At 35.4% G+C, this 144,179-nt stretch overlaps 1 protein-coding gene across 1 annotated transcript; it reads right to left on the bottom strand.

Annotated features, from left to right (window-relative positions):
* Positions 1-46,732: 46,732 nt before the first annotated feature.
* Positions 46,733-124,355, bottom strand: LOC149776908 (uncharacterized). The gene is made up of 4 exons (XM_089941615.1): positions 123,989-124,355; positions 57,743-57,823; positions 50,364-50,470; positions 46,733-47,933 (listed from the first exon to the last, which is right to left on the bottom strand). Exons 1-4 carry the CDS (start codon positions 124,050-124,052, stop codon positions 47,709-47,711), a joined length of 477 nt encoding a protein of 158 aa, XP_089797741.1. The 5' UTR covers positions 124,053-124,355; the 3' UTR covers positions 46,733-47,708.
* Positions 124,356-144,179: the final 19,824 nt, after the last annotated feature.

The following is a 144,179-nucleotide window of genomic DNA, read 5'->3' as shown; positions in this document are numbered from 1 at the left end:
ATATTGCTAATTTGATGTCAAAGTTTCCAGGTGCTCCATGGGCTAAATACAGCGGAGAAAAACATCTACCGGGATATAATTATTGCGGTCCTGGTACCAAACTTGATATCAGGCTCGATAATCAAGATCAACCAAAACCAGGCGAGGAACCAATAAACGCTATTGATCGAGCTTGTCACGCTCATGATGTAGCTTATAAAAGTAAAAATCTACAAGATAGACACATTGCAGATGTGAAATTAATTCATGCATTAAATTCTATAAAAATAAAAATATTACAGAATCATTAGCTAATTGGTTAGTAAGATCCTCGATGAAAGGTAAATTAGCATTTGGGGCTGGTAATTAATAACGGAATCGATTTATTATTCACCAAGAGGATACTGGAGAGGCAAAGCAGCAATTGGTAAACTTGCTGATGCAGCAGCGGTTAAACATTCTACTGCTAAAACGTGGTTATCCAAACAAGCAATATGGCAAATTTATCTACCACCACCGAAACGAATTCAGTACGCGTATTTCGATGTCAGTGTTCCTAATGAAGTTCATCAAGCTGATATTCTGTTTTTACCGCATGATACTGTGCGTAGAAAAACATACAAGTACGCGTTCACTGTAGTTGATGTTGCAAGTAGATATAAAGAAGCAGAGCCGCTATCAGCGAAAACATCAGCTGAAGTAGCCGATGCGTTTGAACGAATTTATCAACGAGGACTCGGACCACAAGGTGGTCTGCGATGGCCACAGCTACTACAGGTTGATCCTGGTAAAGAATTTCTTGGTCCAGTATCATCGCTGATGAAACAACATAATACCAAAATACGACGAGGTCATACTGCAATTCATCGTGATCAAGCAATTGTTGAGCGATTTAATCGAACACTCGCTGAGCGGTTATTTGGATATCAATACGCGAGGGAATTTATTCAGGATACGAGATCTCGCGAGTGGGTTGCAAGATTACCAAGCGTGATAGCTGCATTAAATAATGAGATTACACGAACAACCAACATGAAACCCATTAATGCAATTACAAAAAAAATATACCAACACAACGAAAAGATGTTAAAAAACAAAAAATATTGGGTGATGTTACAGTTAGATATTTATATGAGCCTGGTGAACTTGAAGGTGGTAGCGCGAGAGCGACTGATCCTATTTGGAGTGTTACCACACACAAAATATCCACCGTGACAAGATCCTCAGGTAGACCTGCAATCTACAGATTAGATTCGGCTGCTCCTCAGCGTGGATTTGTACGTGAACAACTACAAATAATCTCCGCGGATACACAACTACCGCCAAAATCACTTCAGTGATTTCGATCACTTAACTAGCGCTGGCGCCTCTACGTCGATTACACTCAAGACAGGTCAACATGGTATTTTCTCGTGTATGACCGCGACTATTATCTTTTCTGTCTACGGTAAATTGTCTTGAATCATTACTCGAATACCTCCACAGCATTACACAATTGCAACTTGCGCAATGATTGTTCTGCTGATGTTTTAACTCAATAATACATTCAACATCAAGATCAAAGTCGCATTTATTTTTTTTATCAGATTGTTTGTATCCGATTAATTTTTTTTCTTATTATATCATCATCGATGATGTTAAATTTATTAACGATTTCAGGAATTATAATTCTACGTAATTGAAATATTTTTCTGACCCTCGATACCGCTAAATAGACTAAATTTGACCACTCGATGCGATCGTCTACAATCCAGACTCGTGTATCAGAAATAGTTAATCCCTGAGACGAGTGGATCGTCATAGCGTATCCCAACACCCATGGAGATTTGTCAGCGCGTAATGCTTCTTCGACCACACTGATATCAACGGCGACAATATCATTTAATACGAGATTCTGTTTTTCAGTCTGTCCTGGAATATCAACATTAATATTCTGTTTTCATGTATCTGATGGTCTATAACACAACGGTATGGGTAATTCTGAGTATTTTTCTTTATGCAGCTGAAATAACTGCTGTTGTATATCGTCTCTGATTATTTTTCTACTTGCTACGATCAAATCGTTGGGTCTCCATAAATTTAAAAAATCACTCATTGAGGTCTCTGAGATCACTCCACGTATTATTTCACACTGAATTTTGTTTGATTGTAATCTGATCAATTTTTTAAATTCCTTTAAATTTGCATCGAGAGCTCTATGATCATCATCTATTTCTTCGTAATAATCAACGAAATTTTTTAACCAATCATGTGGAGATGGTCCAACAAAAGGCGGAGGTTGACCATGATCGCCACACATTATTATAGCGGTATTTTTCGTCAACAACCAATCAAGAAACGTTTTTAATGTATCCAATGACACCGTACATATCTCGTCCCAAATAATTATTTTAGGTATATATTTTTCTCCCATTCGTTCAGGAGTCCATGTATCCCCGCGCCACCGAAAGAAACTATGATACGTGCACGATTGTACTTGCCGCTGTTTCATCTCACGTGCAAGTCCATGTGTGGGTGTCAGCACGATCATATCTGAATTTCTAAAAACATTAATCGCTCGAGTCGTTTTGCCGCATCCACCAGGTCCATTGAGATATACTGTCTTATATCTGGTTATTGGATCACTCAACGATGGTGCTTTCGACATTTCTGATATTTTATTACCCTTACGATAAATATCTCTCATTGGAACATCTGCTGATTCTGTGTAATTGTGTAATAGTTCCTTTTTTATTCTCCACGAACCCCATCGTTCATCATTACTTGTAAATTTCATAACAGATTCTAAATATTTACTTGAAATATAAAACGAATCTGTTGCGACTCTGACTGCGGTATCAGGAAATCTATTAATCATCGATAATAAATTTATGGAAACATAAGCCAACATGGAAGATCTTAGATGAGTATACTGTGGGGAAACGTCATTTATCTAACTAACGATCGTACCCAATTTTGTTCCGTCGGATAAATAAACACTTTCTCGATTTACAAATATATTTCTCGCTGTTGTATCAGCAATCATAAAATCGTACTCGGCATCATCTAGAATTAATCGTGCGTGATGTCTTTTATAATCATATGCACCACCTTGAGTAAATTTACCTATAATTTTTCTACCGAGATCTTTTGCGGTTTTGAGTTTTTTAGGAATATCATCTTCGGAAACATCCTTAAACTCGCTAATAACTTCACAATCTGACATGGGCAACCAAACTTTCGTCTGTGCATGATATGATATAATCGCCTCACTGACCACCAACGATGTCAGTATCGCACAATCTAGCATGTATCGTAATAAAACTATAGGTGCCCAACGTTTTTCACAAAAATGTCTACCAAACCAAACATAACAAATCTTGTGAAGATTTTCGTTAAACTCGAATGATTCAACACAAGCGAATCCAGTCAGATCAAAATCAAGTAATAGTCCATTAATTGCCACTCGCGTCATCTCGTTTGTTGGGTGACCAAATCTTTTAAAGTATACAGAACAATCTCCGTATCCTAGAAAACTTCCTGGATAACATGCAACCATATCAACCGAAAAAACATCATTGTAATTATATTTGGTATTCCATAATCCACCGTGTCCATATTCGACGCAACTTGCGCGTACGTCCTTGAGTAAATCAAATCGTGTTGGTTTCCATGAATTTTTTTCTCTCGCGAAATGAGCCGCAACAGATGGAACGGTAAAACCATTAGTTAGTAATTTGTCAGTATTGTCCGCGTGCTTGCATTCTAAAAACTTCTCCGCAAGATTTTTCATCTCGTCATGGAGGGATTCTGTTCGATATATTTCACCATTTGGTCTGACAAACTGATCAAATTCACCTTCCTCATCACTTTTAAATAACCATACCGATACAGGATCGGTTTTACTTATTTCGTTAATAAAATCAAACATACTCATATCTGCCCCAGAATTATCTGGGGGGTAAAATCTAAGAGTTCGATCACGTGGAAATATTGTTAATGCGCTAGTCCATGCATGCGCGTTATGATCAATAATATTTATTGGATCTCCTTTCGATTTATATTTAGATTCGTACAGTACCTCTCCCGTTATTGTCGCTACGGTTATTGGAAATTTTAATAGTTTTCCTAGTTCAGCAACATCTTTTATTGTAGCACCGGTATCCTTAACTGAATCAGCCCACGAGTTTATTTTCTCACGCCTTAAATCAGTTAATCCATTTCCACGCATCGCGTTTGTAAAGTGTTCTATTACTCGTTCGGCTACACAATTTAACCTTGAAAATTTCATCGGCGCTTGTTTATCAACGTTGGGTTTTTTATTTATCTCATAGATTTCATAAATAACCGCTGTTACAGGATACGCTCGCTCATAATACGGTTTGTCAATAGCCGTCAGTAGACCCGGTCTGGAATTTTTACTTAATATTACAGTTTTATTATTGCCAAGGACAGGATCATATTTGTCACGGATAATCCAACTACCTGTTTCTGTTAATACAATAAATTTTACTCTGAAGAAATATTTTTGATTGCCCTCATACTCAGCGATGTAGTTAATGATAGTTGCCGCTCGCTTGTCATTCATTGTGGCGTCCGTGACAGTATTGCGTATAATCTTGAACGTTGACCATGTATGAGATGCACCATCCGTGTAAAATTCTTTCTTGGCGTCGTGAATTTTCGAGATCAAACTTTTATTTTTCGGATCAACCAAATCTCGCACTGGCAAGTGAGATAATCTATCGAGGTTGAATTTATATTTAACAGGCCTAGTTTGGGATAATCTCTCAAACTCATTCATATAATTAAAACAAATATTTAAAATAAAAAATATTATATATACAAATGTCTCAATGCAAATGGTTGATGATCGGCTCAGTAAATCGATGCAACAAATCCTGCAGAAAGGAATTTTGTTGGATGCACTCACAAAGCATACGACGAGGAAGTTTAGGACCAATACCATGTCTGCGGTGTGGTATTGGAGTGCGAGGAAAAACAGGATTATGTGGAAAGTGCTGTGGAAAACGGTTCAGAGAACTTAAAAGATATTATGACAAAAAAAAATAACAACGGTGAAAACGCTATAAAATCCGTGGAGGATTATATATCAAGATTTCAGACAAACAATGATTTAAACAAATAATATTATTATAATGGAGCAAAATAAATTTGTCCTACATCCTGTCATAACAAACTATGAATCAAATATTAATGGTATCATCAGACACTGTAGGTTAAAAAAACCAGTTTGTGTTGTTAATAATCATGATTATCTAATGTTTACTGTTGGGGGGAGAAAACATTATTTGTGTCATCGTTTCATCTACGAAAGTTTCTTCGGAGTGATCAATGAAGGTCTTGTTATTGATCATGTTGACGGGGATCCTCAAAATAACTCCCTATCCAATTTACAAGCTATCACACAAAGCGAGAACTCTGCACGTGGTAATACAGGAAGATGTAAGACAATCGGAAAGAGGGCGGTAAATTCTACAAACACAGAAACTGGCGAGGAAATTATATTTCAGTCTATGCGTGCTGCTGCAAAATATTTTGATATTGACCCGCGTGTGGTAAAATACGTCGCAGAAAATATATATAAAACTGCTTTCTCGAAAAAATATAAACAGAAAATTACCTTTCAGTATTGTTAACGAGACAAAACCATTGGGACCCAGTACTGTCTAATCGTATACTACTGAATTTTTGATTATATAAAAGGGAGATTACTTTTTAATATATAGTTTTCTTCGTAGATTTTTGACAGTAATTAGTCAGTTTAACTAATTACGACGTAATTAATTACTCGTAGAAGTATTATTTATGGTTTTTAAATATTTCCCATCATACAACATTACGAGAAAATCAGGATAATGTTATTGATCCGCAAGGAAGCTGTAATATAGGTACAGAACAGAAACCGTTGTTATGGTATAAATCGATCTGCAGGTGTGTTCATGCCGCTTAGGACCGCTGTTATTATTGATTTGCAGTCTGCTTAGGAAAAACGCTGTTTTATATTCAGAAACTGTTGTTATAATACAGAAACCGTTATTATTCAGAAACCGCTGTTTTAGTGTAAATATTGGTTCCTTAGCTATATATTAACTTCCGAAACATATGTTCGTAACAAGGTTCGATAGCTCAATCAGTATGGTATTGGACTGTGACGCTCGCGGTCCAGGATCGAATCCCCATGGCTGACAATTTGTCGGTGGTGCGCATAATTGCGATTTTTATAATAATGGGGGAACCGCAAAACCCCCCGCTCAGCAAAATTCAACCACAAATTAACTGGTGGTTGATACATATTTTCGTATCACCCACTGAATTAATTATTGTGGGTGGGATTTTGCTGAGCGTATATGTTTGTACTGTCCTTGCATATATCCATTTCATTGTATATATACATTTCCTTAGTTAAGTTATATGTTTGTGCCGTCCAATGCATAATCTGAGCTCGCTAATACACTCGATAGGGGCTCTTCATTCGAAACATCCCGACGAACTCGCTAAAGACTCGATAGGGGTTCTGTAGGGATTTTTTTTTTTTAAAGATTTATATATTACATAATGAACCATGAAAATATCAATGATATAATTGTTGCTATTAAAAAATTGAAAAAAGATGGAATTAATATATCCGATGAACTAAATCCTGAAAAAATAGTTTCTGATTTTGAGATTTTACAAGAACGTAAAAATCAGGGAACACACACACTATCATCTGAATACAAGCTCATGAAACGGATTCAGGCGGCAATGTTTCCGTCGCTAGCTACCGTAGAAGATAATCAGGTGAAGGAATTCGTTCCTCTCTCTGCCGCCGTAGAAAGAATTAAATCGCTGTTATCCCACGAGTACGAGGCAAAGAAAACGATTAGTACTCGTATAAGACAATTAAGAAAAAATATGTCAGAGAGTAACTTCGTTACTGGTGAAACGATCCAAAGTAATAATGAAAATGAAAGTTTTGGTAACTGGGGTCCCTGTCAACGCTAACCACGTGCAGATCTTTGATGGGCTAGAATTAAATTTTCAGAAAAAAAAAAAACATTTTTTTTTGCAAGGCCGAATAATTTGTATCAAACACACAATCTGATTAATTTGTACCAGTAATAAAATATTTTTTTTTAAGTTGATCGAATTTGAGTCTGAAATCCTCGTGTATAAAAACCCTCCATTACATAATACTTAAGATTTCACATACAGATTTATCACAAGTTCTTCTCCACGTATGTCAATTAAGCGATTAAGGTGGTCTGTGAGTTTAAAATTTATTCGTGTTAACATATTATTGTGACACCGTAGATACACAGGATTAGTTGGTTCTTGCACAATTAAACTTCCAGGGGAATCTTGTGGTGTAAATGTGTATAGGATGTATCCTTGTTGAGCCTGATTTGATTTTCCGAGGTCTATTTGATAGCTGCCATCGATTACGTCACAAACCAGATTGACCACGATTGTCGGTGTTATATTAACGATTCCCTGAGATACGTGTCTTCCGCCGCCATGTGGATCATTATTATATCTAAGAACAGGTGCTGGTGGTGCTATTTTTTTCCACGCATCGAGTATTTTAGGAAAATATTCATCAATGACATCATTGACAGATTTTCTTAATTTATCTGGATTATAATCAGGAAACTTAAACGTTACAATGTCAGCTTCGGATATTTTGTACTTGGTTGCGAAAAATCTTCTATGATCGCCCGATGATTCAAAAACCAGGTTTATGATTCTATTATGAAAATATTCAATAGTATCAGCTATATTATTTAAAATTTCTACTCGTTTAATAACTTCTTCAAGCGTAGATGTCAAATCGGACAAATATTTATGAAAAAGAATACGTAAATTAACTAGTTGTTCTTCGTGATCTGAATTTATGATATGAATGACATTACTGATATTTATATCGTAAAATGAATTACCGCTATCAACGTTGTGTAAGAGCCAGTAGTACTCACCAGTTCGCTCGACACGAAATTGATCCCGTTTATCCCATACACGTTTTTCTATGTTCTACCAGAAACTTGTATAATTCATTTTAATATTATGATGAAAACTTTTCGATGATGTAAATTCATCCCGAGTTGGTTCTGGTGGTATCGGTGTTATCGGTGGTGATATTTCAGGCCAACCTAGTACGGATCTGATTGAAGATTGATAAATATCAACGACGTAATCAGGCGAGTTTATTTCGATTGTAGAAGACAGGGTCGGTTCATGAACATAATTGATATTTTTGATTCTTTTCCTGTTATTGATTTTATTCTACGCGCAAATTCATCATTGATTTGTTCGATCTCATAACTGCCAGTTGGTATTCCAACAACAACCCAGTCAGGTGTTCCATCGGGTTTATTTTTACTAGCAAATACAAGAGAATTATTTGCTGGTGTACCATGAAATGATTTTGATCTGATATTTGGCCAGCTGTAATATACCCGAAATTGCGATAGTGCTATTTCTTTTACTGGAATTGCAGTAGGAAAATTAACACTAAATTCAGGATTAGACGAACTTACCGAGATCATCGTTATCTTTGGCGGAGTTGTGTTGGTCACGATCTGCTGGAGTAATTCTGTCATTATTAATACTTGTATCTTTAATACCGATACCCTCTTCGTATATTTTAGTCATCATTGAAAACTCGAAATCAGATATAATTCCATCACTAAGACTCGCTGATAATAACGAGGATAATTTTGAGTATGCTACCGTCGCTGTGTGTAATTTTATTTTGTAATCGGATAATTTTTCGTTCGAGCAAGTACATATTTTTTTGGGGATGATATTAAACACACCTGCAATAGTTGTTGCTGCTGAAATACAAATAGTTACAGCTGCTGGTGCCATCATTGTCACCGCTGATAATATGACACCAGTTCCAGCAACAACAGCGGATACTGAATAAACAATCACATCAACGATAACTAATCGTCGTCGATATTTTTTTACTTTTACTGTATATTGATCGACTTGATCTTTTAGCGCCGCCTGCCATTCACGCGCTTGATTGTACCTGTATTGTGCACCGTCCATATATATTTTTATGCAGTAACCAATTGAGGTGTTTCAGCTACAAATTCCAAACACCACCAGGAAGATGTTGCATTTAATTTCTCATCAGCTGCTTCCAGAATAAATATTTCCTCGTTTCCGCTATTTAATATAACAGATACAACCCCGGAAAACCTGTCGGTGGAATGACGCCATGGAAACATTGTAAATATTTCAAATTTAGCGGCGGAAAACACAGACAGCATGTACACGCCAGTGACTGTTGCGGTATATTTGATAGTATTATTTTGTTTGGACCATGCTGCAAAACCCGATGATACCGTGTATACGATGTTTGTGATATGCCCAGGAGTTATTCCAGCTGGAATTTTAATCAAATTGGTTTTGTTGACAATCTCAGGAATTCCCGCTACAATGTTTTGCTGTGTTTGTTTGATCGTGTCTAGGTTAGTTTTGATATCAACGAGTTTTATATCAATGGTGTGTGGAGTACCGAAGAATTCTTCTGCGGTTTTTTGAAAATTTCTTCGAACTCTTGCAAAAGCGCCCACGTGAACATCATACTCGGCCCGCAGCGTGAATAGTTTTCTATCCACGTCGTCGACGTATTTTTTTGTTGCTGCGTCTTCGTCAGATGTTGGATCTCTTAAAACTACTATTTTGTTTCCGTTCATGCTGAGTTCACCCGTCATTATGTCGCCGGTGTTTTTTACGCAATTAGCAACGCTTCTTGCAATTTCATTTCTAATTGTTGCTAATGATGCACTTGAATCTTTGATTCTACCACCGTCAGTAAACACGGGAATATTATCCGTAACTGCACCGAGTACTCGTCGAACTATATCATTCCATTTGATATTGCACGTCTTTAGTTTACCATATCGATCTTGAAAAATAACAACCTCATCTGGGTCAACTCCAGCCAGGTTCATGACATCAGCGAGGTCATCTTTAGTCGCATACTTCGACAGATCAACGTCGGATTTTATTTTCTTACTAGTAGAAGATCTTCCGTAAATGTCAACCATTATAATAAGACCTGTTGTTTAAAAGGCTTTACGCGCAACGAATCGGTTACTTGTATAATCATGCACAACTTTATGTGGTGGTTTGGATGATTTTGATATATCGTCCAGTACATTAATTACTTCACGGCCACATATTGGCGGATCTGTCATTGTTTGTGTGGGTAGCGTTGAATACCAAACTTTTTTATGAAGTGGTGCAACATACTTGATAAATTCAACGGGTGGAGCTAACCCGTACGAATCAAAATAAACGATTCCACGTGGATCAACCGCGTATGATACCCAATGAGTACCGGGTCCTGAATTCGAGTCTAGATTAATAATACCTGTTTCGAGTTTGTTTGGTTGTTTTGGTAATTGATCTCGCATAAAAACACCTCTAAATGCTTTTATTTTTAATTTTTTAGCAGCATCAAGTAAATCAAAATTTGATGCTGGAACGTCTATCGTGGAAGCCTTAGACCTCTCCCCCAACGAGATCCCGGTAATCTTAGACCGCGTCCCTTTTTTTTTATCCATTTCCTGTTGCTTTCTTCAGAGCCATTCCAGCAGCTGTTCCAACAGCACCTAACGCGGCTGCTTTTGCTACAGCTGGAGCAGCAGCAGCTATTAACGCTGGAATAGCTGCAAGAAGTGGAAATATACCACCTATTTTAACCATGTCTTTGATGGCGCTCGGAGAAAGATGAAATTGAACTCCAGTTTTTGATTCCAGGGCTTTATTGAAATGTTTAATCTGATTATTTGTCAACGATAATTTGTTTGGACCACCACTAATCTGATCTCGTTTTAGTGATATTTTAGTTCCGCATTTGTTGGCGGTTTTTTTATTGAAGCTTTTTTACCTGACCAGGAGTCAGAGTAACATTAACATGACCATACGACATTTTATATATAAATAATATTTTTCTGAATAATTAAAGATTTTCCACTGGTGCATCAACGACTCTCATTCGACCACTACCCCCTTCAAGTAACATGGCTTTATCGCTAAGTATGACCGCGATTGCTCTATAATCAACACCACCTGTATTTAATGTTGCTTTGAGATGTATATCAGATTGTTTTGATAGATCAAGATGTTCTAATGAAAAATAATAAATCGGATATAAAGTTCTGAAATCTAGTTGTGATATTTGCAACCCAGTATCAACATTTTGATCACGTCCCGTGAATGACATTAAACGATGATATGCACGTCCTATACGATTCTGTTCATAATTTAGTTGTATATTCTTTGTTGGTTCTTGCTGCCCGTTTATCCTTAAGGAAATATTTGTGAGACCTAGTTTGTCAAATATCATATGAGAGTGAACTTGTGAGCCTAATCGATTAGTGTTCTGAAACGCAATAAAAATATGCCGTGGTGCAGAAACACCTTGTTGTGATGCTATATGCCATGTAAACTGACCGTTAAATTTAGTTTGTATGCTATCTGTGCTTGTTGTTAACAATGACAACAAGGATTTACCACCTACATCCATGAAAGAAATCAATTTTTGTTCTTCTGCGATCGTTGGAGTCATTACCGGCATCCACAGTGAAAGTTTCGATAATATTACTTTACCAGCATCACCAACGGGTCTCCACAGAGCATCGTTATCATCATTCTTTCTTACAAGAACAACCGTGTGTCTAGCTCCAAAAATAACCTTTTTAACATTCCTGCAAAATCCAAAAATATGCGATAGTGGAATTGTACATGAAAAACCTCTATTGCCTTCTAGCAACATATTTCTACGTACTGCAAATCCCAAGTTGAAATTTTGGACAACATTTTTAACCACTGGCGCCACATCAGCATCAGCGTTATTGGCATTGTTTCTTGGTCGTCCTATATCATACTGATCGCTTTCAGGGTGATCGGAGTTATCTTTCACAAACATCGTTGTGGGACCTGCTGATCTTGTATAATCATCAGAATATCTTGCTAATCCTATTATTGTTGTAGCAACGTCGACATCATTCTGAATTGATTCAATATTTTTTCCATCAATCATATATGTGGCGCTACTAAATAATGCCATGATCCCGTTGTTGACAAAACCAATTTTTACTGGATCTGCGTAATTAGTATCATCCGTTTTTATAATTGTACCTTCTACATCAAGAAAAGCATCAGCGGGTAAAAAGTATCTGCTTGTGTCATGAACTTGTAGTTCAATTCTTCTACGTTGATCTGGTGATCGTGCGTCATAAGAATAAAACTGATAATCACGTACCGATTCATCCTTAAGGACGGGTGCTTCCATGTCAAATGCTGTGTCGGATACGCGCTTGAACATTTTATTATAATTATTTTCTTCTAACACGTTGATTACCACGTTCGGGAAATTCCACTTCCGGATATCAAACTTGAGATATTATTTCCAGATTCACCGAGTCCCTGATCTGCTAGTTCTGCTAGTTTTTGATTTGCAGCTTGATTTATTATTTTACTGACATCTGCAGGCATCACCTCAGTACTTGGTAATTTTACTGATGGTTGTTGTTTTCGTGGCAGTAATCGTGCTAGTCTTTCTTTGATCGCCGAGAACGCCTTACCAGCAACATTGACAATTGCACCAGGAGCTTTATCACGAACAATATCAATGGCCTTCATCGATAATTGTTTTGCAATCGGTATTGCTTTTGGAGCTATCCTTGTAAATAATCCCTGAATAACATCACCAAGTCCATCTCCGTAAGTAGCTCTATAGATTGGTAATCGTGAGTTTACCGCTCTGACCTGTACAGGTTTGCGATGATTATTATGTATGATCATCTTATTTTTATTTACCATTTATCTAACAACTAGTCATCAGCAAGTTCATCGATAAGTTCTCGGTAAACGCCGATATCCATGATACCACCTTGAAATAATCGCCGACAAATATCAGTTGCTTCATTAATTATTTCTGGTGAATTATTTCCAGCTCGTTTTCCTCCTATGAGAACTTCTAACCGTGACACGTCATTGATGATATTATCAGGATATAAACCAGATCTTGTTTTAGGTTCATCTTGAGGTGTTTTAAATACTGGTTGTTGCATTACCGGAGTAAGTACTTCAGTGATGACCGGGGGTGTGTCAGGTGAGTCACTTCTTCGAAATCCATGTGGTGAATCTACCGGTGTAAATGTCATTTCCGGCGCAGGAATTCTTTTAAGTTGTAAAGGTGGAGGAAGTTTCTTCCGGGAGGGTTGTTCTTGTTCTTGTTGTTTCAGTCTCTCTCTATAAAGTCTTCTTACTTCTTTATCAAGATTTTTGTATTCTTGACCTTTAGCTTGTTTTTTGTTGTAATATACGCGATATATATATTTAATAAGATTATCATCATTTACTTTTTCATGACGGGGTTTTAAAATACTAGATTTATTGAATATACTATTTAATATTACTTCGGGTAATTGTTCTTTTTTAGTATTTCTAATTTCTTCAACAAACCCTTTCCTAAATTTTGCAATCAATTCTACGTTTTTTTCTACTAGTTCGGGTTCAGGTGTATGTTCTTTTTGCACGTCGGCGAGATCAGTACGAAGTTTTCCAATTTCTTCAAGTATTTCCTCACCAACAGGTGGAGGCTGAGCCGCAGCTTTATCAGTTGGAAGATCTCGTAAAATCTTCTTTCTCTGTTTAGTTCTTCTTGCTAATTTTTCAGTCTGCGCTGCAGTTTGTTTTGATACCGGAAGAAGATCTTCTTTGATGACTGCAGTGACGGGCTTAAACAGTTTTTTAGTTTCTTCTTCATACTCAACTTGTGCTTCTTGCTGCGCTTGCAGATTTTTTCTGAATGAGTCTCTGACAGGAAGAAATTTTTTAATTGCTTCTAATCGTTCTCGAGCTATTTTTGCAGTATGAGATTCCGAATGTACCATTATTTTTTAATATAACAATCTTTTAATTAATATCAGCAGAAGAGGTATAAATTGAATTAAAAAGATATCATTCAACTGTGCGTGGCTGCGTCAAGGAACCGTGATAAAAAATGTCGTGGAGAATATTGTAAAAAACATAATTATCTTATAAAGAAAAATCCTCATGCTGGTCCACGAAGTTGTGTTGGATGTAACAACGGCGTTAGAGGATTACAAAAATTGCGGTGGAGATCGATACAGAAGTTTGATGATATATTATAAACACAGAAAGAACATAAATCCAAAAATAGAAAAACCACCATCAGAACTTGAATATTACATGAAACATAGAACAAATAAAGATGAAACAAATAAAGATGAAACAGATGAGGAGAAACGACACCGAGAACGCGTTGAGAAATATTCATCAAACTTGGTATGGTGGTAAATTTACATAAATTAATAGCAGCAGAGGGGGTACCTACCAACGTTGGTCGTCAGAAAAATAAACAAAAAAATAAATAAACACGTAGAGTACTTTATTTTTTTCAGCTACTATTTCGAATTAAGGTTTTATTAGTATAATCGGCCATTACAGAAATAAAACATCTCAAGGAAACGTTAATTTGTAAAAATCTGGACCTTTCTACGAGATGATTTTATTTTTGTTTGTTTTATTTGTTTTTGTCGGAATTCTATGGTCTGTTCACCCCCACTGCTGCTGTCTGGCAATGCTCTCTCCAATAATTTGTTCAAAGTGTTCATAATGGCGTTTAATGATATGCTTAAACCGCTTTTCTAATAATGTTTATAGTTTCTAAGATAGTGTGAATGAAATGATCAGCCAATCTATATACGTTTATAGTTTTGAAATTGGTTTCATATGATATTCTCAGAATCTATATTAGTTGCTATGTTATAGTATTTAAGATTATGTGCCCTTAGCATACGTTGAAAATGATATGTATTTTACCTATTCCCCAAACGTTATGTGTACTTAGATCATTTCATTGTCCATGTTTATGTAGCCATGTGCATATTCAACCTTTCTGACATCGAATTTTCAAAACTACGAGACAGAATTAATATGGCTGAAAACCAGTTTTAGAAATATTCAAAATATCCTTATCAGGCTATTTACGTTTACCTTAAAGTCATATTTTGGTAGATTAGGCGATGATAACTTATTTCAATTACTATTAAAGTCTTAGGGACAAATAATAAAGGATATTATTCGTTATGCATAATATGTCTCCATTTGAGGCATCTCTCCTTACCAGATATTATTATATGTTCATTAGATTATACAGATACTTAAGTTAATAATATCTTTTAATTTTTATATTACAGCTTTATGTGCAGTTCACCAATATGTAGGAGTAATACGACAATTATCTCTAATATTATTACCATTTTTTAATTTGTTCTCACAAATATGGCAAATAGTGTAGTTTTACTTAGCTGCGTCCTCATCTGTATTATTAATGCGGGATTATCACCGAAGATATACTCTCCAATGGATGATGATCGGCAGATTCATAAAGCTAAGGCGTTATCAATGTAAGTTCTTGGAAAGGAATTAAATCAAGCACTTTACAAGAAATTATTTTGGATGAAGTAAAACTCAGGCATGAATTTATATAATGTTATCAATTTTAATTCACAATTTATTTTTCTCCCTAGTTACATTGCCATGGTTGTCGTTGTTTATATAGGTGTTGTTATTGTTGTTTTTGATGATGATGACTATATTATTGTTTCTGAAAGCTGATAATGAGACTTCGCTTGTTTTGTCGTAGTTGTTGTTATCATCATCATTCATCCGTCGCCATAGTCGTTGTTGTGGATTATCATATGTTACGACTATATGGTGACAAATCCATAATTATTTTTGGTAAAACTTCACAAATAATTTAATTCTCTAAGTTGTAACATGAAAATTTAAGAGATTGTTGTGAACTGAATCCAATAATCATACAAGTTCGATCACAAGTCCGAAATAATAGAGTGTTCCGAATGAGTTCCACGTCCCCAATGTGCTGATGCATCAATATCATGGACTATGCTGAAGTTGTATCACAAGTCCAAAAGAAGTATCAATAGTTTTGAACGTGCTAAAGTGCGAGTAGTCTTTGAATGTGTCGGTATACCCAAGAGTTTTGATTTAAAAGCATGCTCTTTTCCAGAACATCTTTGAATAAAATCACAGTAAATCTTAAATGTTTGCTTTAGTAGTCTGAGCACTTTGTAATTCCAATACTTTAAATAAAATATTCCTCTTTAAAAAAAATTCAAGCACAATATTGAATACATCTGCAGACTAAACATAAAACAACAAGTATTAATCAGGAATTAGCACTAAGGCACAACTCGCCCCACATGACAAAACTCTACTTTGACAGCTATGCATACATTTCACAATACATTTCCAAGTGACTTACGTTGCAGTACTTAATCACATGACTTAACCAGCCAACCATAAATTTACTACGAACTCGTAAACAGATGTATTAGTAAGATTTATATAAAAGCTTGCAAGAAACCTATTCATAACTATAGCTCAACTAAATTCTATGCGCAAAACGTGAAACATACAAGATGGATATACATAACATCTGCGCCGTAGTGCCAAGAACGAGATGGTTTGTATGATGAAGCGAAAGGATTAGCCGATTTCATTCAAAACTGTAATCTATCAGCAAATTCATTCATTTCAATTTATAGAAATACATGATATTGTTTATTGCAGACTAAAATCTTCAACCTCATTTCGGCAAATTCTGCAAATATTCTAACTAAACCACTCCTTAAAGGTTCCATAATATTTTATGTATTTTCTAATGATCAGTAAATGACCTTGGGTCATTTGCTTGCTGTCCCCCACCTCCGCACACCCGAAGTGGATGCATTCCACCAATATACACTTTTCACGATCATGTCCTTATGGAGAATTCGTGACTTCTCTGTTAGATTTGTGTGCATATCAAACTAAATGGAGCCCACCTTTACGTTTTATTTTGATAGTACCATATTCTTTTAACATTATTTAAATAAATGTTACCCAGCTGTTGATTTGCCAAGCTATTATTAGGAGTACGTGCCATTGGGAACAGTAATTATTATTTGGTTTGGCGGTTAACAGGTCCTGAGATAATTCTAGATTATACAAATACGGGCAAGCATTTTCTTAAGACACTCAGTCAAATTTAATTACTATGTTATACGGTAATGTTACTATACTGTTTATCAAGAAACAGCAATATAAGCGTTAGATATTGGCACCGACAAGTAAACAACCCTTTCTCTTTTGACAGATCAATAAAAGACCATCTTTTCTCTACGACATTGACTAGTGATTAACGACTATTACCTTTTCTGGCCGTGGAAGCATCACCATTGCTTTACTGAAGCACTTTTTCCGAGGTTTTTTTCTTTACAGTAAAAATATACATTGTATCGCAATCCATATGCTTAATGTATAGACTTTCACTTGCCGAGATTTTCATCCCAACATGATCGCCTAGGTCTTTGCTAACCTTTACCTCTCGCTGGTGCAATTTTAGTGAAAAAGTGTTTAACAACAATAAACTTGCTACCTCAAACCAAGAAGGAAAGGCATAAAATAACGGACACCAGAACGTTTGCAGCATAGGTCTTTATGAAGCTTCTAATACTGGTTCAAAACTGATAGGCAACTAAATTGCTTTGATTGCGAAATTTGGGAATAGGTGTATGCAGATGAATCTTGGAATCAAGGCTGGTTCCCATGCATAAATGTTTTTGGGTGTTGGGTGAGGGTGGCTGGTAGTTTAATGACAATCTTCAGCACCTGTTACATGACGGTAGATTTATTTCGTGGGAGAATGACACTAGAAAACCCAACTGGAAGCAACTGGTACGTTTTTTCACATAATCACGTTGATTGAGGCGAGACTTGATCCCACTCTGACAGATCTGTATATCAGTGAACTGTAAAGGCTAACGCTGACAGATTTGTATGTCAGTGAACCGTAAAAACTAACGCTGATAGATTTGTATGTCAATGAATCGTAAAGGCTAACGCTGATATAATTATATGTCAGCGAATTGTTAGGCTAGCGAATTATACTACTCCGCCACTCGAGGTCCTATTATGGAACGAAGATCGAATAATTCGTCTTACACATGTGTCATATTATGAAGTGACTGTTTGATGTTTATAGTTTCATGCCTGTAGACAGTGGGATCCATAAATATCGTTCGAGATGAGGTTTGTAGAGGGATAGTGAATGTGAAATGATGGCGTAAACAAATAGGCAAGAGGTCTGTGGGATGAACCCCTGTTGGTGCCCATGAGGCGAATCGTCCAGAATATCCTGCATTTTGAGCGTTTCCAGGGCATAATTGTAACCAAATAGCTGTAACACTTAGTCTGCAAAACGTTCGGGTTGTATCGCACTCATTTCGGGGATTTAAACCTGGTAAGGTATGTTGTTGTTGTTGTTGTAGGGTTTAACGCCATTTTTCAGCACACGATAGGCTATGCATGGCGGCCAGTATTAATGGTGGAGGAAGAAACCGGGAAAACCCTGGGAAGAACCACCGACCCACGAGAAGCTATTAGCAAGCTTTCTCACATACCCACATTGGCCGAATCCTAGACTCGAACCCACGCAGACAGAGGTGAGATGGCAGTGATGCGTAACGGAGAGCGCTTTACACCAATCGGCCACTTGGTCCCCGGTAAGGTATGAGCAGTCATATTAAAATACTCGTTCTTTTCTGACGTGTTCAGACATTTTTTCAACTCTAGTTTCCACATAAAACAAAGAGGCACATTTCTTAAATTTAAGACAGGTTGACTCAAAGGTAAACATGCCTCTTCGACAGCTATATTATTGATATACCACGAGATGTATAAATATTTCATGTAAGGAAACGAGGCATACAGACGGAGACTCCATTACGACTTAGCATACAGTATTAATCACGTATACATCTGATTCAACTGCAAATAAAATATGCTCTGATCTCCCGGCGCAAAATACGAAGGCAGATCAGTTTCTAAGATGTTTGTTCCACTGATTAATCCAAACAAATTCCATTGACCCAGATATATCCGTGCTTTATGACAGGTAGTTCAAATATCACCGTCTCGGTACTCTATACAAAGACCCCAGTATTCTCGAATCTTTTGAGCTAACAAGTCAAGCTCAGCAACTAAGTCTGAATTTTTTTTTATCACCAGTAATGTTTTTCTTTTAGAGTAAAGGTTTGATTCCAGATCGATCAGATGGTTCTTAACTTGGGTTTGTCTTCTCAACCGCTGAATTTTAATGACGAATATATGCTTAGAATATCCACACGCTGATTGAGTTTTGGAACCTAAGCATTAGTTTCGTACTCAAACGTTTTTCTTTTCTTTACGTAAGTCTATCAAGGATATACTTCTGAATGTATCGGCCGATAGACGTAGTGACGCAGAAGCTGTTTGTTTACAACCATCTGCTGAAAAAGATCACATGTAGTTGATTTGTCTCAGTCACGTAAATACGGTAACCTATTTTCCGAGGATTGGGATCGGGGTTGGTGGTGGTTGTTGTGGATGGATCCCCATTCTACTAATAGTGTTTGCTCTCGAAATCGCCATTGATTTACAGCTAGGTAACTAATATAGTTATTACTAGGCGATTTGTATGTTATTTAATATAACCTTTCGAATGAAAGAAAACTAAAACATTAACTTTAAAATAACACTGGACAACAAATTTTTACAAAAGTCATGTTACTGAAATAAAATTAGTCAATTCTTATCAATTTTTATGTGCTGAACACGAATATGACAGTCAAATTGCAAAATTGGCTCTAGTTTTTTTGTAATCTGCAAGAAATTAATGTTTACATAACGAAATGCATTCCAATAGTAAAAGGTCAACTGTAATAGCCTACCTATAAAAAATCAAGTCATTGACTACATCTTAGATTTCTTCGCCTGTCTCTTGTACAGCTGTTCGGGAGCATCTCTGAGGAGTGTCCAGCAGTAGTCAGCCAGCATTGTAGTGGACCATTTTCCCTGGTATCTTTGTTCCATTGTTGCGATATCTTGATGAAAACGTTCGCCGTGTTCATCACTAACAATACCACAGTTGCTAGGAAAGAAATCCAAATGGGAATGAAGGAAGTGAATCTTTAGAGACATATTGCAGCCAAGTTTCTTATACTTCATCAACATGTCTTCTACTAGTTCCTTATAGTTTTCTGCCCTAACATTTCCGAGGAAGTTTGTAGAAACTAGGCGAAAAGCATTCCATGCTTGTTTCGCGTCACCTTCCAGCAAGTTGTTGAACCGGTCATCTTTGAAAAGCTCTCGAATCTGAGGACCCACAAAAACTCCCTCTTTAATCTTTGCTTCGCTGAGTCGAGGGAATTTTTCATGCAGGTATCGGAATGCTGGCAAAGTCCGGTCAATGGCTTTCACGAAGTTCTTCATCAAACCTAGTTTGATGTGAAGGGGTGGTAGCAAGATTTTCGAGCCTCAACCAGAGCTGGGTGTTGGATATTCTTCTCTCCAATGGCTACATTCTGCCTGTGAGTCCATTCCTTCCTCATGTAGTGCATTTCCCTTGCTCGGCTATCCCACTCGCATAAGAAACACATGTATTTTGTATATCCTTGCTGCAGTCCCATTAAAAGGGCAACTACCTTCAAATCACCACAGAGGTGCCAGCTGTACTTGTTATACTCAATGGAATTCAGTAGCTGCCTTAAGTTATCGTATGTCTCTTTCATGTGGACAGCATACGCTACTGGAATAGATGGAAGAATGTTTCCATTGTGCAAAAGCACAGCCTTGAGACTCAGTTTCGAAGAGTCCACAAATAGTCTCCATTCTTGTGGGTCATGAGTGATTTTTAAAGCATTCATGAGGCCCTCAATATCGGAACAGAATATCAGATTACTTTCCTTTCTGAAGAAAGGCTCCAATTGCTGGTGGCGCTTTCGATATGCAGTAATTGTGACATCTTCTTCTAGAAGATTCCATTGTTGGAGTCTTGATCCTAGCAATTCTGCCTTGTTCTTTGATAAGTCCAAATCACGAATTAGGTCATTTAGTTCTTCCTGTGTTATTCTGTGTGGGGTTGATGATGCACCACAGTGAAAATCTGGATCACTGCATGCTGATGGACCAGGAGAAGAACAGGTCGACTCACCTTTGTCTTCGTCAGATGAATCAAGAGAATATTCTGCTGGAGGTTCTGGAATAGGAAGTCCCTCACCATGTGGAACTGGTCTCAATGCAGACGGAATGTTTGGGTAGACTATTCTCGACTTCTTTCGCTTCGTTATTCCGCCGGAAAGAGGAGGAACCAAGCAGAAGTAACAGTCATTTAGGTGGTTGCTTGGCTCTCTCCACACCATTGGGACTGCAAACAGCATTGATGACCTTTTGCAATTCAACCACTGTGAAAGCTGTGTTGTACATGTAGCACAGCATATATGCGGAGCCCAAGGCTTGTCTTGGTCACCAACCTTGCATCCGAAGTAAAGATGATATGCCTTCTTCACTTGAGAATTGATACTTTTCTTCTGGTTGGCAAATGTCACTTCCCCACAAATATAGCAAAAATTGTCCGCGGTATTAACACACTTTCGAGGCATTACTGTTCTTTATTGTACGTAAATGGATAAAATAATAAGTTTTATGTAACAGTAGCTTGAACTGTCTCGCACAACGTCTAAAATATTTTAAATGCTGAACCTATCTGATTGGGCTTTATATAGTACACTGCTTACGTCAGCTTCAGCAGCCGCCTGGCATTAGTATAATAGGCCTACACATGTATAGTACACTGCTGACGTCAACTTACTTCAGCAGCCGCATGGCATTAGTATTGCATTGCATCAGAAAATGATGCAATCAACTGTGGATGATGTGAGCATGATGGTATTATGCAATGTTACATCATTATTCCGGATGTTGCTGCAGTCCTACTGGAGAAATTTACACAGTGAAACATAGAAAATGAGGTATATGAATATCTTCAAAACGAGAGCCAATACAAATTTTTCACGGTTATATTCGTGTTCGGCACACCAAAATACTACAGATTAGGGCCTTTTCAAGTCAGTAATGATTTCACTGTTGACCAGTGTAATGCAGGACCAATCAATGTACTAAATATTTGTTAGGTAATCTGCCAGTATGTCTTTTGCTTTAATTAAATATTATTTCGATTTTTTTTCAAGGTGAATAGCCCATAGCGGAGAGCTCTTATCGGGAGTGGCTTAGGTAGAAAATTCCTAGTAAATTAACTTTTTGGCATGGTTACTCCAGGACAGTTTGAAATAAGGCAGTCCAATAACTGTATTTGAGGAAACAAAATCACTTGCAGGTACGTATTTGCACTTTTACTTTCATTTCGAAAGGTGATACTGGATGGATGTAGGATCCACACAAGAGAATGGCTGAAATAGGATGAGCCAAGCTCCCGACGTTAAAACAATGTTCACGACTGTACGAACGTAAGCCAAATATTGACTTGAAGGAAAATAAACCGAATTATAAGTTTACATATTCAATAATGGTAATGCAAATTTATTACTAATGCAGAAAAAAAAGTTATGAAATTAACACTATTTTTAGACCCTCCCAAAAGAGTGTTTTTTTTTTTCTTCAAAAGATGTACTGAATTTCCATCATGACAGATTTGGGGGTTACTCTCTTAGGGTCTCAAGTTAACTATTGAAAATTGATCATGAAATATAGAATCAAATGCATTTAAGCTAAGTTTGTATAATCTATAACTTCGACTGCATCTGTCTGATATTATCAAATTCAACTTTTGCCAAGTGGAAAGTTATAGCAAAAATCTCTCTGTCTGTCTGTCTCTCATCTCTCTCTCTCTCTCTCTCTCTCTCTCTGCATTGTGTCTGCAAAGGAAGTGCATATCTCGTTCCGTTCATACAGTTTTAACTGTGAATTAATCTTTTTTATTATACAAGTAGGTTGAGAAATAATACCATAATACCGGTACTTAGTTTTCAAGCAACTATAAGTCTGCATAGAACATTCTACATTAATGAACTTCTCGAATAAGATTTCGAAACAATGGGTAATATTTACTTCGGTTAATCAGCTGAAATGAACATTGTTTAAATTAAGTTACCATCACGTTCAATCAATTCTTATGTTACGTGTTTAGGCTCGAATAACCAGTAACACTAAAAAGAGTGAAAACAACAAACTTTGAAAAATTTAACAAATAATTTATTTCCCTGAAACAATGCTGTAAAAATAAAAAAATAGGAATTACGGTTTCAAGAATCAAATCCAAAAATAATCCAAGAATAATCCACGAATACAATTGTAGAAGTCCTAATATTGAAATATTCTAATGATTTCAAGTTCAACTCTTGACGAAGAATCCAAGATGGAAGGCGATGACGTATGCTGTTCAATGTTGTTGTCTACAGTTCCTTGTAGAAACACAATAAATAATCCTCCGGTTTTGGAAATCCAAATAGACTTTCTAGGAAATGTTTTTATTCAAGAATTCTGTGTGAGCACAAAGTATTTCAAGAGAAACGAATTAATATTTTAGAATCCAAATAATCTGAAGAAAAATTAACATATAACTCGAAACAGAAGGAAACGACTTGACATCAAGCGTTTTTAAGCCCAGACTGACTAAGTTCTCTCTAAGCATCACTTACACTGGACAACAAATTTTTACAAAAGTCATGTTACTGAAATAAAATTAGTCAATTCTTATCAATTTTTATGTGCTGAACACGAATATGACAGTCAAATTGCAAAATTGGCTCTAGTTTTTTTGTAATCTGCAAGAAATTAATGTTTACATAACGAAATGCATTCCAATAGTAAAAGGTCAACTGTAATAGCCTACCTATAAAAAATCAAGTCATTGACTACATCTTAGATTTCTTCGCCTGTCTCTTGTACAGCTGTTCGGGAGCATCTCTGAGGAGTGTCCAGCAGTAGTCAGCCAGCATTGTAGTGGACCATTTTCCCTGGTATCTTTGTTCCATTGTTGCGATATCTTGATGAAAACGTTCGCCGTGTTCATCACTAACAATACCACAGTTGCTAGGAAAGAAATCCAAATGGGAATGAAGGAAGTGAATCTTTAGAGACATATTGCAGCCAAGTTTCTTATACTTCATCAACATGTCTTCTACTAGTTCCTTATAGTTTTCTGCCCTAACATTTCCGAGGAAGTTTGTAGAAACTAGGCGAAAAGCATTCCATGCTTGTTTCGCGTCACCTTCCAGCAAGTTGTTGAACCGGTCATCTTTGAAAAGCTCTCGAATCTGAGGACCCACAAAAACTCCCTCTTTAATCTTTGCTTCGCTGAGTCGAGGGAATTTTTCATGCAGGTATCGGAATGCTGGCAAAGTCCGGTCAATGGCTTTCACGAAGTTCTTCATCAAACCTAGTTTGATGTGAAGGGGTGGTAGCAAGATTTTCGAGCCTCAACCAGAGCTGGGTGTTGGATATTCTTCTCTCCAATGGCTACATTCTGCCTGTGAGTCCATTCCTTCCTCATGTAGTGCATTTCCCTTGCTCGGCTATCCCACTCGCATAAGAAACACATGTATTTTGTATATCCTTGCTGCAGTCCCATTAAAAGGGCAACTACCTTCAAATCACCACAGAGGTGCCAGCTGTACTTGTTATACTCAATGGAATTCAGTAGCTGCCTTAAGTTATCGTATGTCTCTTTCATGTGGACAGCATACGCTACTGGAATAGATGGAAGAATGTTTCCATTGTGCAAAAGCACAGCCTTGAGACTCAGTTTCGAAGAGTCCACAAATAGTCTCCATTCTTGTGGGTCATGAGTGATTTTTAAAGCATTCATGAGGCCCTCAATATCGGAACAGAATATCAGATTACTTTCCTTTCTGAAGAAAGGCTCCAATTGCTGGTGGCGCTTTCGATATGCAGTAATTGTGACATCTTCTTCTAGAAGATTCCATTGTTGGAGTCTTGATCCTAGCAATTCTGCCTTGTTCTTTGATAAGTCCAAATCACGAATCAGGTCATTTAGTTCTTCCTGTGTTATTCTGTGTGGGGTTGATGATGCACCACAGTGAAAATCTGGATCACTGCATGCTGATGGACCAGGAGAAGAACAGGTCGACTCACCTTTGTCTTCGTCAGATGAATCAAGAGAATATTCTGCTGGAGGTTCTGGAATAGGAAGTCCCTCACCATGTGGAACTGGTCTCAATGCAGACGGAATGTTTGGGTAGACTATTCTCGACTTCTTTCGCTTCGTTATTCCGCCGGAAAGAGGAGGAACCAAGCAGAAGTAACAGTCATTTAGGTGGTTGCTTGGCTCTCTCCACACCATTGGGACTGCAAACGGCATTGATGACCTTTTGCAATTCAACCACTGTGAAAGCTGTGTTGTACATGTAGCACAGCATATATGCGGAGCCCAAGGCTTGTCTTGGTCACCAACCTTGCATCCGAAGTAAAGATGATATGCCTTCTTCACTTGAGAATTGATACTTTTCTTCTGGTTGGCAAATGTCACTTCCCCACAAATATAGCAAAAATTGTCCGCGGTATTAACACACTTTCGAGGCATTACTGTTCTTTATTGTACGTAAATGGATAAAATAATAAGTTTTATGTAACAGTAGCTTGAACTGTCTCGCACAACGTCTAAAATATTTTAAATGCTGAACCTATCTGATTGGGCTTTATATAGTACACTGCTTACGTCAGCTTCAGCAGCCGCCTGGCATTAGTATAATAGGCCTACACATGTATAGTACACTGCTGACGTCAACTTACTTCAGCAGCCGCATGGCATTAGTATTGCATTGCATCAGAAAATGATGCAATCAAATGTGGATGATGTGAGCATGATGGTATTATGCAATGTTACATCATTATTCCGGATGTTGCTGCAGTCCTACTGGAGAAATTTACACAGTGAAACATAGAAAATGAGGTATATGAATATCTTCAAAACGAGAGCCAATACAAATTTTTCACGGTTATATTCGTGTTCGGCACACCAAAATACTACAGATTAGGGCCTTTTCAAGTCAGTAATGATTTCACTGTTGACCAGTGTTATTAAAACTAACTAATGCGCAATTTCGGAAATGCCTGAATTGCGAAAAAGAGGATTAAGTGACCATGTTTACATATAAAAAAAGTCATGTAGCCCCAGTATGACCTTGATAGAAACCAATCATTTTACTCCGAGAAAAAAAAGTTCACTAAAACTATTTACAAGCCTAATGTCACGTATTCAATACAGCATCGATCTCACTCTTAGTATTCCCACAATAAAAATAAATAAAACAAAGAACTTGTTGACGTGACTTTTACTAAATTTGAATTAAGGTCGGGAACCAGGTCAGCCTTATATGTTTGCAGAAATGAAGAGTCAACGTCAAACAATTTTCTTTAAACAGTACGAGTTCCTAGTAAACATAACTATATTATTTTGACATATAATGAAATTAAAAAATAGAAAGATTTTAATACTTACAAACAATTAAATCAGAAATAAATTAAATCAACTATACATGACACTTATTTTTTTTAAAAGAAATATAATAATGTTAGTATTCTGAAAGATAAAACAAATCCAGTTCAAATTTCCGAACGCATTTCGTAAATAATAATAAGAGTATGCGTAAAAAGATTTCTTATCAATGAAACATTTATATATCGGCTGACAGAATGAATCTTTAGAAAACAGGTTGATATTTTTTATCCTAAAAGTACGCCCAGCGCCACCTGGACGCTAGACCAACATCACTGGTTCTTGCTAAATCGCTAACTTGACCTCGTTTGGAATGCGTTTGTTTTAATTATACTAACCTAGGTGGTCAATTATATGGGGTATTCGTCATCAAAAGAAGATGGCGGAATATGTAAAATAAGGTTTATATAATCTTTAAATCCGTATTTACGCTTCATAAATGTATAAAGGGATTCCCAATTCACAAGCAATTTGCTAGGTCAAAGGAAAATACAAAAATCAAAAACAAGCAAAAATCACTTATGACCACATTTTTGCCAATATCCATTCTGACAATCTTCATATCTTTCCAAAGTTCTAAATTTAAGTTTAATTTTCCGAAAAGTTCCAACTTAGCCACAGAGATACGGGTAAGTTTAATTCTAAAAAGTCTTTCAGATTTTTCCATCAAAATACCGGAATGTTTAAATTTTCAAAATGTCAATATGTACCCCATTTAATATCAGTAGGTAGAATTCTCCACAAATAACCAAATGTATCCATACAGTTGTAAGCTTAATGATTATTCTTCTTCTCTGACTTTTCTTATATTTTGCCGGCAGACCAAGACAGGACTGATGAAATGTGTAACAATAGTCACTGATGCTGCAAAGAAATGTCCTAATCTTTTCCCCTTCCGCGTGTCCCCATAATAATAATTGCGATATCTGTCTCCAAGATGTCATCGTCTACTATACCCATTATTTGCTTCGCCTTACCACTTATCTGAAGGGAAACGATGATTATCTAAATTAGGAAAATGAATGATTAAAGGAATTAGAAATTATATTTAACTGGTCGAAAACAGAAACTAAACGTATAAAAAAATTGTGTTACAAAAACGGCAAATACTTGCACGTAGCCCTTCTAGACGCGCACAAGAGGCACTAATGAAAAGCGAATACTTATGGCCAGACATATTATAGATGTGTGCGTTGATGACCCTTAGACAAGCGAAGATGCATAAAGTAGAGCAAGATATGAATGTGAAGCAATTCTAATGTCTATAATTATGCACGGATGTTAGTTCCATTTTCTAAAGTTACACTGGGATACACATGTGATAAGTTCCATTTTCTAAAGTTACATTGGCATACACATGTAATAAGTTACATTTTCTAGTTACACTGGCATACACATGTGATAAGTTCCATTTTCTAAAGTTACATTGGCATACACATGTGATAAGTTCCATTTTCTAAAGTTACATTGGCATACACATGTGATAAGTTCCATTTTCTAAAGTGACATTGGCATACACATGTAATAAGTTACATTGGCATACACATGTAATAAGTTACCATTTCTAAAGTTACATTGGCATGCACATGTAATAAGTTACATTTTCTAAAGTTACATTGGCATACACATGTGATAAGTTACATTTTCTAAAGTTACATTGGCATACACATGTGATAAGTTACATTTTCTAAAGTTACACTGGCATACACATGTAATAATTTAACTTGAAATACCTTCTGGCACAATGCTACAGAGCTTGGTTGTGAAGCAGACATTCGTATTGTCGACGCTGTTCACAAATTTAGTGATAAGTCGGAACTATTTACTTAAGCTAGCACATTACTAACACATTTGCACTTTCGCATGTCGGGAACATCTGTAAACAGCAAATTTTCTCGGCATCGCCTCAGCAACAAGACTCTCTAAAAGAAGTACTATTCACTGTAATCTCCTATTTTTGTGACTTTTTTAATATTTATATATTAATCGGTCTATTTATTTTTCTTCCACCCGTCGCTATGTTCTCTCTCTTCTCAACTTTCAACACAGTTTTGTACACATTTTATAATAAGATTGAAATCTGGGAACGAAATTTGTTCTGAAATTAGGAGATGATGGGATTTCGTGTGTATGTGTGTACTAGAAAGATTTGTAATATTTTAAGGTCATATTTAAAAAGATGAATATATATCTTACTACCTTCTAGGAAGATGCAAAGTCTAGTCAAGCATAGGTAGACTTAATATTAATGGTCATAGCAGTGTTATCCTTTTTACCAAACTGTACATGAAAATCAGGCTATTGTACCTCTCTTGAACATGCCTCATATGTTATTGTAACCCAATTCAAGCAGCTGACGTTGTTAAGGTTTGAATTTTGTCCGTGACTACTTGCTACCCGCAATTTATTTGTTTGTCCGTCTGCTTTATCTTTCCAGCCGTATCTTGGAGACATTTTATAGTTCTTCCATGAAGTGGAACGAGTGAAAATTGAGGTATTCAAAAGTGATGAAAAACTTTGCTCATAATGTCACAAGGGTAGTCCTCGTTGTGATAACAAGCTAACAGTCCTGAAAACCGATTTGAAATACAACGTGTCAACGGGAAAGTGTAACAAAAAAAAGAGCATTGCAAATTTTATATATATAAAAGCACACAAGCAAATATATGTGCAAGACTTGGAGCAAAAGTATATTTAGTTTTAGTTTCGTGGATTAATTGTTAATTACGGCACATACTTTGTGTACTGCGATCAAACGCTATCTTGGTACTCGTATTGTGAACGCCACTGTTGCTTACGAGCTCATCACTGACACGACGATTTGTCTCCTTCATGTGTGGTTAGTACCGTATTTAGTCTCGTTGAAACATAGTTCATCGCCCTTTAATGCCGTGAATGAATCCGAGATAAGTTTAGGCCTTATAGGTAGCCCAACCTTAAATAAAAACTACAATACATAATACCATACATGTTATTTTGGCCAAGATTACATTGTCCTACTCACAAAAAACAGAATACCATACATGTTATTTCGGCCAGTTTGACACTGACATACTCACAATAATACAGAATACCATACATGTTATTTTGGTCAGTTGACATTGTCATACTCACAATAATGCAGAATACCATGCGTGTTACTTTTAGTCAGTTGACATTGTCATACTCACAATAATGCAGAATACCCTGCCTGCTATTTTGGCCAAGTTTACATTGTCATACTCACAATAACATATAATACCATACATGTTATTTTGGCCAGGTTCACTTTGTCAAATTGAAAATAATACAGAATACCATGCGTGTTATTTTGGCCAGGTTCACTTTGTCAAATTGAAAATAATACAGAATACCATACATATTTTTAGGCCACGTTTACATTGCCATACTAGCAATATTAAAAAAGAGAAGCAGAAAAATAACCAAGGTAGGAAAATGATGTGTTGAAAGAGAAATAAGAAGAAGCCACGAAGAAAGAAAACGCAAATCACATAAATATTTGTAAAATAGCAGAACGTAGAACCAAAATTATCAGATTTGTAATGATGACTTAAAGTGTAATGATTAATCAATACGTACCGGCAGAACAATATTTCCTGCATCGATGAAAAGGTTACAGTGGAATATAACCCACCTCTGCAACCACTTTCCTTTCCCATTTGTAAATTTATCTGACTATTAATTTCTTTTCAAGCTTGTATTTCTTTATTTAGGCCTGTCTAGTTTATTTTCTATTCTTCTTCCTTTCTTTTTTTCTCACGTAACTACTCTCCTTTTTCAGGTTGAGTGGATATATATATATATATATATATATATATATATATATATATATATATATATATATATATATATATCTCTTAAATGGTTAGTGTGGCAATACATTGATGAAGAAGTATGATCTATTGGATTTATAGTTTTGATGCCTTTTCAAAACGGACATTCTTTCGAGACTGTTCTTTTGTGTATTATTATCTATCTCAACCATTACTTACCAGACTGGTTCACATTACTGTGCAAGAGAAATCACAGCCTCTGTTGAGAAACATATGACGTTCTGGACCAAATTTATCCATGTTTCCTCATGAGAAAAAATATACTTTTTATACAGTAACCTGTAGAAATAATATCAGTAATATATGTTCCTGATGTAAGTAATAAATTAATGAAATCTTGCCTTTCTTAATGGTTGTAATTTCTAAATAAGAGATGACTCCCAATTTATATAAAATTCTTGCTTCTTTCTAATATGCTGTTTTATATATTGTGAGTCAGCTTGAGCACTATAATGTAGAGCATTACTAAACTAAATTCAAGGAAGTTGCAATTGTCGTCGCTATATTTTCGCTCGTATACTGACACTAAAGAACACATGTATGTGAGTTAATTAATATCATACTAGGATCAAATAAGAAACACTTAACCTGAGTGGAGCAAAGATGGAGAGATTGACAGCATTAGTTATAATTCCATTCGTGAATTGTGGAACATGGCTCATGGACACGAGGGACCAAACATTCAAATATTGTGGGTTTGGGTCGGGCTGTGATTCCTTTGAAACATCTCTAACCCACACAACTTTCAAATCAGATCTTGCTTTGATTTGTAGGAAGAAATACTTTATTATATTATCGAATCGTTCAGCATAAAATCTGGCATTGGTGAAGTACACAGCAACTACCAGATGTCTGGCAGGTAATGACATGAAATTCCCCAGATTCTGAGCCGTATTTTGATTTATATGCAAATGAGTATACACATCGGTTCCTGTCGAGCAGGAGCACTGAAAAGTAAAAGTCCCATTCGCGTGCATTCTTATTGCTGTTAGCCTGAATACAAATAAGAAATATTTTTCTCTATTCAGAAAAATCTCTCATCTACTGAATTAGAGAACCTGTATCAATAATTTATATTATTTCATCTGTCTTGTGACATTTTTACTTCCCAATCTTCTCGGGGGGTGGGGATGGAAATCAAATACCGTTTTAATTTAAAGGATATTTCGCAGGTATGAAGATGATGTTGCATATCTTTTGATTAACAATTCTTTTAAAGGTATTCACTTCTACTAAACTTTATCTTATCTAAATATAACTTTTTCGAAAGTTTATATTTCTCAGAGTAAGGGAAAAAATGAACAATTTATGTGACTTACGTGTGGCAGCCTTTCATAAATGATAATTCGTATATCAACATATTTATCACACTTTGCTTACGCGTGTTGGCGATGAAGGTCGTCAGCGTGATCAAGATCCCAAACCAAGTTTGGAAGCTGTGAGTATTGACATAAGCGCTTGTTCTAAGTTCTGGTTATAACCTCAGATAAAGTCAACCAACCCATAACTTGAATAAGAAGGATATATCATAGGCGTCTATAATGAAGCCTACTATGATTTTCTTGTGCACTGTAACAGGTGTATTGCGATCACTTATTGTTTTCTCCCTCTTTTTGGGTATAATTACTTTGCTCGCATCGTTGATATATGCTTTCTTTCTGGAGGTGGACAGACCCAGTGATAGGTAGATGGATATTTAGACAGATTTGTGCTATATTTAATGCTAAGAGACATCAATCCTCAGCTATTCCTTCTTTCAATCAAAACATGTGGTAACAAGACTTTTATCTTTAGTAGTATTCAAGTTCCCATGAATTTTAAATTTCTTGTCGACATTTAATTCGTTTATCGAAATTGTAGTAAAGTAAAACTTTGCATGAAATGCAGTGACACGGTGTCTTGAAAACACTGATCCAATAAGCTATACAGATATGATAGTGACCAAAAAGACTGCTACGTAGAATATAGTTAAGCGCATATCGTCAAGGATGAGTTTGTAACGGACAATGGAAAAATGTTAAGCTAATATTTTCGGTTGAACCTCATACAGTCATTTTGCTTGATTTCCGTTGTTTAAACATTTTACAGCAATCAGAGTGAAGCTATGGTACAATGTTACATTTCTCGAAAGCTTGAAGTTCCTGTCCCATACGTAGAGTCTTTACCAGTATAACGACATCATGGCTAGGGTGCAGTATTTTTTATTATTAATGTTATCGTGGTTTTTTTCTGTACAGGAGTGGCATGAGCGCAATGTAACCATCATTGCACTAAATTTTCAGATTGCTCTGATGTCGCTTGCAATTATCCCACTAGCCGCACCTGCAAAGATGGCCTATGAGTTTCCGAACGTCGTGAGTATAGCTTTTCGTAAGTCATGACTTTTGGATAACTCAGTATTCGCACCTTCCACTTGAATTGTACAACATGAAACAAGAATATATTAAGTAACAAAGTTTCAGCTGGGCAGAGAGGGCGAATGGACAGGTAAATAAAGTCAATGATGCAAGTACTTATGGATGAAATGAAGCCTTTACGCCATCTTGTTCTTGAAGTGGGTTTATGTCATCGTCACATTAAATACAATGTCCTATTACGCCATCTTGTTCTTGAAGTGGGTTTATGTCATCGTCACATTAAATACAATGTCCTAATTTTTATCTTCATAATGAAGAGTGATCGTGCCCTCTTGGTCTTGCCTTCACAAGAATATGTCTCTATGACGGGTACTAGTGTCGATACTCCAATGGACGTAAGATATTTGCTTAATTCTGGTCTCTTAAATAATAAACTACAAGATAGTAAATTATATATATATATATATATATATATATATATATATATATATATATATATATATAATCATATAGTTGCAGACTGATAACGGCTAATTCTAGGTCTTGAAGTGTCCTGTACACAGAATTCGTGGTTGCTGGCAAAATCATCTAAAACATTCGAGTTCAGTAATCTATGATACTGATATCACTTATCTACGTAGCTAATGATCCTCTATCTATTATATAGCTAACCTAGCGTTAGATTTGTATGTTCAATCTGTATTTCCGTATCACCCACCCAGCCTAGAACTATTTTGGTAGCTTTCACTGACGTCCGCGCGTAAGAATATTCATTGAATCAAAGTATTACAGATCTCAAATTTACTTAGAATTCCATAAACGCTGTGCAAATACTCCGGTAGCTTAAAAGAGGGGTTGTGTAATACAGATCGACGATCGCGTTTCCTTCGGAGTCGAGGGAAAGAACTCGTTTAACAGCCTTCCGACCTCGAAATATACCCATGCTATTTCATTCTTTCCGCCGACATGGAGTAAAACATGTGTTTAGTTTCGTGCATCCATTGTAGTAATGGTGGCATATATATATATATATATATATATATATATATATATATATATATATATATATATATATATATATATATATATATATATATATATATATATATATCTTCAGTAAAGAAACGTTATTTTGGCGTTTGCATACTAAACGCAAATGTCGCGTACATTTTCATCACTGACTGGGTCAACAGAAAGCTAACTTCTTGAAAATAGATATCCACATAAATGGTTGAAATATATTTAATCCTGATTGGTTTAGCTAAATAAGGGGCGTGGTTTCCACACGAACATTATATTGGGATTAAATTGTCCCATCGAAAGAAATCTAGTCAGTCTGCAATTTTCCTGCAAGAGTGAAAAACAAGGTACTCCGAAGGTAAATTTGGAAGAAAGTCCCAAGTAAAATATTAGTCAAAGTGACCGGTGTCTGAAAAGTCAAGTGAACAAAGTTTGAACGCACAAAGTATTTGCTTCAATTTCATGTAGTTCTTTCATACCAATATAACGATTTGCTCTAGTTTAATTGTTTATATTTGCATGAATTTATTGCTTAAATTCATATATCAATTTTCTTGAAATGAGTGTAACTGTGTTGAATTCAGGTATGTGAATTCGTACAATGATCTTCTTTATATAAGTCTGACGAATCGTTTGATTTTGTCGTCTTGATTGCTATAGGATTCTAAGATTCCATGCATTACTTTAGTTAATTTGGGTTACGAGAATCCGTTTGAATTCACCATCTTAGATGATATCATGCATGCTACAGACTTGAATGTGTGTATTTGAGGGCCGAAAAGAGGCGAGACAGTAGGGAGGTCGGAAAAGGGAAAAGCGAAAGGATCTGGAGGAACCACCACAGTGAAGTTGGAGTGAACCGGGAATAATCAGGTTATGAAGTTATACAAGGGAATGACTTCGATCGTTCACTCGATTATACGATGATCTAATTCTATCATTTAAAACAGATCGGCTATTTATATAAATATATATATGTTTGAAATTTGGTGAAATATTTATTCCAAAAAGAAGTGTATCTTCCTAATATAATGTATTATCCCAGTTGTTTATGTGTTTGATAAATTTTTGGGGTTTTTTATGTACAGGGGCTCGTGTCATTCTGTTCTATATATCTGCCCAGATCTCTATTTATTCCATCTATAATTTCGCACATTTTGCTCGATCCAGGCAACAATACCGAGGGCTATCACCCTCTAGATAACGATAGCCAAATAAAGCGGACACCTTGTCAGAAGGTACATCCTCATAATACCAGACCACCTTTAGCAAACCGCTACCCTAAAATACATTCAATTAAACCAGTAATTGTTGACTCTAAACTTCTAACAATATAGTGACACCTGGGAGCAGATATAAAGACATACATTAGTAACTGAATACCATACCAGGGGATATTAAGTAAAATTTAAGCTGAGCTCAGCAATGATTGAGCGATCGAAGGCATTAGTTATAATTCCATTCGTGAATTGTGCAATATGGATCATGAACACGTAGAACCAAGCAATTTAATTTCGGGGTTTGCGGCTTGCCCTGAAATTTTAAAAAGTCTCTTACCCCTAAAACCTTCAGACAAATTATCTTGCTTTGGTTTGCAGAAAGGACTACTTTATTAACTTAGCAAAAAACAATTAATAGTACAAAATCTGTCATTGGTGAGGTCACAGCAACTACCAGATGTCTGTTGTGTAATGACCTGAAATTCGTCAGATGCTGAACCGTATTTTGATGTATACGCAAATGATAATACACATCAGTTACTGTCCACATTTTTATTTATAAATGTGATATATTGGAGCACAAAGAGAACACAGTATTCTTTACTCGGAAATTTTCCCTCATCTATTGCATTCGTAAGTTTATCTAGAACCTATATACAAGCACAAATTGAATTATATTATTTCGTCTCTCTTGTGAAATATTTACTTTCCAAATCTCGCATATGTGCTTGCTCCGAATGTTTGGATATAAGTTAAGATAATCTGACAGTCAACCCACAATTTGGAATTAAATACCATTCTCATTTGAAGATAACGGTTGCATATATGTTTGATTTAAATTTTGTTTTGAAAGTTATTCGCTTAAACTAAACTTTACTATTTCTAAATAAAATTATTTAAAGCAAGTGTACCGTTCTTAAAGAAGGAGAAATAAAAGGTATTTGAAGTAACGTTAAGCAGCCTTTTTTTAAATGGTAATCGGTACATGATATTTTGCTTAAGCATGTTGCTCATGGACGTCGCCAGCGGGGTCAAAGGTCGAGGCAGTGTGCGAACGTACATATGTCCGTGTTTCCGAAGTTTGGATAAAAGTTAAGATAATTTGACAGACAACCCACTACTTGAATAAGAAGAAAAAAATCCATAATGAAACCTACAATGATTTTCTTGAATGCTTTATGTTTAGATTACACTTATTTTTGATCCCTCTCTCTTGGGTATAAACCGCTTCACAGCTTAAAATAATTTTAACTTACACTGTGATTATGATTTGTAGATAATTACTTTGTATCGTTGAAGAATGCGCTCTTTTAAAAGGTCGATCGACACATTGATATATATAAAGATATATTTGTACTTTATACCAAACTTTGAAACATCAATATTATACTTTTCTTAACAATCAAAACTTGAGGCAGCATGAAGTGTCTGTTTAGTAGCATTCACGTTCCTATGAATTGTAAATTCCGTGTAAAGTAAAATTCACCAAATCATTGCAAGGAATCCAGACATGATAGTGACTAAACTGACTCATTATATCATGATAGTGACTAAACTGACTCATTATATCATGATAGTGACTAAACAGACTCATTCTATCATGATAGTGACTAAACAGACTCATTATATCATGATAGTGACTAAACAGACTCATTATATCATGATAGTGACTAAACTGACTCATTATATCATGATAGTGACTAAACTGACTCATTATATCATGATAGTGACTAAACTGACTCATTATATCATGATAGTGACTAAACTGACTCATTATATCATGATAGTGACTAAACTGACTCATTATATGAGAATGTAGGTAAATAAATATCGTCAACAACTACGGGAGAATGTGAAACTAATATTTTCGGTTAAGCCTTACTCAGTCATCATGGATGGTTTGCGTAGTTTAAATATTTTATGGCAAAGTGAACCAATGTTGATAGGTTAGATGTTTCGATAGCTTTCAGTTCCTCTCCCGTACATATTTTCTTTCACAAATACAACGATTTGATGGATAGAGTGCAGTTTTTTTATTAAGATAATCATGATGTTTTTTCTTGACATGGATGGTACTGATTCACCACTATTGAATTAAATTCTCAGATTGCTCTCATGTCGCTTGAAATTATCCCACTGGCTACAATTACAAAGATAATTTGTGTGTTTGTGAGAATTGTGAATATAGCTTTTTGTCAGTCATGACTATTGCATAATTCAATATTCATTAAATCCATATTTACAGTTGAAAAGTGAGGAATAATGGACAAACACATAAATTGAGGGACGCATGTACTCATAGAAAAAAAACAAAACTTTACAAATGGGTTAAAATAGCATTTCCGCCATGGTCTCTTTAAATACAATGTCCCGATTTGCAATTGCAAATTGCCATCTGGACCAAGATTGTTCCTGCACCCTTGGTCATGGCTTGACGAGAGAATGTATTTATGGCGGGTGCACCTGTCGACATCCAAATGAGCGCAAGATATTTGTTTCCTTCTTTTCATATAAATAGTATACTACTATATAGCAAGGTATGTATCAAACAAAACGATGCTTTTTTTCAGAAACATGAAGTTGCTTTGATATAACTGACAGAGCCAGGAATCAAAACTCAATCCAAAACAACAAAATTCTTTTGAAACCTGGTGTAATTGAACCACTTGATTGTATAAAACTTCTTTTATGTTTTCAATGGGACCATATTACTGAAGATAAAAGCATCAAAACGTCTCATCCACCTGACACGAATAAAAGAGTTAGTGCATGATGTTCACACTCTAATAAGAAGAAAACCCTGAATAAAAACAATCTACTGCAATTAAAAGAGGAACGGCTGCTAGGACATAACATATGTTAAGAAACTTTCGCTCGGAAAGGTCCTTCTTGACACTTCTTCTTGATTATGTTTGCCAAACCTGACTTAACACAAGCGTCTCCCAATATGATGAAACTATTGTAACCCATTTATAATGGAAGTCCTGCTGGTTTGATGACTTCTTAATGGAAGTCCTACTGGTTTGATGACTTCATAATGGAAGTCCTACTGGTTTGATGACTTCTTAATGGAAGTCCTACTGGTTTGATGACCTCTTAATGGAAGTCCTACTGGTTTGATGACTTCTTAATGGAAGTCCTACTGGTTTGATGACTTCTTAATGGAAGTCCTCCTGGTTTGATGACCTCTTAATGGAAGTCATACTGGTTTGATGACTTCTTCTATTGATCTAGTTGCTGGAGCTGCAGACAAAAATGTAGCGTCTCGTAATCCACAAGTACCAGACAAAACAGGCATATTACAAAGTTTTCGGGATTTGTCCAATAGCAAGATTTAGTTCATTGAAAACACTGGTAGTATCTAATGTCAAGTCCATACGGCGGGTCGATAATTATTCAGTGTAGACAAATTCTTGTACAAAAAAATAAATGTTGGATAAGATTTACGTTTTTCCTCCTGACAATAAAAACAAGACAACAAGGAAAACAGCAGACAACAGTCCAGCCTGAAGTAATGGAATCATATCCATAGCTGAAGAAGGCCTTACAAAAGGCAATTAAGTCCTTTAGCCAACAGACACATCGACAAAGATTATATCTATGACCAACCTGAACAAAGAGATTTGAGGTTTATCCTTGGAGACAGAAAACACTCATATAAATATACTGAAGACAACGGTACAGCATGACACCGGTGTCACTATCCATCTTATTGTCCAACGAACTAATTTCAGTACATAAACTGGAGACTGAAAACTCAGGATGAGACCGGAGTGGTAAAATTAGTGATAACTGAGTTAATCACCCACCCACCCCCCAAAAAACTATTGAACGCATCCGAAAGAAGTTTGGACCACCTGAACACCTGCAGGGTCTACTGTTCTCAAACGAGAGATTACCTCGGCCCTTTAAAGCTCTAACCAATATTTGCTATTTTATTAAGGGATCTCTCTTTTGTAACACATTTACCTAACACGATATGAAACTCATTTGGCTACTGAAGCCTTACATTTTTAGTTATTTCAGGACAACGTTATGTACAGTTTGTGCACAAAATTCCAAATTATTTTCTGATTGCATACATAGGAAAATTTATAGCTAGGTAAAAGCGTGACCCTAATTACGATTGTGGCTAACAACAAAATTGGTAATAAGATATAGTCCGTTTCAATTACTGGGCTGGATTTGATTTTAGTACTCCAGGCGTTTCAGTTACTGATGCACAGTCAACATCTAGAAGCTCCAGCGAGCCCCTTCCCTCCATTCCCTAGCTCCGACCACCACGACGTGAGCATGGTATAATTCCTACTCGTCTACCAATCAGGTGCGCCGAAGTGCATGTATTATGGAATCGGTTTGACGTCATATGGGTCAGTATTTTTTTCAGACCGGACGTCTGACACTGCATATCTACAACTTGTTATGAGTGATTGTTGGTTCAAGTCCAACCCATTACTTACAGTCAATGGGGCCCATGCCCCAGAGGATGACTAGAATTAAATAGCATACATATTTATTTATAAAAGCGCATGGAAGGTGAGACTAATTCAATATCTCGCTCACTCGAGAAGAAACTCGTCGCAAATGCACTGCGTGGGAAAGCAACGTTAATCTATAACCTAACGTAATAGCCTTGTACCCATCAAGTACTCATTCAACAACCATGTCATTTTGACCTCAGAAAATAAAACTAAGCCATGTAGTTCCAGCGCAGGGTAAAACATTTCGTAACTGAGAGGAAGAGGACCACCAGTTTCCTCAAGATGGCTAAAGTCCTTGAGGAAGGTATTCTGCGAAAGGAGACGCAAAGAGATAGGGAATAATTGGAAAGGAAGCAAAACAGCAGAAGCAGCATGTATCACACAGAACGAGGTGGAAATATTGACAAAGGAGACTGGTAATGTCTGCAGAGAGAAGAAATGAATGGAAGCCACCAAAACTGATGGAAAAATAGATTTCCTCTTGGGGCGGTGTTACTCCCACGAGTGCCTTCTAAAGAGGAAAGCGACCTGACTGAGAATTGCAAAAGAGTTCGTCAGGGCCGTCATTGAGGAAGAATTGGTGCAGATCAAAGCCACCTGGACTGAACAGAGGAGAGATAGGGATCGGCATTGGCTGAAGATAGAGAAAATTGAATATCTAAATGCTATTTGAATGAAGGTGAAAAGGAGAATGAAACAGAGGTGTGTAAATGGTTGGATAGAGAAACTGCCACCACTACCGCAGAAACAGCAACAACTAGAACAACCATTGATGCCACTAAAAGAGGACTGGGTGCTGGAGGCTGATGAACTACTATTAGACACACTGTCTTTGTCCGTTGTACGATACAGTCTCCTTGTTGTCCAGCCGGTTGTGTGAGGCGCAGTTGTCCTGGAAATATCTGCAAATCAGTGATTCAAACAAAACCAAAGGATAAAGATATATTGTGAAAACAATTCCCGTGTTTGTTCGTATGTTCCTGAGGACAGTGTTTATATAAACTTTATCACCCTTGTCTTACTGACGTACGAAAGAGTGTGCACATATATTTAACTCTCGTTCTTTTTATATCCTACCTCATCATCTCTATTTTTGATATTGGATTTGGGTGCTTGTAGACATAATTTTGACAAGAAGAATTACCTGAGGTCGTACTTGTCCCTGTCTGAAGCCACCTGATAGTTAGGCACTAATACCATCCACGGTATTTCGTACGACGATTATGCCAAAGGTTACGCTTTGTGCTTTTGATTTCACTCTTGACCAAGACGGCTACGAGTGACATTTCCACCCTATAAAATTCTGCCAACTTCGTGTGTTACATCAGTTTGCACAAGCTCTTCCCAACAGGGTGAACTTCATCTTGTATGTAGTATTTGACAATACTCTGGAAAGCAATAGCTTGAGAGAAGTGATTCTAGTCTATTAGAAGCTATGGAAGAATAACTATCATCTCTTGAATGTAGAGCCTCTACTGAGATGGAGGACAATGATGTATGTGAGCCAGAATAAGAAAAAAAATACTAGCGAAGAGAAAGACAGAGAGCAATGTAATGTCATGAACATGAAGAAATTTTAGTCTCCTGTTTTGCTGACTCACTGTCAGACAAGATTAGAATGCTCATCGCTGACGAAATTTTATGGAACTGTATTGAATATAATTCGAAATGGAAAATGATAAATCAAGAAGAAAAATTAGAACTGTATCTGGATGACGCTTGGAGTCTCATCTCGGAAGAGAAATTGGTATCACGAAGTTCTTGACTGTCTAGACCTTCCACTGAATTGGATGAGATTTTATCGACACAGAAAAAGGATACAGCGTTTGGTATATCAGCTTTCTTCATAGACATTTTCAAGGAAAACATCAGACGTAAATTGATAAAATGTCATTACCTTGGAATTCCATTACACATGGATTGAGAATACAAGAAAATAATTCCGTTGTGTGTTGACAATAGTTTGTCTATTTTCTTCATCAACACAGTCTTAAATATTCCTTAGAACATTGGAAGACTTGTTTTAGATAAAGAATATTCTAGAAAGGATGATAAAGTAGAGAGATTGTTTTGTGAACACTATGTTTATATATTGTCAACCTTGTAAATTTGTTTATGTTTGAAAAATTGTTAATGAAGGTGTTGAAATTTTTAAAACTAGTTTATGTTGTTTTTTATTGACTCTGTATGAATATATGCTCTTTCATCTCTCTCTATCTGTGAGGTGTGATAGTATATGTGTGAGATTTTACCTCCTGCTCTTACACCCTGAGATAACACAAGGTAGTTTGGACTGTGTCTATGGGGTGTTGGATGGTATAGGTGATGTGCTATTGTATGTCTGTGAGATTTCATCGTCTGCGCTTACAATCTAAGCTAATACAAGGTGCTTTCGATCGAGTGTGTGGGTGTGTATGTGTGGGTGGGTGGGTGTGGGGGATGTAAGGTGTGGTTGCATATGTGTGAGATTTCATCTCCTGCACTTACACACTAAGATACAACAAGTTTGACTGAGTGTACGAGGTGTTGGATGGTATAGGTGAATTGTGATTGTGTGCTTGTAAGATTTCATTTCCAGGTCTTGAACTCTTGGCTAACACAATGCGTTTTGAACTGAGTGTGTTAGGTGTTTCGGATGGTGTATAAGGTGTGATTGCATATTGGTAATATTTCGTCTCCTGCTTTTTAAGTCTATGATAATGCATGGCGATTTGGATAGTGGGGGTAGGTGGTGTTTGTTGGTATAGGTGGTGTAAAGGATATTATCGTTTGGTGTGATGAATAGATGGGTTGTGAGATTTCATCTTATGTCCTTACAATCTAAGCTAACACAAACCGATTTGGATAGTTTGTGCTTATGGCGTTGTTGAATGGTATATATGATGTGGTGGACGGAATGTTTGTGAGATTGCATTACTTCTCTTACAAAATCTGGACAAATTAAAAAATTGTGAGCAAAGTTCGGGAATCATAATAAAATAATTCAAGTTTGAAATTAACAATTTCAGAAATGATTTTGCCTGATTTAAATTTGCCATTTTAACTGTCTAAAATATGAAAAATCTCAATTTTAATTCTGAGCCGAAATTTATAGCGAAAGACGAACAGACGACCCTAAACGCAAGTGTTGTCCATTTGAAACCTGACTAGACTTGGGTTTGTTTATACACTCCGCGCCCTTGAGAAACCTGATGTGTACACAAACATACCTAACGGAGACAACTAAAGTTCACCAGACTGGTGATAAAAGCGGGAACGCTATCACTTCTATAGGACTTAGGATACTAATTGTATGGGAAAATGAGAACCAGTCTGGAAATGGGTAAATATAAATCTGTGTATATATGGGTTTCGCAAGCCAGGATTGGTTGATAGTGAAAGATATAATTGTTTTATAAATAATCTTTTGGGAGCTTATCCTAGTTTTAACTGGAAAAAAATTGAGACAGTGTTTTATTGATGGAATATCAGTATTTCGTGAGTGACCGAGATCAGCCCCAGTGGGATTCGATTCCATCGAGATCTCCAAGGAAGAACACAACATTCGCCTTTCTGTAACAATACATAGTAATATTAATTGATATCGTGAAAGAAGAGTAATAAATGAATATCAATGTTCATTTTGTAATTGCTATATCAACAGTCCTAACCATATATATATATATATATATATATATATATATATATATATATATATATATATATATATATATATATATATATATATATATATATATATATATATATATATATATATATATATATATAAAGAATACAAATCATATGGTGAATAAGAGTCCATTCAAGTGCACTGGATCCAGTAAAGGATCACGCGTGTCAGGGATTGATTAAGATAAATGCAATAAATTGACACTGGAGCATATGTTTAGTTTTTTTTCTCAATTGCACACAACCCCAACAAGCTGAACTATACTCGTTGAAACTTAAATAAATTTAAAGGTTTCATTCCTGTAGAAACAGTCATGTATCGTTTTGCAAACACAACGATTTTTCTGTTTAATTTGTTTGTCTATGTTTTGTATTTTCCTTTAAAAAGAGACTCATGAAGAGTTGAAAGTGCTCATACTAGTTTTGCACTGTTGGTTGTCAGTTTATTGCATATATATATATATATATATATATATATATATATATATATATATATATATATATATATATATATATATATATATATATATATATATATATATATATATATATATATATATATATGTATCTGCTTGCCAAAAAAGTGATCAGCGCACCAAGCCCACCTCGCTCAACCATCTTATCCACAGAAGAAAGCAGGCTCCGAGACATACAAAATGAATGGTGGACAACGCTACAAGGGTTCCTTTGAAGCGTTGAAAGCAGTGTATGGTCCTTCTTTCCAAATACAGAGCCCTTTTATGAGTGCAGATGGTCAAGAGCTACTCGCTGACAGGGAATCTTTCCTGAACAGTTTTTCAGAACATTTCCATACCCTTTTCAGCACTAACCGCACAGTCCAGGAGACGGTTACTGACCACATCCCACAACAACCATTAAAGATGGAGATCGATGAGCCACCAACACTACCAGTGACTTAAAAGCCATAGAACAGCTGAAGACTGGAAAGGCTGCAGGACAAAATGGTATCCCACCAGAGATATGGAAGCGATGTGGCCCAGCATTGCATACCAGACTCCATGAGTTCTTCGTTTGTTTTTGGGAGTGAGGAAAACTTTCACAAGACCTCCGGATGCAGTCAGCATCACCTTGTACAAAAAGAAGGGGAAATATTCTTACTGTTAAAAGTACCGTGGGATAACTCTACTCTCCATTGCAAGCAAAATCCTTGCTAGAGTGCTGCTGAACAGACTGCTGCCCACCATTGCATAAGGACATGCTTCAGAGAGTCAATGCGGCATCAGAGCCAATAGGGGCACAACTGACATGGTGTTCGTCCTGAGACAGATCAAGGACAAATACCGAGAGAAAACAACTAAGGACTGTACATTACGTTTGTGGACCTAACGAAGGCATTTTACACGGTAAGCAGAACTGGACTATAAACAAAATCCGTGAAAAGCTCGGCTGTCCTCAAATGTTCCTTACCATGGTCATCCCGCTACATGAAGAACAGCTTAGTCAGGTCAGAACAATAACAACCTGTCACAGACCTTCCCCATTGCAAATGGCGTGAAACAGGACTGCGTTTTAGCCACCATATTGTTCTCAATCTTCTTCAGCATGATGCTCCAAAAAGCAACAGAAGACCTTGGTGACGAAGATGACATCTATATCCGATTTCGTTCTGATGCTAACCTCTTCAACTTAAGGCGGCTTCAGGCCCACACCAAGACCTTGGAAAAACTATTTAGATAACTTCTTTTCTGCAGACGCAGATGCCCGTATTACCCATACGGAAGCCGCCTTACAGCTCTTTGATTTTGAGGTCAGTCTAAAGAAAACTGAGGTACCTCACCAGCATGTACCCAAAAAAGAGTACCGGCCACCGAGCATCTTCATTGACCAGACAGACTGAAAGTAGTGCACCAGTTCACCTACCTGGGATGTGTGATCTCGTATGATGCCAAGATCGACCAAGAAATAAACAACAGACTGGCCAAGGCAAACAGTGCCTTCGGCAGACTCCATAAACGAGTCTGGTACAACGCCAGTGTCAAGAGAAATACAGAGATCAGCGTCTACAGAGCTGTCGTACTGACCACCCTCCTATATGGCGCCGAATCCTGTGTCGCCTACAATCGTCACCTCCCCTTCCTTGAACGCTTCTATAAGCGCTGCCTCCACATCATCCTAAACATCCACTGGAGCGACTTCATCACCAACATTGAAGTCATCAAACAAGCAGGAATCACCTACCAAAGATCGCACTGTATGGTGAGCTGTCCACTGGCTACCGTGATAGAGTTGCAACTCGAAAGAGATATAAAGACTCCTTGAAAAAGACCTTCACCATCTGTTGCATCGACCACCTTCAATGGCCATCACAAGCTGCTGACAACGAAAGCTGGTGACGTAGAGTTCACCGGGCCACTGTCACTTTTGAACAAAACAGATGGCCAAGCTTGGAGGAAAAACAATGGCGAAGAAAAAAAACGGGAAGCATCGGCAGCTCCCACCACAAGCTAGACATTGCATGATGTGTTGTTCTGTTTGACATACGAGTGACTCTTGGATTCGGTACTCTTACGACTTCGTTGTGACTTGGCCGAATCGTTATTGCCCAGACACCTGAGCTACCAAATTTCGTTTCTTTAAATTTATTTTCGTGTTCATTAAAGAAGTTTAGGCTACCTACATTGGCTGCTTACAAATGAAATTAAGACTATCGGTAAATGGTTATAGTGATGGGGTCCAAAAGTCAAACAGTGCAAGACATCGACCACGACAGTTACGATGGGGGAGTAGCGGGATTTTTACCCACCCACCGCCACATCGTAACTCCCAAGGCCGGTGCCTTACATTTACGATTATGAATCCAATTGCTATAATGTTTGTCTTTGAACCTCCTCCCAATCCATTTATCCACATAACTATAGCTTTAAAGTCATTTGTAACGAGCCGCAGTAAAGTATAGCACCAATATTCTTCTTGGCAGATTTTGAGTTTCCCAGCATTTAAAAAAAATCTAATCAAGGAAGGAATTATTTTTCTGCTGAAAAATTATAAAGATTTGTTATTTGATTCCTGTCAAATCAATTTATTCAATTTTCTAAATAAAATATTAAACCCACTGTTTTTATTTCGTTTTAAATGCATGCATTGTGTATGCCTTCCGATTCAGTGTTTACATTAGTTACATTGCATGTGACTCTATTTATAGAAGTTAGTATAAAGTAGTTATCCGTACAGTTTAGGCAGAAATAAACGCAACTGGTTCTGACCAATGAAATTCTTCCCTACATTTTTCAACTGATGCGACTGCAGTTATTGCGCAACGATTTCCTAGGGCTAGTTTGGAAATATCAGATTCACTCACAGACAGTGATATGTTTACGTTTTGGCATATAAAAAATAATAAACCGTAAACACTGTAAATAAAGTGTACCAGCAATGTGATAATAATAAACCGTAAACACTGTAAATAAAGTGTACCAGCAATGTGATAACAATAGTATAGCTGTTACACTGAATAAAAAAATAGTGCGGCTTTAATTTTTTTCAATAATTACAGTGTTTTCAAACAAGAAAATAAAACAAATAAATTTGATAAAATATGTTGAAAGGTTTTGCAATAGTTATGGGATCGAATTACAGGAAGATGAAACCAGGCCACGACTTGATTACGTACTAAACTACAAATCTCGTACCTCAGTAGCATCTGTATAAATTCCGATTAAAGACCGGTCTCTAAATGCTAAGTTCGCAAGTAACATGCCACAGTCAAGACGTAGCTCAGAGCAACTATCTTATACAAGTGTACAAATAACCAACACGCAAATTTAATAATATTCAAGGACCTTTTATGAAATCGAGCCTTCTGTATAATTTGTAAACATGCAAATGAGTTAACGCATCAGGAGAAATACTAGGTTGACCTCCATCCATCCGTCCGTCCGTCTGTCCGTCCGTACATACATGCATGCATGGATGCGTCCATCCATCCATCCATCCATCAATCCATCCATCCATACATACATACATACTTACGCATGCAAGTTACAATTAACACAGATACATATGAAATAATGTACATTTCCGTATAGATGTAGACACAAACAGTACAATTAGCATCAAAGAGAACTTTCAATATTTTCTGTTAATTATACATAGACATATTTCCTTTAAAGATTCATGCTTCATATATTCACATTGCCATGTGACAAGCCTATATTAGAACGCTATCATAACAATACACTAATAATGTATACGCACACACGACTTTTAGACCAAGGCACATAAAGAGTGAGAAGAAAAAAATGTACGTTACAAAACAGGATGATATGATGAGAGATTATTATAAAATTGCGCTTAGTGTGATTTCGCCACCTTCCTGGTTCTAGCCAAATCAAGTATGTGACGTCGTTGGAAGTGCGTTTTCTCATTATTCTAAACTAAGGTGGAGATGGTCTGTAACACACGATAGTCATTATCAAAAGACGATGGTGAAATACATACAATAATGTTTCAATATTTCTTAAGCATTTCAACTATTCTGCTCTACGCGAGATGTCTTATGTCTTTAGAGATTCTCGATTCTCGCGCGAGTTACTGGGGAGAATAATGTAATAATCATTGATAGCTTCAACTCTCTCAAAACAGAAACGAGAAAGTTTGACTTTCCGAAAAGTTTCAATTGATCCGTAGGGATACCGGTAAGTTTAATTCTCCAAAATTTTGCTCCTTTCTCCATATGAATGCTGATAAATTTAATTCTAACTAAATTTCCAAATTCGTTCGTCCATGTACTTGTAAACTTAATTTTTATTCTTCTTCTCTGGTTTGTCTTCTTTTTGCCGGCAGACCAGGACAGGGATGGAGGAGTGGTGTAAACAGTAGTCGCTGACACTGCCCAGGAATGTCCTTCTTATCTTTCCCATCCCACGTGTCCCCACAATAATCATGTTGGCTTTCTCTTCCGCTGCTGCTTCCAAGATGGCCTCTCCTACCTTACCCATCATCTGCTTCACCTTACCACTAATCTGAAAGAAATGGACAATCATCTGAGGTAGAAAATATTGTGGGATATATAAACTCGTGTTTGTGTGTATGTCTGCGTGTCTCTGTGCGTGTATATGTGTTACACTGTGAATTACTCGATTTTCCAACTGAATATTTTTTTCATAATTCACTGGAGTGATGTACCAGACATCACTAGCAGTAGCACCAAGACATTTTTGAGATATCTTTAGATACTTGCGTGGATTCGTGGTAAGTATGGTTCCCAAGTATGCAGAGGAACTTAAGTGCGAATCCCACAACATGCATATACTGCTGTTCCTTAGTTGTTTTCATATAATGTTTTACATTGGTATTAATACTACGTAACTACTGATATTTTCTGTGCGAATACACACAAATTGGCAGAACATTAACAGTAAACTGCTGACATTATGATGCAGGATACAGTAAGAAATCTGCAACTTCTATCTGTTACACATAGTGTAGTCAATACGTTTGAGTATAAATAAAAATAAAATGTGCTTGTTCCGAGAGAATAATGGACATATTGCTTCACGTGGGTTAAACCTCTAGTATTTGCGCTAGAGGTTTGAATATATCCGTTATTCGCTCATTTCAAGCAAATATCCTCGTTCTCACTCCCACGTCATGTCTCTCTCTCTCTCTCTCTCTCTCTCTCTCTCTCTCTCTCTCTCTCATTACGACTCGCTAGTCTAAAACTATGTAACGGAAAAGAGAAAACTATTAAGTTTAGTTGAATTCAACAAATAATGTATTTCCACAGAATACAAAGTGAAATTCTAATACGACATTGCAGTATTAGGAATTAAATTCCAAATAGTCCAACGTTTTACCACCAATCGTAATGAATAAAGTTTTAATTAAATTCCAGTGGTGTTCAAAATAAGATTTAGGTGAAGGTGTTGATGTGCCTGTAATGGCCTGTAACGTGGTGATGTGGCAGCAGTCTTTTGATGAATCAAAGATAACATAATCCAAGATGTACTTGTCTGAATTCACTATAATTTCAAGTTAATATTTCTGCCCAAGAGTAATATTTATGAGCACATCGTATTTCCAGTGAATAAATACTTTGAATAAGTAAATTCGAGCCCAAATCAAATGCTGAACACAACAAATGATTCTTCTTAAAGTTTTTACAGCAAGAATGAGTCATTTCTAAAAAAATTATTTAAAAAACAAGGTCACAATTAGCATTTTCTAAATAAAAATATTACTGAAAGGAAACTTCCATTCTAAAAGATTCTGTTACTAAAATTATAATATAGAAAGTGGTAACATCAGGAAGGCTAGGTATTTTTGCATTGGGAATTCAGATTAGAATGATCCAGACCCTAATAAATATGTTTACTTCTTTTGATAATACTCCTAGTATTTAACCCTCACTCCAAGAGAAAATATCAGGTATGTAATATTTGTTTACCAAAATAAAAGTTACAGGTCAGGTAGACAATTAACTTTAATTTGGACAAGTCAAGTCAAAACTACAATCACACACAGCATACAACTGTAGAGAAAAACTAACAAATAATACAGATTAAATACACATCTCTCTCTCACTCTCTCTCTCAGTAATCTAATTGCATGATAAGTAATGGACTGCATGTAGATTATCCAGTATGATCCTTTCCTCACATGTTATTTAGTAGCAAGTATTCGAATACACAATTTAAGTGCTGTTTGGATTTTCTACGTGTTGGACACGTATAGTAGTCAAAATTACTTGCATCTATCAATATTTCGCGGCGTATGGCATCAATGTATTTTTTGCAAGCGCTATTTTTTGTTGCTAAAAAAAGGTATATATCTAAAAACTCATAATTCTGATCTTGTATAATCTCTTAAAAATGGAGAGTTATCAGTTTAATTAACAACACAGACCCTGATCTGCAACCGTATTATGTTGTTTGCAGTTGGACTCGACTTAAATTACCAGCGTGAGAGTTTACTCGTTCTACTTTTGGAAATGGCATAGTTCTCCAAGGGCAGTGTTTGGAACAAAATATGTTCCCACTTTAATGTTCATCTAACATTTTTTTCGCCAAATAAAATTTTCACGAATGACATTTATGCAAACATTTAAAGGGAAAAAATTTATTATCAGAGCCATTAAATTAGTTGGTGTCATTTTCAGAAATAAGTCAAAAAATCATTTGCATGGAAATTCATCTATATTTACTTTATTTTGTATCAGAGTTTATTGATGATTTGAATACGATTTCTCTGGTTAACTTGTCTCACTGAATGTTTCTGTTATTTCGATAAAATCTTATTGTTGTTCCTTGGTTTCTTTGTTTGATTGTATATTAAGATCAAAGATTTTGCATCGAGCTTTGTTTCTCTTGATGATGTGTTGCATCTTGACCCAATGCTTAATCATTGTCGAGGAAACGTATAGGGGCATTGAGTAAAGTTTGAAAGTTACTTACTCGAGCTTCCTTCATTTTAACTGAATACTTTTGTACAAGCTCTCGCACTTTTACTTCCTCTTCCCTCATTATGTCGTACACAAGGTTAGGATCTGATAACAAAGAGGCTGTAATACAGAGAGAAGACATCATTTCAGACATCATGAAATTCCGTGATATTTTTGGAAACAAAGAGGGTGTAATACAGAGAGAAAACACTATTTCAGACATCAGGACACAAGTTTAAGATAGGATAAAAAAAAATGTTTTTGTTACAGATAAAAGACACTTCATCAACAATTTCATATTTAATCGGATATTTCAAAATGCAGTGAAAGCATGTTTTTCTATTAAACTTTTAACATGAAAGATACAGATTACGTGACTTAAGACATTTGCAATACAGATACAACATTTTACAGTATGTAGTGTGTTAAACTGAAATGATATCCAGAACAGAATATTGCAAGATAATAAAAAGAACAAATGGTACCAGATTATTCAGCAAATTATTTGACGGTTGTTTTAGAAATGGAGAAATCTGAAGAAATGGTTTCCAAAACAAATAATTTTTCACTATACATATTACACACCCGTTTCATTTTTGACACAGTTGACCTGGTGTTCAATACAGATATTCATTCGTATTTCCGCAGACCACACCCATACAGGATCATTTTTGGGGGTTTTCAATGACGTCTGCTAGTTGATATACGTCAATACAAGGAATCAAACTTTTATAAGTAACAGTTTATTATGAATTCTACTCACGCTATAGCGGAAAATCGTTTGAAAGTGTATCAAAAAGGGGACATGCAATAAAACCCCATCATTATTGTTCAGAGTCGGAGAAACAACTCGTTTGATATGGCCACGTCTCGGCCTGCCCCAATTGATAAATACCTGCGCCATAATAAATTCATTCTTTCCTTATGAAGAAAGAAAACACAGCAGATGGTTGACTAAAATAGTTTATATTATTCGAAGTAAGCAGTACATGTTGTCAAACAAAAAGCACGCTAAAAGTTGAAACATATTTAATAAATTACTGACACCATAAGGCCAATTGAGTGACCATAAGGTTGAAGCTAACAAATTGAATATCACTGCGAAAACCTATTTTTAAAAGTTGAAAAATATAAACGTTCACTCTTTATAAAAAAAAATGCAAATTTTAATTCAGACACAAAGCTATCATCCAGTTCTGAATGATTGTTTGATGAAGGAGATATTCCAAATCATAGCCAATTAACGCAGCGGTTTCATTAATTTGAAGTGCTCAGATTAAATAGCTAGTATGTTTGCATTTGGATAAAATGGAAGTTTGTGTTTCTTGGATTTTCGTCCTTACTATGGTTTGGACTTTGGTTAAGGTTTGCCTTGGCTCTCTCTCTCTCTCTCTCTCTCTCTGTGCTTGGATTCAACTGAGAGGAAATGATCCAAACGGACTGCTTGTTCCATTTACCCAGTAATGTTCTCCATTTCAAACCGTTAACACCCAATATTTTGTCTGGGTCAAAATATGTAGAAGGCACAGAAGTCGCACGTTTAAATAAATACTCAGCATGCGTACCGAGCTCTTGTATGTCATTTGATTTGGCTTGCTTCGTTCAGTAGCTTTTTCATCCGCAAGAGCGCATTTGTCCAAATCACTTATTTCTCTAGCTATTGATTCCAAATGTTTATTTAGAAGGAAGTGATTAGATGAACCTATGACATGCGAAGTTGTATATAGTAAAACAACATATGAATTGAAAGCAATCGGAAGCAATCACTAGTACTCTCGTAATAATAAATGTGGACCTCCAATATTGGGCAGAACATCCATCCTGATCAAATAAAAATAAAATTCGAGTGTTTATACTTAAATGTGGATTTTGTTTGCATATCGTAAGTTTTATATGGCATGAAAGTAACAAAGATTGTCTACATGAGTGATTGATTTCAACCCAAAACAAACAAATAATGCATAATTTGCAGTACTGTGGTACTGAATACTTTGCTTAACTTTTCAGAAAAGTATAAATACCCAGGATGTGCCCATCGTTAGAGTAATGGGCTTCCAAAAGAAAAAAATATGCCCATTTTCTAAATAAATATTTATTTTTAGGGTTTGTTTGTACAAGTTAGGGATATTCAATGCCTAGATATACAGCTTTCAAACGATTTTGGAATATGCTTACCAGGTCCAACTATGTTTGCATGAACAAAAGAGAAATGAAACATACATTTTCAGTGGAAATGCAACAACGGATAACAAAAAGAAAGACGTTATTATCATGGCACACGGTTTAAAACAGCCTAACAATATTGCAAGAAAGGGAAAAGGAAAGGGAAATTTCAGTTCCATTCTATGCTCAAGGATAAAATATCATAAGGTGAATACAGCTGAAAACAAAATATCCCTCTCAGAGCTCATGGCTGTAATTGAACCATATTTAATGTAAAGAAGAATAGAATATTCCAATTGAAATATATGTGATTATTATTATTATTATCATTATTATTATTATTATTATTATTATTATTATTATGAAGCATACATACATACATACATACATACACACACACACACACACACACATACATACATACATACATACATACATACATACATACATACATGCATACATACATACATACATACATACATACATACATACATACATACATATATACATACATACGTACATACATACATACATACATACATACATACATACATACATACATACATACATACATACATACATACATACATACATATAAGCACTGGAGAGAAGTTTCTATTTCTTCTATCTTTCTTGATTTATTTAAAACCTGATATTTTTCATGTTGTATCATTCAGTTAGGATCAATAGAATAATTTCAATGCAACGAAAATTATAGTAGGAAATTTGAATGCAGAAATATTTTTAAAATATTAATATCAAATTACCCAATTTTTATCATTTCATAACTAATCCAAAAAATTAATACCATATATAAAGAACTTAATCTGTGAAGTGATATAATAATAATAATAATAATAATAATAATAATAATAATAATACGAATAATAATAATAATAATAATAATAAATAATAATAATAATAATAATGAGGACTTTGTATAGCGCCTAATCTTTAGAAGCTCTAAGCGCTTAACAACATTAGACAACACCTATAAGATAAAAAACATATAATGATATGATTACAAAAACAAACACAATGAAATTAAAAAACATTGAAAAAACAAAAACATGCTGAGAATATTTAAGATAGGAAACATTATTAGGTCTTTAAGTTTGTTCTTAATGAGTGAGTTTTGAGAGCCCTCTTGAATGTGATCACTGTATCTTTGTGTCTAAGTTCAGTGGGCAATTCATTCCACGTTTGCTGGGCCCTGGTATGCGAAAGAACGCTGTCCATATGACTTTGTTTTCATAGTGGGAATAATGAGTATACGATTGTCAGAAGAGGGGCGTAAGTACTTTGCTGGTGTGTACACATGGGTGAGGTCGGATAGATATGTTGGACTAGAGTCCGACAGTGAAACGTAGCACAGAGAACAAATTTTGTGCTTGATCCTGGATTGAATGGATAGCCAGTGTAGGGTACAGCGCAGTGGGGAGGTGTACTCTGATCGTGGTACTCTAAGTATGATCCGAGCAGCCGTGTTTTGAAATTGTTGAAATTTCTGGAGCAGATATTGAGATGAACCAGACATAATTGAGTTAGAATAGTCCAGTCTTGAAAGTACTAATGAACACACAAGTGTTTTAGTGGCATCAACTGAAAGATATTTGCGAATTGAGCTGATGCGTCTCAGCTCAAGATATGCAGCCTTGCATATGTTCATGATATGTTGGTGCAATGTGAGAGTACTGTCCAGAGTAACACCTAGGTTTCGTACTGATTGTGTGAATTTAATGTTGGTGTTGCTGATATTTATTGTTTGAGGTAAAGGATGTGAATGAGAAAGTCTTTTTATTGTGATCAGAATGGCCTCAGTTTTATCATCATTCATCTGCAGCTTGTTACATGTCATCCATGATTTCATATCAGAAATGCACCCCTCTACACCTTGGATGGTAGCATCAACTTCAGTTGTGTGGCTAGATTTGTATACTTGGGTGTCATCAGCGTACAACAATTGGTGAGACACTGGATGATGATCTATAAGACTTGAGAGCGACTGAGTGTGTATAATGAAGATAACAGTTCCAAGAACAGACCCCTGTGGAACACCACAACATAGATCAATTGGGCAGGAGTGTATTCCATTTGCAGATACAATTTGTGTCCTGTTGACAAAGTAGGACTTAAACCACAGTAAGGCTGTATCATGAATGCCAAATACATGCTGGAGACAGTGAAGTAATATAGCATGGTCTATTGTGTCAAATGCTGCATACAAATCAAGGAGGCTGAGGACTGTAATCTTTCCGCTATCCAACGTAAGGGAGAATGTCTTTTAAAAGAGTAGTTTCAGTACTGTGGCAAGGGCAATATGCAGATTGTACATTGCTAAAAGACTGTTTGAATTTAGATGAGATACAAGCTGGGATAGAACAGCCTTTTCCAAGATTTTTTATATGAATGGGAGATTAGAAACTGGGCGGTAGTTCTTTAAATCGTTATGGTCTAGTGTTGGTTTATTCAGCAGAGGTTTTACAATGGCAGTTTTGAAAAATGATGGGAATTCACCGGATGACAGAAAGAGTTATTAATAACATCAGTTAGTGAAGGCAATACTGGATCTAAGCACTCAAACAGCAGTGATGTTGGAATTGGATCAAGTTTACATTACTTTGGTGCACTCTTCATCAGGATTGTACGTACGAAATCCAACGAGACAGGTTCAAGGGGTGCTAATTGTTGCCGCTCAAATTATGTATCCCAACTTTATGGTGACGATGAGTCAATTAAAATTGTGGTGTCAAGCTTATCTCTAATGGTTTGTACTTTGTCACGGAAGAAATTTGCAAACATGTCCGGAAGGTCGACTGGAGAGAAGGTAGTTGGAAGTGGGGTAGATTTGTAGATTTGATATCACGTAGCTTTTAAAATCATTTCAGCACACACAGGGCTTTTGGAACTAAATTTGACTGTGACAACCTCAGGCTGGTCATTGAAACCTGACTGTAAACGTTTCAGGCCGGTCATTGAAACCTGACTGTAAAAGCCTCAGGCCGGTCATTGAAACCTGACTGTAAAAGTCTCAGGCCGGTCATTGAAACCTGACTGTAAACGTTTCAGGCCGGTCATAGAAACCTGACTGTAAAAGCCTCAGGCCGGTCATTGAAACCTGACTGTAAAAGTCTCAGGCCGGTCATTGAAACCTGACTGTAAACGTTTCAGGCCGGTCATAGAAACCTGACTGTAAAAGCCTCAGGCCGGTCATTGAAACCTGACTGTAAAAGCTTCAGGCCGGTCATGGAAACCTGACTGTAAAAGCTTCAGACCGGCCATGGAAACCTGACTGTAAAAGTCTCAGGCTAGTCATTGAAACCTGACTGTAAAAGCTTCAGGCCGGTCATGGAAACCTGACTGTAAAAGCCTCAGGCCGGTCATGGAAACCTGACTGTAAAAGTCTCAGGCTGGTCATTGAAACCTGACTGTAAAAGCTTCAGACCGGTCATGGAAACCTGACTGTAAAAGTCTCAGGCTGGTCATTGAAACCTGACTGTAAAAGCTTCAGACCGGTCATGGAAACCTGACTGTAAAAGCTTCAGGCCGGTCATTGAAACCTGACTGTAAAAGCCTCAGGCCGGTCATGGAAACCTGACTGTAAAAGTCTCAGGCTGGTCATTGAAATCTGACTGTAAAAGCTTCAGGCCGGTCATTGAAACCTGACTGTAAAAGCTTCAGGCCGGTCATTGAAACCTGACTGTAAAAGTCTCAGGCTGGTCATTGAAATCTGACTGTAAAAGTCTCAGGCTGGTCATTGAAACCTGAATGTAAAAGCTTCAGGCCGGTCATTGAAATCTGACTGTAAACGTCTCAGGCTGGTCATTGAAACCTGACTGTAAACGTCTCAGGCCGGTCATTGAAATCTGACTGTAAAAGTCTCAGGCCGGTCATTGAAATCTGACTGTAAAAGTCTCAGGCCGGTCATTGAAACCTGACTGTAAAAGCTTCAGGCCGGTCATTGAAACCTGACTGTAAAAGTCTCAGGCCGGTCATTGAAATCTGACTGTAAAAGTCTCAGGCCGGTCATTGAAATCTGACTGTAAAAGTCTCAGGCCGGTCATTGAAATCTGACTGTAAAAGTCTCAGGCCGGTCATTGAAACCTGACTGTAAAAGCTTCAGGCCGGTCATTGAAACCTGACTGTAAAAGTCTCAGGCCGGTCATTGAAATCTGACTGTAAAAGTCTCAGGCCGGTCATTGAAATCTGACTGTAAAAGTCTCAGGCCGGTCATTGAAATCTGACTGTAAAAGTCTCAGGCTGGTCATTGAAACCTGACTGTAAAAGCCTCAGGCCGGTCCGGTCACTGAAACCGCACTGTAAAAGCCTCAGGTCGGTCCGGTCATTGAAACCGCTCTAAAAATTGAGCGATCTTAAGCATAAAGCTAAGCAAATTAGTGTCAAAACAAAAAATTCTTATTAAAATTTGAAAAAATTGCCACATCAACTTAAATCATATCTTCCTATCCAAACGTTTTACTTTATAAAGCTCTCAAATCGGTGGAAGTAAGTGGATATATGCGTTTTCATATTATTTTTCTTTTACCGTGTCACCGTCTGGGTTACTCAAAAAAAGCGAAATTGCTTATAAATATACAAGTATCCCAGACAGGCCTATGGTGCATAAAACAGACACATTCTTTGCTGGACAAAATGATAAAATATAAAACTGTGCCACTTCACTGCCGAACAACCATTATTTGAATCCTTCTTGGCGGAATGATATTGGAACGAGTATTCATTTACCAGAAAGAGAAGTACTCTTTACTTTTCATTTTCATAGAATGGTATAAAGTAACAAATAAGTCCCAATACAGGTCTACAATTTGGACAAACTAATAAGAAAACATAGCCAGTATTCGAATTGCATTATAATGCATTTCAGTTTATAATACAGCATGGAAGTTTAAAAAAAGCCAGGTTACTGATTTTTCAGTGCATTTTTCTACTTTTAGCCGAGAGAGAGAGAGACTTAAGAAAACGTTCCTTTCCATGCCAACTGAATGCTGATTCATTTAATAAGAAGAATGCGGTACTTTTGTCATCAAAACTACGATAGTAGAGGCTGAGCTAAATAAATGTGTTGTCCTCAGAAATGGAGACAAATAAAAAACACATGTGAAGTTAAGTTAGTATGGTACTACCTATACTATATATCAATATTTCCGCAATATACGCACATAAACTAAAATAGTCTGAATAGAGTATGTACTAATTAACAATACTCACGAGCACCAATCAAGTTTTGGTATTCTGGCACATGGACAAGCACGATATTGTCTCCAGGGCGATATACATTCCTCACGTAAACTGAAATATACATAAGAGAGACAGATTTGATACAACTATATTGATACTATATTCGAATGAATTAAAACGTAATTTTGACGTGTAATAGAAAATAAGTCATGGTCCTAAGGAAATCACAGACCTATCACATTTAGTAAATCTTGAATTATTGGCAATGTTGACAATTTTCGGGTGCAAATGAATTTTGATGAGTTAAAAGGAAAATGGTAAATCTGTCATACGGCATAAAATTACCAAGATGATGATACAATGGTCATCCACTACATTATAATAACCAAGATGATGATACAATGGTCATCCAGTGCATTATAATAACCAGGAAGATGATGTAACGGTCATCCACTACATTATAATAACCAGGAAGATGATGTAACGGTCATCCGCTACAGCATAATTACCAGGAAGATGATGTAACGGTCATCCAGTACATTATAATAACCAGGAAGATGATACAATGGTCATCCAGTACATTATAATAACCAGGAAGATGATGTAACGGTCATCCGCTACAGCATAATTACCAGGAAGATGATGTAACGGTCATCCAGTACATTATAATAACCAGGAAGATAATGCAACGGTCATCCTCTACACCATCATTACCAGGAAGATGATGTAACGGTCATCCAGTACATTATAATAACCAGGAAGATGATGTAACTGTCATCCACTACAGCATAATTACCAGGAAGATGATGTAACGGTCGTCCAGTACATTATAATCACCAGGAAGATGATGTAACTGTCATCCACTACAGCATAATTACCAGGAAGATGATGTAACGGTCATCCAGTACATTATAATCACCAGGAAGATGATGTAACGGTCATACTCTACACCATAATTACCAGGAAGATGATGTAACGGTCGTCCAGTACATTATAATCACCAGGAAGATGATGTAACGGTCATCCGCTACAGCATGATTATTATTACTAGCAATATTGCGATTTCCATTACAAGTCCCTATCCAGTTTTGAGGTCAATTTCAACAGCTGATTTGATAAAATAAAACATTAAAATTATTCTTAATCACCTTATAACGAGAGCTTTTTTCAACTGTCCTCTCGTTTTTCAGTAACTACGTTTAAACAAGAACTATTCCTGACATTATATAAGGCATAATTTCAAACTCCACATCAAATTAAATAGAAAAATCTCTACTATATTTTTATTTTCTCTATTTTTGGATTAATTATCTTTCTCGTCGCTCACTGTATGTATCAATAACATCTTTTTAATGTCTATAATGTTATTTTCTTAACAGATCTTCTCTCATTAAATTCTTTTGTATGTGAACTGTTACAACAGGGATTAATTTCGTTGTTGGTGTACCAAGGTAAGCATTATTCAAGGTTAAATTAGTGGTTTTGGTTTACAAAGGTAAGCATATTTCACTCTGTCTTGTTTTCTATATCTCTTATATTGTACCGATTCCATGTCTTATCATTACAGATCAGAGACAAACAACACTATTTCGGCTTTGATTGAGTTAACTCCTCTTCAAGACGCTTATAGTCTCTTCACATGAATAGGGACATGGAGGGTCCTAGTGCCTAAACATTAGTACGGTCACAGAGGGTCCTAGTCCCTACATATTAGTACGGTCACAGAGGTTCATAGTCTCCACACATTATTAAGGACACAGAGGGTCCTAGTCCTTACACATTAGTACGGTCACAGAAGTTCATAGTCTCCACACATTATTAAAGACACAGAGGGTCCTAGTCCCTAGTATGCTTACAGAGGGTCATAGTCCCTACACATTATTAAGGACGTAGAGGTTCATAGTCCCTACTCATTAGTACGGTCATAGACGGTCATAGTCTCAAATATTACTTCGATCATAGACGGTCATAGTCTCTACACATTAGTACGGTCACAGAGGGTCCTAGTCCCTACACATTATTGACGACGTAGAGGGTCCTAGTCCTTACTCATTAGTACGGTCATAGACGGTCATAGTCTCTACATATTACTTCGATCATAGACGTTCATAGTCTCTACACATTAGTCCGGTCACAGAGGGTCCTAGTCCCTACACATTAGCATGGTCACAGAGGGTCATAGTCTCCACGCATTATTCGGGACATAGAGAGTCATAGTCCCTACATATTAGTACGGTCACAGAGCGTCATGGTCCCTACACATTAGTACGCTCACATAGCGTCATAGTCCCTACACATTAGTACGGTCACAGACAGTCATAGTCTCTACACATTAGTACGGTCACAGACGGCCATAGTCTGTATGCATTATTGGGACCATAGATGGTCATCGTCTCTACACATTATTGCTTTTCAGGACAATGAATTCAGTATGGTCTTGCTTCTATACATCATTACAACGTGTTTGTTGTAATATTTGCAGTACTACATTGCCGCATATGAGGACAGACTATTACTAATCACTGCAAGGCAAGCGGACACAATTGTACAAATATTTATCAAGAACAAGATTTCAAACAATGCATACCTAATGAACAGCAAACCAGTATTCGTACGTTACATACATACATACATACATACATACATACATACATGCATGCATGCATGCATGCATGCATGCATGCATACATACATACCTTATTTTTATTTTGTTCTTTGAATGGACTTTGAAACCATTGTAAAACGGCGTCAAAATAAATGTAGATCACCCGTTAAACAGACTCGCTTGATGCATCAAGATCAACATGTGTGTGTGTGTGTGTGTGTGTGTGTTTTAAATGAAACGCTTTCTATGCTGATTGTCTATTGTGCCGGAGAAAAGATAAAGGTTTTCTTACAGGGAAATGAATACATGTACCACTGCAATCAGATTGTTAATATACCTTTCAATCCGCTGGCCAGGTTTCCTACACGATTAGAGATGAAGTTATTTCAATTTCTGCCAATGATAATTCAAAACATAGTATCAGGTCCTAACGGGTGGGTATTTTGCTGCAAAAATGCTTGCTCGTGAATAAAATAAATTTGCACATTGTCTTGATCAGTTTCAACGTTTTTCATTTTGTTGGTTCTAAAATGGAAATGAATATATTGACTTCTGTACGATTAGCATTCCGCGTGCATAGTTTTCGAGTTATTTGATTTATTTGTTTGCATTGAAGCGGGTTGTAGCTAATTAGACGATTGATTCATATTTTATGAACTTATTTGAAAAGACGAATGGCACTGAACTTGTAACCTGCAGACCTACAAATTTCGACACAATGCTTCTAAATCTGTTCCTGGAGTCACAAACTGTATATGTCGAAAATATGTCCAATAGTATACATATGTGCTAGGATGCTTTTTCCACAAATCGTATTTTTATGAGGACTGTACGTTTTATTTGAGACAATATTTACCATACAGTTTTTATTCACGCCTATTCTTGATCTTTAGTTCGTCAGTTGATTATAGTTATAAAATCACTGGAATTACAACTTATCTGGACTTCACCATAAAAGTCATTTTGTCGTGTCCACGATACAGGTTTAGCAATTCTCTCACCTGTTCGATATATATTTAAAATTATGTATTGATTTGTTCAGAATTAGGCTAAGAAACGAATACATAAATGTTCAATATTTCATATTAGCGTACAAATGTATTCTTATACGGAAGCTATATAGAGCTCGTTTTCTAATGTTAAGTATAGCTTCGATAAAGTACGCGTATTGTCGCACTTTATATAAAGTCTGACATTTTTGTGAAAGAAGAATAATCATTTCCTTCCTCCAATGCCATCAATATTATCAAACGTAATGGAAAAATAGCATGACTACAAATATCAAACGCAATACAGAAATGATTGTCATAAAGCAAGGCGGATAAGAATATTTATATTTTTGCGGCCATTGAGCTACGATAGTTCATCACCTAGTGAAAAATCATATTTCAGGAGAACATTCATCTCTGAAAACTAATTTGGTTGACAATACGAGTGTAAATCAGACACCAGTTCAAAATGTAACGGAGTTAATATTAAAGAAGTAATAAAGCCGATTCATACGTGTTGCATGAGATGGACAATAATGAGGGAAAAGGTTGTTGTATGAGACAGACAATAATGAGAAAAATCTGTTGCATGAGACAAAAAATAACGGGAAAAAGTTGTTGCATGAGACAACTTTTCAACGATAACAGTGATGATCGATTATTATTTCCATTTTTGATTTAGAAAACACTTCAAAAATAATAATTCAACAACATGTATATAGTCTGATGTGCATTTCTACAAAAAGATGAGCCACTTCTTACCCTCATTTCAAAGCATTTCATGTATGTAACAGCGCAATACGGTATCTCAGAGCAAAAGTATCTACAGGGTAAAAACTAAAAGTGAAGTTTGAAAAATGTAAAAATAAAAAATACACAATTTGCAGAAAGATCACCCCTTCCTACGAGATAAAAGTGAAATAGAATAAGATAAAATATAATAGCTAAATATACAGACATTTTAATAAGAAAGAATGTAAATTAATAGATAAAGGCAACACATTTTACCATACCAGAGATTCTCTGTCTGATCACACTGACCTTAGGTACGGTCAATATACATGATGCTGGATGTTTTCTCTTTCTTTTTGCTTCCTTTTGGAAATTACATGTTACAAACATTTCTCCAAACACTCTGAGGGGTGTGTGTGTGTGTGTTGGACAGCTAAAACATTAAATATAGTATTTTATGAAAAGATCTGAAAAAAGTAATTTGCATTCTGGAATGTTTTGTCATCTGATTGCATCAAGGTTGCAATCCTGCAATCCTCCTAAGAATATAACCTCTGTGGAGGGGGGGGGGGGTATGTGGGTGGGTGGAAAAACGAAAACGTATATGACAAAAGCCCGACCTGAATCATTTTTTTATATTTATCAGTATTGAAGTATATGTTCATATTGTGCAGACACAAACCAATTATATTATAAATGGTTACATCCTTATTTAGTCTTCAGACTTATTCAGTATTCAAGGAAAACGTTCCAGTCATCAACAAGGGTTAACAATACTGACGCTAGCTAGTAGAGAAATATTAAAAATGAAAATTTTTAAACACGGTATCAATGAATTCGAAATTATCACGATGATTTCATTGTTCATAGCACATATGTTTTCAAGAAAAACTCATAAAATTAAATAGCCCATCCACCGGCTTAGCTGTACCCTGTTTTTAAATATAACCAGGTAGTAAAATTTTATTTGGAATTATCATGACGCATACGATAGCATGACAATATCACGATATCACGACAAGACCCGGTTGTAATTGTAGACGATATAATTGAAATAATGTATCCATCTGTTATTGAAAATTAGGTTTTAGTTAAAACGTAAATACTGCATGTTTGACTTCTAACCTATTATATCTTTATACTATTTTAATGACTATGTTATATATTGTTAGCTTAAAGACCCACTCTCTACTCAAATGTGCGCTGTTCCAATAACTAGTACTTTTTCTCTTGTTATTAAATACTTTTAATACGGTAGTGTTTTCCGATACTCACAAGTACGTGTAATAAAACGAAATATCGTGTATCCAAGGGCAGGGCCTGTGATAGTCGTGTTTAATATCATTTACAAAATTAGTTTCCATCTCTTGTAGACCGTGTTTACAACCACGATGTCGAGGGGTTGAATCGCTGATTTAAAAAAATTTATTACCTGTTTCTGACATTTTAAGAAAAACTAATGTAAATACATCTTCCAGAAGATTACAAGACTAACACTATTATGTCAAGACCTTCGATGACCTTGTATTTCCTTGATTGAAATATGAGCACTCAACTATATCAAGCGATCCGGAATTCTCTTTTAAGTTTCGGGTCTTTTCTAAACGAAAGAAATGGCTAAAAGCGACTTGTCCAGAGAGACGAAGAAAGGAAATTAAGACGATTTAAATCTTTCATGCATGAAGGAAACGCGAAATTTAATTATTGGAGACTTTGAAAGCCTTTCCTAGAGGAAGATGGGAGATTGATTTTAATAATTAATGAATTTTACACTTAGTCTTCAATAGATACTTAACAAATAAGGTATAATTTAACAATGATGTGCTAAAGGAAAAGGTAAGCCTTACTTACCAAAAACATACAGTTGACACGTTCTGCAAAACAAAGTCTGGAAGATTGCAAAATGGACACTCACAGCATTAACAATATTATTATTAAAAATAGATTGTATTATAATGTAGCATATAATATAAAATATCTAATAGGAGTCCGGATTGAAAACATGCATATTTCACAGATATTTCAAAGCGAACCGATCAAAAGATATATATATATATATATATATATATATATATATACACAATAAAAGACGGTTGTTATTAAACTGATTCTCTTTTCGATTTAATTGTCTCCCTGTGATTTTAGTATCAGCGTGTACGAGGCACAAGTATGAATAAAATTCGCTGGAGATGTGCCGTGTTCAGGTAATTGAAAAAGAAAATTGGTCTCTTTTTCTTTGAATATGTGCCTTGTTCAGGAAATTGGACTCCAAAGGGTTATTTCTTCTATTGAACCTGTTCTTACGTCTGCAAGGCGTTTGTGTAAAGGCAGGATTGATATATGTGCACTTTATTTCGTTCACTCAAAATGAATGCAAGGTACTGACAAATACAAAACGAAGAGAGATTCACACAAATCTATACATATGTGTATTTCTGTAAAACTCCAACTTGCAGTATATTCTTTTTCAGTTTATCGGAGTTGACAACAGCCTTTTTCAGATTATCTGAATGTACAACATAGTCTTCTTCAGATTACCGTAGTGTACAACATGGTCTTTTACAGATTACCATAGTGTACAACATGGTTGGTGTTGTTGTTGTTGTTGTGGGGTTTAACGCCATTTTGCATGTGGGAGTGCGTCAAGGCTGTCTCCTGTCACCCACGCTTTTCAACATCTACTTAGAGCGCATCATGAGCGAAGCCCTGGAAAACTACTGTGGGACAGTCAGCATTGGAGGGCGTAACATCACCAATCTCCGCTTTGCAGACGACATTGATGGGCTGGCAGGCAGTGAAGACGGGCTAGCCACCTTAGTGAAGAACCTGGATGAAACATCTTCCAGATTTGACATGGAGATAAGCGCTGAGAAGACAAAACTGATGACAAATAGTGGCAAACAAATCTCAGCCAAGATTAAAGTCAGAGGACATGAACTGGAAACAGTGAGCCAGTTCAAATATCTTGGTTCCATAATCACTGAAGAGGGATCAAGAGCAGAAATTTTGTCAAGAGCAGCACAAACAATGGCAGCTATGTCAAAGCTAAGACCCATCTGGAGAGACAAGAATATCTGTCTGAAAACTAAAATCAGACTATTGCGAGCTCTAGTCATCTCAGTCTTTTTGTACTCATGTGAGGCATGGACCCTGACAGCAGAATTACAACGAAGAATCCAGTCACTTGAAATGAGATGCTACAGAACCATCCTTGGCATCTCTTACATGGACCACATCACAAATGAAGAAGTGCGTAACACCATCAGGCGCGAAGTAGGCCAATATGAGGACCTCCTCACCACTGTCAAACAGAGAAAACTGAAATGGTATGGCCATGTCACTAGAGCCAACAGTCTATCCACAACAGTCCTGCAGGGCAGCGTCCAGGGTGGCAGAAGGAGAGGTAGACAGAGAAAAAAGTGGACTGACAACATCACAGAATGGACCAGGAAAAGTTTTGCGGAGACACAGGCATTGGCACATGATCGAGACAAGTGGAGGGAACTGGTCAGATGTTCAGCAGCACAGTGCCTCAACGATCACACTAGGTCATGAGACTGATGATAATGATGATGATGATGACACCATGGTCTTTTTCAGATTATCGGAGTGTAAAATATGGTCTTTTTCAGACTTCCGTTTTTTATAACATGACATTTTTAAAAAAAATAATCAATAATAGAATCATAAAGATTGCACATGTCAAACATAATCAAAATTCTTGTTCAGAACTTGTTCTCTTTTCAAATAGTAAAGTCAGTTTTTAACTGAAAAAAATACGGCATGGCATTAAAATATTGACTACATTGGATGATTATTATCATAGGAATTGTTTTAGGATATTGACTACACTGGATGATGATAATCATAGAAATTGTTTTAGGATGTTGACTACATTGGATGATGATAATCATAAGAATTTTATAGGATATTGACTACACTGGATGATTATTATCATAGGAATTGTTTTAGGATATTGATTACACTGGATGATGATAATCACAGAAATTGTTTTAGGATGTTGACTACATTGGATGATGATAATCATAAGAATTTTGTAGGATATTGACTACACTGGATGATTATTATCATAGGAATTGTTTTAGGATATTGACTACACTGGATGATTATTCTTATAGGAATTGATTTAGGATGTTGACTACATTGGATGAGGATTATCATAAGAATTTTGTAGGATATTGACTACACTGGATGATTATTATCATAGGAATTGTTTTAGGATACTGACTACACTGGATGATTATTCTTATAGGAATTGATTTAGGATGTTGACTACATTGGATGAGGATTATCATAAGACTGTTTAGGATATCTACACTGGATGATTATTATCATAGGAATTGTTTTAGAATATTGACTACACTGGATGATGATTGTCATAAGAAATTTATAGGTTACTGACTACACTAGCTGATTATTATAATTAGAACATTTTAAAGATATTGACTACACTGGATGATTATTCTCATAGGAATTGTTTTAGGATATTGACTACACTGGATGATGATAATCATAGAAATTGTTTTAGGATGTTGACTACATTGGATGATGATAATCAAAAGAATTTTATAGGATATTGACTACACTGGATGATTATTATCATAGGAATTGTTTTAGGATATTGATTACACTGGATGATGATAATCACAGAAATTGTTTTAGGATGTTGACTACATTGGATGATGATAATCATAAGAATTTTGTAGGATATTGACTACACTGGATGATGATTGTCATAAGAAATTTATAGGTTACTGACTACACTAGCTGATTATTATAATTAGAACATTTTAAAGATATTGACTACACTGGATGATTATTCTCATAGGAATATTTTAGTATATTGACTACACTGGATGATGATAATCATAGGAATTGTTTTAGGATGTTGACAACATTGGATGATGATAATCATAAGAATTTTGTAGGATATTGACTACACTGGATGATTATTATCATAGGAATTGTTTTAGGATATTGATTACACTGGATGATGATAATCACAGAAATTGTTTTAGGATGTTGACTACATTGGATGATGATAATCATAAGAATTTTGTAGGATATTGACTACACTGGATGATTATTCTTATAGGAATTGATTTAGGATGTTGACTACATTGGATGAGGATTATCATAAGAATTTTGTAGGATATTGACTACACTGGATGATTATTATCATAGGAATTGTTTTAGGATACTGACTACACTGGATGATTATTCTTATAGGAATTGATTTAGGATGTTGACTACATTGGATGAGGATTATCATAAGACTGTTTAGGATATCTACACTGGATGATTATTATCATAGGAATTGTTTTAGAATATTGACTACACTGGATGATGATTGTCATAAGAAATTTATAGGTTACTGACTACACTAGCTGATTATTATAATTAGAACATTTTAAAGATATTGACTACACTGGATGATTATTCTCATAGGAATTGTTTTAGGATATTGACTACACTGGATGATGATAATCATAGAAATTGTTTTAGGATGTTGACTACATTGGATGATGATAATCATAAGAATTTTGTAGGATATTGACTGCACTGGATGATTATTATCATAGGAATTGTTTTAGGATATTGATTACACTGGATGATGATAATCACAGAAATTGTTTTAGGATGTTGACTACATTGGATGATGATAATCATAAGAATTTTGTAGGATATTGACTACACTGGATGATTATTATCATAGGAATTGTTTTAGGATATTGACTACACTGGATGATTATTCTTATAGGAATTGATTTAGGATGTTGACTACATTGGATGAGGATTATCATAAGAATTTTGTAGGATATTGACTACACTGGATGATTATTATCATAGGAATTGTTTTAGGATACTGACTACACTGGATGATTATTCTTATAGGAATTGATTTAGGATGTTGACTACATTGGATGAGGATTATCATAAGACTGTTTAGGATATCTACACTGGATGATTATTATCATAGGAATTGTTTTAGAATATTGACTACACTGGATGATGATTGTCATAAGAAATTTATAGGTTACTGACTACACTAGCTGATTATTATAATTAGAACATTTTAAAGATATTGACTACACTGGATGATTATTCTCATAGGAATTGTTTTAGGATATTGACTACACTGGATGATGATAATCATAGAAATTGTTTTAGGATGTTGACTACATTGGATGATGATAATCATAAGAATTTTGTAGGATATTGACTGCACTGGATGATTATTATCATAGGAATTGTTTTAGGATATTGATTACACTGGATAATGATAATCACAGAAATTGTTTTAGGATGTTGACTACATTGGATGATGATAATCATAAGAATTTTGTAGGATATTGACTACACTGGATGATTATTATCATAGGAATTGTTTTAGGATATTGACTACACTGGATGATTATTCTTATAGGAATTGATTTAGGATGTTGACTACATTGGATGAGGATTATCATAAGAATTTTGTAGGATATTGACTACACTGGATGATTATTATCATAGGAATTGTTTTAGGATACTGACTACACTGGATGATTATTCTTATAGGAATTGATTTAGGATGTTGACTACATTGGATGAGGATTATCATAAGACTGTTTAGGATATCTACACTGGATGATTATTATCATAGGAATTGTTTTAGAATATTGACTACACTGGATGATGATTGTCATAAGAAATTTATAGGTTACTGACTACACTAGCTGATTATTATAATTAGAACATTTTAAAGATATTGACTACACTGGATGATTATTCTCATAGGAATATTTTAGTATATTGACTACACTGGATGATGATTATCATAAAAATAGTTTTAGGATATTTGCTATACTGGATGATGATTATCATCACAAGATATTTCTAGGATATTGGATACGATGGATTGTGATTATAATAAGAAAACTTTTACGAATGCCTGAGGCATATCTACAGCAAAACAGTCAAATTGCTCTTTGATTACGGTATATATCTGGGTATGAATCAGGTCCAACTACAAAACTGCAGAGACCCAAATCTACCAGCGCATAACGCGCAAGCAAATCTTGGCCTTTATAGTCTGTTCTAGTTAATATATAGAACAAAACCGTAGACCCTGATCTGCGACAGGATATCGGGGTCTATCTTGTGTAAAGTTGGACTCGACTTGTACGCCTGTATAGACAGTGTGCCCAAACTGTTCTTTACTCACAGTAGAAGCCAAGATTCAAAAAGCTACATACATGTCATATTGTAAATCTAAGCATCAAATCAAAATAGCCTTTAGTTGGAGATAATTTGTTGTATCAGTTTATGTTTCTGAAGTGATGAAAATAAATTGCATCTGCGATGCTTGTTTAATTTATTGTTCACCTGGTACGCATGTTCCACAAATTTGTTTATCATAAATATGATAAACGTTTATATAAGTAAAGTTTAAAATGCACGGAGATCGATTTATCGTTCACCTAGGATGTATGTTTTACAATTTCGTATTTAATCAATATGATAAAGGTTTACATAAGTAAAGTTTAAAATAAACGGTGATTGACTTATCGTTCACCTGGGATGCATGTTTAACAATTTTTTTTTCATCGAACGGTAAATCGATCTCCGTGCATTTTATACTTTCGGAATGGTATACAGAGAAAGAAAGGTTACTTAATAAATAATATGATAACTAAAATTTCATTTGTGAACACAGAAAACTTAATTTCGCGCGCGTGTGTGTAAATTCTTTGCTGGAGAAACACGCGAAACCTGACATGTATGTTTTAACACTTTAAGGGCTGACAATTTGCAGTTTAAGACTGAATGGTTGTCTCTATTATTATTCCGCTGTAGTGAAACCCTTTGACGCGAAAATATTTCGCATTCAGCTGCTTAAATTTCAAAGTAGTTTTAGAAGAATGCATATTTAGGAAAATTCAGGACATGGTAGATGGGAATCACTGTTAGGTATTGTTGTTGTGAGTTTGTCGCCCTTTTTCAGCGCATTATAGGGTATACGTGGCAGCCGATATAACTGGTGGAGAAAGAAAATAAGAAACCCTATGTAAAAATCACCGACACATGGGAAGCTACTGGAAAGCTTTATCACAAAGCCACATTGACCAAGCCAGAGATTCGAACCCACGCGGACTGTGGCAAGATGGCAGTGATCGGTAAATGGCGAGCACTTTAGACCACTCGGTCACCTGGGGACACGGAATCGTTTTCTAGTGATATTGTTTAAATAATGATACTCGTGTTTTACGTTATTAAAAAATCCAAGTTTCATACATAGTGCTAGGATTTGTGTATTACTGCTACATTTTCAAAGAGCAAAAGTACATAAATATAAGACATAGAACTATAACGAGTTGGATGTAAAATCGATAGGAACGATTCAAATGTGAGTCATTACTTTGACTGAGATTTAACGAAGTACTTAATCAAAATTGTAGTAAATACGATTCATGATAGTGTATCAGATTTGTTTTAAATTTCTTTTTTTTGAGAATGGACATTGAAATCCGTGAAGAAATAGCATCTGTTGAATCATGTTTCACTTCCTCCCGGCGCAGAGACTCGCTAGATAATGTACATCAGTATTACTAGATAAACCTGCCAAACGATCAGAGAGGCGTATGCTTGTAAATGAACCGCTTCATTTCGCTGATTGGTTGAAGGTTTTATACTTGGGTAAAAACATATTTTAGATGGAGCCTTGTAGCACAAGGCATACACATGTTATAAATCAATTCGAGTTTGCGTATTTTGCCAGCGTTATTTTATTCACTAAACCTCTTAAAAGTGCATGCATTATTAATGGATCTGCCAATAGAGATCACGCCAGCTTTATAGGACAAAACGTTATATTTAGTGTCACAATGAATGAATTAAATCTGTATACTGATTCAGCATGTTGCACTTATTGATCATTTAATGTAAAATAATCCAGATATTTATGTGCCCATAGGTTCTGGTTGACAGCAAACTAACTAGTTACATCTGTGCCCATAGGTTCTAATTTAAATCAAACCTATCCAGTCACTTACGTGGCAGTAAGTTCTGGCTTAATGCAAAATAATCGTTACTTCTGTTCCCATAGGTTCTGGCATAAAGCAACCTATTCCAGTTACGTCTGATCCCATACATTCTGGTTCTCAACAAACTCATTCAGTTACTTATGTGCACATAGGTTGGATTTTAAACCACATTAATCTAAATTCGGGTTCTAAGCAAACAAGTCGAGTTACTTCTGTGGCTACAGGTCTGGTTTAAATCAAACTAATCCAGTAACTTTTGTGTCCGTAGATTCTGGTTTAAATCAAACTAATCTAGTTACGTCAGTGGCCGTATGTTCTAGGTTAAAGGAGACTAATTTAGTTAGCTCTGTGTGTATATGTTCTAGTTCTAAGCAAACAACTCGACTTACTTCTGTGCCTATAGATCTGGTTTAAAGCAAACAACTCGAGTTACTTCTGTGCCTATAGGTCTGATTCTAAGCAAACAACTCTAGTTACTTCTGTACCTGTAGATCTGGTTTCAAGCAAACAACTCGAGTTACTTCTGTACCTGTAGATCTGGTTTCAAGCAAACAACTCTAGTTACTTCTGTACCTGTAGATCTGGTTTCAAGCAAACAACTCGAGTTACGTCTGTACCTGTAGATCTGTTTTCAAGCAAACAACTCGAGTTACTTCTGTGCCTATAGACCTGTTTTCAAGCAAACAACTCGAGTTACTTCTGTGCCTATAGACCTGGTTTCAAGCAAACTATTCGAGTTACTTCTGTGCCTAGAGATCTGGTTTAAAGCAAACAACTCGAGTTACTTCTGTGCCTATAGGTCTGATTCTAAGCAAACAACTCTAGTTACTTCTGTACCTGTAGATCTGGTTCTAAGCAAACAACTCTAGTTACTTCTGTACCTGTAGATCTGGTTTCAAGCAAACAACTCGAGTTACTTCTGTACCTGTAGATCTGGTTTCAAGCAAACAACTCGAGTTACTTCTGTACCTGTAGATCTGTTTTCAAGCAAACAACTCGAGTTACTTCTGTGCCTATAGACCTGTTTTCAAGCAAACAACTCGAGTTACTTCTGTGCCTATAGACCTGGTTTCAAGCAAACTATTCGAGTTGCTTCTGTGTCTGTGGGTCTGGTATAAAGCTAACTAATCTAATATGTGTCTGTAGCTTCTCGCAAGTAGTTTTGATTTATTCTTTGATCCCTGTGTTAGTGCTGAATCGACGCTATTAATATATTTGGTCTTTTCATTCCTGTTATTATTGATCCATAGGAGATGGGTAGAGTAAAATTGTATCTTGTGGGGTTTAAAGCTTGGTAAATGGTATTTTTTTCTTTAATTTGTGTTTAAATTTAAATAGGTTTTCTTGTGGAACACCTTGATTTTTTCCCCAAGATTCATATAATATTTTATTTATATTTTAAGAACTCTTGAAATTTATTTGGCAAACGAATCATTGCATTTAGACCTTTGTTTGAAATTGTTAGCATGTATAACTAGGCCGGTATGAATCTGCTATACTGAAAAACATTTTTTCAAGCTATTAAATATCTGATGAATATACCTTTACGAAACATGTTTAGCGTACACATATATTAGCGTTCTCCGTCGACATATCAATTCGACATGTATGATCTCAAGTGACCATATGTGGCTCAAAATCCCCAATTATGTCTTTAAGGAAACAACGATGACAAAACTTAATTTATATTGTAATCTGTCTCGAGATAACACACACACACACACACACACACACACACACACGTTTCGATGTATAGTCGTTTTCAATCCATTAATTGGCCAATATTTCGATGTTTAAGGACTATTTATTTAAGTGGCGTTAAATTTCATACTAAACGGAAAAAATAAGCTATGTCCAGCAAGCAAACATGTGAAAACCTCTCACAGATGTTTTTGAACTTCTTTCTTCTTCCTCGACGGAAACACTTACAGTTTATGGTACATTTCAGATGAGATGCTGATGAAGCTGAATCGTCGCATGGCAACCATATTTGTTATTTTACGTCCAGAGAGGTAACGCCTTAGAGTGGCTTTATAACTTTAACCAGACTGACGTGAAAACTTGATGCTATATCATTATGTGTTTACATTTAATTTCATTTTGATATATTCTAGTGGTCCAAGCGTGAATGAAATTTGAAACACACAATGCAAAATTTGCATATTAGACTCAGAATGAAAGTATTGTGTTTAAAAGAGACGTTAGTTGTTTGATCTTAATCACAATTGATTTTGGGATTCTACGTTATTTGTAAAAGTGATTCAATCTTGAACTAAATTTAAAACTTTCTTTAAATGAAAACAAATCCACTAGTACTTGTTTAGGGAGGATACATACATACATACATGCATACATACATACATACATACATACATACATACACGCAATTAGGCCTACTCCTTCAGTTTACATTAAAAACCAAATATTTTCAAGGAGATTCATTTCATTTCTCAGCGATGAGACTTACATCACCATAGTTGTACCTTGTTTTGTTCAGATAATTGGTTTTTACAGTAAATACAATGCCAGACATTACTGTCTAATTTTGACTACGAGCTTTAAGTATGTTATATATAGTCTACCGTCCCTACAATGCCAAGAGCCCCATAAATTAACGAACCATCGGAGCTACAAAGCATGAGAGAAATACGAAAATACGCCTTCTGCAAACTCTTGGACAGATAATTTCTGCTAAGTTTCCACAGCCAATTAAGGTGCAAAGATAAATACGTGCTTTCCAAGTTTTTGGCCTTCAAAAGATTATACTTGAAGAAATTAACATCTTTACTGACAATTCTGATGACATCAGGCTCTTCTGGAAGAATGCGCATGACTGAAGTAGAGGCAGTAATCTATTTCACACTATATTGGTGATGTTGTGGGTTTTACATCATTTTTTAGCACATGATAGGCTATTCATGGCGTCCAGTATCTCTGGTCGAGGACGTGCCCGGAAAAAGTCTGGTAAGAACCACCGCCACACGGGAATCTACATTATATGGTAAACGGTCCTTAGTACGAAACAAAAATCACAGACATTTCCAAACTTCAATGCATCTCATAATAGTTTTGTTGACGATTTCTTCTTCGGCATGGACGAAGAAACTCCGAAGCAAGAAAACCAGAAGTTTATATTTGGCCATAGTAATTACCGTAATTGGGAGTACTCCTCTGGCCTTTATTCTCCAATGATATAATAATGTAACAGTATTTTGAAAACAGCCAAAACGTTTGCAAAACATGTAAACTTAGCTTTGCAACAAAACTTGGCTTAAATGGATTTACAAAACCAATAGATCTACTCTGATATGAAGTTTTGTTTCGGTTGCACTGACTAAAGACGCTCACGTTATGCAAAGCGATGAATCTCCATGGTGACACGCAATGTTGATCAGCATACACATGATGTAACAGGGAGTCGGTCAGCTGTTCTTGTTACATTAGTCTCTGCCTGTTTCGATCTTGTTATCGTTTATTTTGTAGGACAAAATATTTCATATGAGCGGGTTTATCATCCTGAACGTTTGGGCCATTTTTAGTCTTATAGTTTTAGAAGCTTCTAGAGATTTTTTTCTTCTGTCTTGATGGAAAACATTCAAGTGTATTGAAAGGAGCACTACTGCATAAAATGAAGAAGAAAAAAAATATACAAAATTCAAGAAAACTTTAGGGAATTGTGGTCCTTGTAAAGCACACTTTTCTGACCAATAAAGTACCATCTCTTATGTCACTTGTTTAAGCTCAAATAAACAGTTAGACAAGAAAGGGTGAAAATAACAAGCTTTGAAAAAATACAATAATTTATTCCCTGGAAAAATTTTGTAAAAATGAAAAAATATGAACCTACGGGTTTATAGAATCAAATTCCAAAATAATCCAAGAATAAAATTTTAGTAGTCCTGATAACAAAATGTTCTCCTGATTTCGCGTTTGAATTCCGACAAAGAATCCAAGATGGAAGACGATGACGTATGCTGAAATCTGTAGTGTCAAGGTCTAGAGTTCCTTGTAGAAACAAGAATTATCACTCCGGTTTCTGATAGCTGAATATATTTTTATGAAAAACTGTTCTTGTTCCACAATATTACATGAGCATACATATTTTCCAGAAAAATAACAGAATTAATCCTTTTGAATCCAAGTAATTTGAAATAACCCCAAACCAAGTAATTTGAAATAACTCCAATCAGCACAACATACAACTAACAGTTTAACAGCCCATCTTCTGCTGAGATTAATTCTCCAAAAGATGGGTTATATGGTCTTTTTAAAACTTACACAAGGGGTCACGTGATCATCATCTTGAAGGGTATAGAAGCAAGTACTTGTTGCAGATCACGTTTACTTAGTGTGACCCTGATGAAAACCAACCATTTTACTCTAAGAAATAGAAATATAAAACAATTGTTTACATCTTAAAGAAAATGTTCCATCATGACCTCGAAAACAACCAATCATTTTAAAATAAAATAGAACTTGTTTACGATGGTTGCTACAAATTTTGACACAAGGTCATGATTTAGATCAACGCCTGGTGTTTATAAACTAACTGTCAAGGTCAAACTATTTTCTGAAAAAAGTATCATCTCTAGTGAATAAATTAACATTACAATACCATGTAATGAAAAATAAAAAAATTTAAAACTGACAAACGAACAAATATACAGTCGACTGCACAGCCTCGGGCCCGTCACGAGACTTGCAGTTAAACGGAGTGTGCAGTTAACCGAAGTACGGTACAGTACAGCTTTAAATCAGCACGGCAGGAATATAGGTGAAGAATACGTATAAAGATGATTAGAATCCACTCCTTCAACGTTTATTTAAATGAAACAAGAGTCTACAATGAAAAGCACTAACGTAATATTGTTAAATCAAACACACTGAAATTTACGATTTCCGAAAGAAATCGGCAACTGATGTCTGCGCACAAGTTTTACTAATAAGTTGGTGAATTGCCGACTCTATTTTGTAAAACGGTTCAAATCGCTCACATTCTCTCTGTTCCATGAATCTGCATAAATTCTGGAGTGACTGAATAGCGACTTTAGATGAAACCTTGCCATCTACTGCGTCGTCGTCATCACTTCTTTCGTCATTTTCTACTGAGTCGTCGATTTCACCTTCTGTCTGAAGACTGTCATCTATTGCAACATATGATTGTTTCCATGCTATTGCTCACCGGTGGGCGAGAATAAACATGTATCTACCATCTATGGCGTCCTTTACATGTTAATCATTTACAAAGTCGCATTTACCGGCTTAATTGTCGGCTTATTTGAAGCGCTACAGCAATGGACTGGCAATAACTGATCCTGACTATACATTGTGCAGTTAACCGGAGTGATATTGTAATCAATAATGTGCCACGGGCAGAACATTTATCGTGCTATTATCCGGAGTGTGCATTTAAGCGAAGTGCAGTTATCCGAAGTTTGTTCCCATTGAAAAGCATTGGGAAAAAACGGGACCGGCGTGACTACGTGCAGTTATCCGGAGTGTGCAGTTAACCGATGTGCAGTTAAGTGGAGTCGACTGTATATTAAATCAGATACAAGTAAATCAAATATACATAACATAACAAACATGTGGGTATATATAAATAATTAAAGTCAAACTTTCAAATTTTTAAAAGCGTCAACGCGTTTTTGAGCCATTACATAGTACACATTAATAAGGTATACGTTATAGGTGCACAACCTTTCTCGGCCAAGGGCCAAATTGCATTTTCTATGACCACTCGAGGGCCTCAAACACTAATTTCTTTAATATAATGTTCACAGGCCAGATTTGTGTTGTTTTAATTTGCCCTGAGGACCAGACAGAACACGTTCCCGGCCCGGATCCGGCTCGCGGCCTGTGGTTGTGCACCATTAGTATACGTATTCGAACAACGGATGCTTTTACCGCAGATTCTGAAGGTTCCATGAAAACATCAAATTGACTAAGACCCACATCCCATAACAAGAAATGTGTTTTGTGGAAAATAGCCTCTACCTATTTGATTAGTTTCATGAAGAAGACGGATAAATAATAAATAACAGAAAATACTACAGACTAAACCAACCTTAGGAGCATGACTTGAAATAAGTTGATACAAGAGAAAGAAGTGCGTCTCAAAACTACAATGGCCAATTATTGATGATCTAGTTGATAAAATGATGTCGAGTCGATGCTTCCAGTAATTTAAATTACAGTAATAGTTTTACATGAATTAGTGTAGGACGAATGGATATTCATTTTATATGATGGATAAAGCTATCTTTTCTGGAAATTAACGTGGGAGTGAACGCGTATTTCTCACCCTGACATTGATCTGGAGTGCATGACTGCAGTGCATGGGTTGCACATAATCAGAGACTGTTTATAATGTCATTGAGGTTGTTTAATTCAGGAATATGTTGTTTTTCAACTACAATTTAGTTGCTTTACTTAACATTTCTTCGTTGCGCATTGCATGTGCTGCAGATGCATTGAACATGGCCTCATACTTTACGAATTTGTTTTAGTTTATATTCTTTATTGATTTGTTGGGGTCCTTTTTGGTATCAACTCACATAAAGGACCTAACAAACTACTTTATAACAAAAGTATTCAAGCGAACATGGCTGGAAGCAACTCCAATGTATTAGAATCCATAACAATTTCACCCGTTTAGACTCATTTTGAACTTTGCTTATACCGAGAAACGTTTAACTCCGATGGTAAAGGAATCTATGCATATTTGACCTTGAATAGATCTATCCTTTACCTGCAGTGCATGCAATGAATGCTTACAAAATTCACTTAAATTAGTCTTCTTCAAAAGAGGAAAATTATGATTTACATGAATATTTGCATGTAAAATGGTGTTGCTGTCCTGTATCATAACATAAATAATATCAATAATAATTTCAGTATCTTTTTAAATTAGGGAGGGAAAGAAATAAAATGTTCTTGTTGCCAACTTTAGTCGACTCTTTCAAACCTAGTAATCTGATGAACTCGGCTCTCATAAATACCATGAAATCACCTACTGACAGCTTCACATGAAAGCCACAAACTGTACAAGCTTAATTTGTTTCTGATATGAAGCTTTAGGTAAAATTAATAATAATGATTAGTCATAATTATAGTCATACTAATCAACAACAACGTGTATTGGTTTGTTATTTGTGGTTATACTATTCCCATTAACTATTTGTATGTACCTCACCTCTCTTATACAGTCATGACTAATGAATAGTATTATAGGTGTATATATTTTTGTAGCATCTGGCACACGATTGTGTCCATATTGTGTACAGTTTTTATTCATGCCTATAAATTGCAATGATCATCTATAGGCAAAATATTAGATTGTTAATCTTTTTACGAGAGTATAAAATGCTAGTTTAAGATATTAAGAGTGTACATAGCGTTGTATATATAAATAGCTGTTGGTGTTAGTGTTTATGACCATTAATAATAATATTAATAACAAGACCTATATACGAGAATGAGGGTGTTTCGATTGGACATGTAGATTAGGTGGGTTCTAAGAACGCTTAAGTTATTTTCCATTGGATGGGTGAGGTTACATGAAAAGGTATTTTGAGCTATAAAATTGAGTACTACGATCTGTCACGTGGGGTATATTGCTACATATAGTTGTAATAAACTCTTGAAGGTGTATATAAGCTGAGAATTGAGAAACCAGATTTATTCCTAATTTGGATTCATTCCAGGTTTTGATTCTTGTTACTTATATTAAAATCAGTCAGCAGATGCGTTTGATGCTGTGTTTAGATGACTTGAGAAGAAAGCTTTGCTAGGATTATTCATTGGAATTACAAAGAGCTCATTCAAGTAGAATGTTACTCGGTGACTATTGTGATTTATTCAAATGAATTCTGGACAGTGTCATTGTGATACGTACATTCGAGGATCTGAAATTCAATTTGGAACATCTGATTCTGTATGATTTGCATAGAACCTTTTATGATTCTTTTATATTCAATTCATAATACTGTAAGTTCCTCTTAGATTTTCATTTTATAACTTTGATAATTCAATTATTTAAGTTTTAGAAAAGTGTTGGTATTGATTCATCTTGCTACTTTGTTTATGACCACAGAATCGTAGCTATAGAAAAATTATATATTATGAACAACTGGAATACCATATTAGGTGTGATCGAAACTAATGTTTCAGCAAGTTTCTTTTGTTTATAGATGTAATAAAGCATAATTAGCATTGAAAAGTCTTGTCAGTATAGTTAATGAGTGTAGTTATTTGACCTTACTCAATTAAATATCATTAAGTTCAGAGATACGTAATGTGTTCTGTGTTTCTCATGTCATACAAAGCCGTTTCGCTGAAGGTATACTTTATCAAATAAAGATTTTTCTCTGCATATAAGCGTTTATAGTATTTTGAAATCTTTTCATAATTATCAGTGACAGTCTTAATATTTACTTAAGTAAAAACTAATAACTGTCACCCCATACGTCTTTTATAAGGAGGAGATTTTGTCTGTCTGTCTGTCTGTTCCTCCATTAGTAATGCAGTTTATCTCTTACACTATTAAAGACACAAACTCAAAACTTTGGGATGAGACCCTGGGGTAGTATTTATAAATAAACAGTGGTTTAAAAAGTTTCATTATAACTCTTGGGATTTGACTAGTTTCTGCGAATATTTGTTTTTTGTTAAAGTTTAAAGATTTAAAGCTTGTTGGTAGGGATATGGTGATGGTTTGTGTAATCTTCACGGTCATCGCTATGCTCTCTGGCCTTGCCCAAAGGTAGTCACTACTGGTAAATATGCCATGGATCACAACTATGAAACTGTTTAGATTCCCACCCAATAACGGTATACCGGTTTGAAGAACATGAGATAGAACCAGTGATAGTGGTATATCCAATACAGACCATGGGTCATAGCCCTTAGTTTTCAGGTTTACCCTGGGTCATAGCTTGGAAGCAATTGAGACCCCACGTTTTAACCATATAGGTTGAAGGACATAAGAAGAAAGTATACATATTTCCAGTAAAAGTCCTGTAGAGGAGCCTTGCTCCTGCGTCATCACTTGGAAGATGTTGAGATCCCCAGTCTATAAAGATATAGAGGTTTGAAAGGAATGAGGAGACAACATTGACTTATGTCCAGCACAGAACATGGGTTGTGCCAACGTGATTGGCATATTGATCAGGATTCATAATTTGGAAACTGTTAAGATTCAGATCCTAGAATTACATATGCACTTAATGGGCAAAAGGGAATATATGTAATTGTACATCTAACACCGTCCTAGTGGCATAAATGGTTAGAGCACGCCAAGGATGCGAGAGGTCGTGGGTTCCAACCCCTGACGAGTCAATACTAAAGACTTATAACAAAATGGTACTAGCAGCTGCCTCGTTCGGGGCTCAGCACCAAAATGTTATTGTGAGGACTGCCCCAGTGCTAGTCATCACTATAAAGTGCCACACTGCAGACACCGTAGCAATATGATCGAAAATGTAACACACCCAGTTTCATGCGCCGTGAATAGGGAACTTGTCCTTGTCTTAAAACATGGAAAATGTCAAGATGCCTACCTTATAACCATGTATACATTAACAGAATATGAAACAAGAATTAAAGTCTTGAAAAATTTGCCCCTTGACATATAGCTTGGAGGTATCGTGATATGCTATGCCGTGTCATTTACCTAACTCAGTGTATTTTCCTTTACTTACACTGAATATCATGGTTACACATGCAATCATCCAGTGTGGAAAATGTACAAGTGACACTATTCACATGCTTCTTGAATAAAATGTGTTTTCAGTGTGTATGGCTGTATGTGTAATTTTGGACCTAGTCTTCCAATTTTATCGTGTTTCAAAATAGCTAATTGCCAGGATGATGTGTTGTAAATTTGATCGGAAATAAAGACGTTGTTGCTATTCTTTGTTAAATGCCAAGGTTACAGAAGTAGTGGTGTGAACACTGGTATACCTTTTGGGATGTCAAATTTGCCAATTGCATGGCTCTCCTTTGAAGGTCAGAGGTTGGCATTACAATGTTTGGAGCTGTAACATGCAAACGTCCGAATGCAATAATAGACATTAAACATGGAATAGCAGTAGGTCTTGATATGATGTTGTCAATATGTGTGTGTGTGTGTGTGTGCGTGTGTGTGCGTGCGTGTGTGTGTGTGTCCAAGCTGTCACCCAGTTGTTGTTAAAGATCAGAAATGACATGTTTCGCCTGTAGAATCAAAGCCTATGCATATATCAACTGTACCTATCATGTGTATTAATAGCATAATATAATCCTATCATGTGTATCAATATCATGACTCTATCATGTGTATCAATAGTATGGCCGTATAATGTGTTTTAATAGCATGACACTATCATGTGTATCAATAGCATGATCCGATCAGGTGTATCAACAGCACGGCCCTATCATGTGTATCAACAGCATGGCCCTATCATGTGTATCAATAGCATGGCCCTATAATGTATATCAATATCATGGCCCTATCATGTGTATCAATATCATGACCCTATCATGTGTATCAATAGCATGACCCTATGATGTGTATCAACAGCACGACCCTATCATGTGTATCAATAGCATGGCCCTATCACGTATATCAATAGCATGACCATATCATGTGTATCAATAGCATGGCCCTATCATGTGTATCGAGAGCATGACCTATCATGTGTATCAATAGCATGACCCTATCATGTGCATTAATAGCACGGCCCTATCATGTGTATCAATAGCATGACCCTATCGTGTGCATCAGTAGCATGGGTATATCATGTGTATCAATAGCATGACCCCATCATGTGTATCAATAGCATGACCCTATCATGTGTATTAATAGCATGGCCCTATCATGTGTATCAATAGCATGGCCCTATCACGTATATCAATAGCATGACCATATCATGTGTATTAATAGCATGGCCCTATCATGTGTATCAAGAGCATGACCCTGTCATGTGTATCAATAGCATGACCCCATCATGTGTATTAATAGCATGGCCATATCATGTGTATCAATAGCATGGCCCTTTCATGTGTATCAATATGTTTTCCTGGTCTTATCAGCATGATAAAACTCACATGTGAAGATTGCTCACTTTTACCTTGATAAGTCTTGAACGAAGACTCAAATATTGTTAAAGAGATGAAGCCGAATATGATCATATTCATGGCAATATGATTCTGTTTAAATATTAAGATACCCAGTTTTTGTTTCAAATCTGTAGTTCAGTGTGTATTCTGTTACAAATAGTCTATTGCATCAAATGCTTTATGTTTTGCCTGATGATCAAGGTAGGTAAGAGCACCACTAGCGTCATGTTAAATTATGATATGACCGTTGATGCATTTTATACCCATCTTACACTAGGAAAAAATATATTAACAGTGTATCCATGCATACTTCTGTTAACGTTTGCTTGTATATATATATATATATATATATATATATATATATATATATATATATATATATATATATATATATATATATATATATATATATATATATATATATATATATACTAGGATAAGTTCATACATTTTCATAGGGATAACCTACTGAAAATAATGTTATGAAACTTAATTCAGTTATATATTATAATTAGAAATATCATAGCCATGACTTCAGTCTCAAGGTTAAAGTAACAGCCAGGAATATATATATATCAGTGCTCTTTGCCCGTGTGCAGACGAAAGAATGAAATATTGTCATGTATATATGTGAAATAGGTTTAGAAAATGATGAATGTTCCACCTGCTAGGAAAGTGAGATATGACAATGTCTTTTATTATTCATTTATCGTTTGTCCTAATTGAACTTATGAAGTGACCGCAACCGTACATGAGTTTTACATTTTCTGCAATAGACGTATCTATGGAGAACCAGAAACTGACTGCTTAGTAGTGACCAACCATTTATCTGGGCAAGAGAGGGCACCATAGATTTTCTTTCAAACCAATTTTTGTTCTCATTTACCTCAAGATAATTAATTCTTTTCCAATTTATTATGTATACTTAATTTGCTTTGCTTGCTAGTTTTATGTTTTTATAAAATATTCCAGTGTCCCACCCCTAGTGAAAATTAAATGGGCAGTCTCTTAGTTTAAAACAGCAACAAGGATAATAATCTCCGAGTCCAATTTAGCCAGCAAATTACTAATAATTTTATTTTGTATCTTTATTTCAATTATTAACCAAATAAGCCATACTTGATCCTTTTAAAGTGTTTAACTAACCCCAATAAAAATGTATGCAGGAATTTGTGTTGTAATGTTTTCCTTTATATTTTTTCAATTAAACTTTTAATCGCCACTATATGGAGGGGCTTTATGAAGTACATTTAAATCACACACACACACACACACACACAATTACTTGATAATTAGTTTCAAGGAAAAAGTTGGATCAGACTGTGATTTGCCATAGTGTGTAATCTAGACAATGTAGATGTTCGACGAATGTATGAGTTATTTCCGTGTTATATAAATCCAGTCATTGTGGGATAAACAGAAACTGCTGGGTGTGCCACACAGATATAAGAATTGCACATATTTGTCAAATGCCAGATGCCATATAAAAGATGCAAAATGAGATGGGCATTGCAAGAACAAACATGGGTCTATCTTGGAGTGAGTATCAAGACGGCAAAGCCGTTTCATGGCAAATCAGAAATTTCTGTAATACTTAAGATAATTAGTATCGAAACGTACAGGTTTTGTGAAGTAAAGCTGTGAAACTGTTAATTTTGAAAACTTTCATCATTATGTGAGGGATATATGTGTAATAGTTTTCTTTTTGTATTGTCTGCTTGTAAGGCTATATGGTTTCAGATGACTCCAAAAATTTTTCAACATCGCCAACATTTTTTTAAAAAGAGGAATATTAATGGAATTACTACAATGTTATAAGTTCATATTTAGAGTTCTGAGATCCGAATCTAAATGTTTCCACATTGTATTTCCTCATAACTGCTTCAGATTTGCGTGCGCGTGCGCGCGCGCGTGTGTGTGTGTGTGTGTGATTTGGATTTTTGACGTAGCTTTAAAAAAAATTTCAGTCTTATTGCTCCGATGTCTGAATTGTGGCAGTTTATAGTGATGCCTAGCACTGGGGCATCATGCCACAGACATGTAGCATGATGTCCTCACCCAGTCAAATTTTCATGACACCATGCCGACTAGTCCTAACACTAATCTATCAATGCTGAGCGCCAAGCGAGGCAGATGTTAGTACCATTTTTGTAAGTGTTTGATATGGCTCAGCCGGGGATCGAACCCATTATCAGAGGCGGATGCACTAACCACTAGGCCACCGGAGTGGTCTTCAGATTTGCAGATGGAGACCGATGACAAGATTTAAATAAAGCAATTACCCATATCAAATTATTTGCCAAATCCAAAGTAACTATAATTCTATCATACGTCATTTCTTTATAGTCGAGTACTTTCAAAACAATGGAATTTGTGCAGATGTATATTTTATTGCCGTACCAGTGGAGCGAAGTTTGCAATAAATTGTTAAACATGGAAACTAGCCAACAATCCTTTTAAGCTAAAGCATGGGCGTTAATAAAGAATACGAAAACTTGCTTACAAAAAATCGCTGTCTTCAGACGATTAAAGTTGTGTTGAAAAATGCAGTGCAAAACACCCACCCACCCGAACAACAACAACGATTAGCTAAGACAGTTAGATTTTCGCTTTTTAACTGATTTCATTCAGACATTTTCTCGCATGAATAAATAATAATCCTCGATGTCTTCGTTGAAAATTCCGTACCTCATGAAAGCTAATCAATTTAGAAAGGTTTCTGATCGATCGAATATTCAACGAACCATGAAACGAAGAACGCAATGCTTTATATCAAAGATGCGTCATAAATGGACAGTTTCCAGAGTGGCGAAGAATTGTGAAAGAACATACTCCAAAATGATGTCACACAAATTATTCCCCTAACATCACTGCACGAATGACGCCAAACGTGGCTGCTAAAACAGAAATGCTGGTATGGTCCCTTCAAGTCAGGCCTTTAATATCAATGCTAAAACAGGAATGTTGGTATGGTCCTTTCGAGTGAGGCCTTTAATATCAATGCTAAAACAGGAATGTGGGTATGGTCCCTTCGAGTGAGGCCTTTAATATCAATGCTAAAACAGGAATGTTGGTATGGTCCTTTCGAGTGAGGCCTTTAATATCAATGCTAAAACAGGAATGTTGGTATGGTCCTTTCGAGTGAGGCCTTTAATATCAATGCTAAAACATGGAGTCAGGCTTTCAGTATCAATGCTAAAACAGGAATGTGAGCATGTTCCCTCTGATACATTAATCATCTGAGTCTGGTTTTAATGTATTGTTTTTGGATTTGGAACCCGCTATCAATCTACACATTTTCTTATATAGTGTTCACTTAGACTAAGTCAATATAACAGAAATTAAAGTAGCACTACCCAAATCACAACCACTGTGAATGTTAATGATCACCCAATTGGATGAAGATAAAACCAGTATTGATACTTGTATCCTTCCTAGATAAGAACATTTCCGTCTTGCTGAAGGCATCGTACAATCATTTATAAGAATGTTTTGTACAGTTTATGAAGATACAAGGAATGCTCTTTCAGTTATCTTGAATTTGATACTAACTTCTCCCTCAGAAAATTAACTAAATTATATCAGAATATATGCTCGACTTTTCAAACTAAAGACAAGGCGCATACTGAAATAAAAAAACAACCCCCTCGGTGAGATAAAAAAACTCATATACGGCAATTATTTATTATATATAAAATACTGCCATTTCCGACGCTTTAGATTCTCAAATACCGAAACTTATCTTCAGTTATAGAGGGAGTATAAATCAGCGTTTAAATCAATAATTGTACTCAAGAATAGATTACTAGAGAGTCCCAAGTGAATAAATTAACTCTAGCGAGGAATTCTGGCATCTACTGACACAGGAAACACATTATTCTCAACAAGATGTGAAAACCACGACAATTCTGGCATCTATTGAAACAAGAAACGCATTATTCTCAACAAGGTGTGAAACCCTCCACAAGTTTGGCATCTATTGAAACAGAAAATGCACTATTCTGAACAAGAAGTGGAACCCATCTACCGAAAACAGGCATGACTACTTTAGATCTTTTTGAAGAAGCCAGTATCCGAGCTAAATGAGTTAGCGAAGAATATCTGCACTTACAGGATGATGACTTAGGCACTCCTGCGAGAAATGATAAAATTACGAGAAGGTTAGTTAAAATTCAAAACAAAACCCCTGGACCTGATATGGCACCTACTCGTTTTTATCAGTGCACGACTGAAACAATCTTGCTGTTTATCAGTTTCTGGACATATATTGATTTAACTAGTTCGAATGTTGTTTAGGCACAAGGCAAGGTTGTATTTTAGGCCCTATCATGTTTCCCCTTTTTATTAATGATTAGATTACAGCTTATCTCGAATGCAATAAAGGTGTATTTGTCTCAGAAAGTATTGATGATATTTATTAAATGTTTTACGCTGATAATGTTGCTAACTGTGCTGTTACAGTAATTCCCAACAGCAACAAATAAATGTTATTGAAAGCTTCTGTGATAAAACTGGTATGATGTTCAATCTCGATAAAACTGGAATCATTGTCTTTAGAAATGGGACATATCTCAAGCAAAAGGTGGATAGTTTTTCAAAGAAAGACCTATTGAATGTGTGCTTTACTTTAAGTATATGGGTTGATTTTTCACATAGATAGTTTGGACAAAAGAAAAGCAGATACTAGCAGTTGGAAAGCAACAACAAGGTATCTGAATTATCAAAAACGATTTGGCTATTTTGGTATACGGAATGTTTTTAAAATGTTTGAGTCTGATATAAAACCAATTGTTTGCTATGGGTCAGACATTCGCGATATGAATTTAGCAGATATCTTAAAATTGTGCACAATACAATACTTGCAAACGGATTATGGTGTTCCTACAAATGATAATAATACTATTGTCTACGACAAGTGCAAAAGATAACCACTTTGTACCTCGTACTTTTACGATGTATTAAATACTGACTGAAGGTTGTAAGAATGCCTCCAACTTCCTACCCACAACGGTGTTATGTAATGTTGAAAAGATTAAACCAAAATCGGCTGTGTCAGCTGGGTTACCAAGTTAAAGACATGTTATTTCGCTTTGGTGTTGGGCATGTCTGGCTAAGATGTTGGAGACAAAAACAATTTTTCTCACTATCTAAGGATTCAGCATTCCAAAACTAGCTGATATTAAGAATTCACATAATTGTATGTATTATCGTATGTATGAAACTAAATTAGGACCGATAAAAATATATCAAATTGATTATCATGTTTATTTAGGAAGTTACTTGCTAAGTCAGCTGCTCAGCGCACTTGCCAAAAGTAGAGACAGGTAGGAATGTGACTTATGCCTGAAAAATAATGCTTATTTGGTAGAATATGAATTCCCTTTCGTTTGTCTTTGTTCAGTCTACGACCATTTATGAAAGAAACGCTTTAATGAAGTTTACTATCTCTATCCTTCTTTAGAATAAATTGAATCACTCGTGAGTCACAATACCACATTATTTATAAAAACGCTTTCTTACTATATCAATTTGGCTTTTCAACTTAGGCAATCTTTAACAACTCATACGAATGGCGAACATTGCACTTAGTTTGCAGAAGCAACTTTATAATATAATCTATTGATTATTTGTGGGAAATTGTGTATTTAAACGCATGTTGAACACTACATTTAATTTCTGTACATACACCATAGCGCACACTGTATTTTACTAAACTTTATTTTGTAAAATGGTCCGGTGCCTAAACTACTGAATAAAGCAACTTCGAAGGTTTGTGATTAGGGGGTCCATGATTGTAATTTCTTGTAAGTAAATTTCAATTCATGTTATAATACCATGACTGCTTCTTACAAAAAGAACAAGAGGAACCAACGACAAAGTAGAGAAAACGGCTGTTATGTCCTGATGTATAACAGACTTTTCGTGGAAATTATTATAACAATTGATTCGAAGTCTGACTCTTTTGTGTGGAAAGGAAACTATATTTGTGCTTCCTTTATTTTTATTTTACCCGAGGCTAATTCGAAATATTGGGCCATGAATAATAAATAAATGTAGATAAACTTTTGATGTAAGAGATAAAGCCTTTTGATTAACTTTATAAATCCTAGTCAACAGCCAGTGTATAATGTGCATTGGAAAACTAAAATTGTTCATGGACATACAATGTACCAGTTTAGGAGAAAAAGGTCGAGGTCATACTGTTTACGTTAATACCCAATCTATAATATTTGGAAAATAAAATGAAATTTTCATATTAAGTTTCATTACATTCAAAATGAAACACATTTTATTTTTTGAAAAGGTAACCCGAAACTTCATGGTACGACTGTTAAAAAATCAAGTTAAAAGGAGAAGACATTCTTCATTTTTTTTGTTGGCACCTCATTTCTTTTAAAACGTTTAACCGCACGAGAAAGGAATCACGTGCACAAACAAAGTTAAAGAAAAAAATTAAAAAGTAAAACGATATGTTGCAAGTACCTTGTTTGGGTAATAGATAAACGCTGCTCATTCATCTTGGAATTCTGCCAGATATTAGATGTAGGCTTTGCTTTTTCATAACATGTATCGTGTTGGATGTAGATTTGTATGAACGTTTTTCTACACTTTACCACTTTTTCTTGAAGAAACTTAGTCAAGCAGCGGTTACACTTTTACGAAACTGTGAAAAGTTACAAAAGAGTAAAATTATAAAATATAACTGCTTATAAGCAATCAAAAGGAAAATGTGCAAAAAATAGTCCTGCACCACTACCATCAACACCGGCACAAATAAAACCGAAAATATCAATAGAAACAAATGAAGAAGATTTTTAAAAAAACTAAGAAGTAAATAATATACTCACGATAAGCGAGTCATGAATTCGGTATGATCCAACAAATCCAGATTTATTTAAAATATTGTGTTTAAATCATGAAGCAAACAGGTGCACTTGTTTGGTTTTCTCAGATTCCTTTCGCCTCCTGACATTTTATATTACTACAAATCTCTTGATTGAAATATGCATTTTATAAATCCAAGATGGGGTGAAAATCATCATCATCATCATCATCATCATCATCATCATCATCATCATTATTATTATTATTATTATTATTATTATTATTATTATTATTATTTTGCCCGCCAAGTTATAAACTAATTCCTTATTAGTATAATGATTTTGTCCGACGAGTTATAAACTAGATCTATCACATGAAGACGCCCTTTTATTCCTGCATGAAATGAGCAAGACTATGTGATAATCTATACAGGTTGCCAGACACCTGATCAAATGAAACTGGAAACTAAGCCCACCTGCATTTCTAGATATGCACAGACGATGTTCGTGGCCATTTATCACAGCGAGCACACTATGCGAAGAACCGTTGTACTCGGTATAAGTCGAATCCAACAACACACGGTATTAGTTGAGATCTGCTGTCACACCATGCAAAGAACCGTTGTACTATCGTATAAGTCGAATCCAACAACACACGGTATTAGTTGAGATCTGCTGTCACACCATGCGAAGAACCGTTGTACTCTCGTATAAGTCGAATCCAACAACACACGGTATTAGTTGAGATCTGCTGTCACACCATGCAAAGAACCGTTGTACTCGGTATAAGTCGAATCCAACAACACACGGTATTAGTTGAGATCTGCTGTCACACCATGCAAAGAACCGTTGTACTCTCGTATAAGTCGAATCCAACAACACACGGTATTAGTTGAGATCTGCTGTCACACCATGCGAAGAACCGTTGTACTCGGTATAAGTCGAATCCAACAACACACGGTATTAGTTGAGATCTGCTGTCACACCATGCGAAGAACCGTTGTACTCGGTATAAGTCGAATCCAACAACACACGGTATTAGTTGAGATCTGCTGTCACACCATGCGAAGAACCGTTGTACTCGGTATAAGTCGAATCCAACAACACACGGTATTAGTTGAGATCTGCTGTCACACCATGCAAAGAACCGTTGTACTCGGTATAAGTCGAATCCAACAACACACGGTATTAGCTGAGATCTGCTGTCCCATCATGCGCAGTCAGATCAAAGTCGTTTCAGTTTTTAGGAGTAATCAGTAGGACTAACAACGTATACCCTGATCTGCTGGTACATTATGTGATGGTAGATCAGGTCTCTATGTTGTTTCCAGTTGGATAGAACTTATATGCGAATGTGTACAGCGTATAGTGTGTCTAAATTACAGTGTTTAAAGCTAAGACCGTATTAAAGAAACCATGCGAAATTCTTGATTTATTTCATATAGTGTACGTGTACAAACTATTCCATATTAACAAATACGCAAATATTATTAGCCGGATGACTCGTATTCGTGTATTTTACTCTCTCTCTCTCTCTCTCTCTCTCTCTCTCTCTCTCTCTCTCTCTCTGTTCATTAACTGCTTCTTATGCAGTGAAAAAGCTAACTTGAAGAACTTTTCGTCCAACCCTAATTGTTTCGTTAACGTGGCAGTACAATATCCTTAAACAAAACTGACACCTTGATATTACGTCGTCTATATCGTTCATATGCCGCCGGGTCAACACCTCTTCTATTTGCAGTCACATTATGTACTTTTTGTAACCTCCGGGTTTTGCGTTTTTAAAATGACGCGCTGGACATTTCATTCTCTACCATTTTTCTACTCTCCTGTGTATGCATATTCAATTTCCAAATCTCTCACTTTAGACCTCAATATACGTGCTAAAGATTTTTCGTACTCGTATATAACTCGTAAGGAATAAAGGTTTCTCATGAAAATCGTTCATAAGCTCTTCTTCAGTCCCGGTTGCATCACTCATAAAATAACTTTTGATTTGACAAGCAGATCTGTCGTATAATATTAAAACATTAATAGAAAATAACACCGGCATTTAATAAAACATGCATTAAAAGAAAAACCGTCGTCTTAGATGAGGAATGTTGAGAACAAATTCATGCTTAACATTCTGTCATTAAGAAATGTACTTGATGAAAAAAAACACGGCTTTTCTTTATAATTATTCTCAGATTTCATTGTTTTTATCATGTGGATAGCTCATCTAACATAAGTATTTTTTATAACCGAAACACTAAAATACACAAATCTGATTACATGCTCAATGTTAATCTATAGCACGCATTTTCTAGATAACGTAAATATTTCCAGGTTATGTTTGAGACTGAAATAGGAACGAAGATAAAGAGAAATGCTAGGAAATTCTCACGCAAGATATAATGAGCAAAATATTACTTTATAATAATTACACATTTTGCCACACCAATCCTTGTAACAAACGTTTAGATTGGTTAAAATCATGACTCAGAAAATAGAATTTATTAGTCCCCAAGTACAGAAGGAAACTACTTACGTTGTCATTCGCTCTTCTTGTGTGCTATGATAATATTTCAAATAAAGTGTTGTTGTTGTTTATACAGATTTGTTGTTATTTTAATAATTATATGTAATTATAAGAATTAAACTCCAAATTTTTAGGATACGTTAGGACTGGAAGCTTGTATAAAGATTACACACATAGCATGAATGGTCGACACTATTGTCGTACATACAGCGTGTAAGTGATTTCCAAGCTTCATCAATAAAATCCTGCAAAAATATGACGTTCAATTCTTGATTGATTTGGGATTCCTTTCAGTTAAATTTAATTTAAACCTGGGTCTTGTCTCTATATGTTTCAGATCTGGCTTTGATTAATAATCATCATAGCTCATTTTTGTCCCATCTGAAAACTATAGATTATAACCCGTCTGCAGCCAACAGAAACGCAGTAGTTAAAAACGAAACGTGGTTGATGACTAATGTTAGTATATACGCAGGATAGTTGCAGATTGTTTTCATAATGATAACCATGGTTACATCTATGTATAGGTCATTAAATGTCTAATTGCAAGTGGTGCTACAACAAGTTACTTAATTTTTCTCTTCCTTCTAGAGTATTCTGACGCGCGAGAATAACAGGAAATGTACTTAAAACGAAGTATCTGGTTTTCACAGTTACATTAAAAAGTCTACATTTTCATAATAAAACTGCATGCATAAGAAATTTTGAAAGAAAACGTAAACCTGTCTGAAATTAATAAGCCAAAGATCTTTCAGTCGGTGCCATATTTTAAGCAAAACACGGTTTATTTTCTTTTTATTTCTAAAACGGTGTGAAGCCTCTTTTCTCCTTTGTTATAATCTTTTTATTTCGTCCCACCATTAGTTTAAAATGAAAACGCATTTTGGTGTTAAACTTGTATTAAAGGTTATTCGCATGTATTACATAAATTGTATATCGTTTCAGAGTGATGAGTTTCCAGTTTTGTGTAATTTAAGTGTTGCCATTTTCACTTGAACTATAGAGAAGAAAATAAAGAAATTTTAGAACCGTCAACTACTGATGCCGTAATGTTTGAATTTGTGCGCTAGACGTATTGCAATGGACGTATAAGAAAAACGAAAGAAAGAAAATGATAATGTCATGAGAAAATAAAACAATGAGACTGACAATTATATCAACTTCATTTCAACACTGTTTCTAAGGACAAGAAAGACAGGTAAAGTTCCTTTCCACCATGGTTGAGTCAGTAGATGTCTATAATGTTTATCATAAATATACGTCATATGATACGTGTCGGTCCAATCAGCTAATGCATCTTCCACTGATTCTTTTACAATTATATTCCTAATCGTACACATCCATGTAATGGTTCTAAAGAAACTTTAAAACCTCGTATAGCTCAAAATAGTAGATACACGACATTTTGTTGTGTACTCGCCTTTACTGGGCCGGATACCTAATTAGGATAACCAATTACGATACCCAGTTAAGAGATTAGTTAGAGGAATCTATAATTCATTAACGACAAAGATAACTATGTCGTTCAAGTATCTAGCGTCATCCTTTCTATCGAGATATATTTTATTGATGAATTACAAATGTGTCTTCACTTGTTTCACCTTTAATTCAATGTCAGAGAATTCTTTTGCAAATTGAAAGCCACGTCGCTTTAAGTGTTCACGCAGTGTGTAGTTGTTTTTCAAGCTTCATAAATCATGCACAATGTATAGCTAGAGGTTTGTAATATCTCATATCAAGAAATAAATAACTGAACTACATTTAAACTATTGTTTAGAAATCTTGTAAAAACACGCAAGAATGGCAATTGACTACGCACTTAGTTCCTATATGGTCTGACTTGATATTAACCAATCAAAACGCCTCTTACAAGAACTTGATTAAAATGCGTATTTTAATACAAATCGTTTGGTTATGTCTTCAGTTTTCATCCTTTATAGTTCATTTCGATTAAAATCTGAGACCAACTATAACAGTGTGGACATTTCCGCCAACTTTCATCTTTTTATTTTTTTTCAGCACAGTACTATCTTCGACACGTTCCTCGACAAAGAGTCACACCAGCTGACTGACACAGAGGTCCAGGAAATACTCTTTTTTCCCTTGCTCAACATTTGCGCAAATAAACACAAGCATAACCAGTTTATAAGTCACGCTAGTGGCAAAATGTCCATGTCCGATAAAAGAAAAGAACAGAAATTTATTTTAAAAAAACAATAATGAGCTGGTTTGAATTTCGTCATACCTTTGAAACGTTGACATCATGCTTGAACTCTGAAGCCTTTTCCGTATTTCTTTTTCATAGTCATATCACAAATTGTTTTAATTGCCGAAACGTCACGGACTATTTAACATTTAAAATGCGCAATATGTTTAATATTAGATATGTTAAGGCCTAGCAAAGCACACATTTTCTAGCACATTGGGGGTGTTTCTTAAAGCACACAATATCTACAGAAACTGTTTTGTTTTGTTGAGAGATCGCCATGGTGGATGCAATGTCTATGATTAACGATGGTTCATGACCACATATTCAGGCTGAATGTTGTCCTATAAATCGTGTTTGATTTAAAAGACTTTTCAAATAAAATAGGAAAAGCCTGATAGTATAGAAAACTGCATGGTGTCACGATATTTACATATTCAGGAGACTTCGCACATGACTAAACACTGAGAGCTTCCGTCCTGTATTCAGTACGTCAATTGACTTAAACTAAATGCTGCCATATTGGAAATAAGCGCCGACGGTAATTTAGAAATATTAATACCCTCTAGGGAAATGACAGTGCTTGATTAAATTCGACTCCTTAACAGAACACACTGTTGAGAACAAAACAATCACCAACTTAGATATCGCTTTTCAGAGGGACCGATTGAGGAAGTTTTAACGTAGAACATATCTTAAGGAGTACAAGGTATGCAATCATTAACACTTGATGACAGAGTGGGGAGATAAAATAGATACATATCAATGTTTAACTTCACATATTAATGAACTCCATACGTGGGTCAAAATATGATGCTCATTTATATATATATATATATATATATATATATATATATATATATATATATATATATATATATATATATATATATATATATATATATATATATAAGAATACAAATCATCTGGCGAAAAACAACCCTTTCTTGTGCACTGGATCCAGCAAGGGATCACGTGTGTCTGGGACTGATTAAGATAAATGCAATAAACTGACAACGACCAGTGCGAAACAAGTATCTAATTAGTCTGAGCGCTTTCGACTTTTTAATGAGTCTTTTTCAAAGAAAAATACAAACCATAGACAAGACAAACAAATAAAACAGAAAAACGGTTATGTTTGCAAAACGTTACATGGCTGTTTCTACAGGAAATAAAACTTTAACTTTATCATGTTTCAACTAGTTTATTTCAACTTGCTGCTGATACTGGAAAATATTTGTATTGACCTATAAATCGATGAGCCATAAGGATATGTTATTTTATGTAAATTTATGTAAACGCAAATTATATCCCGGATATTGCATTGTTATAGTAGTCAACATGGGCTATCAAGCAAATTTAGAGAATTATTTAAAAGAAAATATGTCGGCTGCAAAAGATAATTTTATTTGTGAATGGCTGTCTTTTTCTAGTCTTCTTGATTTAAACTGCTTGGTTTCAATGTTTTAAGGCGGCGTATCCAGTAAGATTCCATTTATTTCCTGGTTTAGGAACTCCAGTTAGGGTTGTGAGCAATTGCAATAATAATTGCCAGCCCATGTCGGCTTCTTTGATATGTCACTGGGAACGGCACTATATGTGTGTGTGCGCGGGCGTGTGTGTGTGTGTGTTGAAATGTGCCCGTTTTTTTTAGCAAAGCGGGCTACACCTATCTCAATGAATGCACATTTGTTAGGCTTCTGAGTTTTGTATATTTGCCAGTTGAAAATGTCAAATGTATCCTCCTGATATGAAACGTTAAATGTGCATATCCTAGGGTAGTTATAAATGACCAACAGTTTTCATTATTGTGATATATGAATGATGGGGTTAATTGGGGTTTTCATGTCACACTGCTAGCCTTACTTTTGATGTTCATCCAAGGAGCCGATGTAGTTCAGTTGGTAGTGTCGGACTCGTAATGCAATGGTCGGTGTTTCGATAACCGCCCTGGCCAGCCCAGGTCGGCTTCTTTGATGTGTCATTGGGAAAGGCACTTCACTTTCATTTCCTTAGCATGATATAGCTAATAATGTGTAAAAGTGTCGTTAAAACAAACAAAAATATAAAACCAATAAAAACAAACAACTGACGCGCTTCTCGAACATGAATGCTGGATATTCACTTCCTGAATTTCAGATTGAAATTATAGCTAATAACATTTTATTTCGATATATGATCTCTTAAACTTACGTAAGTGCATCTTCAAAAAATAGCACTGCACGACTGAAAATTCAAGGACAGGCAAAGTAAGTGTAGTTTGTGCGTTTAAAAGTACATTTCCCATCACACAAATGCAGTCATTTTTAAAAGCTATCTGCTTCAGATAGCACTTAGGTTTCCTAATAGTAATGAAAATAAATGTCAGTCGAAGCATGTGAAAGACATGTAATGAATGCCAACTCTTACTACGTTGTTAGAGTTGTAGAACAAATAAGAACTTGCCCACTTTCAACCAAAAACTGTGGAGCGGAACCATAATAACACTGAAGATGGTGTCGGGTATCTTCCTAACGTAATGAATAACAGCTATGCCTCTTGCGTCGGCAGATGAGGACCTCTTTTGTTTGCCTTTGGACCAAACTATAACCATGTCATGGTTTTACTTAAAGAATAACATACAACATAGATACAGGAAACAAACGTAACCCTCGACTAACAAGCACTCATCCAACGAGTCATATAAGATGACGAACTTTAAAACTACTTATGAATGGAAAACCTTTCTATTAGACAGATAGTTGCTAGGATTTTATTTTCCATGATCTTTTTGAACCAAATTAGTTTCATTTGGAATCTCGTGCATTAGTTAGTTCTATCATAATTCTGTTTTCGACAATCACCTGGCAATACAATTTAATCATCAGTCGGTTCTCAATCGCAATTATATCAGTTGACCATGTGATATGTAGTTCTAATTTAGTTTATCAAAATATCAAGAAGGGTCGTATAACACGCAAACATTATAAACTTCAACGATTGATCCGATTTGTTGATGCTGCCTTTTAGAGACCAATTTAGCTATTATGCCCTGCAAATTCACTTTTCAGCTGGAAACGCGATAAACGGAAATGGTCAATGAATTTGTTATTGGTAAAGTGACCAACATGAAAAGGGTTGTGCAAGTGTCCAACACTGCGTTAAAATAATGCTCTTAGGTTGCAAAATACAAAAAATTTCAATTTGGTGAATATCCAAGGTGAGTGACAGTTTAATGACGTTGTTCTTTATTGGTAGTAATCTTTATGACTACATGTTGTTTGTAAGCATTTCCCACATTTTTATGAAAGCTCAATGATAGTCTAAAACGGAAATCAAATACATTTTTTGGTCTGACCTATGTTTTCTTGGGGGGTATGCATAGTAACATTGGAAACTTTAATATGAATTATTCAAATTCTAAGCATGCCATTGATCAAGGCAGTAACATACTGCTACAGAAGCCATGACCGGCTCACTACAAATGTGCAAACACAATAAATGCATCCTGACATACAATATTATTTTTATACATTTCGAAATGTATAATTATTTATATATTTGCGACAGAATTCAAAAGACAAATCGCATACAATAAACACAAAGACATTGGACTAATTTAAACATTCCTCAGATCATCATGCATCGTCAGCTCCTTACGGGTGGTAGGGGTGGGGTGGTGGTGGCCGAGTAGAAGAAGGCGCTCGCCTCTACAGAGTACTCATCTCATCTCTGTTTGAGTTTTTTTGGTTATATTCTCGACCAACGTTAGCATGTAGTTTCCGGGGGGTGGGGTATAGTTCTTCTTGGAGTTTTGGCAGGTTCTTCCTATACTAAAGATACTGGCCACCACATGTAGCTGATCATCCGCTGAAAAGTTGCGTTAAAAACCACAAAACCAAAGCCAGTCATTAATGTTTTATGTATACTGTATGTTTCGAGCATTCTAAAACAGACTGGGCATCTGCCAATTACACAATGACGTACTGAAAAACTGCTGTCGCTGGCTTTGTGTGATAGCCGCTAGGATGAAGGATGAAAACTAGTCGCGGACTTGTCAGAGCAGCTTTGTGTGATAGCCGCTAGGATGAAGGATGAAAACTAGTCGCGGACTTGTCAGAGCAGCTTTGTGTGATAGCCGCTAGGATGAAGGATGAAAACTAGTCGCGGACTTGTCAGAGCAGCTTTGTGTGATAGCCGCTAGGATGAAGGATGAAAACTAGTCGCGGACTTGTCAGAGCAGCTCCTACATCTTGATGAATATCACTGTATAACATTTCACAATTCAAGTTGTCATAATTTTGGTATTTATGTTTTTAAATCTCTGTAAATTTCGAAATTATATTATCGTTAATAAAACTATTTGCTATAAAAAAAATATGAAATGCTGTATAAATTTAATGCAAAATAAAATCGTCGTGAGAATGGGAAAGGATCTCTACTTTAGTGATCCATCGTCCAACAAGCATTGTAGTTTGTGAATCTGTGGAAGAATCTCGAAAGTTCTTCTTATACAAAGAAAGTGTTCTGACCCAGGTCTGCAAGAGCAGATAAGTGTCTGTGCAGTGTGCAGTTGGACTCGACTTATAAACGAGAATGTAGGTAGACTATGTTTACATCTTGGAAAACTAGATAATTCAATACGTAAAGATATTTAGTTGTCGTATGAATGCTCCCAATATTTTTATCCATACATCAGAAAGTGATGTAAAAGTCGATGCTCATTCAAAATTAAATTGTTAAGACACAGAAAAGTAGTTACGCACTTTGTACACTCTTGAATTAGGATGGAAAACAATGGGTGCGTAGCACACGATGACCATGCCTTCATGTTTGAATGTTGCACATAACTACAGTTAAGGAGAAAAGAAAGGAAGCATTAAACGCTTGTGATAATTAAAACAATAGAGCGAAAAGATGTTTTGAAGAACCACTTGCAATAATGATTAAGACGACTTGCAGAGATGCAGTGTCGATGATGAAACCTGTGGTATGCAGTCGACAATACTAAATTAAAAAATGTACATTTTAAGCAATTTACTTTATGCTGACAAATCAAGGAAAAATGGAAGCTGACATGGCTCTATTTTCGAAATCGATGTAATCAAACACGAATCAAATTTTGCCAGGTAGTCAAACACTAATTTCCTTATTGATTTAGTTTATCACCAAGAGATCGATTAGTTCAGCTTGTTTCGTATTTATAATGTTTAATGTTAGTGTTCGTTTACTAATAGTCATGCACGTCGACTATGGGCCTTAATGGCAGGTATTATTTCATGTAAACAATGCATTCACTGGAGCAATACCAAAGATATTGTTTCGCTGCCGTCAATAGACGTCGAACACACTATGAACATGAACTTTTATCTATCGTTTTGAAATTTTCTTGATATTGTGGTAAATGAGAGCATGCATCATTTAGGAAAACCATGTCCAAATACCACAATGCGCATTTATATATATATATATTATTTATTTTTTTTGTGTCCAGTTGAGCTTTTTGCCCTTGAATTAGGAAGAATTATGTTACTACTGCAATTCTTATTGCGAGCATAGAACATACACAAAACACAGCAGAACATAAAATGTAAAAAGAAAATGAGGTTCTCGCGTGGGATGCAGTAATAAATCTGCTACTTCAGTCTGTTAAACATATTGTTTGAAAAATACGCCTGAGTATAGAATGATAAAAAAAAATTTGCTTCGTCCGAGTGAATATTGAGTATATTTCATTTCTTGGGTCAAAAAGTATTTTCACTCATGGCTTTAGCACTTGCAAAGATAATGAGTTGTGCAACCACTCGACTAAATATATCCGTTATTCACTTTATGTAAATACCGTCTATAGTATAGTGTACTTCATAGATGAAGAGCAGATTTTTAGCTGCAGTATACTGGTATTCTAATTTTGTATCGAGCTCAGTGACTAACACACAGAGAGGCTTCGTACTGCTCCATGGGTCAGTAATTTGTTTGTGCTGACGCGTCCATACACAAGAGAAAAAAGAAATAGCACAATACGTAACAAACGTACGCGAGCAAGCAATGTCTGAGCGTTATAAATACGAAAGCCCAACTATGATACAAATGAAGCTACTAAATGAACAATCAACATTCAGTACCCCATACAAGATTATGGGATTTTCTTGAAAAAGATAGGCACTCCAGATAATAAGACCGACTCAACAATGTCCGTTGATAACAAAATATAATGATAGTAGATAAAGAGATACAATGCCAGTAGATAGCAAGATACAATGATAGTAGATAACAAAACACAATGTTAGTTGTTGTTGTTGTAGTTGTTGTTGTAGGGTTTAACGCCATTTTTCAGCACACGATAGGCCATACATGGCGGCCAGTATTAATGGTGGAGGAAGAAACCGGAAAAACCCCGGAAAGAACCACCGACCCACGAGAAGCTACTGGCAAGCTTTCTCACATACCCACATTGGCCGAATCCGAGACTCGAACCCACGCAAACAGAGGTGAGATGGCAGTGATCCGTAACGGTGAGCGCTTTAGACCACTCGGCCACTCGGGGCCCCCACAATGTTAGTACATAACAAAATATGCACAATGTTAGTACATAACAAAATAAAACGTCAGTAGATAACAAGATACAATGTCAGTAACTAGCAAGATACAATGATTCGTTCCATTGTTTTCTGTTTACAAAGACAAAGCTCGTAAAGATTGATTGTGGCAGGCAATATAAACTAATTACTCCCATTTGCTTGATTGTCGTTGTGTAGGAAACAGTACCATTGGAAAAACCTCTGCCAATGTTATTATTACCCTTTTTATCTGGCTCAAGGAAGTGTTCTTAACGTGTATTGATTTTACAATTGTGAGTGAAAGCAATGTGCATGTAGGTATAATCCATATAACAAAAAAAGGATAAAATAAATAAATACCTCAACCGCACAAAAAAAAAAAAATAACTGTACAAACCTGTAGTTATGGCATCGATGCGATCTTCAATCTGAAAGCATTATCAAAAACTTTCTAAGGGTTTCTGTGCAAAATTGGATATATCGTGTACTCATGAAGAAACGAACTATTAGCCTCAGGAATATTCACCGAGTCTGTTCATTGATAAATATCCTGTATAAAGGAACACTTTTACAGCAATTAATTCCTCAATTTTTATGTTTAATGAATGTTATAGACATTTGTCATAAGAAAAGAGCTAGCAAATTCAAAAATATTACTCTGCCTTTGACTTTTTATAGAGCAGAAGAAATGTATTAAGTTTGGAAGGACAACCTGTACAGATTATTATCATGACGGATGATTGCATGTCACAGCTACAATTCACTGTTTGACCTCTTTGAATCGCAACTCTCTGCATCCATTGTTATCTGAAGCGTGTTTTAGTTATCGTAATCAGATATAAGGTTCGACCAAAATCACTTATCATATGTTTTGATGATCTTGGTTCAGCCGAATTCTAAACATGAATCCGTTGATTTCGGCCTAACCAAGGCAACCAGTAAACCCAACAATAATAAACAGGTAAACCATTTCTCTAATCATTCCTCTTCGCCAAAACACGGTACTGTGTTAAGAAGAATTATTATACAACGGAATCGCTGTTAATCACAAGTGACGCTTGTCATCAACTTACGATATGAGGTTTGAATATTTGTTCGATGAGCGCACGTGTCTGATTTCCTCAGTGAAGGCTATTTTATTGACCAGTATATGTGCACAAGAAGTTAAATTTCGAAGAGTAATCACAAAAGAGGTAGCCTATAGTTTATATCAAATCTATTCAACAGATGTTTTCATCGCAGAATGAACTGTGAGGTCATGAAAATGATGAGTATCATGGTTTGCTGCTGATAACGCAAAATTAGGACGTATATTGCAAACGACATGAGATGTAACTTTGTTCATGATAAAGCAAGACTACGACACTGAGTACAGACAAGATATGTACGACACTGAGTACGGAAGAAGTGATATGTGACTTTATTCCAGACAATGTAAGATTACGACATTGAGTACAGACAACTTGAGATGTGACTGCTCCTGACAACGTAAGATTACGACACTGCGTATAGACGACATGAGTACGATATTTTCACTCCTGAAAACGCAATGTCAAGACATTGAGTACAGACAACACTAGACTCGACTTTGCTCCTCCTAACTTACGAATTTGGCACAGAGTACAGACGTGTTGAAATATGACTGTGCTCGTTTTACTACGTAAGATTACAACACTGAGCAAAGACGACATGATATGCGACTGTGTACATGATATGGTAAGATTACAACAATGGGTGCAGCCGTCATGTGACGTGACTCCCCTCCTCGTAACTTAAGATTATGCTACTGATATGGTACAAATATATTAGGTTATGTATATAATATATACGATAAAAAATGGTGATGCGAATCACATTTCATATCCGGTATTTATAGCACAAGAGAAATTCAGTGAGTAGAGGCTACATGACTGTTAATGCCCAAGCTGTGTCTGGTTTCTGGGAAGAGGCCATAAAAGCCATAGGAACAGTCAATGTGCAAATTAAAATACACTAACTGTATTTTGCCGGGATATCTGAGCTGGTACAAGTCGAAAACCTGACCGTTGTTAAGTACCGCATGATCTTTTACATAGATGTTCTCCTGATGAATGTCGATGATTGATGTGATCAATACTTCATAGAATATTTTGTTTTGAAAACACATTCTTCTGTTGATACTGATATATTACGTACTTCGAATTAATGCAACAAGTTCAGCTAGGGGTGGATTTGGAGCCCATAGTCTTAAATATCACTTACATATCTCAAACGTAGTTAAAGCATTCTTGTACAAAAGTTATTTTACCGTCAGAAGTCATATGCGCTTTTAACTAAAGTTATATACCCCCAAAAAATCATTACGACGCTTCCTATTGAATACTGATTTAATAAAAGGTTTTATTAAGTAATTAAATTTGTTTTATATGCAAAAATGTAATGGGAACGCGCAGTGATTGAGCAATTTAAAAGACATTTGAGCTCTCATGTGTCAAATGATTTTGTAATGTGCTGTTTTAGAGCAGTTCAAACATTTTCTCTTTTCTTTTTACAAAAATGTAAGTCAGACTTACGTGATATTTAGCTGTATCAATGAGGCAAATCAAATAATGCAGTCCAAATATGATCTTTTGCAAATTGTGAAATATATGCATCGAATATAAATATATACTTTGTTTGAAGTGATAAACATGCCACAGTTACTAATCAACGAAAAAGATAGATTGACTCTTCAATTTTCATTGCTTAATTTTCATTTCAAAGTTCTAATTTTTAATAAGGATTTTCAAATGTTTCTTTCTCAAGTTTCATTTCTTGATTTTCGTTTTCAATCGATGCGTTTCAATTTTCCTTCCTTCATATTTCATTTTTAATTCAATGTGTTATTTTCATTTTTTAAAGTTCTATTTTCAATTTTCATTTCTTAATTCTCATTTTTACTTCACCTGTAGATCATTAATTTTCCATATTTAATTTTACTTTTCAATTGTCATTTTCTTATTTTATTTTCAACTTTGGTGTTTTTTTTATTGTCAGTCCTTAATATTTTCAGTTTGCAAATTTGCAAACTGATCTTTCAAATTTCCTTTTTGTAACTTTTATCACATTTGTTTGTCTTCTTTTTCAATGTTCATTTCCTATATTTCGTTTCCAATTGTCATTTTGGTTTTGCAAGATTCACTGTTTTTTAAAATTGTATTGTTTAATATCTCAATTCTTTTTATTTGTAATGTTCATTTTCAATTTTGGGGGATTTCTTGTTTCATCACGTGATTATCATTTTCAATGTTCATTTATAACTTTGGTTTCGCCATATATCGTTCATTAATTTTCATTTTTCGTTTTCGTTTTTAAATTTGTTTTGGTTTTTATTTTATTCAATTTTAAATTCTTTCATTTTCAATTTTGTGTTTTTGTAGGTTAGTGGTGTTGTTTTGAATATAATGTTTTGTGCCAAACCGATGATTCACAGAAAGAGAAATTTATTTTTTCTGCTCTAGATTGGAAACGGCAGAACAAGACTAATACATTCTTCGAAAGACATTAAAGAGATTTATAATGTTTATACACACTTTCATGTATATCTAATTGCACTGATTTACCTTTTCCGTGATTGTGGTTATGAGCTGGACTTACCTCACTAATATAGTTTGTAAACATCACATGTTCATTGCTTAGATTTTGTTGTTGTTGTTGTAGGGTTTAACGCCATTTTTCAGCACACGATAGGTTATACATGGCGGCTAGTATTAATGGTGGAGGAAGAAACCGGGAAAACCCCGGAAAGAACCACCGACCCACGAGAAGCTACTGGCAAGCTTTCTTACATACCCACATTAGCCGAATCCGAGACTCGAACCGACGCAGACAGAGGTGACATGGCAGTAATCCGTAACGGAGAGCGCTTTAGACCACTCGGCCACTCGGGGCCCCTGGTTAGATTTTGTAAAAGACTTGATATTGTTGATAACTTAGAATGGTCTAGAAATTAACTTTCGACCATCAGGGAGATAAACAACTGTGGATTATTCAGCACTTACAGATTTTTCCCTGTCCTTCGTTGAAATTATACCGATAGTAACAACAAAAACGTTCGTTAAATCACCACTCTTCCAATCAGATTTGAAGCCTTCCTTTGAATCCTCTTTCAAAAATCCTCCTCCTTTGACAACCAGTGACTCTTCGGAGACCAGAACCATCGAACTATGGAAAATCAATTTCATTTAACATGATCTAGTGACCGTTCAATGGATGGGTTTCCCAGCGAAACATTAGGTTGTTTCACAAATAAATTTACTTGAAGCCGTAGCTGGTTCACGAAGCTCTTTGGGACATAACTTTCTTGGAAAGCATTTATCCCACTCAAGTCAAAAATATGATTAGAGATCAAACCACTTTCTCCGTCGATATCCCCATCGAACGAGTCCAAGCACATTTGGTGAAAAATGATTTTTCATTTACATATCCAAAACTAGCGTCACCAACGAATCCCAAATTCAATATATATTCCATAAGAGTTTGCAAGACCTTATAATTGAGTGATCGACATCTGGTAGATATGATATTAGCTGTTTTCAATGATCAGTAGGACAAAGCATTGGAGTAAAATTCGCCTGAGTGCCCTGATTGAATACTATGTCGTTTCTTTCGTCTTAAAATATTCTAGAACCAACTTAACTTTTTAAATTTTTGATATTTGTCAGCGTCTTCTAAAGTCCGTGACAGCTTTGGAATTTTAATAATATTCTTAGTTTAAACCTCTGTTTTAAAAGCAAGATCCTTACCGAATCGAAATTACTAGTCCTAACATACAGAGGTAACTTAATTAAAATCTGAGAGAACGTAAAATTCATCGTGACAGGTTATCTAAAGTGACTTCGTATATAATGTGCCAAAAGTGAGAATTCCCTGGTCTCACTGAAAGCTTTCTAAGACCAAAGGTACATGTTGAGAAAGGGTGTATGTGTCACGCAAACACTTTATTCTTTTGGGGTCACAGCTTTTGTCTTGGGTAAATAGTGTAGAGAAATATTTATCGGACCAGAAATCAATATATTGCAGTAGAATATGATGATGATGTCGACCAGATTGATTTTATTCATGAATGAATCTATATATGACCAGCATAATATATCGTTAGTCAAAGATTGGTTGACACGGGAGCAATGTTTTCTCCTAATAGTCTACTGTATTTTTAGAAAGTGAATTTTTGACCTAAATTTTACCGTGCTTGGTAGAAGGTTGACTCATCACAGAAACCTCTTAGTTGTATGAATCTAAATATTACCAAACGTATTTATAATTTCCAATAAAAGTTTAATCCTTCATCAAGCAAATGATGTCAGGCATTGATGCATCATTTAAATTTTGATAAACAATAGATTCACCTTCGAGATATCAACTTCAGGTAAACGTTTTAAATTAGGCGTTGATCTCTCCAAGTAACAGTAAATTCAGATTAAAATGTAAAAGTCCAAAAGGAAAAATAATCACGTCATACCTAACGTTTCATCACGACATAAATCTGTCGATACTATCTTGGATCAAAGAAAGGTGGTTTAGCTGAGAATTTTCAAATCCCTAAGATACTGTATATTGCGGATAACTGCATATATGTTACAATACTTAGAGTGAGGTAGAAATACAACTAGAAGTCAATCGTAAGCATACAATTGGTCGCAATGATATTTCAATCATACTACCTTGAAAACATTTGTAATTTGTTTTATTTGCAATACTCCTCCGGAGACCAGTACCTGCATTTAATACCAATCTGTAGAATTTCGAAACTATAAACAGGGAAACCGTAAACATCGAATGTAAGTGGAAATTGGTTAACTAACTATTGAAGCACATGGTTTTAGTTTTCCACAGTAGATTAAAAACAAATGTTATTGCACAAAGCATACATGATTTTATTATCCATTTCTTAAAGGTACAACAATAGAAAACTATTTGAAGCCAAGCTTAAAAACTTAAAGTCATCAATAATCAATAAACTGCTTGCTAGAAAATAAAATAATACCTTTGATTTGCATTTAAGACGTAGTATTTGTTCAGCGTGAATTGTTTGGCTATAAATAATGTAGAAACAATGTGAATAAACCATTTGTAATTCATTATTATCTTTACAGAATGAAGGGTTTCATTTATTTAAAAGAGAACTGACACATATAAATTGTATCGTCAAGAAGTATGCAACTTTAATGATGATCAAAGAGAATCGTATGCTAAAATCGATCATAATAAATAGCATATTAATCTACAGCTCAAGAAGCAAGGTACGTTCACTCATTTCATTTCTGTCAAATGTTCATTCAAATGATATTTTTCACTTATTTCTGTCAAATGTCATTTCAAGTGAATAGTTTCATTAAAATGAATATTTTCACTTATTTCTGTCAAATGTTCATTCAAATTATATTTTTACTCATTTCTGTCAAATGTCCATTCAAATGATATTTGTTACTCATTTCTGTCAAATGTTTATTAAAATGATATTTTTCATTCATTTCTGTGAAATGTTCATTCAAATGATATTTTTCACGCGTTTCTGTCAAATGTCCATTCAAGTGAATATTTTTCACTCATTTCTGTCAAATGTCCATTCAAATGATATTTTTCACTCATTTCTGTCAAATGTTCATTCAAATGAATATTTTTCACTCATTTCCGTCAAATGTCCATTCAAATGAATATTTTTCACTCATTTCTGTCAAATGTTCATTCAAATGAATATTTTTCACTCATTTCTATCAAATGTCCATTCAAGTGAATATTTTTCACTCTTTTCTGTCAAATATTCATTCAAATGACATTTTTCACTCATATCTGTCAAATATACATTCAAATGATATTTTTCACTCATTTCTGTCAAATGTTCGTTCAAATGATATTTCTCACTCATTTCTGTCAAATGTTCATTCAAATGATATTTTTCACTCATTTCTGTCAAATGTTCATTCAAATGATATTTTTCACTCATTTCTGTCAAATGTTCATTCAAATGATATTTTTTACTCATTTCTGTCAAATGTTCATTCAAATGATATTTTTCACTCATTTCTGTCAAATGTCCATTCAAATGAATATTTTTCACTCTTTTCTGTCAAATGTCCATTCAAATGATTTTTTCACTCATTTCTGTCAAATGTTCATTCAAATGAATATTTTTCACTCATTTCTGTGAAATGTCCATTCAAGTGAATATTTTCACTCATTTCTGTGAAATGTTCATTCAAATGAATATTTTTCACTCTTTTCTGTCAAATGTCCATTCAAATGATATTTGTTACTCATTTCTGTCAAATGTTCATTAAAATGATATTTTTCATTCATTTCTGTGAAATGTTCATTCAAATGATATTTTTCACGCGTTTCTGTCAAATGTCCATTCAAGTGAATATTTTTCACTCATTTCTGTCAAATGTCCATTCAAATGATATTTTTCACTCATTTCTGTCAAATGTTCATTCAAATGATATTTTTCACTCATTTCTGTCAAATGTTCATTCAAATGAATATTTTTCACTCATTTCCGTCAAATGTCCATTCAAATGAATATTTTTCACTCATTTCTGTCAAATGTTCATTCAAATGAATATTTTTCACTCATTTCTATCAAATGTCCATTCAAGTGATTATTTTTCACTCTTTTCTGTCAAATGTTCATTCAAATGACATTTTTCACTCATATCTGTCAAATATACATTCAAATGATATTTTTCACTCATTTCTGTCAAATGTTCGTTCAAATGATATTTTTCACTCATTTCTGTGAAATGTTCATTCAAATGAATATTTTTCACTCTTTTCTGTCAAATGTCCATTCAAATGATATTTGTTACTCATTTCTGTCAAATGTTCATTAAAATGATATTTTTCATTCATTTCTGTGAAATGTTCATTTAAATGATATTTTTCACGCGTTTCTGTCAAATGTCCATTCAAGTGAATATTTTTCACTCATTTCTGTCAAATGTCCATTCAAATGATATTTTTCACTCATTTCTGTCAAATGTTCATTCAAATTATATTTTTCACTCATTTCTGTCAAATGTTCATTCAAATGAATATTTTTCACTCATTTCCGTCAAATGTCCATTCAAATGAATATTTTTCACTCATTTCTGTCAAATGTTCATTCAAATGAATATTTTTCACTCATTTCTATCAAATGTCCATTCAAGTGAATATTTTTCACTCTTTTCTGTCAAATGTTCATTCAAATGACATTTTTCACTCATATCTGTCAAATATACATTCAAATGATATTTTTCACTCATTTCTGTCAAATGTTCGTTCAAATGATATTTCTCACTCATTTCTGTCAAATGTTCATTCAAATGATATTTTTCACTCATTTCTGTCAAATGTTCATTCAAATGATATTTTTCACTCATTTCTGTCAAATGTTCATTCAAATGATATTTTTCACTCATTTCTGTCAAATGTTCATTCAAATGATATTTTTCACTCATTTCTTTTCTGTCAAATGTTCATTCAAATGAATATTTTTCACTCATTTCTGTCAAATGTCCATTCAAATGAATATTTTTCACTCTTTTCTGTCAAATGTCCATTCAAATGAATATTTTTCACTCTTTTCTGTCAAATGTTCATTCAAATGAATATTTTTCACTCATTTCTATCAAATGTCCAGTCAAGTGAATATTTTTCACTCTTTTCTGTCAAATGTCCATTCAAATGAATATTTTTCACTCTTTTCTGTCAAATGTCCATTCAAATGAATTTTTTTCACTCATTTATGTCAAATGTTCATTCAAATGAATATTTTTCACTCCTTTCTATCAAATGTCCATTCAAGTGAATATTTTTCACTCTTTTCTGTCAAATGTCCATTCAAATGAATATTTTTCACTCATTTCTTTCGTCAAATGTCCATTAAAATGAATATTGTTCACTAATTTCTATCAAATGTCCAGTCAAGTGAATATTTTTCACTCTTTTCTGTCAAATGTCCATTCAAATAAATATTTTTCACTCTTTTCTGTCAAATGTCCATTCAAATGAATTTTTTTCACTCATTTATGTCAAATGTTCATTTAAATGAATATTTTTCACTCATTTCTATCAAATGTCCATTCAAGTGAATATTTTTCACTCTTTTCTGTCAAATGTCCATTCAAATGAATATTTTCACTCATTTTCGTCTACTGTCATTTCAAAAACAATAGCTTCACTTATTTCTGTCAAATGTCCATTCAAGTGAATATTTTCACTCATTTCTGTCAAATATCCATTCAGTTGAATATTTTTACTCATTTATGTCAAATGTCCATTCAAATGAATATTTTTCACTCATTTCTATCAAATGTCTATTCAGTTGAATATTTTTTACTCATTTATGTCAAATGTCCATTCAAATGAATATTTTTTTCACTCATTTCTGTCAAATGTTCATTGAAATGAATATTTTTCACTCATTTCTGTCAAATCTGTCAAATGTCCATACAAATGAATATTTTTCACTAATTACAGTCAAATGTTCATTTCAGTGAGTAGCTATATATATATATATATATATATATATATATATATATATATATATATATATATATATATATATATATATATATATATATATGTATATATATATATATACGTGCTTCATTCCATGTGTATTTATGTCTGGGAGCGACAGTTTAGTTATGATCATTATTCAAAACCTGTGATGCCTCAATGATATATTATCAGTAACTGAACAAATTTAGTCTAATGCCAATTTCGAAAGTGGTTATATGTGTGAATTTTTATTTATCTAGAAGGAAATAATAAATGGTTATAGTTGAATGATCCATCTTTTGCTTTCTCCTATGTATGTCATTTGCGATCGCTTCCCAGAGGGACTTATTACCTACGGGTCAGTGCCCACTAATGAAGTCCAAGTCTATTTTATTTTACAAGAGCTAGATTTTAGCATTATTGGTACTGATTTAAAGGTAATTGTTTATTCATTAGAATACAAATATTATGGCGTGGTTGTCTTGGTGTATTTTGGCGGCATTGGCCAGTAAGACATTATTGTTAGTCTGGAAGTGAAATATGTGACTTTGTGCACGTCGATTTCAGTCTAGCCTCTCACAAAATGCTTCAATACCTATTACAAGGACTTTATCACGAGTTCAGCTGTTAAGATACTCTATATTAATATCTGATTTATTAAATTTCGACACACTAAAAAGTTAAAAAATGACCCCAAAAGTGTAGGGACTAAATATGAAAAATATTTGTAGTCTGAATACTTTCAGTGTATTGGTCGTAAAAGATTTAACATGAAATCCTGAGTGTATTATTAAATGTAGACGGATGAAATTGTGACACTCAGAATATCGGATTTTATGAACAGAACGATGACATTATAAATTAAAATGTTTTAATGTTTGTAATAATAATATACGACATTTTCTCGTTGAAATGCTCAGTATCTCATGTGACACGAAAACTGACTGAACTATTACAGACAATGTGGACCATAGGAATGATATCTCAGAAATACAAGGATGCATCCATCATGCAAGCCGAAAGGCAACAGAAACTGCAGTGATAACCATCGAAGCATTTCCTTACTGTTAATATCCAGCATATTCATAATTCTATTTAATCGACTTGTGCATCAGATTAATCAAGGAATCCTTCTTGAAAATCAGCGTGGTTTCAGGAAAGATCAAACGACCACATAAATAGTGTTTGCAACTCGTGAACTCGAGGAGAAATACCAAGAAAAGAACTTCAACCAATGTGCGACATTCGTCCACCTGACTGAATTCTTTGACAAAGTCAGTAGTGGTGGCCTTTGAAAGGTTATGACACAATTTCGTAATCCAAGGAAATTCATCCAGATTGTTGGGCAATTACATTAAGGCATACTCGCTCCAATCGTGAGTGACGAGAGGTCATCTGAACTGTCCCCTATTACTAATGGAGTCAAACAAGGCTTTGAGTTTACACCAGCCATCTTCTGTTGGATGTTTTCTGCCATGCTCACTGATGCCTTCCATGACTTTGACATTGGGATCGATATCAGATATAGGACTGACAGCTAGCTCTTCAATCTGAAAAGACTACAGGCGAAGAAGAAGTCAAAAGAAGTAACTATTTGTGGTCTCCTATTTACTGAGGAATGTTAGCTGAATGGCAAATCTGTGTCTGACTTACGAGATAGGACGAACCATTTTGCCTTCAGATTCTGACACTTGTTGTCTAACTATCGGTATCAAGAAGACAAATGTGACATACAAACATGCACCAAGAAATCCTTACACACAGCCTCCCATCGCAGTAGATGGCCAAACCCTCCTGCATTTGACAAATTCACTAATCTGAGCTGCTTACTGCCACGTGAAGTCCACGTCGATGATTAAACCACTGCCAGGATTGCTAAAACAAGTGTAGCTTTTGGAAGTCTACGCGTAAATGTGTGCCAGCACAGTGTCAGCAGTCCGCCAACAAAACTGAAGGTCTTCAGATCCATGATGTTGCCAACTCTGCGGTATGCTTGCGAAATGTGGACGGAGGTCAGACGCCAAACCAAGAACCAGATCCTTTTTCACATATGTTGCCTGAAGGAACTGATGAGGATAAGAAGACAGGTATATATATACATAACCTCAAAAACGTTAGTTCTGTCATCAACAGAGAAATGAGCGTAAGAGTTTAGTACGTTAGACCCTGCTTGGACTTGTATTTTCACATGGCATTGTCGTCGATTATAGTAATTGTCACTGAAACGAGTACCTGACACCATGAATGTCAGATGTCAGCGACCACCAAAGGTCTTAAGCACTAGTCATTATATCTGATCTAATATAAATTTACTTCAATTTAACTGGTTTGTCAATTTTATTGTTTTATTATTTTTCATTACATGCTATTGTAATGTAAATTTATTCACCAGAGATGATACCGTTTTCAGAAAATAGTTTGACCTTGACTGTTCGTTTTGTAAACACCAGGTGTTGATCTAGATCCTGACCTTGATTCAAAATTAGTTACAACCACGTAAATAAGTTATGTTTTTATTTTGAAATGATTGGTTGTTGTCCAGGTCATGATGGGACTACGCGTTTAAGATGTAAACAATTCTTTTTAATTTCTTAGAGTAAAATGATTGGTTTTCGTGTATGTAATCTTTAACAAGTATAAAATTTCGACGAGGTTGTGGAACATGATCACGTGACCCCCTTTTGCTTTTTAGAATACGATATAACCTTTGTTTTGGAGAGATATTCTCAGTGATAGTTGGGCTCTTAAACTGGAAGTTGCATGTTGTGCTGCTTGGAGTTATTTCAAATTACTTGGATTCAAAGGAATTAATTCTTTTTTCCAGGAAAATACGTGTGATCATATGAAATTGCTGAACAAGGACAGCTCTCATAATAATTTATTCAGATTTCCAAAACCGGAGTGATATTTCTTGTTTATACAAGGATATGTAGACTTTAACACTACATATTACAGCATACGTCTTCTTCCATCGTGGATTCTTCGTCGGGACTCGAACTTGAAATCATTAGAACATTTTGTTATTAGGACTTCAAAAATTGTATTCTTGGATTATTTTTGGATTTGATTCAAGAAAACCATAATTTCATATTAATTTTTTTCATTTTTGCAGAATTTTTCCAGAGAAATAAATTATTATATTTTTTCAAAGCTTGTTGTTTTCACTCTTTCTTGTGTTACTGTTTATTCGAGCCTAAACACGTAACATAAGAATTGCAATTTGCTGCACAAATCATTGAGAGCTATCTTGCTTCTCTGCCCCTGAACAAAATGCTTAAACCTGTACAGACCAAACCTGCAACTTGCTTTAAATACTATTCTTTGGTCAACTTTGCTGTCTAAATTTTGTTGATTTCGTCTTAAATGTTGGTAAGAAAATTTAATTTTGTGTTCACATTAATTTTGTACCTTAAAATGTTATTTAAAATTCTATCAACATTTAATCTATCAAATTTTCATTGTATATTTCTACCATGTTTTCAAATAGAAATTATCTTGTACTGCAATTAAGGTCTCATGAAAATTGAAAATTTCTATAATTAATGAAGATACTGCAAATTTAGTTTTGACGTCACAAAGTACTTGAGCACTCTCTGAAATATCAACACTTCACACTTTCTGTGCGTCGTCACACGCATTTGTGCTATGAAAATTAAAATAAAAATATTTGTTAGATAGACCTGAAATAGGCGTGCCATTCAAATATAAGAGTTTGGCTAAAATTAGCCATACTTAAGTTTGTCTGATAGGTAGGGCTATGGAGACCGATGACGGGTCCTGTGGTAGGAAGCACCCGGGCCTCTCTAGTTCTTCTTCAAACAAATTTTTCTTTTATAAAATTAAAAATATTGTTCGGCTCGGGACTCCTTACGGCCTCGGGCCCCGGGGATATATTCTCGGTTGCCCACCCCCTTTGTCGGCCCTGCTGATAGGACCCAGGAGACCATTATTACCTCCGTGTCAGAACACACGAATTTAGTCCCAGTCTTTGTTAAGAGCGTTTTTCCTGTCTCACATTTGTGGTGATACGTAAGTTGTATCTAGTCACTATTGGTATTGATTTAAAGGAACTTTGTTTATTCTTTAGAATATACACATTATAATGTGATTGTCTGTGAGTATTTTGACGACAGTGCACAGTGAGTAATGAGACATTGTTGTTGGTCCGGAAGTGAAATATTTGACATACTAAAACAATCCAACCTCTCCAGAAAAATGCCATACAGCCTATAACAACAACCTCAGTGTGAGTTTATCCTTGAATATAATTTAGCTTCACATATGATTTATTAGAATTTGGTTTCACTGGAACAGGCGTGGTCCTAGGATGTACAGGGCCCAAGGCAGCATGCGGGGCCCAAGGTAGCAAAAGTGATGAGCGGGGCCTCAAGCAAAAGTATCGCATTGCGGAGTTGATTTCCTGAAAGCGCGGGGCACAAGGTGGTTGCCTCGTTCGCCTTGCCCTAGGGCCGGGCCTGCACTGGATATTTCGGTACCGACAAACAAATGAAGGGACCATAAAAGAAAATAACTGATTTGAGTCCAGGTAACTGAAATGACGTAAGCAAATATATCCCAAGGGTTTTGGCTTTCTGCTGTCTCCCCACCCCCACCCCCTCTCTCTCTCCCTCTCATGTCAATAATAATAATAATAATAATAATAATAATATTAATAATAATAATAATAAATATAAAAAAACAGTCAGCAAGAACCACACACACACACACGCACACACACACTCACATACACACACACACATACACACACACCAAGAATACATAATATTGTGACCATTTTCTAAATGGTGAAAGTTCATGAGAAAACATACCTCAAAAGACTTCATGCAGGTTTGGATTTAGAAAAAGTAATGAGTCAAACTTTATACTAAGTCATATCGCATACCGACTATCTCTTGGTACATATATGTTATTATTTCAGAAAAGACGCATTTAATATCACTCATAAACCAGCAATACATGTACATTAGTTTCGAACCTGATATGTTAATGTGGTATCTGTTCTGTCTAAAATTCTATGACCGATACAAGGGACAGCTGATAAAAACACTTTCACTGTTGTGTTGAGATGCCGTAAAACACTTCTACACACGCAAGCCTGGCATCTGGAAGCAACAGTATTAAAGACCGAGTAGAGAAATTGATATAAGACGTGGGTATTGATAAATAGCTTCAATTTAAGCACAAGAAGTACATTAAGGAAAGGCAAGATACATTTTATAAAACTCCATTTACTTCCGGTGTGTATCTTCTGTGATACATTTATTGTGAACTACTTAGATATACATGTAAAATGACATTTGTCCAGTGTATAATTATATCGAGGCCAAGGTTTAAAGAATAGTATGTGGTCGAAAGAAAAATATTGCCAGATTAAATTTCATGTGAAAAAACATGGGTTCATATAACTGTTTCTGATATTAGTGCCGTACGGCATATTTAATGATATCGTACAACGGTTAAAACTGGATGAAAATAAAAAACAAAAAAACTCGTGGCATATTGATGTAAAATAATGATAGAATTTGGAACCTAAGTTACGAATGTAGTCTTGCTTCCTGTAAATGTAGCGTGATCGATGGGTTTTCGATGAAATGGAGCGAGATTGATCATTGAAAGTTTTGTACAATAATTGAAAGTAGATCCATCTCCAGATTCTAGGCTTTGTTTAAGTGTGTTGGCTTATATATACTTACCAGAGACATTATTTGCAGGATTGCTGCTGAAATATTTATTTATTCGTTATTTTGAAGGAAATGGAACGAAGTTAGAAAGAATGATGAAATTGCGAGAAAGTACTTAAATACATTGTGAAGATTATGTTTCAACGAATACTGTTTTAGTACGCGACGGCTTTAGAACAAAAATTCATACTTATATACACCCACCACCACCATCCACCCATGCAAAAACACACATGCAGGCAGGCACACACACAAACACACAGAGAGTAGCTAGCGGAAAGTCGTCCCCGATGATGATGAATCAATGCAGTATATATATATATATATATATATATATATATATATATATATATATATATATATATAGAGAGAGAGAGAGAGAGAGAGAGAGAGAGAGAGAGAGAGAGAGAGAGAGTATTTACAATATACAAATATCTAGATTGCAACGCCTAACTCGAATCCAGGTTGAGATTGTAGATATGTGTGTCTTCTGGTCCTCGTTTAACATTCTAAATTTGTAGCCAACATAATCGGAAATTTATAATTTCCAAATATGTATCGAAAGAAGGTTAAATTCCACTTGGGACGAATTCAGTAGAGTATTTTGTAATCTAAACGTTTCCTGGGCTTCTCTAAATTACTTTTCAAATCAAATCTGAGTCAACAATTAATAAATACAGGAAATTTCAAGTGGCAAGACTTGAATGGCTTACAAAATCATAATGACATTAAAGCGTGTTTTATATACTTCTCTCAAAAATTCTCCCACAAGAACCTGCACAAGAACCACGGAATAAAACATCCAATAGGAATGGATGATGATACATGACAAAGGAAGCGAATGACTGAATTTACGGGCAATGGACACATCAGAAAGAGAGAGAAGAAAGAGGTACCTTATAAAAACTATTTTGGGCTTATCAATATCCGCCTTCTCTAGAGACATTAGTGTCGAAATATCCGAGTTAAACAAAACCAAAATTGTTAGAAACTCAGTTAGTTCAAAAAGTAAATGGAATAAACGTCATTTGCATTTCCAGACCTAAACTATATAAAAAAAAAGAAACGATTTGATGCAACAAGATTAAGAACACTGACATTTTAACGGTTCCGAATGTCAACATTGACAATAATCGATTCCGGGCCTTTAAAGATTCCCTGCAAATGGTTATACAACCTGTGGTGTCAAAATGATGTAAACTTTAACTGCTAATCCTAGTCATGTTTATAGAGATTTATTTCTTTGCTGTATAGAAATTTGATTCTCACTTGAATATAAGTTAAAGACTGAGGATTTCCTAGAATAATTGGAAAGTACCGGAAAATCTTATTCTCTTCTTGGGACCGATTCTGCTGTTTGCCTCTTTATCCTGGTCATTCGCACTGAAAACAAGTCGAAATCCTGCAAAGTTTGATCGTACGTAAAGTGTCAAAACAAAAGATCAAGGGGTTTCTTCAAGCGTCCTGAGTTAAAGCTTGAGAAGTCGATGAAACGTTACAATCTGTATTCGCGAGGAAGGAATTTATCAGGGAGTTAAGTTCGGGCACGACAATTCGGCATAGGCCCTTTTAAACGAAGATTAACTTTCTACGTCATGCTGGTAATAGCTGAGTCAATTTCAGAGACAGACACATATTTTTACAAGAATTTCAATTTCAGAAACAAACATATTTTTACAAGAATTATATATAATATGCTATATAATTGTAGGCTAGTCACTTCTACGTTGACTTTGGAAATTTAGATGCTGCTGATTGCACTCAATTCATTCCGCGTTTTCCAAAGACAAGTAAATCGTAGCTGGGTGATCGTATTTCTCCAGCAAATAAGATCTGTTTATTCGAAACTTTAGAGACAAAGCAATATTCTCGGAGCAATCAAATAGGAGACATGTCAAAGAGAGACAATTTCTATTAACCTTTTAATTTTTTTCAAATCAATGTTTGTTATTCGTGACAAAATCTGGATGAAATAGTCGTAGCGATGAAACCTTATATTTGGGCTTATTTTAAGCATCAGAAACGCTTATGGGATTAGCAATGTTATAATACTAGAAAATAAAATAAAACCCGTGTTGACTTTGTCATTACCACCATGTTATCAAACTTTACTGGCGGAGAAACTCGCAAATTTGTTTGGCCTGTTCTAATGTAATTAGCTAGACTTAAAAACGTAATCTTGTAACTTTATAAAAACAATATCCTTTTATAAAATCAAAAAGGCATTTTTAAAAGTGTAAAATGGTATTATGATCGTAACTTATATTAAATACAATTTGAATTTCTAAAAGGTAATATATATAATTTTATGATGTACTTAGTGAAGTGTGTCCCTCTTCATTACGCATCATATACAGATTGGATAATGACACCATGTTCTCTCTCTCTCTTTCTCTCGTGGCTGATATCAGGTTAGTCAGTCCAAGTAAGCAAAAGTGGTACTCTTGTGGAGAAATGTACCGCCACGCATTCTTGCATTCTTACATCGGTAATCTTGCCTCCTTTTGTGATTGAGAAATTTCAAATGTAAGACCTAAGAATTGCACCAACAGCCAAGTAAAGTAAACCTTCTAAATTAATTCAAACACGAGAGGAAAACGGATTTATATTCCTCCTGGACTGAGAATTATCAGGCATCGAATCCAATAGGTTTCCATTTCCCTTCTGGACTGAGGTTACGGTTTCGCGGCAAGCTATTCCAATCAGGAGAGTGTCACTGAAATAGTGGCTAGAGGAAGAAAAGTGTGTAATGTAATTATTATTATTTGTTCATGTCGTCCTCCTCGAATACAATGGATCCAAGTACTTCGAAAACGCATGGCATGTTACTCTGACTAGCTTCACTGTGCGTTGCCATTCTTTCGTCTTGTTTATTTAGCGCCAACATGTCTATCTACTTAGATCCGAAATAATGCCTATTAGAGCTGCGACGTGTTTGGGTCCAAAATGCCTCTTTTCATATATATCACTACACACGTTGATTATAATTTACATTCAGAAGCTCGGGCCATGGGCGGAAAATTCTGACGTATCTGGTTGGTGGTATATAAGCTAATGATTTGAATTGATGGAGTGTGAGCCTATTAGAAAGAAAGAGATAGCTTAAGAAGACAAACCCTCAGTTATCAGTATCCGCTATATCGATACTCGTTTTCACTTCGCGAGTGAAATATTTCCTCAGATCTCTTTAAACAATGTGGATGTTATTTTTATTATGCATTTGTTAAAAGCGAAATCCATTGATGTGCATGGATTTTCTCCATTATGTGTCAATGCAATTAGCGGCTGCATTGCTACATCGATAAAAAATAACATAAATATTAACATTTTGGGGACAACACGTTTTAAAAATGTATAGATCGAGCATCAGATTGTGATTTTGTACCCAAGAAATGACCGTATGCGTACGAAAGCATAGAGATTTTGTATTTTCTTTAACACATTTCATGCATGATTGATACTGTTGGTGTGGGCTAGGTCTACTGTAGAAATATCAATAAGCGGTTAAGTGTGACAGACTTCAGCACCTAACATCTTGAAACAAATGATCTTAATTAATGTGATTTTATTTATATAGATCCTCTTTTTAATTTAGCTTATATCTATATTCAAACGTGACATTTCTGTGGCCTTGGCAAGCTCGGTTCGGTAGTGGACGATATGAAAAATTTTTGACCGTCACATGATTTCGGTTTACAGAGGGTAATCAACGCCCTATTTTTCCAACTTTTCCAAAGACGGATGTGATGCGAGTTAAAATTTTAAGAAGGCATACAATACTGTACAGGTTTGAATAACATAAAGACAAATATGTTTCCAAAATTTGGAAAAAGTAACTCTAAATGCAATACTGACACTTCGGCAATTGCAGTTGCGATTTTATTTTCCCCCAGAGATATTTCAATCCCGCACAAAGAAATATTCGATAAAAGACTATCTCTGAATATTTTTCGCTGGTCCAATTTAGCAATGACGACACAGACCTCTCCTGTAGCCTAAATATATAGAGCGTCCGCTTCGAACGCAGGAGGTCGCGGGTTCGAATCTCGGCCGAATGATACCAAAGCATTATAAAAATGGTAATAGCTAGGTCCTGGTTTAGCACTCAGCATTAAGAGGCTGCTGTTAGGACTGGTCGGCCTGGTGTCATGACAATGTGAGCGTGAGGGACGTGATGCCATATGCCTGTGGCATGATGCCTCATTAGGTGCAAGGCATCACTATCAACTGCCACACTGCAGACATCATTAAAGCTACGTTAAACACACACACACACACACACACACACACACACACACACACACACATAATGACGTCACGTAAGGTATGTCGAGTTGCAGGACATACTGGATGAATAAAGGAAAAGATCGTTTAATTCAATTAAACCAGTAATTACTTATGAAAATGACAATATCGTTGGGTACGGACTGCCGTCGGGCCCGGGAATGTAGCGTCAATTTGATTTGACCCTCGTGTTCTTTTCATGCCATACATTATAAGCTGTGGTCCAAGGTTTAACCCTGGTCAGTGCATACCCAGTTATATTGTTCTCTTCATATGCAACTATTGGCTTGAAATTTCGATAGTGTCATGATGCATATTGAATGAAGAAAAGCTTCGAAGGATATTTAAAAAGTAAATCAAACTGATATTTGGACTGGTTCTATTCTCGGTCTAACGGTCTAACCGTACCGCGCCATTCGTATTGTCAGGAGATGTTAATTGCATGCTGGCATGTCGTAAATATTTATAATTTTTGTCACAGAAAGCCGGCGCATATTTTAAAATAGAATTAAGAGACATTTATTCTTTGGATCGTTTCTGAAAACTTCTGAGAAGAGCGTGTGTTTGATGGAAATATGTTATTTACCAAAGCTCTTTTCATGAATGTAATGGTGTTATTATCGGGTCTGTTTATTAACTATCGCTTGGAAAAATTCTTTAAATGTGTTGTCATCGACAAAACGATCAAGAAAAATGATATTTACTTTTCAGGTTTGATACCAGTGCTCCGTTCAAGGAGTAGAATAAGCTAGTTGTTTTATTACAATGTCATAAACATTAATTGATACTAACATGCGCTTGTTTATAGTTCAGAAATGACTTCGTTATTTTGAAAAGAAAACAGTTATGTTTATGGTAAGTTTTTACACACCTTATGCTGATAAAAGGACCACAGCAACTTTGATGTAAGAATCAAGCGAAATCCATGCGGCTTTACAACACACCCACATAAAGATAAAAGGAAAACTGAGGGCAACCAATAACTACGATCAGCGAGATCCATGTGGTTTTACAGCACAACCTCATAGTGATAAAAGGACCACTGAGGGTAACCATGAAGTACAAGCAAGGTAGATCCATGAGGTTTTACAGCAGACAATCACGAGTCGCCCTCTCATTCTAGTTGAAATATTGTTTTTACTTGACATGTAATGTTTGGACATAATAAATTGGCATTAACCATTTTACTGCAATGATTCACCAACAACGTCTATTTACTGTAATTATACATCAGCTCCATGTAGCAACACGTGAAGCACGAGACAGATTGCTGATGACCTTACATTACATATCAAAAGACCTATTACATGCCTATGCTGATTTTGCCGTGACGCGAAACTTAAAATCGCCGTAACAGATAATAATGGCTGTATTACTCTCTCTCAACAACAAGAAAACAGCAACTGCAAGGTCTAAATTTGTACTGCTAGTAATGAATTATGTAGAGGTCACAGATGAAAATTTTTCACATCTTTAAGTTAGTCTATATCTTTTTCTCCAAAGATATTCTTCTGTTTTCAAAAGAAAATTGGTTGTTAGTCATGAGAACTCTAAATGGCTGATTAATGGCGAGAGGGCTGCATAATTTGTCACTTTTAAAATAACAAAAGTACTTATGTTGTCACTTACTAGAAAATTTTCACAATGAATGGCGCCACTGTTGCAGTTGAAAGAAAATCAAATTAAATGCAATTTTTGTGGAAACGTTTGCTAGTGTGGCTAGAGAGCTTTAATGCAGTATTACAAGACCTCAGTGACTCAGGTCGCATTAATACTGCAAAACGCAATGACTACTGCACTCAGGTCGCATTAATATTACAAAAACTCAATGACTGCTGTACTCAGGTCGCATTAATATTACAAAATCGCAATGACTACTGTACTCAGGTCGCATTAATATTACAAAAACTCAATGACTACTGTGCTCAGGTCGCATTAATATTACAAAATCGCAATGACTACTGTACTCAGGTCGCATTAATATTACAAAAACTAAATGACTACTGCACTCAGGTCGCATTAATATTACAAAAGCTCAATGACTAGTGTACTCAGGTCGCATTAATATTACAAAAACGCAGACACTGCTGTAATCAGGTTCCATTAATTTTATAAAATAACAAAGACTACTGTACGCAGGTCGCATCAAAATTCCAAGGGACAAATTATACAATAGCAATAAAATATGTTAAATTACTTAGTTTCTTTCAAGCAATTGCAAATTTGCTTTTGTGACGAATACATGAATTGTAAAGTCTTGCAAGACATATCGTAACATGAAATCTCTCTCTCTCTCTCTCTCTCTCTTTCTCATATATATATATATATATATATATATATATATATATATATATATATATATATATATATATATATATATATATATATATATATATATATATATATATATATATATATATATATATATTCATTTCGAAAACAATCCATGCTAAAACCAGAGCTGTATGTAATTTCCAAAGGAAACCAACATAATCACTGGATCTATTTAATTAGATCGATTTGGATGTATCTGACTGTGTGATTCTATTTTGTATATATCGATATTTGAAAATCTTAAGTTATCATACAAATTTGATCTACATTTATCTTATATTATTATTTGGTCTGCGATTATCTTATAGTATTATTCTAATGTAACACTTCTCTCTCTCTCTCTCTCTCTCTCTCTCTCTCTCTCTCTCTCTCCACTTAGACACATTGGCTACTATCCTAGTAGAAGATTCAATCAAGCAATGCCTAATGATAGTTTTAGCAATATACCTAGAGTTTCGCCAAATGACATATTGATGACGTAATGGACATATCATGTGTTCTTTCTTTCGCGAGTCAGAAATTCCACAGAAGCAGCTTTCTGGTAAAGCAAAGGTAAACCATTTAGGAACAACGCTGCAACGTGTATACAAAAATCTTGCTCTCACATCTGCAGAGAAAAGTATACAACCAGATTAGCTCTCTTTGGAACAGGACAATTCTACTGCTCAGGACGAATATCTCCTGCCCAAAATGAGCTTCTTCGTCGTGGATATGAATTCAATAATTCGGAAATATTCCTGATACTGTCACGATAAGAATATGTCATAAGACGGACTGTCAAGAAAATATAATAATGATGTTATGTATGTACATGTATATATATATATATATATATATATATATATATATATATATATATATATATATATATATATATATATATATATATATATATATATATATATATATATATATATATATATATATATATATATATATATATATATAGAGTCGTCAATATTTTCAAAGACTTCTAACAAAGTAATCCTTAAAGTAACAGCTACGTCACATCAAAATGTGCATTGCGAGATATATACAGTTTAATGGAAACCTTGTGTAAAACTAAAACATATATTTCGGGCTAAAAGTTTTAAATTAGCATAAACGTCCAAATAGTTTCATGTATCATCTAAGTTTATGAGAGTATGAAATAAATGAAAGCAGAGTAAATTCGGTGCAACACCATAACATTGGTACCCTATCAACGTAAAATCAAGCAACATTTTTAGACACCATGTATTCAACGAATACAAACTTCAAATATCGAAAAATAACTTTCCCATCGGAGGCGTTGTTGTTGCTCTGACTTGACATTCAACAAATTTTCAATACGTTCCAGTTTTGTCGAATGTTCGAGTATGCGTAGAATAATCTTTGCGTATTATATATCAACTGAAATGGCACGTTTCGGAAAATAATATTCAAAGGAGTGGGAACATTCCTATGACTCTGAAGGATTTCTTGGTCGGTTAAAAGTTTCCTGATATTTAAACGGAGCTCTGATGTTTTATATCTGATAGAAAGCGTAATTATTCCTATCCATGAATTTAATAGAATATCAGAGTTTTTCATTTAAACCGTTTGTATTCGAACTAGTGCATTGCAAGAAAAAGTGAAATACTATTATAAACAAATGGAGAAATTTGATCAAAGGGGGAATAAACTCGTAGAATGAAGATATGAAAATAATACTGGTGATGTAAAAGTAGATCAAATAAATGAAATATATTGCTACAATAGTTCAGTGATGGTAAACGAAACTTAACAAAGGCACCTTCTAAGGACAGAATAACGTCGATGTATCCAAATGTATAAAAGAGTGAATATTGAGATATAATAAAGTAACCAAACAAAAGAGATATTTATCAAAGTAAATAAACTCTACTTACAGTCAAAGGCATATTCTGAGAACGGGCTATCGTCGATGGCAATGATAACTGCTCGCCCCGTCATCCTTTAAAATGCCGCCACCGACTGCTAGCCAAAGAGGAAAGATAGATGTGAATTCACTAAGCAAATCAATTCAAGTCAGTCCTCCACAGTGATGACTCCGTACGACAGCGTTAGGCGTGCCTCACCGTTGTAATATGGCTTGATCTCCACGTATATGCCTTGATGCCGGTACTGAAGTTATCACGACGCAGACTAGCATCTAACCCTTGACGCTTTTACGAACATGGAATTCTGACCAGGTCTGGCGATAAATTTCAGTAATTTCATCGTAGCAGAGCCAATAGCACTCAAACAGTGAAGTGCAGACTAACCTGCCAAAAATGTAATCTCTTAGTAAGAAATATTATGTTTCAACATAGCCTCATTTTCAGTGAAGCTATAAGCAGCGATTAAAGAGGAAATAAAGCCGTATTAAATAGCCATCACTGTTTGGGGGCTAATTTATCTGCTTTTTCATTTGAAACTTTATCGCAATTGTATATGCAGTCATATCTGTTTGGTCCGTGTTTTCGTGATGTTCTACTTTATTTCTCAAGTGACAGCTGTTGTTGTATGCGCCTTTCCATAATTTTGCTAACAAATTCCTGTTCTCATTGGTGAAATATATCTCATTTTTATTCCTTTCCATTTTCGGCATTTAACTGACAAAGCATTGGGTTCCCTTCGACCCTTTTGCACTACCATTAACAGACTTTCCCAACCGCAGGAATCAGAGGGAAAAGACTCAGCGAGATTCATTTCAACTAATGTAAGGGCGTACATATGGTGCCGGTATTTTTCAGATGAACATGTATCGATCTCACACAATATGATATGTATGACGTTTTAGGTGTCCTTGGCAAGGCTCGATATGACACCATTTTTAGTCAAAGCACGATATTTGGGCAATTTATCATATTCTTGACTTCATTTAATCTAATCCTTCGAAGCACAACAAATGAAAACAAAAATAATCTCATGCTAAATTTTCTGTTTAAAAAAAAGTGACTATCGACAATGTTACTCAAATAAGATTTGAAGTCCAGCACTACTTTATGGAGTCTATTATTACTTTCATTGTTTACATTACTGCTAACTCTATACATGTTGTAATAAACCAAAGACATGTGTTAATTTAATTTTCATCTCCGTTTATAGCTTTGTTAATTTTTTGTGATTATTTGTTTGATTATTGGGAGTTTGTGTTGTGAAAAGATTTTCCAAGCCAGGTAATTAGCCAATTTCTAGGAGCAGACGACATACTGTATTTCATTCGTGAGACTTAATTGATTAGTTTCGTAATATGGCCCTCCTCAAATTTCTTAACTTTGAGATTTGTGTGGATATGTTAGGCATACGTGTCTAGTAATTTGAGACGTGAATAATTCTTTTTGTTGTGAGTTTGGATCGTGTATCCTGGTGCATAGCATGAAGTAATAATATTCGGCTTGGAAATGCTTACCGATGATTCATACAAGTGTGTAACAAGAAAAACCATATAAGTATGAAATTATAGTTTCGTTATGTGTGGTAATTAGTTATTATCTTCTTTTTTAAAATTATGTGTAGTATTAAAGAAACCTTTGTTTGACTGCGATGATGTCTCGAGATCCTTGAAAATAGGATAAACCATGGATCTGAACACAGGCTCACGCAAACGTTGGTTGATCGACTTGGAAGTAAGACCCATTGCGTATAACAATATGATCTTTAATTTTGGACTCTTTTGTCTGAATTGACTCTTGTAGGCAGATATTTGTGTGTGCCTTTATTTTAAATATCTTTGAAATTATTGAGAATATTGTTAGCACCAAAGAACTTGTAAGCGTTTCAACTCAAACTCTGTTTTTTCTTCTAATGTAATAAATTTAATTGACACTGGTGTTCAAGTGTGATGCCTTATTGCTTTTACTTTGAAACCTAGTTTTATGATCTAAAATTTCGAAAATACTTAGCTATTATCCGACCTAACTTGGCAAGCCAGTATCATAACCAGGATAACTATTGAAATGCATGTCTCATGACTCGTCAGTAATGTCTTTGGTACAATAATCATGTAATTCATAAAAGAAGTATTTACCCCGCCCCCACCCCAAACGAGTACAGTTATTGGTTGGTTAATAATGCTTAAATCTTACAAAAGTTCAGTACATTTTTTTAAAGATGGAGACAGACAGCTCCAGTGGCCTAAGTGGTTAGAGCGTCCATCTCGGATGCGGAAGGTCGCGGGTTCTAACACCGGCCAAGCCAAACCAAAAACTGTACGAGCAGCGGCCTCGCTAGTCGCTCAGCATTAAGAGGTTAGTTGTAGGACTGGTCGGCCTGATGTCAGGATAATGTGACTGGGTGGGACATGAAGCTATGTTAGTGACATGATGTCCCAGTGCTAGACATCGCTATAAACAGCCACACTGCAGACATCATAGCGATATGACTGATAAATTGTTAATGCTATGTTAAAGTATTAAATCACACACACACACACACACAGCAGGAGACTGCTGGTTATCTGTGGTTTCATAAGCTGCAGATGCGTGACGAAAATACTAGATTTATTACTTTTCCAGTTTCCTCTGAGTTTTAAAAGTCACTAATTATAAGTATCACGACACCGATTAATGTGGTAATCTTTTTTAGAACGTGTTATCAATAAATAAGTATTGACGTTAAGATTAACTGTATATTACAAGTGTTTACCTATGCGCCAAAAAAAAAAAAAAATGCGGTTTCGCTACAAAGGCTAGATACTGTTTCAGAGCTAAAAGAATATGCATTGAGACATGAGAATGTTCATCCTCAACATTACGGACTATTCCACAGCGAAATACAAGTGGGTGGCGATTAACCTGTTTCTTAGTGCACTGTAACGCATACAAGTTAGGACGCACGTTTCACGCTAGATTCCGAATGTTTTCTTGTAGTGTTTCATACTAGATTAAATTTTCTTCTTTGTTTTTTGTTTTGACACTAAAATATATAACAAATTAACAGTGCTTTCGCATGGATAAAAACATCATCATTCCAATGTGTGTATAGAGTGAGATTTATGAATCGTCAGATCTCTACGAGTCGTAAGAATTCCAGATGAATCCTTCTACACCTGAATATGATAAAAATGAAGAGAACGGTATGCGGATATTAACATGGACGTGTTAGCCTTAGACATATACAAGAAAACAAACGAATCTCTCTGAAAAACGTACCGAAAACTCGGTAAACGGGAATTAAACATCTTCACTTGGTGTAAATTAGCAAAATATAGCTTATATTGTATGAATATGAAAAACTATAACCGAAAACATATGCAAGTGATAAATTCATAACAGGAAATGACCTTCATGTGATTAGTTATGAGTGATGCCTTTGTTCGACTGCACTGAGTCGAATATCGCCACGAAAGACTAAAACAATAGTTGCTGTATCATTTTTAACAATATTGGGTTTATCCAAATGTGTACAAATATTTTTTAAAATAACTTTGATTCAAATCCTAATTTTTGATGTCCTAATTTTATAAGAGGGGATGCTGTAATTGACAAGTAAAGGGTGAAGTAGTTTTTAAAAAAAAATGAACTGTAGTCCTCTTTTGATTTACGTAAAAAAGATAAATGAAGAAAATATTTAAACTCAATAAATAAATTCTAATTCTAAAAGTGTCAATTTATACACTTCTCGTTTTTTTTGAGGGGCCCAAGGGGCATGAGTGGTCTAATGGTCCTAGCTTTTACAGAACACTGTCATCACATTATGACGCGCCGTAGCGGACAGAAGCTGGTCCAATGAGAAAGTTGCTGTTGAAATTTCGACGCCGTATGTCGAGAAATCCAATGTCACGTGTTGGATCAAATTGCATGTCCTTAAAGTTCCATTTTCTAGATCGAAATTTTATTTTAAAAAATTATGTTGAATTATACAGTGCTGGTTTAAAGTTCTATTTCCTATGTCGATGTTTTACAGTGTATATTTTGAATTACACAGCGATGGTTGAAATTTTAATATCATATGTCGAGCATCCATAATTCACACGTTGTATGTAATTGTTTGTCTCGAAAGTTCCATTTCATATGGCGAGTCTTTAGATTTCATATGTTGAATTTCACAGTAACGAGAAGCAGCTTACTTGTTTAAAAATAACGCTGTCACGAGAGCAACCTCTAGCGAAAAAATTCATAGTAATTCTCAAACTGTGAATGGTAACTTTCAAACTGTAAATGCGTGAAATGTAATGGCGCCTCGTAATTGCATATACAAATAATGTATCTTAACACACCATATTATTTTGATTTGTTAAAGTGGACATTTGTAATGTTACTTTCAACACGAAAACATAATTTCACCATATAAAATAGCAATTCTGACAAGCACAATAAAATGTTCAAACACCGCTGTGCAATTCAACAGTTACAATCTCAAAATTCAACATACGAAACGGAACTTTCAGCACAATCAATAAGATTCAACATGTCAAATTGAAACTCTCGACATATGACATTAAAATTTCAACAGCCGCCGTGTAATTCAGAAGATACAATCTAAAAACTCGACATTGGACATTGAATTTTCAAGCAGCGCTGTGTAATTCAGCAGATGAGATCTCAATACTCAACATATTAAATGGAACTGTCAACATAAACTCTTTGAACCAATATATAAATTAGGAATTCTCGACGTATGAAATTGTAATTCAAACGACACAATCTAAAACCTCCACATAAAAGTATAACTTTCAACCACTAGTGTTTAATTCAACAGATACAATCTAAATGCTCGACCTAGAAAATGGAACTTTAAGGACAAGAATGTTTGTTTGACACAACACGTGAAATTGGAATTCTGGACATATGACATTAAATTTTCAACGGCATCGTTCTGATTGGACCAGCTTATGTCCGCTACGGCGCCTCATATCTCACCTCTGTCCGCGTGGGTACCAGTCTCGGCCCGTCCAACCTGGCTATGAGAGAAAGCTTGTAAGTAGCTTCGCGTGAGGCGGTGGTACTTCCCGAGATTATCCACTGTTCCTCTTCCGCCAAATATAAATGACTGAGAAAAATATTTATTATAAAACGAGTGCACAAGTGTATAGTTACAATTTTTAATCACTCTAGGTACCTTTTCCACTAGTGTACAGTTACAATTTTCTGATCTATTTCTTTTTTTCATTCAAAGTTTGATTGATGTTGATTTTTGGATTTAACTATTTCTCAGAGCACGATACATTACGGCCAGTATGTGGAGGAAGAACCCTGAAAACCGGAGGTAGAACTACCGACACACGGGAAGCTGCTGGAAAGCTTCCTCACATACACACATTGGCCGAGACCGAGACTGAGACTCACGCGGGAAGAGGTAAGATGGTGTGTGGGGTGTGTGTGGTGTGTGGTGTGTGTGTGTGTGTGTGTGTGTGAGAGAGAGAGAGAGAGAGAGATTTGGATTTTTAAGGTAGCTTTAATAATTTTCGGTCATATCGCTACGATGCCCGTAGAATAGCAGTCTATATAGCATCATTTCCAACCCAGTTACATTATCCTTACATCAGGCCGACCGATCAACCGCTTAATGCTGAACGCCAAGCGTGGCAGCATCTAGTACCATTTTTCTAAGTCTTTTTTATGACTCGACTGGGATTCGAACCCGCGACGTCCTGCATCAGAGGCGGACGCTCTAACCATTTAGTCCACCGTTCAGGTCACTATAAAGTTTAAACCTGCTTTATGCCGATAATAATATAATTCTTGGTACTGACGAAAACTATGTTCAACAAATTTTAAATGTGTTTTATGAATATTCAGAGCTAAGGAAACTGAGTATCGATTTTTAAATATAACGATTTTGATTTTGGTATGATAAATACAGATTTACAGTTAGTGAGAATCTAATAGACATGTTTGCTGAATTCAAATATTTCTATTTAAAAAAAATTCGAAGATTTGTTAAAGTAAACAAAATATAACGCTGAGCAAGCCAGAATGGCCCTGCATCACCTTTACACTAATCTTTCCAAACACCTTTAGTTGCATATTACAGTCATACTAGATTACCGGTACCCATTTTTCCAAACACCTTCAGTTGCATATTACAGTCATACTAGATTACCGGTACCCATTTTTCTTTATGGGTGAGAAATCTGGGGATCTGAAAGCATCAGTTATAGAAAATATGCATATTGAATTGTTAAGAAACATTTTAAAACTGAGGAGAAGTATTCCTACCTACCTGAATGCTTTATTCAGAACTTAGAAGGGAACCTATCCACATAATTATCAAATCCCGAATGATACAATTTTGTATCTCTATCATCAATGGTAAATGCGATAAACAAGACCAACTTATGAATGGATGAAACTTTGATATGTGATGGGAGACCAGACCTCATTCATTGTGAATTTATTGATATTCCGAAAGGAACACAATGTATGATGATAAAAGTAATTTTTCAAGAACTTTTATATTCAGGAATGGCGATTGCCAGTAAATCTAACCGCTAACGAAAATTGTTACCATTGTTTAAAACAAGATTTAAATACTGAGAAATACATATTACTGTTGCCTAGTAATCTGTATTTACTATTGATGTAGTTAGGACTTAACAGTGATCGATACTAGGTTGAAATCGGTCCTTGGGTTACTGTTTGATGAAAGAAGATACAAAATCATTATGGCATAAGTGAGATTGAGGAAGAATAACAGCATGGATTCATTTGTCACAAATTTCACAAGGAAAGAAGTAAGTTTCTAAAACTGTTCTATTGCTGCAATCCTTCTGTTCAAAATTACAAACCTTATTTTCAACAAATAATAGCAAAATTCTCTAAACATTTTGCCACATTTGTTACTCAAATAATGAACACTATATCAATAATTGTGTGCTATTTGTGGAAATGTAAATGTGCCAGTAGTTTCGAGTGGTCGGCGGTTCTTACCAGGTTTTTTTGGAGAGGGGTACGGGTCGGGTTCCTCCCTCTACAAGTTAAAATCAAACAATAACAAACTAGCATTTCTTCTCGATAAAATTATTGTACACCCCCGGCTATTTATTATATTCTGTCCTTAAGTGTTACATTTGTTACCCAAATGATATATTTATACCTAAATGTTTTCATAATTCTTCCGAATACGCTTGCTCTAATTGTACAAGTAGACCAGTGTGATGAGTATGTAAATAAACTATTAACGTAGCCTCTCAAAATTGTAGCTGTTGTGGTATTCTCATTTGGCACTTATGTGTATGTAAGATTTACTTTCACTATTACAAATTTTGTTCTGTTCTGTTCAAAGTTTTGTAACTATGGGCCCAATCCTTTTTATGCAGTCTGTAAATCAGATGAGCGACGCAGATCCATTGCAATATGAAACCTTTATTCTTTAAACTTTAGCTGATCATAACTGGTCATGATGTTCATTTATTATATTTCATTTTATTTTATATTATGTTTCATAACATAGATCCGATATTTATCTAACGATTCCATTTGCATATGTTACGAGTCTGTGCTCTTAAAAAGGTAATAGAAAAGAGTGAAAACAATAAGAATTGTAAAATATAACAAATAATTTATTTCCGTACAATACAAAGTGAAAAAAATGAGAAACAATAACTTAATGTATTGCGAATTGAATCCAAAATTAATCCAAAAGTCATAGCAATAAAAAGTTCTGAATAAAACTGAGTTCAAGTCCCGAATAGATCCGAAATTGAAGGCAATGACGTGTCTGTTATGGTCTACAAAGTAATGATGTGTCAACAGTATCTTGTTGAATCATATAAATATTCTTCCAGGTTTCAATTCAGGATAAATTCCAGTAAATGTCTTTATCAAAGAATTTTATTAGAGCACTTTTGTATTCCCAGAGAAAATAATCACTTGAATTCAATAATTTGAAGAAAATAAAATTTAGCAAAAATTGGTCACAACATAATACAACTTAAAGTGTTAGATGTTAAAGCAGGACTGAAAAAATCTTCAGTCACAAGATAATATAGTTCTCTGCTTGAGAATTAACATCTTTTTTAAAAACGACCATTACCTAATGGAAAATAACCTTCTAGAATGATCTAATGAGACTTGTTTATTTACAACACAATAGCCTACAAAATTCACTTTTCAGTCATCTTCAAAACCCTGACCCAAATCAACATGCTTACCTGAATAATAATTTGGTTAATTAGCTCATACACATAGAAAATAATTAAGCTATTATTAGTTTACATACATGAAATGTAAAAAATAATTAAAAGATGTCAGACAGGTCAAGCAGAAATAAACTGTATTTCAGACATGGTCAAATCCAGTAAACAATGTTACATTACAATAACATGTAATGAATTTTAAAAAAAAGTTAAAACTAGCAGACAAACAATTAAGTTAAATATACATTACACATGGTTTGAAACTGTTTCAGAATTTACACGCATTTAATCTGACAAAACAACCATTCTCATTTTTTATAAAAGAAACCTGACACACAGAAGGAGACACGGAAACTTAACAAATCCGTATTAACATTATTTCAAAGAGAGCAAATTAGACAAATATTTGCTTTTCACTTAGGGACAACGTTTGGAAACTTGGTTTGAATTTTAAATTTCTTATTTTAATACATGTGAGAAAGATAATGACAGGTAGACTGTAAGTGTCAAAAACAAGGTAGCTGGAGAGAGAGAGAGAGAGAGAGAGAGAGAGAGAGAGAGAGAGAGAGAGAGAGAGAGAATAATCATTTCCAAAAGGGTTCGAAAGCACTGATCCAAGGTGAATAGTTTTTGTTTACCATAAACTGGATAGATACGCTGTTTTGGAATTTAAAACACGAATCCTTTCTAAATCGAGCAATCAAAACAGGGTTAGATAGCAATGACCCCAAGGCAAATAATCGGTCGCATGAACTGGAGATCTGTGGAGCAACTTCAATCAGACTCGGTCTCACTGGACAGTTTATTTGGTGAATTTTCATCCAACAATGACCAACTACAGAAAAATGAGATAATTTCGCACTGAAGATACAAATAAAAACAAACTAATGATTTTTGTAGAAAGCATACATGTGAGATTTTGACTGCAGTAATCAGGTTAATTCCTGATGCAACTGGTGGCTTTATACTGAACCAACACTGCCACCAACCCCTAAATTATTTTACATTCATTTTTGACAAGAAATAGCTATTTTGAATATTTTCCTGTGACAAGGCAGCTAAAAGAATCAGTATGAGCCTTATGCATGAATAAAGTCCACTAGTACGATAACAAATTAGCATACTTTTCATCATCCGTCAACCATCTAGATTTTTAGATATTTACCTCTGTAGCAGACACACATAAATACGTAAGCCAAGTCGGCAGCTCATTTGCAGCCCAAGTTACGCATTTGATCTCCCATGCTCATCTAACTGTGACAGGCAGTCACCAACAAGCCAACCTATTTCCAAGCCTAACTCAAAGTAAATCTAAACCACATTATAGATTTAGCTTATGTGTGAATTTATAAATGCTAGGCTTGTGATAATTAGGTTCATGCCTTCTACCTGTCAAAATACGAAACCATCCAGTGAGACCTAAGAGGTCTGTTGCTGGAGACGAATCTAGAGATCGTTTCTAATAGCGAAAATGCACGGAGTGAACCAGTGCAGAGATTCCGAAGGATTGACTTCATTTGCATGTTGTATAATCATAAAGAGAATCCATGTGTGTGTGTGTGTGTGTGTGTGTGTGTGTGTGTGTGTGTGTGTGTGTGTGTGCTTTGAGCTCTGTTTTGAAGGAGAAAAAAAAGTTCTAGTTATTCAGTTAGCACATAGTGGCAACTGCAGCCGTGGGTGGGTGGGGTAAAACTTACATGGCTAAAGATTGGGAAGATTTGCATTCGATCTTTATATGTCTTTTGCCTTACCTTTCGTTGACAAAACAAAAGTAATAAGCAGTGTAGCCTAAGCACAAATGAAAAACCCCAAATAAAACGGAAATAAGAACATTATGATGAACATAATCAACTTATTTTCCAATTTTCTAAAGCTTTAAGAGAAAGTATTTAAAAATGGACAATAAGTTATGTCTCTTCAACCCGACCAGACAAGAAAGACGTTGATCACAGAAATAAGCCCTTTTAAGACCCCCAGCTTCACCAAAACGTGTGTCTGTCTATTTCAGTTATGTTAGACCTAACCCAAAATTACAAAATAGCTAAACTAAATCTCATTTACCAATAATTCTCCGAGTAAGGATGCAAATTTCTAATAGGAGCGTATTAATTTGGTGCCAGAGAGCAATTAATTTGATTTATGGGGACATGTGCTTGTTAAATCGCTATACTGCAATGATTTCTAATGTCTGTATCGGGAGGGGAAGTAATTCTTAATTAAGCCTTCGTTTACTTAACCGTTTGACGACTTGAAAAGGAAAGGTTAACTTCAATTTTATATCGGAACTGTCAGAAGCTGAGTTTTTCCAGATCTGTTGTTTGGAATTCTATAAGTCATGTTGACGCAATTTTGGCGCCTATTTATAAAGGCGGTAAATATATTTAATCTTGATTGGTTACGCTAAATAAGGGGCGTGGTTGCCACACGAAAATTATTGAGGTTAAATGTCCCTCATATAAAAGGTCTAGTCAGTCTGCAATTTTCCTGCAAGAATGAACATATAAGGGACTCCGAGACTGAATTTGGAAGAAATTCTCTCGTAAAACATTGGTCAAAGGGACTGGATGTTTAGAAAGTCAACATACACAATTTTGGCGGTCGAAACGAACAAAGCTTGAAAGCACAAGGTATTTGCGTCAATTTCATGTAGTTCGTTGATACCAATATAATGATTTGCTTGAATTTAATTGTTTATATTTGCATTATTTGTTTAAGTCCGTAGACCAATATTCTCGATATGAATACAATTTTGAGTTCACCTATCTGAATCCTTACACTGATCTTCTTTATATAAGTTTGACGAATTGTTTCAGTTTGTCGTCTTGGTTGTTATTAAAATCTATGAATTTCATGCATTACTTTAGTTGATTTGAGTTACAGATTTTAAATGATTTCACGTATGATGTGTGTATTCGCTGAAAATAACGTAGTTAAGGCATGTACTTAATTTCTTTCATTCATTTGTGTAATTGAGACGAGAACGGAACCGTTATGTCTCGTGTAATGTTAATTGGAATCAGTGATGAAATAGCCATTAGGAAGTACATTAATCTTGTGAAACTCAGTTTGTTTATAGTCTGCCATGTTTAGCTTGACCAGATAGCCGTTGATCTGTTTGAATTCCGATAGAACGATATATAACATAACGAGAGGGGAGGAATGATTTGTTCCCAGTAGGACAACTGACAGAAGATTTAGGTTTATTTTGAAAGGGGAAATAGCTCCACGGACGTATCCACTAAAGTATCCACTGACGTAACCACGTACCTACTTATCCAAGTATATACGTATCTACGTACTTACGTATCCACCTACCCACACAAAGTTTGAGGGCCGAAAGGAGGCGAGACAGTAGGACGATCGGAAAAGGGAAAAAGCGAAAGGACCTAGATTAACCACGACAGTGAAGTTGGAAGGACTGGAATAAGCAGGTTATGAAGTTGTACAAGGCATTGACTTCTGACTTCGATCGTTCAGTTGGTTATATGTTGAACCAATTCTATCATTTAAAACAGATCCTCTATTTATATAAATATATTTGTGTTTGAAATTCGTTGAAAGATTTATTCCAAAAGAGGTGTATCTGCCTAATGTAATGCATTATCCCAGTTGTTTATGTAATTGATTAATTGTTTGTTGTTTTTTTCATGTACGATGGCTCGTGTAATTATGTTCTATATATTTGCTCGGACCTCTATTTATTCCATCTATAATTTCACACTTTATTTTAAGATTTACTCCATCCGGGCAACAGTAACACTGAGGGCGACCGCCCTCTAGATAACGATAGCCAAAGAAAGCGGATACCTTGTAAGAAGGTACAACTTCACAACCCCACCACCAGTAAGTAACCGCTACACTCACTTACAGTTGAGTCTATCTTCAAACAACGTAGACCCTGATCCGCCCTCGCATAACGCTCTGACAGACCATGTTGTTTTGCTTTTTCTGCTGATTACTCCTAACAAACTGCACAGACAGATCTGCCGGCGCATCATGCGGTGTCCAGTTAACAGTTGGAATCGACTTGTAAGCGAGTTCCTACGGCGCCATTCATTTGGAAGGCTATACAATTCAGTTAAACCTAGGTAGAGTCCTGTATTTAGTACTTTTACGTTTTGGATTATGGGAGATGTAATTTCACTTGTACTCAAAAACAGATAATTTGGATATTGTATTACTGGTACTGTTGCTAAATGTTTCAACATCACTGAGTGTAACGTATTCAGCTTGCTTCATTGTAGAGTATTTTGAAATAGTTCTAAACTGGACATCATCCATAATGCTAAAATACACACACACACACACACACACACACACACACACACAATGAGGGTCATCTGTAATGTTTTCGGCCTGTATATTAACGGGCGCTGCTTTTGCTTTTGTCCATAAACTGAAACCATTTCTTGTTTGAAAAGCTGAATCTCTCCCCCATGCAACATATAATTAAACTCTATCAGCCATAAATCGTTCCCAATAGCAGTTTTATCCATTACCATCTTTGTTTACTTCATAAACGAAGTTCGAATTTCGTCTACGTTTATCTGGTATGGTCAGAGCGTCAGCTCGTGGCATTAATTATTTATTCTGATAAGCAAAATGATAGAACTGGGGACCTTTTCGTTGTTGAATTCGGCATGAATCGTTATTTGATCACAATTGGACCAAAGCAGTTTTTGAAATTTTCCTATTTTGCGAAATCACCAGTTAATATTAAACTTCGTATCGGCTTTCAATTAATGATTACTTGAATCAGATGAGCAAGATGATGGCAATATGGGAATATTATTTTACTGATACATTTTGTACGGAGCTTTATCCAATAACATTTGGAGTAATGTATATTTAGAAAATTCATGGTATCTGATGTCGTCCATTACCACCGGTTTATACTTGATAATCGTCACTTGGTCCCGATATATGGCCACCTGATGTAGGTAATCTTTTATAAATGCATAATAAATTTACACAACGATTACTTTAGTGTTGTTTATATAACATTAAGTAAATGATGCTGGTGGGGGAAATTACCATTAATATTGAGGATTCTAGATTTATAAACATAGAGTCCTTGCAGTATGAAATGGCAATCAAATTGTGGAAATTTTAATAATGTTTTCAGACAGGCGTGAAAGAGAATACCGATATAAATAGACTGCATTTAAACAGCATTGGGCGAGAATTTGTTTTCCACCATATGAACTGGCATTGTCCTCCCAATGGAATGCGTGATATCGCGCAAATTGCTGGCGTGGTCTCCGAAGACAATTTTTCAAACAAATCTGATATTGAGTATTTTCAACTTTCACTTTGACTGTCCCGGAAACTCAAATACATCAAAACTCATAGATTCCATTAATGTTTTTAACCTCAAACAGTCAGTTAACCAACCCACCCATAAACATGGTCACATTTTAGACTGGATTCTTCATAGATCTGATGATAACATTCTACGGTCCTCCCTGGTATCCCATGACCTTGCATCAGATCACCTCTGCATTATATGCCATCTTGACGTCTCAGTCCCTAACCCTCCACCTTTATCTGCTACTAAGAGAAACCTCCGTATGATAAATAGAACCAAACTAATGCACGACGTCCAAGCTAACCTAACAACTTGCTTACCTCCTACAGCAGAACAACTCGATAACTGTCTGCGTTCATTGCTTGACAAACATGCCCCAGCTACCAAGTGCAGAGTATCAATTCAAAAGTGTTCTACATGATATAGCAGTGTTAGGAACCAGCTTCGCACTGCTAAAAGAGACCGCCGTAAAGCTGAGAGGCTCTGGCTTTCCACCAGACTCACTATTCATAAGCAAATCTATGAAGTCGCTAAGAAGAATGTCACAAATATAGTCCATGCAGCGAAATCAGCCCACTACACTACTAAGATCATGGAAAGTTCCAGCTGCAAAGAGCTCTTCGAGATTACTAACAAGCTAATGTCAAGGAATAAATCAACACCACTTCCAACTATCTTCTCTCTAGTCGACCTTCCGGGCATGTTTGCGAATTTCTTCCGTGACAAAGTACAAACCATTAGAGATAAGCTTGACACCACAATTTCAACTGACGTCGTCACCATACAGTTGGGATACAGAATTTCAGCGGCAACCATTAGCAGCCTTTGAACCTGTCTCTATGGATTTCGTACGTACAATCCTGATGAAGAGTGCAACAAAGTCATGTGAACTTGATCCAATTCCAACATCACTGCTGCTTGAGTGCTTAGATCCAGTATTGCCTTCACTAACTGATGTTATTAATACCTCTCTCTCATCCGGGGAATTCCCATCATATTTCAAAACTGCCATTGTAAACCCTGTGCTGAAGAAACTAACACTAGACCATAACGATTTAAAGAACTATCGCCCAGTTTCTATTCCAGCTTGTATCTCATCTAAATTCAAACAGTCTTTTTAGCAATGTACAATCTGAATATTGCCCTTGCCACAGTACTGAAACTACTCTTCTAAAAGTAGTTAATGACATTCTCTCTGCGTTGGATAGCGGAAAGATTACAGTCCTCACCTTCCTTGATTTGTCTGCAGCATTTGACACAATAGACCATGATATATTACTTCACCGTCTCCAGCATGTATTTGGCATTCATGATACAGCCTTACTGTGGTTCAAGTTCTACTTGGTCAACAGGACACAAATTGTATCTGAAAATGGAATACATTCCAGCCCAGTTCATCTATGCTGTGGTGTTCCACAGCGGTCTGTTCTTGGACCTGTTCTCTTCATTCTGTACACTCACTCGCTCTCAAGTGTCATAGATCATCATCCAGTGTCTCACCAATTGTACTCTGATGACACCCAAATATACAAATCTAGCCACCCAACTGACGTTGATGCTACCATCCAAGGTGTAGAGAGGTGCATTTCTGATGTGAAATCATGGATGACTTGTAACAAGCTGCAGATGAATGATGATAAAACTGAGGCCATTCTGATCACAACACAAAGACTTTCTCATTCACATCCTTTACCTCAAACAATAAATAACAGCAACACCAACATTAAATTCACACAATCAGTACGAAACCTAGGTGTTACTCTGGACAGTACTCTCACATTGCACCAACATGTCATGAACATACGCAAGGCTACATATCTTGAGCTGAGACGCATCAGCTCAATTCGCAAATATCTTTCGGTTGATGCCACTAAAACACTTGTGTGTTCATTAGTACTTTCAAGACTGGACTATTGTAACTCAGTTCTGTCTGGTTCATCTCAATATCTACTCCAGAAACCTCAAAAAGTTCAAAACACAGCTGCTCGGATAATCCTTAGAGTACCACGATCAGAGCACACCTCCCCGCTGCTCTGTACCCTACACTGGCTATCCATTCGATCCAGAATCAAACACAAACTTTGTTTTCTGTGCTACATTTCACTGTCGGACTCTAGTCCAACATACCTATCTGACCTCACCCATGTACACACCAGCAAGATACTTACGCTCCTCTTCTGACAATCGTATACTCATTATTCCCACTATGAAAACAAAGTCATATGGACAGCGTTCTTTTGCATACCAGGGCCCAGCAACGTGGAATGAATTGCCCACTGAACTTAGACACAAAGACACAGTGATCACATTCAAGAGGGCTCTCAAAACTCACTTATTTCGACAGCAAGAACAAACTTAAAGACCTAATAGTTTCCTACCTGAAATATTCTCAGCATTGTTTTTTTATTTTTTAATGTTTTTTTTTCTAATTTCATGTTGTTTGTTTTGGTAATAATATTATTATGTTTCTTATCTTATAGGTGTTGTGAAGCGCTTAGAGCTTCTAAAGATTAGGCGCTATACAAAGTCCTCATTATTATTATTATTTTATTATTATTATTATTATTATTATTATTATTATTATTATTATTATTTAAACCGATATTTCAAAGGTCCACTAAAAGACGACAATGTGGGCGAGATACAAAATATCACACAGATATGGAGGAGGTATGACAAGTATAGATGACAAGTAGATGACGATATTGTTGTACGTAGATGACGATATTGCTGTTACGCAGATGCCCTGCCAGAGCATTGATTTTTATTCACGTTCTCAGACACGGGGTTGTAAATATGGTCCAAAGGACATGTTGTAAGTGGAAGATCGGAGTTGATCTAATACCTTACCTTTCAACAGTGTATGTATAAAAAGTATTTTAAACGCTTGATTCTGGCGCTCTTGAAAATGACGCTACAACTACTGTTATAAAATTAATCTGACTTTTATTTATCTCGACAGTAAATTGCCAGAATTTATCACATATAAATTGTACAAGTACTACAAAAAAACTACTTTCTTTTTCAATCTACTAAATTTGATGGTTTCCAGATTTCGAACTTTTCATTGTAATTTAACTGTGCGGATATGGTACTGCGTGTTTCTCCTTAAATTCTTTAAAATACGTATCTTGAACTATTTGATTTCGCGGATATAATCCACGGTGCGTTCTGCCAAAATATAATTAGGATACAGAAAAGTAGTTTTACGGTACATGGTTAAAGTTGTGACACTCTCTTCAGTGCCAAACAAGAGCGTTTCACTTCTCTGTTGCCCAAGTTTCAGTGAATCATGGCTGGTCCGTAGCTTCACATTAGGAAACATTTAGCATAATCAAGCGAGGTGTTTGTATTGACATTGAGTAGATTTACTGATGCTATCGTGGACAGTGATGTATCGCCTTGAAATACAGAAAAGATCTTCTCACATTGGCATCGCATTCCTTCCACTGCGTCACACGCTGCACAAACGGACTCCCAGTTGGGCAAAATCACCATTTCGTATTGACAGTGATTATCTTAAATATCCGTTTTACTTTCTTTAAATCGACGCATTAGGGAACCATTCTAAGGCATACCGGCGACTCCACGTGTCTGAATATTACTGGGTTTTTTTCAGCACACGATAGGTTATACATGGCGGCCAGTATTAATGGTGGAGGAAGAACCCGGGAGAATTTCGGAAAGAACCAGCGACCCACGAGAAGCTACTGGCAAGCTTTCTCACATACCCACATTGGCCGAATCCGAGATTCGAACCCATGCACACAGAGGTGACATGGCAGTGATTCGTAAATTAGGGCGCTTTAGACCACTCGGCCACTCGGGGCCCACTGAATATTAGTGATAGCTTTAAATAAAGAAATAAAAAAAATGGAAATGCAATAGAACCACCCTGTCTCCTTCTTACAAGCAGCCAATTAAACTCGCCATAATATAAACTATATTACCAGCTTGAGTCAACAGAGACACGAGTCACTGGCCCTAATGCAGATCATCGCATTTCAAGGTTTATACAAGAATAATGTATGAAAATCTGAAAGCAGCTTTCAGTTCGACATAAGCGTAAGCAAAGAAGTTATAGATTACGAGTATGCCCCCAATCACACATACACACATACATACATACATATGTATATATATATATATATATATATATATATATATATATATATATATATATATATATATATATATATATAGACTCAAGAAAAATTTTAAATTTCTTTAAGAAAGACAAGAAGAATAGCGTGCATGTCTGTGACAGTCTAAATATGGAAGCAAAGTTATATAGTTTCTATATTAATTCCATAATATGATTTGATTGGTTCTTTTAATCTTGGATAATTTATTATCCATGAATTTTAACGAGGTAACAGTAATAGCTAAGATATCTAAGGAAAAATAGTTTTGATGTCACAGTAAACATTGGTGATCGTAGCAAAAATACATGCCTGCATGTATATAATCTATGAGAGACGATTTTTAATGTGTCAAATCCCTCTTGTTTTGAAGGAGTGATTAGATGAAGTCACCAAACATACCAATATACATCTGGCAACTAAATGTACCAATATACATCTGGCAACTAAATGTACCATGTGTATGACTTGTCAATTTTATGGTCCATTCTACCATACTCGTTTGGCCTTCACAGAAATTACTACTAATGGACAGTTTAGTAATGAATCGTTAATATAGTTCCGTACAGAAAAAGGAAGAGCCAGTGATTATGATTTTTTGATGTACTCGCTGTCATATTGTCATTTGATCTCGTCGGTTAAGGCTATCCCAGGGTGATTTTGTGACATAAACTGTATTAAAATATCGGAATTTCAGGTCAATTTTTGTTTTTGGTTTAATTTAAGCAACTAAAATCTACTTTTTCAATAGTAACTGTGTTCATCTGACAATTATTTAAGAACTAAAATTTATATCGTGCGGTCTTCTAGAAATCCTGCAGCTTGTAAATTGACTTTACACTTACACCAACCTCCGCTTCGCTACGGAATGCATGGCGTGTACTCAGCTTTCAAATGTTTTGACCTCGTGAATCCTATATTCAGTTCTTATACTTACTAAACGCAATAAATAAGTAACTAATCTCAAGTAATAAATATCAGAAAAAATATAACCTAAGTTCACAAAAAGTGTCAAAGCACACACAAAGAGCGCATGAAGGCAATTAATTCATTTCTGGTGTTATGACGTAGTAGCGTTATGTTTTCTGCGTCACACGATAAGATTTTAACAAATCTGAATGCTTCTTACAAATGCATTGCAAAACTGTTATTATGTATGTAAGAATATGGATGGTGTATGGATTCCTAATTTCATACATTTGCCCGAGAACTCAGAAAAGACCTTGAACCCACTGGATTAAGCTATTTCATCTGTTCCGGTACACATTTATAATTCAGTATAAACTAAGTTCTAATTCGGATCATGTGCTCAGTTTTACCCTAACTTGATCTAACACATCCTGATTACATGCAATTAAAGTCACTTTCATATAGATACGGTGAAGCATGAGAGAAAACGGATGATTACATCCACAATTATACCATTTTGATGGGAAACATTTAATATATATTTAATACCGGGTGATTACATCTGAATAAAATTCATCACGACTTACATACACTGAATTCGTAGTAATCTAATTATCATGTCTTTTCAGTGCATGACGAATTAAGACGTGCATCATTCTTTCAATAATTTAATACTATATAGGATTCTAAATCAAGTTTTGTCTGATGAAATTTATCTGGGGCAACCAGTTGCCAAAGATAAAGTTGTATTGGTATACCAAAGACATCAGAGCTACACTTTGTTCTTGTAAATAGAGTAATCTAATGGAGAAAGGTTGCGATTGAAAATATTGGGAATACACATAATTCCAATTCGTACATTGTAAGTTTTGGACGATGAAAGTGAAATTCATCCTCTATTTGGCTTTATTGAAAATGTTATTTAAATATTACAACCAGATTACATATAATTTCTGTTTGGCTCATGCTCAAACTCATACTTTTCCAACGATTTGTGCTACGGAAGCTCTTCCTCAAGAAAACAAAAACAACTTACATATACAAAACAAACACTTATCACAAAATGTACGAAATATTTCGGACTCCTACATGTCAGAATCACTAAAGAAAACTTACAATAAGAGATATAACAGTACAAAGATGTGCAGAAATAGTAGAATATATATATATATATATATATATATATATATATATATATATATATATATTATATATATATATATATATATATATATATATATATACACATATATATATACACATATATATATACACACATATGCACTCTGCTTATTTGGTATCAGATCTGTATAAGCAAATACGACGACGTAGCCTGGCGAAATACCAAGTGTACAGCATCTGTAAATAAAAACTCGTTTTAAACACGACCCTCATTTTGTTCCTTTTAAAAAGTCGAGGACAATGATCTTAAAATGCATGGATGTCGCATAAGAAAATTCCACACAAGAGTTCTGAATGTTCGTTTTGCTGGAATATCTGACGCATAGCTCTGATCAGGAAAGTGGGATTTTCAGACTGTTCAATGATACATGTGAAGGATTCTATTAAATAAAATGCAAAGATGCTAAAATTCTGTAAAATATTTCTAAAATAAAACTGATAATGGCAACACATGTAACATTCTTACTATAGTAGTG

Source organism: Sinohyriopsis cumingii, chromosome 18 (genome assembly GCF_028554795.1).
Source record: "Sinohyriopsis cumingii isolate HCF-2022 chromosome 18, ASM2855479v2, whole genome shotgun sequence".
In the NCBI taxonomy this organism is placed as follows: domain Eukaryota; kingdom Metazoa; phylum Mollusca; class Bivalvia; order Unionida; family Unionidae; genus Sinohyriopsis; species Sinohyriopsis cumingii.
The sequence above is the reverse complement of the archived record's forward strand: the minus strand, read 5'-3'. Positions and strand labels throughout refer to the sequence as shown.

Bases quoted from the DNA above. Each gene is read 5' to 3' on its own strand.
- LOC149776908 (XM_089941615.1), bottom strand. From the start codon at position 124,052: ATGACGGGGCGAGCAGTTATCATTGCCATCGACGATAGCCCGTTCTCA. The intron at 57,824-123,988 runs GTAAGTAGAGTT...TGTATATTTCAG, and splicing joins CTCAGAATATGCCTTTGACT to TTTACGTGAGGAATGTATAT. The intron at 47,934-50,363 runs GTAAGTAACTTT...CATTTCTTTCAG, and splicing joins TTAAAATGAAGGAAGCTCGA to ATTAGTGGTAAGGTGAAGCA.